Raw genomic sequence first — 126,557 nt, forward strand, 5'->3', positions numbered from 1 at the left:
TGAACTACCTTTCAAATTCATTGGCATATTGAGAATATCTGCATGCATTTCTGCCTTCATATTTCTACTCTCAGATTCAGCCTAAATCTTTGTTTTGTGTAGCCAATAAAATGTTGACTTGAGGATGTGTAGATTCAGAATTCTTCATGACTTTGGAGATACCTAAAACAAGTATTTGCTTTGTATGTAATTGAAAAATAGCCCAGCCTAATTTCCATGTCTATTGTGTATAATCCTGCCCCTACTATTTCTATTTAAATTATACAAATTAGAAAAGGCGTACCTCCCATGTACCCAAGAAACTTTTCTTTTTGTCATGTTAAAATAATCATTCAGACCAACATTTAGAAGACATTTAGAACCATATACAGGACTTGGAACAGATGTAATTTGTGTGTTCCATTTTAAAAAGTATCAATACGAAAAGCATATGCAGATGTTTTATTGAGAAATGTTAGAGAAATTCTGTCTGTGCCATTTACTAAATGGCACAGTATCATGTATATGATGTAATACGGGTGGTATTATACTTTTTGTTTTCTTTGTATCAACTCAAGTTAAAATCAGGATACAGCTAACAATTCCCATGGAACTCTTAAATAATCTAAGGCATTGCCAAATCCATGAATCTAGGATGATCATTCTGTCCCCCCCAAAAATGTGAAATGGATAGATAGGAATATTTTAGTAACATGATTCTTGAATTTTAGCATGATTTTTAGAACACCAATGATATTATTAAGTTAAAGGGTATTTGTAAAATATATGGGAAGACAACCTTGACCATAATTAGTTAGAAATGCAAAGCATTTTCTTCATTTCCCTGAAAAAGAAAGTTAAGACATTATTCCATAGGGATAATGAATGTAACAATATCCAGAACAACTAAACTTCTACTATAATTTCATTCAAAGGATCATTTGGCAGATTATGTTTATTCAGAAGAAAGTCTTATGGAGTTTCATTGGACCTATGGCTTGGTAATACAGAATTTGGAAATTAGACAGTGTAAATGGAACTTTGATTGCTACCCATTTGACTCACTAATTTATTAATTTTAGAAAAAGTTTGGGATCACTTGCTTTGGCATCCTCTTCTTTCTTGGACTTCCAAGTTTTCCCAAGAGTCAACTAACTAGCATATGCTTAAAAAGAAGCATATTCTGATGGATTATTCTACAGAAAGGAGATCCAGAGTGGCATACTGGTCAAAGTGTTGAACTGGAATAATCTCTAGATGTATCTTTTTATTATTTATTTAAACATTCTATTGAATTCTGATTATTTAAAATAGGTACATATTTTTTCAAGTCTCAGAACACACTTGAGTGGTCTGATTGATTTTGGGCTCGAAAATGAGTCTATAGGAAGGAGCAAAGATCTAATATTTATCAAATTAAATATTAGATACCAATTTTTGTCCTCACTCCTTCCTCTAGATTCATTTTCAATCCCAAAATCAGTGGGTTCTGAGACTTGAAAAAAAATGCACCTATTTCAAATAATCAGAATCTAATAGAATTTTTAAAATCCAATTCAACTGGATTTCTTCCCAAAAATATTTGATCATTTCTTATTTATTTTTCCCATGAGTTTGCAGAGCTCAGTGCTATTTCTGCCATCTATCCTGCTCATCTTTACTTGATAATAATTTTCCTCTTCTGTTACCATAAAAATTCCAATTCACTGATAATTGGGAGTGGTGAATGCAATGAAGGCCTTGGGGACAAGACACAGAGACTCTATGTTCTTGTATAAAACTTAGACAACTACATACTGGTATGCAGGTTTTCAGAAGTCTGCATCAAATTTCAACCCACTGAACTCATCTATTTTTTTTAGGATAATGAAAAAGACTTCAGTTATAACCACAGTCCCTTATTTTTATTGGCTGAGATCACCATTCCTGTGGATCAGCAGAAAGACTTTCCATATACAGTATATACCTGGATGGATGTTGCTGAATTTTTTCCCCATCTGAAACTGTTCACTTTTCAACCACAGTCCATTGGCCTGAAAAAAACCCAGATCTTCCATGTAACCTTTTGAAAATATAGATTACTTTTAGGAACAGCCGGAAGTGAACACAAATGAGATGTTTCCAGCTAGACAGCTTCTACACCACCAAACAAAAGACAAAGATTGACTGTGCTACAGTTCTTTTATTTTATGTATTAAAAAATAGTGACAAAGGAAGAAAAGAAAAGGTGAGAGAAACAGTAGTGTAACATGGAAGACAGCAGGTACTTCCTCATACTTCAAGGTAACTGCAAGGCCCACAATGCTTTCCAGGTTGTGGTTTATGCTGCTGTTGTTTGGAGTGTAGGAAATAGGAAGATTGTTCGTTTCTCTGCTGTATACCTCTCTACCCCATCAGTCAGGCATGGGATCTCGTGAAATCGTCAACCATCATAATCTCTGAATTTGCTTCTGTGCTTGATGAGTACCATTGACATATCAGATAACAACAGGGCAGGATGAGAATCACTAGTCAACAAGCACAGTTTCTGTTACATGGTGGTTGGTAGAGCTTACCAATAGTAATATCAAATATTGCTTCTATGAGGTCACTATTCTTACTAGAAATGACTGAAAAAAATGATTTTTTTAAAATATTGTGGTGACCAAAACAGGACGCAATATTCCAAATGTGACCATACTAAGGCTTTGTATATCAGCACTAATACTTCACTTGATCATGATTCTATCCCTCCATTAATGCAGCCTAGGACTGTGTTGGCTTTTTTTTTTTTGCACCTGCAGCACACTGCTGGCTCATATTTAAGTGATTGTCCACCAGGACTCCAAGATCCCTCTCACAGTTGCTACTATTGAGCCAGGTACTACCTATTCTGTACCTGTGCATTTAGCTTTTCTTGCCTAAATATAGAACCTTACTCTTCTAGTCATTGTATTTCATTTTGTTAGATAGGGCCCAGTGTTCCAATCTGTCAAGCTCCTTATATATCTTCCTGCCAGCTTGGTGTCATCTGCAAATTTGATGAGTTCCCTTCTATACCTTCATCTAAATCATTGATGAAGATAAATCATTGATGAACTCTAACACCTTATTTGTGGAAGACATGGAGATATAAGTGGCGAGATGTGGACATGTAGTCAGGAAATTGTTAGTAGGCTATCCTTGTTCGGGGGGAAGGAACATGTATAGCTTTCCATTTTATGTGTCACAGTGCCAATGCATTAATCCCAGGTCTTTACATTTAAGACAGAACATTCCCATCTGCATTATGACCTAAATTTATTACTTCTGCCTTCTTTTATCCTTTGATGTCGAACAACTATGTGCAATTCATTAATAATGCAGCACATCAATTATTAATGACTATTGAGACTGGGTTAGATGCAGCCTTATTTAATCAAGTAGTTACTGGGCTCATGTCCAAGTTGCTCTTATTTACCCCCTGATGTTTTTTGTAAGTACACCTAGGTACTAACCTTTCTTTTTGCAAAGATTATTTAAAAGTTTGTCAGGAAATTATTTTTAGGCCTTTTCCCCATTTTTTGCAAGACACTTTGAGGATTGGTTTCATTTACTAACATGGATGGAGATAGCATTGGCTCAACATTTGTAACATTTATATTATCATTTCAAAATTATTTCACCCTATTAAATGTACATTTGTATTTCACCGGCCTTATGGGACAAAATAAATTTGGGCATGCTTGCTGTACAGAGCGATTCTTTATTTCACAGTTTTAAGGTGCAATTCTACTCTATTAAAATATACAAAGAGTATACTGGAGTTTTCATTCTGACTTGACCAGTTTTAAATTAGTGGTCAGGCATGGTACAGGATTTGTACTGAAAATCTATTTGGATCAGAGATCAGATGGCTCTCTACATTTGAAATAGTTTATATGCAGCAGGAGAATCTGCAAAAAAGTGTGTAAATACAGTGGACTAAGATATTAAGAATCATTTTCTCAAATTGTTTTTGTTCTCCCTGGTGCCATTAGAAAGGGTGAGGCTGGGATAAGCCTAGGTTTTGAGCCAGTTTTTAGAAAAAAATGCAACTGTTTTTATTCCCATAACAATTTCAGACTCTAGAGTTTAGGTAAATAGACAGGTTTTATCATGGGAATTTACTCAGCGTGCCAAAAATTATTGGACTAAGCATCCTGATTCTATACCTTATCTGCTTTAGTGTTATTATTATTTCAAGAACTGGCATTTCTACACGTCTTTCCTCAAAATTTACAAACCTCTGCAAATTTGCAAATACAGTTGGTGATCCTAAAGGGAAATTTTTCACCTCTCCTTTCCTGCCATGAAATTGGTTAATTAATGAAGCCATATTTAACTTTGTGAAAAACAGAGTACCAAAAATAAGAAATGCTATGGAAACCCAAGAAGAAAGTTGCAAAAACGCAAAGAAGAAAGTATAGGAGACCTGTGATATGTATCAAGTCTACCATGCATGTGCATCTCTTAACAAAAGCAGCAATATGATGCATGTTTGTTATTTCTATAAGTATTTTATGCTATTTCTCAGTTATATTCCAAGGTGGTTTATGAGAATGAAATAACTGAATTATATATTTATAAAAAGTGACAAAGCAGTAAACCATTCAGATTATGTATCAAGCATAAAACTGAACCTATCTGGTGCTAAGAAATCCATCGCGAGTGGCAAAAAGTCTCCATAAAAGAGTTTCAAAATTAGACCCTGCAAGTTGATAGTGACTCCTGTAAAATAGTCTCCATCTAGGACTTTTATGGGAAGATTCATATGACAATAAATATTTTTCTAATATTTGGTCTTAAGCTATGAATTTAGACATGGAGTAGTATCCAAGGCAATGGGCATGATGTGCCAATTACATGTTCTCAATTCTTTGTCTATTTTGTTCCTAATCTTACACTGTAGTCCTGCAAATATTTCCAAAATTAAATGAGATCACCAGCCAATAATAGTTTGGTCTGCATGGGAAAAAATGGCTTTTGTTTTACTTTTGTTCCAAGCCAGAATCTGAAACAAGGCTGTTTTGGGCATCCTTGTGGAGTTCACAGGACAAGAGATGGATGTAAAAAGCAATATTACACTAGTCCAGTGGTCGGCAAGCCGCGGCTCGTGAGCCACATGCGGCGCTTTACACATTTTAATGTGGCTCTTCTGTGTGCCGGGCGCCCGCTCCCCTCCCTCCCACTGTTCCCTCTAAGGTGCGCGGCTGAGCACCCGTGCAGGTGGCAAGAAAACACAGTGCAGCAGTTTCCAACTGCCGCGCAGTGCTTTCTGCTGTCACAAGCGCCGGAGGCTGGGGAGGTCCTTTGCAGACGGCTAGAACTGGCCGCCCGCAAAGGACCTCCCTGGACTTGTTTTGGTGAGCGCGGGGCGACTGACGCCAGGAAAGCAAGGCCGGGGAGGAGGTCCTTTGTGGGTGGCCAATCTTAGCTGCTTGCGCCCTGCGCTGCAGCTAAAGTAAAGCCCCTGCCGCTACAGGTTTTAAGGAGGAAGACATAGGGGGGGGAGTGACTCGCTAACAAACTGTACTTTCGCTTTATCTTCTTCGGCCTTAATCTGTTTAAATCGCCCTCGGTATTGGGGGGGGGGGAGAAGACACAGAAGATATTGCATTTCAATGACACTTTGTGGCAAGGAGACGTGTTAGTTGCTCCCTTTCAGCCTCAAAATGACTCCGAAAGCGGCAAGCGGGGAACGGCAGCAACTTCCCTCTTCCAACAGCCTCCCCTCTGGGAAAGTGGCTTTTGTCGGTTGCCTTTTGAACGGCCAATCCTAGCTGCTTGCGCCCAGCACTGTAGCTAAAGTAAAGCCCCTGCCGCTACCGGAATATCTGCTGCCGCCTCCTCCTCCTCCTCTAACAGCACCCGATGCTGCGGCAGAGGTGAAGCCGCCAAAGCTCCCGCCGGCGCCCCCGCCTATGGCTGCGGCGCCTCCCCCACTGTTAGGAGCACCTGAGTTGGGCCCCGCGTTACCCTGCCCCCTCCTCCTCTGCTGTGCTTTTGAGGAGCCATGAGGCCATGGGAGCCAGTAGGAAGGCGGCGGGAGGGGGGCAGGAGCAGGGAAAAAAGGCCTCATGGCTTCTCAAAAGCATGGCGACGGCAGAGAAGGCAGCAGGGGTAACGCGGTGCTCCGAGTGGAGGGGGGCGCCAGCGGGAGCTTTGGCGGCTTCACTCCAAATGTAGTGGTGCTGTTGGAGGAGGAGGAAGAGGCAGCTGTTTTTCTGGTGGCGGCAGGGGCTCGTCGACATCTTCAGCAGCAGCCCTGCCCCCTGTGAAAAAAGCCGAAGATGGATCCATGCAGATGACGTCGCCGCAACATGACTGGAGGAGGAATTCTGGGAGTTGAAGTCCACAAGTCTTCTAGCTGTCAGGTTTGAAGACCCTGGGTTTTTTCTTTTTTCTAAAGGGTTAGGGGTGCAAGGGTCTTGCAACTTGACAGCTTTAAGACTTGCATGCTTCAATGCCAGAGTTCCTGAGCCAACATGACTGGAGGAGGAATTCTGGGAGTTGAACTCCACAAGTCTTAAAGCTGTCAGGTTTGAAGACCCCTTGGGGTTTTTTTCCTAAAGGGTTAGGGATGCAAGGATCTTGTAACTTGACAGCTTTAAGACTTGCGTGCTTCAAATGCCAGAGTTTATTGAAACTAAAAACAGTGTACCATCCTATGTATTTTCGGTTTTAAAAATGTGGCTCTCAAAATAAATTTCAATTGTGGTTTTGGTGAGATTTGGCTCAGTTGAAAAAAAAGGTTGCCCACCACTGGACTAGTCATATTGTCTGTACAGTATCTTCTGCCAAAATGAACACTCATACAACTTTATCTAAAAGTGTCTGACCACTCCATCTGTTACAGCACAATGAATACAAGGTATAAAAAGGATAACTCTACCATACATAACATAACATGTAAGTGTAACAACTACTATGTGGGACAGACAGGCAGAAAACTAGCAGAGTGCATACTAACTACAATCAGAAGATACAATGAAAACTCCTTAATCTCACAACACATGGTCAGATCCAACCATAGTTTCAAACTTGGAAACTGTGAGGATCATAAACCAAGCTAAATCCAGAAATGCCAAGGCATTTTTGGTAAATCAATCATTAATAGATAAATAGAGATAAATCACATTTAAAAGAGACAACAAAAAAGCTAAGAAAGAAATAAAAAAGACCAGAATGCACCCTCTCCATCAACTTGGAGCATCAGCCAGATAAAAAGGGATTAACAACAAACAAAAACATCTACATAAACAGGGATTTACAACCGACATAAAAACCAATTAGAGAAAAATATCCTAATCAAGGAACTACCAAGAAAAAACATTGCATCTCCACCAACAATGGCAGGGAATGCTCCTATATATAAACAAGGAGCAACAACAATGGCAGGAAATGCTCGAGGGGGCAGTCTATAAATTTTGAAAAATAAATAAATAATAAAATATACAAGGAGCAACAACAATGGCAGGGAATGCTCCTATATATAAACAAGGAGCAAACTCCACACATATTTACACTGATGATGTTATCTGATTGAATGAGTAATGAAACATCTGTAAGTAAACAACAAAAGTAAGAGAGCACCAAGGACTCCACACTTTCATTAATTTTACATGCTGCCTAACTTCTGGCAATTCTGGGTGATTTGCCTGTTTTTTAAAAAAACATTTCTGAAATTTGTTGCCACTTTTTGACATATACAGTACTGAAAAAAACATGCTTCTTCACTAAGTTTGTTAGGTAGTTTTGCAAGGAAGTCACTGGATGGGATAGGATTGTTAGCAGAAGATTACACAGGTCATATCTGGATGGACCACTGCTCTGAGTGCTAACTAAAAAAGGACAGAAGATATGACAAGCGGTGGAAGAAAAAGTCCTGACTGCCTGAAGCAAAGGCTGCTGATTTGTACAATGTACTCCTCAATCTTTTTGGAGGTTTCTTTGGCCAATAACCTGCAAATTGAACCAAATACTGAACACTCATTTAAGGATGTTCTTCCATTTGCCAAGTAACTTTGAGCATTCAGGACAATGTTTTTCACTACTGATTGGGCAGAAGGGGAAAAAGCCTCAAACAGGAAGGGAATTGGAGAAGAGATGCATGTTGGAAACCACATCAGCTGTCAGACAGACACCTCTTTCCTCCCTTCCCCTTGTTTTTTTTCTTTTTGGCACTCAAATGTATAATCCAAGCCAACCACAATACACCATTTGCTGCCTCCCTATAATCCTCTCTGAGACTTACCTATCAAATATAATTAAAGGAACTGAAGTAGTTTACAAGTTCAAACCAAACTTTCATAATCTGTCCTATCTTCTCCATCTGTCTTACCTACTGTGCCTAGGTAAGATCCACATTTTTTTCTTAATCCTGGGAAAAACAGAATGAATTGATTTTATATTACAGTATTTCTTTGTTTCTTTTAACTATCCAGTTAGCCCCCCCCCCAAAAAAAAAGACATGGATATTCCAGGATTCATTAGGAATCCATCATTATGAGCCACAACAGGCAGGAGAAGGTAAAGAAGTATATGAGGCTCTGCTTAAAATGGAATTTATAAAAGTTCCCATCCTATACCAAACAATCCAATGCTGGTTTGGATAATAAGTATTTGTATTTAATTAGTAGGTCTAAATCTATGGAATTAAACTGATTCTCCCATTTTTATTTTTATTTTAACAATTTTATGGATAATAACAAAAATTTAGAATTATATTGGGAATTTACCAGAGGTGATATTCAGCAGGTTCTGACCAGTTCTGGAGAACTGGTAGCGGAAATTTTGAGTTCGGACAACCAATAAATACTACTTCCGACTAGCCCTGCTCTCATCTTTTCTCTGCCTCCTGAGTCCCAGCTGATTGGGAAGAAATGAGGATTTTGCAGTAACCTTGCCCTGGAGTGGAGAGGGAATCGAAATTTTACAGTATACTTTCCCTGCCACGCCCACCAAGCCACACCCACCAAGCCATTCCATGCCACGGCCACCAAGCCATGCCCACAGAACTGGTAGTAAAGAGTTTTGAATCCCACCACTGGAATATACTACTTAGTAATTTCTTCCCTTTGCATGTGACTTCATGAAGGAAAAAAATACCAGATATTTACTAATTACTCCTATCCCAAAAAGAAAACATGTTTCTTTTGGAAAATGTAAGTATGATTTAATTGTTGCATTGGGACATTAAATTCAAGTACATTGTAAAATATAAGAAATGGCACAATGCATTCTTCAATTTTTGCAGACTCTCCTTTCTGTTTGCCTGCCTTTCTTTCTTCTTTGAATAGTAATATCCACCAATTTAGCATTTCCTTCAGGATTCAATCACATTTCCTTTAGAAGAGAATTATAATCTCTATTTATTATTATGCATATTAATAAATGTATAAAATACATTTCATTTCTCTCTACCTTGTATTAACTTTGATGCTGCTTTGTCCTTCACTACTTACACTACATGATAATGTTTTCTGTAACCTAGGAAATCGATACTATTCCATCCCCGAGGGTTTGGAGATATTTTCCATTTTGATGAATATTTATGAGAAAATGAAAATATCTTCTTAGATCATGTAGTATTTTTTTAGCACAGAATTCTTAGTAATATTTTTATTGGAAGTGTGTATTTTATTGCCTTTCTACTATTTGGTTAGGGCAACGTTTCTCCACTTTGGTGACTTTAAGATGTGTGGTCTTCAACTCCCAGAATTCACCAGCAAGACATACTGACTGAGGAATTCTGGGAGTTGAAGTCCACATATTTTAAAGTTGCCAAGGTTGAGAGATACTGGGTTAGGTGTACTGTTTCCATTGTAACTAATTAACAACATTACTTAACTATTTTCAAATAGTTTGACTTTTAATTTATTGTACTAAATTGGAAGACTTGCATATTGGTCATAAAGCAAGTACTATACTATCTTGAAATTTTACTTTAAATTAGTAAATTTTATTTACTTGTCATTAATGTAGACTGATGAATTACTTGAAAACTCATTCTTTTCTGTAGGTGAATAGTCCTGTCTAAATTATGAAGACTAAAAATAATAATAAGAGGGAAGGACAAGAAGCAATGGGCGGAAACTAATCAAGGAGAGAAGCAACTTAGAACTAAGGAGAAATTTTGTAACAGTTAGAACAATTGATCAGTAGAACAACTTGCCTTGAAGTTGTAAGTAATCCAACACTGGAAGTTTTTAAGAAGAGATTGGATAACCATTTATCTGAAGTGGTGTAGGGTTTCCCACCTAAGCAGGGAGTTAGACTAGAAGATCTCCAAGGTCACTTCCAACTCTGTTAGTCTATTTTATTCTATTTTGTTCTATCCTATGCTATGCTATCCTACTAACCACCATGGCAAACCTTTCTGAGAGCTGTGTATGGTTTACAAAGACTGATCAAACCCTATATATTTAATCTCTGATTAAACTCCATTTTCAAGAGACGTTTTTCAATGTACTGTGCATTTTAACATTAGAAAAATTTGTTTAGTAAATCATTTGCTGTAGAAAAAAAAAGCTTTTGTGACAGGAACTGAACATCACAAGAATGACATGAAATGTAAAGTTTTAAATGAAAGAAAGAAGAAGAAAGAAAAAGAAAGAAAAGAAGAACGAAAGAAAGGATTAAAATATAAGAAAATTAAGAAATGAGTTAGAAAACAATGACAAATACTAATTTGCTTGTGCGTAACATTTACAAATGTAATGTTTCCTGTATTTTAAATGGTATAATCTAAGAGATCTAAGCTTGTTAACTAATGCTGAACATGTGAGTGCATGACCAACAGCAGTAGCAAAAAACTGGCTATTCATCTCCAAAGTATTCTATGTGCACAAGATTAAAAAACAAAAAAAAACCTAATAGGATTTTTCATTTGAATACATTGTTGAAGCATCTAATGTTTATCCTTTAATTTCAGTTAGAATTAGATTTAATATACGGCACTAAAACTATAATTATGATTATCAAACTGTGGGTACAACATCATATTTTTACATGAAAAAAATGAATTGCTATCTCATCATGATTGGACGTATTTTTTTCCATTCATCTACCTACATGCAAATAACTACTAAAATCTAAGGGACCTCCTGGATAGATATTTAAAGAAGCTTGAAAATTAATCATAATGTAGTGGTTTTTCCATTAATATCAAAAATTAATATTAATATGCTTAGTGTTAATAGTTGACTTGCAAAAGAAAAAAATCTTAAAATAACAAATATGCTGTTACCTATTGTTTCTTTTATTATTACTTTTTTATTCTTTATTCTTACCTTCTAAACATGAATATTAAATAGCTGGATTAATTTTAGAAACCTTATTTACAATATTGCATTTAAAAGAATTAATTACAAAATAGGTATTTATCTATACATTTTCATTATTAGTATGAAAAGCTGCAGTTAGGGGAAAAAGTTGTATGTTAGTAAATGGCAGTATAAAAGTTAAGCTTTAATGCAAGTTTCTTTTTTTTTAAAGTTACTATCGCAAAATAATGGCAAGCAATAAACCTTTCTGTTCTTCTGTTCCCTTGCATGACCAAAACAGATTCATTCGGGATTGATTGATAATGATATTTTGCTTTCAGCATACCAAGATTGATAGCTATATTTGAAGAGAATATCAGGTATATCATGAGCAAAAGTACAATATAAGTACAGTCATTTAAAAATATTGCTCTGCAGGATGTAATACCATTTTTCCCACTCAAATGACCATTATCTTTTGTAAAGATACAATTATATTGAACATTTTTTTCAAAACTAGTTTATATTTGAATGGCAATAAAAATGCTTATAGTCTAATACATTTCTAATGCAGAGACACCACGTAGTAGATGGAAATACCATCTTTTCTGGAAGCAGATTTATTTATTTTTAAATATATAATGCTGTCTCCAGAGAAGCAGCCACAAAGTGTAAGTTTTGTTTTAAACTTGATCACATTACAATTAATAGGAAATATAGACATTATTTTATTTTAATACTGGTCTTCTTAAGATAGTTGAAGTCAGCAAGCATAAGAAAAACATATCTGTCCTTTATCCTTAACTTGTTCACAATCTCCACTTTATATGCTTCCCAATCAACTGAGAAATACCACCTGATGGCCCTCAAGCTTGGAAGAGCAAATAATTTGTAGTAATTTGTACTTGTTCTGGACAAGAAAAAGCATTAGGCAATACAAAAGATTTAAACATTTGCAAAGTGTGTCCATAATCAGGCTATTGGCTGCTCTAAAGAGCAAACAGATGCACCACACATCTAGTCTTATGTATCTCGTGTTCTTTTACTCAACAAAGCTTGCAGATTATTATGAAATTTCACTTGAACCTTGTAGCCAATTTTGTTTGAAGTAAACAAGTGTGTTATTATTCTATTATATTTTTATGAACAATTCACAGCTTAAAATGTCTCCTTCTATTTTCCATCTTTAATGACCATTCTCCTAAGGTACAGATACTCATTTACATGTTTGCACAATCATATCAATGTTTCTTTTTGCAACATATTTTAATCAATCCACGAGTATTAGATATTTTATTTCTATGTCATTTATACAATAAATTGATTGTTCGGAAATATTGACATGGGAACATTTTGCATAGAATACACAAGTTTAGCTATAGATGTAGGTGAATAGTTTCTATTCCTACTGTATATTATTTTAGCTGGAGCAAACTCTCTGAAAAGAGTGAAGATAAAAATCCCTTGGTTAGTTATAATATTGTGGTACATAGACTAAACCACAAATATATTATTACAACACTTTTTTCTTGCTGGAATTATGGCCCAGAAATATATACGAATCTCATGTAACTATTGACAATATGATTCTGTTATCTGAGTCCAAATAAAGACATTTATGATCCTTGGAACAAATCCCACTAATATAACCTAAGGTTACACAGTAAATCATAGCAAGATCTACACTATCTGTAATTTCTTTCATTAAACATAGACCTTAGTCATAGTTTAATGTTTGTTTTATCAGAGCCATTAATTCTAAGCAGTTTCATCCAGTGCTTACTATACTTTGCTACCTTTATTTTCCACCAGAAATATCATGAGTATTCCTGATGTTTTAGAATTAAACACTCATCATTCCCAAGGATCATGAATAAACGAACTCCCACATATCTGGGAACTCTAGGCTGAAGAAGGTTAATACGTCATTTGTCCTATACATAAATCAGCATATTCTGGTAATATAGAAAGTAATCTGGAAAAATATCTGAAAATCCTAATGGTGAACAAATAATCCCAATTAAAATATAGCTATAGTTAGTCGTATTCTCTTGGGGAACCCAAGAGCTTTGACATACATAAAATCTTCTTTGCTCACAAGCAAATGGGCCATACAAGGCATAATAAGATGCAAATGTGGGAGTTGGTGTCTCCATGAAAATAAGCAAACAGTTTTGATTTTATCACGAGTACTCAGTATTAAAATATTTCTCCTTTTCCTAAACAGGATAAAAAAATATCTTCCTCTTATTTGTAGAGCAGAGAATATGCTTCAAAATTCAAATAAGGCTTGGACATATGGAACTAAGACAGGAAATTTTTAAATATTTAAAATTTTCATTTATAAAGGCAATAATACTTAAAAGCTACAATGGAATCAAGATGCTATATTTAATACGTGTGTATTTCTGTCCAGCAGTTCATTTATAGATAACTGCCCTGAGTAAAAGCGAAATGCTGCTTAGCAAAATGGATTTCAAAATTAAAACAACAGCTGCAGTAATATAAAAGTTCATAAAACTATTCAAAGTAATGCAATATATTTCAGGCATATTTAGTTTGTATTAAGAAGAAAAATGGCTCCAATCTTTACCTATTCGTACACACATTTTCTACTGCATACATAAGAAAACCAGGAATATGTTCAGAAGATTTAACTGTGCTTGATGGAATGTTACAGAATTCTTTACCAGAGATTGCTAAAATACATGGTTTGAACTAGTGAAACTTTTTTTTAATGTCAAAGACTTCATAAAATACTGGTGCTTTAAACAGCATTCACATCTTTTTTTAACCGCTCCCAAAAACCACATGGGATGGCAGTTAATAAAAGATGAACACAGTTCATGACATCAGATCTCAGTCATTATTCTCTGGTATCTTTTAATATGATGCAAATATGTAAACTTTATCCTTTGATAAGCCTTACATTCCTTAACTGAGTCCTAGCAATCATCAAGCTATTGCATGCCCCATTCAAGAAAAATATGTTTTCTGGAACTGTGTAGCTTAAAAAGTTACATTTCCAAAACTTCTTCACCTAGAGCTTTCTTTAAATTATATTAATTTAAAATATCTATTGAATGATTAAAAAAAAAAGAAAACCGAACAAATTAATTGGTTTCTTTTACGAAATGACTCATTATAGTAAGTAAAAAAAAAAAAAAGATTTATCACAGTTTTGGCAATTTGTGTAAGTTCTTATTGAAACAATCTTCACATGTTCTTAATCGAATGGACACTGTTGTGCTCTTAGAGGTCCTTTCACTGGTATGACCTGAAGCAGTAGACTCCATATAGCTTGTGCTTTTTATCTGGAAAGCCCACCAAGCGTACTGCTGCTTCATTAGGGCTACAGCGTTTTCTTGGCTTGGAGATGGGATATCGGACACTGCCATCAGCCAGCCAGCCGGCGTCACAGCGGTCATATCCTAGGAGTTTCCAGGCTGCATACATTTGGCCTACTTTAGCAATCTGTGCACCATCATTGATGCAGGCTTGCACAGCTTCATCGTAGGTCAGCTTGGTCGGGTGTATTAGGTAATAAAAACGGCCTGATGGAATACAGAAAGGTTATAATATATTTGCAAAAAATGTTATGCAATTAAAATACATTTTAAGGATTCATTAAAAAAATTCCATTATATTTATTAAGTGTCTGCGTGTGTAAAACAGTTCAAAGCTATAGTTACTATAGTCATTCCTAAAATTATAGGGGGAACACTGCATTCTTTCCATAAATGTGCAGACTTTTTCTACTGACAAGATTAAATTTTCTAATATACTTACAGAAGGGTAAGAAGTGATACATCCTTTAACATTATTGTGTAAAAGAGATCACTGAATCTTTATCTAACTGAAATTTGCTACATTAATATATGTACCATTATACATATAAACATTTGTAATTATCTAAATCATCCCATTTCAATACTGTAGCATACTATAGAAGAGACGAGGACTGCAACAGACTTAAATCAGCAGAAATGGTTCTTCACTTCATATGTACTGTATGACATAACTGCTCAAGGTGCTTCTACGTGGTTTTTCACACTATCATTAATACGTAGGTGAATATTTCATTCACATTGCACAATACTATGTCTCTAATTTAAATAATTCTGGTTTCGATCTTGAGGTTTGGTGCAATTAATTTTATACTATATTCTCTAATACTTTCAGTCCAAAGGTACAAATGCATGGTACAATTTTTAAAAAATAAAATATGAACCCAGACCAGTCTACATGACTGAGGCCTCTTCTAAACAAAGTAGTTTTCTTGGTCCAATAATCCCCGATTACTTCTCCATTGATCTGCAAGGCTATTTTGAAGAATCAGAGGGCCCACTTCTTTAAGACATCTCAGAATTACAGGCAGGGGTGGCCTTCAAAAACATCAGCAAAGGATTGTCTACCTGGTTGCTGGGTGGGCGTGGCCATAGCCTAGTTGGCCTCCTGCACCACAGTGAGGGGAGGGTTTCAACCTTCCCCGAACTCTGGAGACTTTCCTTGAGCCTCTGGGAGAATGAAAACTGTCTCCCCCAGGATCCGGAGGCCCTCTGGGGGCCAGAAATGGGCCTGTTTCCAGTCTTTGGAACTTCCAGGAGGCCCATTTCTCCCCCTTCCAGAGCCTCCGCACGGGCCCTGCAATTAACTCACATCCAAAACAGGCCATGCGGAGACTCCTGAAAGGAGCAGGTGGGAGCAGCGGGGTGGGATAGGCAGGGCCAGCCAGGAGTGAGATTTGGAGGTTCTCTGAACTGGTCATAATGTTATCTATGGGTTCTCCTGAACCCAGGCGAACCCATACCAACTCATCCCTGATTATAGGGGAAATATGGAAACAAGAGAAAACCAACACCTCTCCCTTCACCTAAGAAGCAGATTCAATAGCCTTTACGTAAAGGCAAATTAAAACCTTATCTCTTGTTTGAAGCCTTTTCTCAAAGCCCAAATGATGTGCAAACTATATTATTTATATGGGATGGGATCAGGACTTATGAGAAACTGAATTTTCATTATAAACAGTGGTCTGTTTCTTTGGAACTCATTGTGTGTATTTATTCATTTTCCACAAATCTCAGATAATGCTTAAATGGCACAAGATTTATTTGCTCAGTTCAGTCAGCCACTTATGGAACTGAAATAGCTGGATCTGCATCAGGTAAACATTTGTACAATGTTTAAAGCCTATTTGTTTTGGAAGTGCATTCTTCAAGATTGCCCAATGAATAGTCATGTTTACTGTTCTCATGTTCTAAGGCAAATAAATTTTATTGTGAATACTCAGAGCATATGTATGCAGAACAAGGGAACATCCCTTTGTGTGTGGAGCTACAAGCCAAACATCTGTTACTCAAGAGCCATACAAGTTAGGACACACATGAGATTCCTGGTTCTAAGATGCCTACTGCTTCAGTGACTCCATCCAGCATCTCATTCTCTGTCATCCCATTCTTTTTTTTTTTGCCCTCAATCTTTTCCAGTATTAGGCTCTTCTCCAGTGAGTCTTGGGTAAATAAGTGTTTTTCTGTTAATTTCCCCAGAAATAGAGGCATTGTTTTCTTACATTGCTTTAATATTGTCAGCATTGTTTTCTGTTTAAAATGTAACATTTTTTCTATTTCTAACCTACATTTACATTCCGAGTCAACAATTTTCATTTAGCATTAATTTTTAGCAACCTTGTTGCATATGGATTTCTTACTAGGAAAAACAGAGGAATATTTTTCAAGTTTGTAAGATATAAGTATATAAGAAGTTTCATATCAAGTATCAGTGCCTGAACTTCTGTGAGTTATATCAAGTAAATGTTGCTAACTAGCAAGCAAGAATGATGGACTATGCAAACATAACATGGGAGTAAAATTTCTGCATTCGCGATCTTTTCCACCAAAATTGTGGAATAGGTGAACTTCACAGAATTGACTAGGGAGGAAAAATAATAATTCTGCAGTATTTAAGAGCTCTATTGCTCATTTTTCTTCAGACGTTATAGTACTGATTCCTGAAGAATTCAACACAGATGCTAGAGCTCAGGGAAACATGTCTTTCTAAACCAGGGAGAAGCAAAGAATCAGTGTCTAGCTTCACCCTTCTTTCAAAAAAGCTCTCTGTCTCTGATCCTTTTTAAAAATAACAATTGTGAGACGCTTGAGTCCATTTCTTTGTATGGAAATGTGCTCCTCTGCCTTGAAAAAGAGACAATGAGAAGTTGAGAACTTGGTCATCATGTTGGGGTAGTGCAGGTCACAGCTGTGAGCAACATTATTGGGATGCCTTGTGATCAGCTATCCCACAATGGTAGCCATTTGTGAGAGAATTATTATCACATTAATATTCCAAATAAGATCAAGAAGTTGCCTTCTCCTGTTATAACAACAGTTCTGTCATTGTTCGATGATCTGATGCGTGATCTTTTTAAATGGAAGAATTGATGAATTGAACTGAATTTGACCTGAAACTGAATTGGGGACTTTTTGCATGTAAAACACATTGACCATCTGAGCTACAATTCCTGCTGAAATAAATAGAAATTAATATCACTTCACTCTACAGAAAACTTTCAAGGACTCAAATTACTTACCAGTAAAGTGAGAAGTAAAACAAAAGACATCGTATCTGTTTTGTTCTTTATTTGAGAAGCCATAATTCCGGATTCCAGGCACTGTGTTCTTCCCTCCACAAGGGTCCCTGGGATTTCTAATTGGATATTGCGCTGACCCATCATTGAGCCAGCCTGCATTGCACCAGTCCAGTCCTGACCTCCATGCATCATATAGCTGGTCAAATGAAGCTATAACTGCATCCTGGTCGAGGCAGGCTTGCTGAGCTTCATAGAAGTTTAAATTATAGCGACCCAGTCGTGGGAAGTAAGGGAATACAATGCCTAAAAGAGAATAGAAGAAGAAAAGATGCCTGCTTAATTAATTAATTAATCAAGGGAGGACATTTTGCACTACTGTATGTTCAGATCATACATTAGAATCAGCAGCAAGTTTACTTATTTTTCAGTGGAACATTTTTTTCTTCTTTTGTCTAAAAACAAAATCAGCCCCAAAATGTTAATATTACAGCACTGCTGAAAATGAGGCTTATAGATTGAACATAAATGGTACTCTCCCCCAACTGAAAGGCATTTCAAAAATGACAATATAGGTTAGAATAGATGGAAGAAGAATGGAGATCTTACCATCACCAAAACAAAATTTATATTTGGGAATGCTGCCTAACTATTTAGTCTAAGAGTTTTGTCTTCTCTTAAAACCAGTGGTGGGTTCCAGATCCTGTTCCAACTGGTATGGTTGGAATGGATCCAGCGTCACCCACATGGATGCGTGCAGCGCGTGCGCACACATGTGCAATGCACATGTGTGTTATAGCTGCCAGCTACGCTTCCACAAGCCTCCGCAATGCTCCAGCTGCTCAGCGGAGCGTCGCACAGGGGTTGTATGCACCATGCACGTGTGCGGTAGCACCATAGGCTTTAAAGGACAGGTAAGGAGCTTGGGCAGGCAGGTGGGCCCTCCAGAGCACCATACCGGAACAGTACCCGGTGCTCCAGGCAAGTTCCGATATGCTCATACTGGGGCGTACCGCCTGCAACCTACCACTGCTTAAGACCATGTATTGAAACTCACTATTTCCTGATGGAATACCACCAATTCTTTATGCAATACTCAAATGTGGGTTTTCACCTATCAGATACATTATTTTGTATCTGATTTTGTTTACATTATTATATACAAAATACATTATAATGTATTTTGTATACATTATTATATTCATTGCTTCATTATTAGCATGCTTGTTTTAAAGAGCAAGTAAGAAGATGGATTGTTTGACTTTGGTACATGAACTTTACGAATGGCCAGAAAAGTTGTCATTTGATGTGAATTTGAACGGGAAACCTACAAATAAGCTTTAAATTTGGATTTATCTTTAATGCTATTTCCCCAAACAAAATACACTTTTAGCTATTGGCTTTAACTGAAACTTAATTTCTTTCCATATTTGCTGTAAGTGAGAAGGCCCTACAAATATAGTAAGACTGGAAACTACACCAGATCAAACTAGCCAGTCAGGATTGTTGAAACTGGCGTAGTATGGGAGTAAAACTTCAATTTTCTTCTTAAAATTGATTTTCTCTCTCTCTGAAATAAGATGCTTGATTTAAGAAACAGAATGGAAGAAATGTAAAATATAAATGCTTAAAAAGCTTTATGGGTAGCTTCTATAGCTAAGTACATTCTCCAGCCAAAATATTTTTCTTCCCATCAAATTCAGGCTGTTTAGACAGAACCATTCAGTACAAAAATGCCTTAAATCAGAATGGCCAAAAGATTGTTCCCTTCAGCCTTGTAGAGCCTCATGGGTTTTTTTCCCCTTAGTGGTAGGTCTTATGATCTGTTACAATTGTTTCTCTATATGTTGTTCTTCTCTTTTATAAACTGCCCTGAGTTGTTCAGAAGTCAGGTTGCTTTGAAATTGATTTCAATATATACAGAACCTGAAGCAAAGATGTTTTGGATTTAATAACACGTGCAGAGGGCATATTCATGCAATCTAGATCAGGATTCCATAAAGACTTTCACTTACAAACAAGGCCTTCTTCCTTCATGAGGTTTGTCCCAATATTATGGACACATATGATGTTAGGGACAGTGGTTACCCTAAAGTCTTAAATTCAATTAAATTATTTATAAAGCTTGTAGAGAACAATAAACAAAGCTCCCTTAAAAAACTTCTGCAGAAATAAAATGTAGGTTAACACACTTAATTTATCCCATAATCTTTCTTATTAATTAAAGAAAAAAATATATAATCTGGCTGGGTTATGATAGATTATATTGAGAAATGAAAGCTATGTTGTCTGAACAATGGTAATAGCAATATTTTTAATGAACAATTTATGTTTAGCCAGGAAGCTTACCATCCAAGTCTAGAGTTACAACAGCTGAGTCATCTTCTAAACCTTCAATGACTTCACATTTGTATTTCCCATAATCCTCCAGCATTAAATTTGAGATGACCAAAGAGGCATCATTTTCAGTGCTTTTCTTCAAGAATACCCTTCCTTGGTAACTACCATAACTTTTTTTGTGGTAGCCCATTTCAACATAGACATCCACTTCTTTGAGGTAATCTGAAGTGAGTTTGGTCCACTTGACACGAACTCTATGGACTCCTGAGACAGGTAATGCATTGTCACGGTAAAATTTACATGGCAGAGTAACACTTCCACCACGATTTGAGAAGATTTTAGTTTGTTCTGCTTTCACAAGAAGATGAGGTCCATTTTCTAAAACATGTTGGAAAAAAAGAAAATTGTTAGGAATGGCTGAGGTATACCAAACTGTTTCAGAGATGAAAATAGTCACATTCCTAGGCATGTAAAAATCTATGGATATGTACAATATCTCCTTCTCTCTCTTTCCTCATGCCTATCATTCATGATGATATAAATGGCTAACAATGTGAACATATATGCATTTACTTCTCCATCTCCTTCAAAATTCAGACATGATCCAGATGCTACATTTTATTATGCAAGATAGCATTCTTGATCTGAAAAGCAGATCTTGTACTTGAGATAATAATGCTAGGAAGATAGTGATGTTGTTGTTTTTGTTGTTGATGATGATGATGAAAAGTAAGGATCAACAGATAGATATGTCACACTTGCAGAAAACCATCTTCAAATTATAGGATACCCTCCTGTGCAAGATAGAACATGTACATCTATAATACTTCCCGAAGCCTAAGGCAGATGAATCACTATAAGGAAGGAATCCACAAAGTAGAGCTTGTTTCTGAGAATGCCTATTTCCAAGACTCCATCAATGACAACTGAATAGAGAAAGGACCTGGAAAAAGTGACCTAATTTGATGTGGTTGTATTGGTCAATAAATATAGCCAAGGCAGTCCCTCAGATAACCAAATCTGAAGCCATATAGGGTACCAATTGATTTCTGAGTGTAACTTAAGGTGATAACCAGCATCTTGAATTATATCCTCAAACTCGGTGGTAGCCAATGCTGCTCTTGAATTAGCAGGTATCACTGATTATATCAAGATACATTCCACATTTTCTACCAATTGTAACTACTGAATCTTCTGTAAAGATAGCCCTGGGTAATATATATTATAGTAGCCCAACTGGTAGTCACTAGAACATGAATGTCTGTGAGTAGGGCTAAGGAAAAATTATAACTGGCACTTAAGGTGTAACTTTGCAAAAGCCCTCTTAGATAAAGTGTCATCGGTTTTTCAAAGTGGGAACTGTAAGTCTAGGAGAACCCTAACTCTAACTCTCTGATCATGGAAAATATAACTCTATCTAAAGTCAGAGAATTTCCCAAATCCAAAGCTACTCTATGTTGGAAAGATTCAGTTTGACTATATTTTAATGCATTGTTGTTTCCACCTTTTATTATTTTCTGAGTGTTCGGTGCTTTTTTTTTTAATTTTTATACGGGATTTGTTTAACTTTGAATTTTATTCAAGATGCAGAAAGTCAGTTTTTATTATGGCAGCTCACAAATATTCTTTCCTGTCCAGATTCTGACAATCTCCAGGCATCAAGTTACCCTAGAGACAAGATGCATAAATGCACCATACTGATAATACCAAATCCTGCACCAACATATAACCTCCCTGGAATCACGTAGATGTGGAGACAGGTCAGATCCCCAGGGGACTGCAAGAAATAGGGGCCTTTGGGCATATCCATTTACACCATTGGCAGATGTGGTATTCAGCAGATTCTGACCAGTTCTGAAGAACTGGTAGCAGAAAATTTGAGTAGTTCGGCGAACCAGTAAATACCACCTCTCACTGGCACCACCCCCATCTATTCTCTGCCTCCCAAGTCCCAGCTGATTGGGAGGAAATGGGTATTTTGCAGTAACCTTCCCCTGGAGTGGGGAGGGAATGGAGATTTTACAGTATCCTTTCCATGCCATGCCCACCAAGCCACGCCATGCCCACCAAGCCACGCCACAGAACTGGTAGTAAAAAAATTTGAATTCCACCACTGACCATCAGCACTGACTGGAACTAATGCCTAAGGAAGATGGATATTGACTGTAGAGCAATGCCATCTCTGGATTCCTTCAGAGACTGTCCAAAAGGATTGGCATTCTCCTGATTGTACTCTCTCCATCCATAAGAGTGACCAATATTATACACTGTTATACCAGTCTCAAGCCTGATTGGGCTCAAAAGATTTGTTTTCTTCAGAGCTTCTTGTACTTCATAGTCTTCCAAGGGAAGATGGTTTGAGGCCATTACAATAACTTGTAAGAATCTGATGTCCTTTCATGACACCTGAAATCAATTCCAAGAAGTGGTATCCTTTTTTGGGGGTGGGGGAGTGCCTTCAAGGCAGTGTTGATTCCTGGCAGATGCCTAGGCTATTGCCTGAATTTTTCTTGGCAAGGTTTTTCAATACTGGCTTGCTGTTGTCTCCTTCCTCGAGCTGAGAGAGAGTGATTGACCCAAGATCACCCAGATGGCTTCAGGCTTAAGATGGACTACAACTCATGGTTTCCTAGGTCTGATGCCTTAACCATTACACAAAACCACCATATACTGGGGAAAAGGGAGATAACTAGTTTGTTAAATTAATATTCTAAAAAACTATTTTTTTCCTTAACATTTTGTTTTCATTTATTCGTATATGATTCATTTTTTCCACTAATTAAGTTTCAGTGATTCTCAGTCAGATCAATATGTGGTGAAAGCTTGCATGCAAATTATATTTTAAACAATCACAAAATTCAAAGAGTCTCACTGAGTCATAAGTATTATATAATACATTTCTGCCTTGGGGAAAACTGGAATTCCCAATCTGAACATGGCAGTCAGCCGCAATATCATCCTGATTCTATTTTTTCAAATATTTTACAAGAACTCTGAACTAGGTCTGAAATACAACTGTCTCTTTATCGTTAGAATGCTGAAGGCAGAATGCATAAAAAACAATGAATTTATTATATCCGAAAATTATCAAAGTCATTTATTATTACTTCTGCCTGCTGTATATGAGTGAATAACAACAATAGTAATAATAGTGATTCATTTCAATTGTCATTATTAAACCCTTTCTCCCATATAGAAATTTTGATTTGGAAATAAGTTCCAACTTATTTTGGTTGAATAAATTATTCATTTACAATTGGACAGTGATGTGGAGGTAGAATCTAAGTTAAGAAAATTATTGGAGGTTTGTAATACAAAAGAAACAATAAAACTTGTCCAGAAAAGAGCTTTGACAGAGAATAACAAAGGAAACCATTCTGATCCGTATCTGTCAATTAAATTTGAAAAGTTGAGAATGGTTTCCTGCTATTGGTAGTAATGAATCCTTGATTACTTTTGCTTTGCAGGGGAATACAGTAAGTAGTAAAAATATTTCACCACATGTGATTTTAAGAAACTTTAAGCCTGAACTTTTTTAGCTTGTATAGTGCATTATAAGAAAGTTGGCAAATTAAAGCTTTTCAGAATTGTCACAATGGTTTAAAATCTAATCATTAGCTACTCTGCATATATACAAGAGACCAACTGATAATAAAAATTGGGATAATACCGGGAGTGATAGAAAAGTAACTTTGAGACCAACTTTGCTGGTCTGTAAAGCAAAGAAAACCTGAAGTAAAACTATAAGCATATTTAGTGAAAGTTTCAGTGAATGACCTATTTATATTCTATTAATGACTTCCTTCCTTCCTTCCTTCCTTCCTTCCTTCCTTCCTTCCTTCCTTCCTTCCTTCCTTCCTTCCTTCCTTCCTTCCTTCCCCCCTCCCTCCCTCCCTTGGCATTCAGGAAGGGAGTAGTTATAGTAAACAGAAACAGAGATTTTATCCTATTCTTTTTCTAGGAATAGTGCAGCTGTTTGTATCAATGTGTGAAAAGTGCTTCGGATGGACAATCAGAGGCTTACTGTACCTGTTAACAGTTTCTTAAAACAGGCATGCATTTTTCTGGCTTTGTACTTTTTTTTTTGCCTCACTACCATGTGAGCCCATGAATAGGTGCAGCTGCTGACAGGAACAATGAGCATGTCCACGCCTGATTAGAAACACCTTTCTTGTTCCGGATCCAGATAATTTCATATCCCTATTTTTATATATTTTTCTAAAATAACAGTGCCACCTAGTGCTCTTTCTATCTTACAGGGCACTTCACCATAACAGCTGCGTATTTCAACAGGATGAATGAGTTTATGGGTACACACACTCTCCACTTATTTGCAGTTGTTATGCATCTTGACAAATAGGATTCTCATATCCTAGAAGCATTTATGTTCCATCTTACGAAAAAAAGGCAGTTCTGAAAGGAAGGGAAAACATGTGCACATTTGCAGCATATCTGCATGTATATTTTGTGCATGTTTTATAGAATCACAGAATGAAAGTCTTGAAAGATACCATAAGAAGCATTTTATCCAACCTTATGGCCAATGCAGCACTTTTTTTTAAAAAAAGGCCATAAATCTTTGTTTAAATACTATCGGTGAAAGAGGTAATCTCTTCCATTGTTGAACATTACTTAAGAATTAACAACCAATATACACTCTTATTATTTTAACGCATCTTTGGGTTTCTGTTTTTTTTAAACAACTCTAATAATTCTGCCCATTATCTATTTGATGGCTCTCAGCTACTTGAAGTTAGCTTTCACATCTCCCAGCAATCTTCTCTAGGCAAAACATATTTAACACCTTCAACTACTCCTCTTTAATTTTTATTTCCATGCACCTTATTATCTCAGTTGCTTTTATCTGGACCACTTTGCATTCATCTAAAATGTGGAAAGCATATTCCAGTTATGTTTTCACCAACACAGAATAGAGAAATGATGATTTCTCTTGATTTTGATGCTACATACAGTATCTGTTAATATAGCCAGGATTGCATTTTGCTTTTTTACAACTACATTATCCTGCTAGTCCATGTTCAATCTGCAGTTCATTAACACACAAGGAAATGAGTCTCATCATATTCAATGAACCATCATCCTTAGCTCATATGTATGAAGAAAACTGCCCTTTATTCCTTTTTCTAATGGATTTTTAGTATTGATAAATTTGCTATAAACAACTCATGGAAATTTTGCATTTAACAAATTGGGAAAAAATACTTTATAAACACATTGTACACATTTATGGTATTGATACATCTTTTTTCATGTTTGATGAACCTACATGAGAAATGATAATGATAAGTCCTCGAATTTCTGCCTATTTGGCTTTTGCAGAGCTGTGTCATCTTAAATATTTTGTGATTCAAAGTGAATGAAAAGTGTTGATGTCTTTTTGGAAAGGCTCATTGCTTTGATAATAAGTGTTGAATTTTTTTTAAAGTACAAATCCTTTGGTATTAACTGTGGAATCAGTGAGTAATTTTATTTTGATTTGGCTCTTTCAGTTGGGTTGTTCAATTCTGTCACAACAAAATTTGATTCCTTTATCCTGCAACAAATCCCCTAAATAAAATTCATAGATTATTATTGTAAAGATTATTGTCACATGTGAGCTATGATAAATACCTTCTAATTATTTATTGACATAGAATTCAGATGAGCTTACTTCATATTAAATCAATTCTATCACTAATTGCAACTATAAATAGGAAAGGCTAAAAACCAATTCAAGATAAAAATGGGTGACAACTACAAATAGTGATAAAATAACCTCCCATGAAAGTTGAATTCAATCTATCTGTACCATTGGTGGGTTCTGGCCGATGTTACTGCCAGTTCGCTTGTGTGTGCACTTTGCGTGCACTTGCGCAGTTCAATAAAAAGTGTTCTGCACATGTGCAGAACTAAAAAAAAAGATGGCGGTGGTGACTGGAAAACCGCTTCAGAGGCATGTACAACCTGGGTCGCAGAACAGGCAGTGACCCAGGCCGGCATGCCACTACCGGTTCGGCCAAACTGGGCCGAAATGGTAGGAACTCACCTCTTATGTGTAGGTCACCAAATTCAGGAAGGTGTCGCAATAGTTATTCATGGTGAGAGTAAACATGAATCCATGTTCAGAATGTTTATGACTGAAAATATTGACATTATTTGAACTGGGAATCTTGTACCTGATCCTAAAGTAGGTGAATTATCAATTGTACCCAAATTGCAAGGCTTTTTCATCACTGTTAAATTGTTGGGCTGGCATCTTGAAAGTTATGTAATCTTTGTTCAGCATTATTGACTGAAACATCCCCAACAATAAAAACAGAATTTTTGGAAACAGAATTATCTACAATAACTGAATCAAGTGTTACAACTATTTTGGGAAGCTTTTTTCTTAAAAATCTATCCATCATCGTCATCACCATTATCTATCTTACTTCAAAACAGTTACATTTAAGCCATGTATTTGGCTTATATTGTATTTGGCACCATCTTTTACTGATTCTAAGTCAACTTTTTGACCTATGTCAACTTTCTTAAGTATTTGGCTAGCCACATTTTCAGTTTAGGGCATATTCTTTGCCACTTCTCATTTTTTTTCCTATACCCTTAAATTGCTGGAGCCCATTACCATGAAAGATCCTTCTAAATGTTTATTCATAATCAAACCTTAATCAAAGCTCGTCCAGAACATTGTATGTAACATATATTTACATATATGTTACATATAACATATGTTACATATGTTATATTCTTCAGAACATATGTAACATTTTTACAGTGAGAAACAACTCAAATATTTTTAGAGCAAAATTTCAAATTAGAGTGGTTTAAAAAGTTTTACATTCCCATGTAAAGTAGACAATAAAGCATATTAGCAGCTTGATAATAACTCTAAAACAGAAATAATCTTATTCATGGAGACCCATTTTTAATTCACACTTTATTATTTTCCATTTCTGTTTTGACCTGGAAAACTAGATCTGATTTCAGGCGATGACTGCTCCCTTACAATCCTCCTGAAGTTGTTCTGATTCTCAATCATTTCTTTCTAGATATCAACATGCCACACCATTTATAATGAGGCCAGCATTCCCTATGTTGCACTGAATCTCCAGAGTTTAGTCTGTACATCCATAGGCCCTATAGCTTAAATTGTCAAAATGTAAGCTATACGAAGCAGAGAAACTGCATGACATTTATCCTGCCTGTCACTTCTGCATAAATAAATGTATTGGCTTGCTTCATACAGGATGATCCTCGGTTGCTGAAGCCAGAACTGAAAAACAGCTGCATTGTGCTATAGCCTCAAAGCTTTGCACAGCCAATCATAAGCTTTAGGATTTGAATGGATGTACATAAATATGTTAAGAGGTAGCGTTTCATAGAAATCAAAGCAATGGGGAGGCATCTATCTGGGGAGGTAAGCTACTTTTTATGTTGTCTAAGTTGCCGCTGATCTCTTTTTTTGCATCACTGTGTTTTAATAATCCATCATTACCATATTCTTGTGATATGGAGGTTTACTTATGATGGGCTTTAGATCTTATTTATTATAGAGTAGGCAGATATCTATCAGAGAGCCTAATTGCTTACTTGCTGTATTTAACATTCATGCATTTTGATTTTAGTAACCATTGCTTCTTTGACAAAAAAAAAATAAATCACAGAAATGTGGTACTGCAGTTCTAACCTAAAAAGCACTGCAGTATATTAAAAAATTGTAACCCTGCAGCAAAGTTAGCTAATCAGTTTTATAAATGTAGCAAACATTAACCTTTTGATTACAGCATCACAATTGTTCATTGAATTTCTTTTACTCACCGTGGACGTGAATTATTCTATCATGCTCCAGCGTGAAGTTAGCAGCATGATGCTCAACCCAGCAGATAAAAATCAGCACCAGAAAAAGTAGACTCTTCATCTTTTATAGTCAAGAATCTTCTTCACTGCAAAAAACATCAGATGACAAAGAAGCTGTTGGCATCTGGAAATCTTATTAGCTTTATACAGTTTCTCTGAGTTCCATCCTTCTCTTGTTATTGCTCATTGTTTTGTGCTTGTAAAATGACAGAGCCACATAATTAAGAAATCTTATTAGGAATGTCCTCTTTGTCAGGAAGTTGGCTCTACAATTAATTGGCAACCAAATGACATGTACTGTTGGGTAACTCTGCCCGTTAAGAGAGTAATTGTCATTTACAAACCATAAAAAATAAGTAAAGATTGTGATTCTTAAAGGTTAAGTGGACTCCGGTTTAAGTATTCAGAACTATTCTGTTTGTATCCATTAAACAAAAGCATACTGTAACTTGGCACAGAATATAAATACTGTTTTGCATCTCGTGACTGTTTTTGCACCTTAGTTAATTTAGCATGGAAGTGCAAGTTCTTCAACTGATCTGAGAAGCAGACTGCAGAGGCATGCTGTCTTACAGAGGCATACTCACCATTTCATAGATTAGTCTGCAGAGAAAATGTTGAAAACCTACATAAAACAGGTTAGAGTTGCGGGTTCCACTACTGCAGCTGCCCTGATTTGTATTCATTTCTATTTAAAATGCTGAGTCATGAAATTATTGTGTCAGTTAGTGTCCCTGCAGTCAGCAGAGCTGCTGAGAGCTGCAGGATAATTATCTGCAGAGGAACAATTAAGAAAATGAAGGCCTGGGATCCATAGGAAGGGATATAATTCAAGATTTCCTGGGCAGAAGATTCAGTTTGGCATTTCCTTTTTAATCAGAAACATTTTCTGCTTATGTATTCTACCCAGATATATATATTAGCTAAATCCATGACTTGCTTTTTGCACAGAGTGGTGGTATAAAAGTACATCATGACCTCTGGCACTGAGCTAAGTCACTGAGCTAACATTGTGAGGAATATCATTGTTCTGACAGTATGTTTTTGCTCATCTCAGAATGAAATTGTAGATTAAGGTCAGGAAGTTTTGTTTTTCTATGCATTTCTCTGTGTGTATATGTATTCCATATCCCCGTGATGGCGAACCTATGGCACGCGTGCCACAAGCGGCACGCGGAGCCGTTTGTCAGGGCACCCGAGGCGCTGCCCTGTCAGCTGGCCAGCGCGCATGCGCACGCTGGCCAGCTGAGTTCACCTTTTTAAAAGCTATTTTTCGCCTTCCCCAGGCTCCAGAGGCTTTATAGGAGCCTAGGGAGGGCGAAAAGAGACTCCCCGCCCCCCCGGAGGCTTCAGGGACCATCCCTGAAGCCTTCGGAATGCTTAAATCAACCCTCCGAGCAAACCGGAAGTGACTTCCGGTTTGCTCGGAGGGTCGTTTTAAGTGTTCTGAAGGCTTCAGGGACCGTCCGAGGCTTCCCTGATGCCTTCGGAGCGCTTAAAACCACCCTCCGAGCAAACTGGAAGTCACTTCTGGTTTGCTCGGAGGGTGGTTTTAAGTGCTCCGAAGGCTTCAGGGACCGTCCGAGGCTTCCCTGATGCCTTCGGAGTGCTTAAAACGACCCTCTTCCGGTTTGCTCAGAGGGTGGTTTTAAGCGCTCCGAAGGCTTTAGGGACCGTCCGAGGCCTCCCTGATGCCTTCGGAGCACTTAAAACCACCCTCCGAGCAACCCGGAAGTCACTTCCGGTTTGCTCGGAGGGTGGTTTTAAGCGCTCCGAAGGCTTCAGGGAAGCCTCCGGACAGTCCCTGAAGCCTCCGGAGGGCCTCCGGGGGGTCGGGGGAGGCTCTTTTCGCCCTCCCCAGGCTCCTATAAAGCCCCTGGAGCCTGGGAAGGGCAAAAAAATGTAAAAATGGGGGGGGGTCGCGCATTGTGCGCGCATGCGCACTGTGGGGGTCGCACGTTGCATTATGGGTGCGGCACGCCCACACTCGACCCCCCTGCGCTCCCCCCACTTGTGGCACGCGAGCCAAAAAAGGTTCGCCATCACTGCCATATCCTGTTGACTTTTGGCAACTACTTGGACAAATCCCTGCATCGCAAGATTTTGGAAGTGGTTTGTCATCTTCATAGGGCCAAGAGAGAGGAACCTAGCTGGTTATGCCCATGGGAGGATTAGAACTCCTGGTCCTCAGTTTTTAGCCTAGTATCTTAACCACTACATTAAACTGGCTCTCAAGATTAGGGTGAGATAGTTCAAAATCAAATTTATCTAGTGTGGAACTAAACATTAGATGTTTATCCACTAAATGCACTTATCTACAATGGCTCGAGAGAAAATGGAGACCAAATAGCTTATTCAATAAAACCCTTTCTATGACTATTTATCTTGAGCAAAGCTGTTATGTATTATACAGCCAGGCACAGAATAAACTGCATGTGGGAATCCTCATACATGGAGGCATGTACAGAGAAGTGTATAACCGTATTCCCTATGTCAGTGTTCTTCAAACTTGCATTCTCCAAATGTCTCCTCAACTCCCAGTATTTTCAGCAATGGCACTGTGATGACTGAAGCATTCTGAAAGTTGAAGTCCATGCCCACTTGGGAAAAGATAATTCAGCACAACTGATTCATAAATGTGTGGTTTACTATGCAAAGCATAGTAAAATAAGCCTTGTCTTCGCAATGCATTGTGATCTTCCATGAACATAGCCTTCTAATGTACAGAAAATGAAAATATTTAATACATTTAAAATTGAGGACAGCAGAAGACAGCATTTATTTGGTCTTTTTGAAATTAGATATTTTTTGTTTTTATAATTTCCACATTGTTTCATCATTTTTTCAGTCATTCATCCTTAGTTTCCAAATAGCCTGAATAATCTATAGTTGTTCATAGGTATCTTTCTCTATTAGATAACTGAAAAAAGTGATGAAACTGCACTAAAGGGAAAAATATAAAGTTCAAGGGGAAAAAATAACAATAGTGCCAAAAAGTCTTCTGGGTTTTGAACCAACCAGATTCTGATTCCAAGACAAGTATTATACACATTGAGTTGTTACAGCATTCATAGGAAAGATATTACAGAGTATGGGAAACATTGATTCATTTGCAGAGATGTTCCTGATTCTGCATATTAAAACTGCTCAGGTTAGCCTACATCAGGGGTGTCCAAACTTGGCAACTTTAAGACTTGTGGACTTTAACTTCCAGAATTCCCCAGCCAGCTCTGCTGGCTGGGGAATTCTGGGAGTTGAAGTCCACAAGTCTTAAAGTTGCCAAGTTTGGACACCCCTGGCCTACATCAAGGTCAAGTATTTTCTTCAAACCCCAGCAATGCTTGAGGCAACAGAATATGGAACAAGTTTACTTCAGAAGTGAAGCATAAAAACATGTCCTAAAGCAGGGCAATATTTCCACTTTTGCCTTCCAAAACTTTTTGAGACAAGGAAATTTGATAATCTAGACAAGCTTTCAGGAGTCAGGTCTTGCTTGAACTCTGAAGTTGGAGCAATCAAATGGGTGTAGGCACTTATCATTGCAGGGGGGAAAAACCGTAAGCTTTATTTTGGTTTCATTTAGAGATCATAATATTCTTGTTATATTAAAACCCATAACACATTCATAGAACAACACAACCCTGACATTTGCCTTTAAAAAGGAGATGTTTAAATATCAGATTAGTACTAGTTTGTTTTAGATAGCGCAGTTCATATTTATTATTCCCCATTTTCAACTGATTGTAAGCTTGGGGAATTGAAACAGAACTGGAAAAACATGTTGTGGCACACTTCAAAGTACCCCTTTTTAGAGCTCTGATTCACTGTCCCCTTCAAGAGAAGCTTGTTTTCAGAATTTGTACATTAGTGTAATTGGTTGCACTTTGCCAACAGACACACTATTTGAAAGACTTCTCAGTTTCCATTACAGTCGCAGGTTTTTGTGCCAAGAATATACATGAAGTTCTGGAACATCATAAAAAGTAAGTCTCGTGAATCTAATAAAACATACTGATTTGAATAAATTTCTTCTTGTTTACTAGAAATTGAACTGATTATGGGTAGGAAATGTAGAGATGTACAAAACCATTTATTTCTTTATATTTGCCATTCCTTGCTTTCTAAAACCAATGTTAAGAATGACTCAAAGTTTTCTCTTTCCAAATAATTTGCTACAAGGGAAGAATTTGTTTTTCAACTGAAAAAAAACAGTTCTACAAGTAGATTTATTGCTAGCTGGTGATTTCCAATGATCAGTTAACATGCACAAATATTACTGCTAGTGCAATAACATACTTTTAATTTAACATTTGTACAGCTACCCATTTTGAAACCAACTCTCTGCAGCTTATAGCAATAAAACAATATAAAACCAACAACGAATTAAAAACAGAAATATCTGGTGTTGTCAACCATACTTTCTGAACCTTGTCCCTTTCCAATTCCCATTCCCTACATTTGTGGGAAAAGCCAGGTCTTGAATGGTTTCTAGAAGGATAAAAGAGTAGGGGGCTTGTCCATAGAACACAGGCTGCATGGTTAACAAAGGGTACACTGTGAAACATACATTTGAAAGTATTTACTACAAGTTTTTCTGATAAATTTAAGTTAATATATTTTCTTTTTAAAAAAGTTAACATGGGATGTTTTTCCATCAAAGACATGATCTGGCTCTTGGGTTTCAGCTGAAGATGTGGGTGTACAGTTTACTGGGGCTAAGATCACTGACATCAATGGGAGAAGGTGTCAAAAAGGCAAGATAGTAACCATGGCAAATATAAGTGAATTTCAACCCCTTTGTACATGGACAAAGGGTGGGGCTTGGAGATCACTCACTGACTGCCATCTTGGCATTTTTTAAATCCCTTATTCCACTATGGAAGCTGATGTTTCCAATGCATATTAACATTCTCCTCTTCTCCTCTTCAGTCTTTGAAGAACCAGCCTCTTTTGCTACTGTTTCATGTACTAAAATATCATGGAGCCATTCATGCATACGGAATATTCAGTGTAACTACTCAGATAATAAATGATTTGTGAGACAAAAATAAAATGTTTTATGATTGCAAGAATTATGTCATTTTAAAAAAAATTGGGCCGTATACAGCACCCCGCAGAAAACAACAACTAGCTAACCTTGTCCCTAATCAGAAATGAAGCATGGTTAGGCATAGGGTTTAGCCATTCACCTCTTCCCCTTTGATGTTTTTGTAAGGCAAGAACAGATGACTGTTGCTCTGTTTTCCCCACTTCCCATCAGAAATGTAACCTCGAAGTGTATTTTTCTGCTGTGAATTTAAAATGTTTTTTCCACTTAAATTGACTATTTGTTTTGGATGGCGTACTTCACTTTGCTATAGTTAATCCCAACAATTTATATCGTATTTCACAAAAGGATAAATGCCACCATACTTAAAGGATTAACTTAGTGAAGCTTTCTACAGTTTTAATTATTTTTTCTCTTTTCTGTTCACTACCCATATTTCCCAGGATACTTCTTTCTTTATTACGTAACTGCAATAATGCATCTCTTCATCAGTCTTCCAGTCACTTGAAATGGAAGGATTTCATGTGAATACATTAAGTTACTCAAAAAATGATGAAACAATATACTACTGGACTGACCAAAGACCCCAAAAAAGCCCAAGGAAAAGTAGATAGCTCTGGGGAAAGAAAAAATAGTAATAAATATTTTTTCAGGTCTTTACCAGCAACCTTTTGTTTTCAAGACAAGTGTTTATAATTTTTGCACTATTGTAGCATTACTATTAGAGGTAGCTCCTGAAGACCTTTAAGGCAGTTGTAAAGGAGTTTTATTTTAAAACTGTTATTTTGTTTTTGTGCAACTGCATGTTGATGCTTTAACTCTGTATATAGATAAAACAATTCAATTTAATGAATTAAATTGTCTGTGTGGCATACATGACAGAGGTGGGTTGCTGCCGGTTCGGCCCAGATCAGGCGAACCGGTAGTAGCAGTGGCAGGAGACTCCGCCCACCTGCCTGGATGCTTCTGCACATGTGCAGAAGTGTTGCGTGTGCACGCGGGGACACACACACATGAACTGGTAGTAAAAAAAATGAACAACCCACCCCTGATACATAATGTATATATACAGTACACCCATATATCTGGTAAGCCTTGCCAACTTGATGGAAGATGATTGGCAATTTCTTTCTTAGAACAGAAAGTTAAGACAGCTAAGAAACAGGGTAACATTCTAATAGGAAGGCTGTTTCAGTCTGGACAGAATTATTTTAAGATGGTTTAAAGATCAAGGAGGCAGAAATACAGGGCAGGAAGAATTTAAGGGCTTTAATAGCTAGACAAGAGAATACAAAGGGTTCTTAGTTACTGGACACTCCCCAAATACTCCTGAAGAAGGCAATGGCAAACAACAACAATCCATATTGTTGTAAAGAAAACTACATGTGCAGTATCCATTAAGTCACTGAGGCTCAAGCTAAAGTTGAAGGAGGCTTACTTACTGAATAATTTTAAACTATGTAATTTGGAACATATAATAAAGAGAAAGAATCCCTGTTATCATAGTCCAATAGAGGCAGACTAAGAACAATAATTGCTTATAGTTATACATTTTAAGTTTATTCTTATATTAAAAATGAAAATGGTCCTGCTTTAAAAATCATGATTCCATATCCAACCTGGTTACCCATCCCATAAAATTTCATATGATGGGGGAAAACAGAGGATTTCTTGAGAACTAGTTTGGTTTCTTTCTTATTTACCTACTTACTTAAAGATATTCATATATCTTTCCAGTCCAGAACTCTGAGTGTAAGATCAAACATTGAAATAAGTTCAGTGACAAAACAACTATAGGAAACATTAGTGCTTTGAGCACTAATTGCAACTTATTGTTGCATAGATTTACTAATTTATTTGTAATTGTTGTTTTTCAAAAAATAAAATAAAAGTCTGTTATCTTATATTTAAAAATAATTGCAAATAAATATTAATGATTAGTGCACAAATAGACAGAGATAGTCCATTGTCCTCATAGCGTTTCATTCTTTACATATGTATAGAGAGAGATAGCATACTCTATCTAAAGAGATAATGAATGCTTTGAAAAAACAAATTTTTGCAGATCTGCCTTTTTTTAAAACATGAGGGGCATGGACTAAGCATTTTCTTCCCAGCTGCAGCACAAGAAGCACTGTGCTCTGAAAACATGGATTCTGCTAGACCTGCATTAAAACAACAACAACAAAAAAAAACAGTGACCATAAAATCCTTTTTCACCATAAATAGTTGAACACTGAGTAAGATGGAATGGGCTTCAGCAAATGAATCTTTTTCAGCACTCCTTTTTCACTTTTATCAGTCTGCTGTTCTTCACAGATCCAATCTGCAGCTGTAGGGAATAAGGTTGGATAAAGGACATTTATTCCTTCCCTTCTCCAACAGTTTTGCTGACATTCCTCTTTTTAGGAAATTTGGGGAAACATCTAACAGCTTCTTTGGGAAACAGCTTCATCTGGAATTGCAAGGAGAGAAATATGCATATCCTAGGATACCAAACTCTGTGAAAGGACAGTGTGCATGTGGAAGTGGAAGATATCAGAAGGAGATAAGTATGTGTATGCGTGGAGTGGAACATTACATTCAATTCATGTAGTAGCCAACAAATTATGGAATTGAGAAATCATCTGTTGGACTAAGGAATATGAAAACAGTACATTATATCTCTCAATCGCTATAAAATGTTACATATGACATTGCTGTACTGGGGGGGAAATGGAAAATGAAGCAATTAAAAGAGGATACATATAAAGAAAACAGGTAGGTTTTCATGCTAGTGTTCTAAAAATGTAAGATTATTATAGGATATAGTCAGTGGTGAAATTCAATTTTTTTTACTACCAGTTCTGTGGGTGTGGCTTGGTGGGCATGGCAGGGGAAGGACACTGCAAAATCCCCATTCCCACCCCACTCCTGGGAGAAGAATATTGTGAAATCTTCATTCCCATCCCACTCTGGGGCCAGCCAGAGGTGGTATTTGTCGGTTCTCCGAACTACTCAAAATTTCCACTACTGATTCTCCAGAACCTGTCAGAACCTGCTGAACTTTACCCCTGGGTATAGTATATCAAATAAAATTTCAATTTATGAACTCATACTCTTTCCAATGCTATAGCAGTTCATTTGGAACTTTACCAGGCTGTGTTTTATCAAATAAATGTTGTTGCTGGAACAACTTCAAGCAATCTTTATGTTACTCTGGGAAGTACTAGAAATAAAAATGGATTAGTTATACTATTAAACACTACGATAAGTTTGCAATTTTTCTGAGCACCAGTTTGGGACCTTGGTTCTTCTTTTTTTTTTTTTTGGTCTGAGCTTGTTCACATCTCTATTATACCTATTTTTCATCTTCCTTGTCTTTGATAGAATGATAACATTCTCTTTTTCATATATTTTGCATCTTCAAGTAAGGTGACCAACCGTCCTCCTTTAGGGAGGACAGTCCTTCTTTTGTAAGTTCTGTCCTCCCTCGAAAAGTGTCCTCCTACACGTCCTCCTTTTTGATATTTGAAGGCTAATCTGTTGCGCGTTATGTGACGTATTTTATTAAACAGTTTTTAATGGTGTTTTTTTTACTTCATCGCAAGTATATTGAACAGATATTGAATCTTGTGTTGAATTTTTATCTAAAGAAATGCTAGACATTAAACTAGACGACAATTGTCTCTTTGAAGAAATTAGAAGACTGAATGTATATTTAAATTCTGAAAAATTAATAAAATGGGAAAATCAACATGTTGAAATTGATAAAAGATGGGTGGATATTTTCAGCCATTTAAAAAATGAACATATTCCATGTGAACATTTATTTATACTTGTTCAATTTACGTTGTGCTGCCCTGGAACTAATGCAGCAGTTGAAACTCTCTAATGAGAGTTTTTTTCAATTGCCAATGATTTTTCGACAAGTGAGAAATCGAGATTGAATGTTGATACTCTAGCTGCAGCACTTGCCGTAAAATTCAATATGAAGGATATTTCTTGTTCAGATATTTCCAATATATTGTTAGAAGATGATACATTGACAAAAATATTAATTCAATGGAAAAGTACTCATTTAAATAGTAATTAACAGGCATGTAAGCATAATTACAATATAAAATGTTGCAAATGTTTTTATTATGCATATATCATATTTTAGTGTATTATTGTTGCAATGAATAAAATATTTCTTTTATTTACAATATATTTTTTCCAATTTATTTGTCCTCCTTTTCATTGTAAAAAAGTTGGTCACCTTAGCATTTTGGACAATAGAACGTGTTTTGTCCTCCTTTTCATTGTAAAAAAGTTGGTCACCTTACTTCAAGGCAACTAAGGACTGTGATTTTACCCAGAGTTCACATGTGTAATAGATTTCATGGTTACTAACTTTAATTAAAAAGTGGAGGTTTTACACTGCATTATTCATTGAAGAGTTTTATCCATTTTTCTTTTGCAACAACAAGAGTGTGTAAAGAATCTGTCTTTATACATATATATGTGCAAATCAAAACCAAGATTCTCTGCATTTGTAGTTAATGTGGCAGTTTTGTTTTCATTTGATAGCACCATAATCTTATAAATGAGAAAATTTCATTATAACACTGAGAAAATGTCTAAGAAAAGGTAATGGTGGCGTAGACTTTATGTTATCATAAAATTCCACAATAGACAATAACTTATGGAGCAGAAAAAAATGGCTGCCATGAAGAAGAGGGATAAAATTATTTTCCAAAGCACCAGAAGGCAAGACAAGAAGAAATGAATGGAAACTAATCAAGGAGGGAAGCAACCTGGAATTAAGGAGAAATTTCCGAAGAGTGAGAACAATTAATCAGTGAAACCACTTGCCTTTAGAAGTTGTGGATGCTCCATCACTAGAGACTTTTAAAAGAGATTGGACAGCTGAAATGGTATAGGGTTTCCTGCTTAAGCAGGGGGTTGGACTAGAGGACCTCCAAGGTCCCTTCCAGATCTGTTATTCAATTAATCGTCAAAGCTGTATGCATTTAAAAATATTTTGCATGAATCTAAGCAAAATATGATAATCCCAGGAACTGTGGTTAAATTTGCAGATAGTTGAGCAGAAGTTTGTTCATGTAAACATTATGAAGCTCAAACTGATTTTTCCAGAAATGTTTTCATGAACGTAAAATTTTGTACTGAAATCTGGCCCTTTTCTTTTCATTTAAATTCTTTAAATTTAAACAATTGCATAGAATATATGATCTGTAATGCCAAGAAACTAATATTTTTCTTCCTTAAAACATTTCTACCTTATTCAGCATCTAAATGAAATAAAAGTAAAAAAAGGGAATTGAGGTTTCAGACAGTTTTTCTAAAATAATGCAATCTTTGCACAGATGTAAACCCATGATATTCAGTGGGAAGTAAGACATACAAATAAGTGTGTGAAGAAAAATGCTTAGTAGAGTTTATAATGTGTATTTTGTATAGCAATGTTAGTGCTTTGGCCCTATTTAAATATCCCTTGCAAATAATATATATCTTCTTACAAATGCTTATTCTTTTCAGTTTAGATTTCTTGTCATATAATGCATATCTCTTGATAGACATGTCATAAGGAATGTAGGTTAAAATATTTCAATCAATTTATCTATTGCTATAATGGTTATTTGATTGCAATCTTGTTTATAATTGTATTTAGTGAAGTAGTCTCACCACTGGGAATATTTAAAATGACAGATAGAAAGATGCTTCCAATCTTTTCTTCCTATGAAATTCCAGCTAGATAGTGTACAACAATCCATAAGAGAATTGTTTATAAATTGAACAACATTATCTAGTGCTAAATATTGACTTTATGCCCAGGGAGTTACATCAGAAATAGGTAGATGATCATTTGGGATATACTAATAGAATCATGCTTTTCAACTATCAGCAAGGATGCCTTGTTAACAAAGATTAAATAACAATATTATTTCCTCTTCAAATCACCCTGCCACAATGGTAGTCCAGTGCGATCCCACAGAGTTGGCCTCCTCAGGGTGCTGTCGACCAGACAGTGTCGGCTAGCGACCCCCAGGGGGAGAGCCTTCTCTGTGGGAGCGCCTTCCCTCTAGAATGAGCTGATCCCGGAGCTTCACATAATCCTGACCTCTGGTCCTTCTGACATGCCCTAAAATGTTGGCTTTTCCAGCAAGCCGCCCTGGCCTGAACAAAATAAAATAAATGCTTGATTTAATTGTTAATTTTAATCCAATTTTTAAAATGTTATTGTTCATACTAATTGGGTTTGTTGGATACTCTATTTAATTTCTTTTTAACTTTTGTAATATGTGTTTTTTAATGTTGTATGCCACCCTGAGTCCTTTGAGAGAAGGGAAGCATATACATCCAATAAACACAAACACAATGAAGTAAAGCAGAAATAAACAGAAGAGGAATTTTTTTCAGGCATGCAAGCTACGTTTATGAAATGTATAAAACTTTGATAGGTGACCTAAATGTGTACTAAATTAATAAATAAAATGTAGAAAGAAATAGTAAGCTACTAGTAGATTTGTAAAACATTACTTTTGTTTACTTGCAGGCATTTTGGAATAAGGTTACCTTTTCTAATAATGTTAAAAACCTTGCATATTAGAGAGTCATTTTGACCATTGTAAGCATATTTTTGTCTGTGAACATGATCACATAGAAAGTTCACATATGTTTTAAATACAAATAGACCTATCCAGGATTCTGTAAAATGTACTCTTTTCAGTGAGTAATGTGATTTTCTTTTTCTTCCATTCAATTTTGTCCGATTCTCAGAGACTGCCTGGACAAGTCCCTGACATTTTCTTGGCAAGGTTTTTTCAGAAGTGTTTTGCCATTGTCTCCCTCCTAGGTAGAGGTGGTATTAAGCCGGTTCAGAACGGTTCAGGCGACCTGCAGTTAGGCCCACTTGCCCATCTGCCCCTGCTCTATGCCGTCCTATTTAGCCACGTTTTCTAAGCCACACACATGCTGGTAAGCCGCACGCGTGCAAGCAAAGTGCCTGCGTGGAAGGTGTGCACGCTCCCAAAGCGAACCAGTGATAAACCTATGTGAAACTCACCTCTGCTGCTAGGGTTGAGAGAAAAAGACTGGACCAAGCTGCCTTTGTGCCTAATGTGGGACTGGAACTCAAGTTCTCCTGGGTTTTAGCCTGATGCCTGAACCACTACATCAAATTGGCTCTACTAAAGTAAATTGACTTTATTCAATAAGACTAAAACAATTCCTTTAATTCTTGTTTTTAGAGAAAGAAGACATCTGCTGTTCAAGGAAATCAAGATATTTTAAGGAATCCCTATAAACAGTCAATCTTGATAAAATATTAATCATGTGCATGGAGAAGAATCTGTGTCACTGGATCGCGTCTCTTTTATCTGAAGCTGAAGGAGGCAGTGAAAAAAAGAATCTGTTGCATCTGTGTCACCACTCTCATTTCTTCAAACTCCCACAGAAATCCTTTTATAAATCTAAAACTGCAAACATGGGGAAGGAAGTCTGCGGTGAAAGAATCACCCCATCTCAGAAGACCACAACGATTTCGCAGGAGGGCCAGTACAGCCTGAAGCTCTGGACTTTTTCAGCAGTGGTCTTTTGTGTTGTGCAAGCTCCTAAGGAAGCAGCAATAGAAGATTATAAAAGAGCTCCTCTGGAAATGCTTCATGAGGAACGAGGGAAAAGCCAGAAGACTATTTGGTGTTAATGAAGAAACACTAAAAAAATGGCAAAGGTACATTGCATGCCTTTTGGGTTTTGTCATCCTTCAGAACAAAAGATTCATGGATGCTATACATCTGAAATAACTAATTACTTTAGAAGTCTTCATTAATCAGAAAAAAAATGCCATTGATTTTAATTCCAAAGCTAAGTTAGCACTACATTGCTAATATGATAATATAATTTGGCTGTTACTTTGATAACTATGCTCTCAATACTTCCCTCCGTACAATGCCAGAGCAAATAACAACACATGTGTTTAAGGAGGTCAACAGCCTCTTGTACAAGGATACTTTTCTTTATATATTTCTGGTTCTTTATCAAACTAAATCTGACATCTAGCAGTGCTTCTTCTTCAGACATCAAATCCACATTCATATAAGATCATAACAGTATCAGTCCAATAATTCACTTGATCTAGCATGTTGTATTTTCAGAAAACCTAGACTAAGAGGTTAATATCTAACATTCACTGATGGGTAGCATCTAAGCAATTCATGATTTTGGAATAGCAAACTGCCATTAAGATGAGAAGTCATTGATAGTTCTTGTTTTCAAGTATTTTACCAGTCCCCTTTTAAAACCAACCAAATTAATGGCCAAAAATGTATCACATGACGGAAAACTGTGTATTGACGTAGATGTTTCTACACCTAAGTGATATTTTTGAATACAAATTGATAATATTATTTTAGGTTCTATCCTTATAGTGTTTGGCTACCTAAATATATACAGATCCACTCACGACAATGAGAGAAACAGTGATTTTAAAAGAAAAATGTTTGCAATATATGCAACAGAGCAGTTTTTGCAGTCTATTATTAACAGAGCTAGATATGTAACTCTAAGAAAAATAAACAGAATAAAAATATTTTAATATTTATTAATTTTTTTGTTTATAAGCTTGAAAGGATTTTATTTAGATATCGCCAATTTACCAGTAAGCGCAACCACAATAAACTTTTCATGCCTATTGTCTATATAACTGCTTATCAGATGGCTTCAAAGAAAGCTATATCTGGCCTTGAAAAAATATAAAATGTGATAAATTGAAGCTAGGCACAGTAAAAAAAAAGTGTCAGTTAAGTAAACTATTTACAAGAAAAAAGAAACAAAGACCAAAATTTAATGTTACCTTGAAGACTATGCTGTCTATTTGTTTCATTTCTGTTCTTCCTGACCATCTTGGATTTAATTAGAACTCAAGTCCTATTTAAGAATATCCTAACACTCAAGCCATTGACTTAAAACTTTATTGAGATAATGGTTGAACATGACCTCCTCTACTTGAAAAAGATGAGAACACTCATATGGATATCAGTCCTGAATTCATCTGCTTATGAACATCTTGCCTCCCTAGAAGGATTAATAATCTCCTTAGGGATGTGGATATGTTCCATCAGTTGGTATTGCCCAGGTTGTCACAATAATTCCAGTAATCTTGCTTCCAGAAAATCAAGTCCATTTTCAGTTCAAATCAAGTCCAGTTCATACTTGTCTAATGACATAGATAGCTCTGCTAATAATTTAAGAAACATAAAACTTTTGTTTTGCTGACTAAACTTTATATAAGTGTTGAAGAAAAGAAATTTGAGGGAAAAGTTCTTTTGCAAGAGGAAAATTATAGTATTCTTTTTTTTAAACTGAGGCTTACCAAAAAAATACAAATTTCACCCAATTCTCTGAATTTTCAATCATCTTCATAAACCTGGCTCATTCTTGCTATCAAGGTCATTTTGCACATAATTGCATGTACAATTATCTGATGCATATAATTACAGGAATGTGAAAATGTTACAATATATAGGATGAAAATACAATTGGCCACTATTAGAGTCATTCTTTAACATTTTAAAAATAAAAGATTACAAACATTTTGACTGGCACTCTACAATTGCCATTACTTTTGTAGCAGAGAAAGATTAGAAAGTGATGACAGTTAATTTAGATTAAAATTAGAAATTGGTATATTGCTTTGCAATGGAGGAACTGAAGAAAATTATCTTCTATCAACCCCCCCACCCCCAAAAGTAGGACAGCATGTTTCCAATCTTCAAATGTTTGGCAGGGCTGCATTTTATTTAAATTTCTGGAAAAAAGCATCTTTCTTCTATAATTCATTTTGGGTTGCAGTCACCCTGAATTGTTTAAAAATTTAGAAATTCTTGCATCTACACAATAATGTAATACTTTGGTGTAGATAGATCTGTGCTGCTAGACGTTGAAATACTGATATAATGGATGGCATTAAGGGAGAAGAGTCTTCCAACTTGACCCTCAAAATGCCTAAAAACAATGTCATATATATGTCACTATATAGCTAAGTTTCCTTCCAGTTGTTTTAAGTAATGCTCATAGGTTGCTTCCACTTCTGGATAACTTTCAAGGCTTGGAAAGACTATTACAAGATGCAATGTCCTTTGAAGGTTACCGCAGACATGATAGACTTCCAATTTTATGTTATTCAGAAGACTATGCCAGTTACAGACAGTTTGGGATGAGTGGCTTAGATGAAAGTTGTTATCACAATTGCTTTCCGGGATGGCGAACCTATGGCACGTATGCCACAGGTGGCATGCAGAGCCATATGTCAGGACACGCGAGGTGTTGCCCTGTCAGCTTGCCAGCGCGCATATGCGTTCTGGCCAGCTAAGTTCAGCCTTTTTTAAAGACATTTTGCCTTCCCCAAGCTCCAGATGCTTTATAGGAGCCTGGGGAGGGTGAAAAGAGCCTCCCCCGCCCCCTCGGAGGCCCTCTGGAGGCTTCTGGAGCAAAAAAACCAGCCCTATGGGCAAACCAGAAGTTCGGGAATGGACTTCCAGTTTGCTCGGAGAGTCGGTTTAAGCTCTCTGGAGGCTTCAGGGACTTCAGGGACCACACTACGAGCAAACCGGATTCTGGCTTACTTGGAAGGTCATTTTTAGTCCTCCGGAGACTTCAGGGAAGTCTCCTGAAGGTCCCTCAAGCCTCTGGAGGGCTTAAACTGACTTCCAGTTTGCTCGTAGGATCATTTTTTGCTCTTCAGAGGCTTCAGGGAAGCCTCCTGAAGGTCCCTGAAGTCTCCAGAGGGCCACGGGGGGGCGTAAGCTGTTTTTGCCCTCCCCAGGCTCCTATAAAGCCTCTGGAGCCTAGGGAGGGTGAAAAAAGCATAGAAAAATGGGGGGGGGAGCGCCTCTCATGCATGCATGCACACTGGAGGGGTGTCACCTGTTGCATTATGGGTGCAGCACACCTGCGCACGCCCCCCTGTACTCCCCCCCTTGTGGCACTCAAGCCAAAAAAGATTCACCGTCGCTGTGATATTTCATTGGTGTTTAAAATTAATATTAAGGTTTGCAGAATTTTGCCCACAATAAAATAAAAGCTGTTAATCTGTCAGGATGATTCATGTGCCAAAGGTCCATTGGAAACAAGGCAACTTTATTTCCAGTGTGTGAATCTTCTGCTTGGTTAGTATTGCCTGAAAAAAAAACACTTTTAACAAACGTTTTAACAATGGGGACAGCATGAGAAAAGTCAAAAATCCAAAATTTTCTATGGCTATCCAATTAATAAATTCATGACCCAAAATGCAATTGAGGAATAAATAAATAAATGACTTTCTGGGTAGATTGTCTGTTTTATTCTAAACAGAATTTAGAATTAAATGCTAAATAGAAAAATATATCTGTTTGTGTTTATAGGTGTACAGATTTTCTGAATATTTCTTTTTAAACGTAGTGTAAATTATTGATTATTTGTGATAAAAGTGTCAAAACTCACTGTAATTCAGTAATGCATTAATATAAAAGTAGAAACGTTACTTAATATCTATTTGGCTATAGATTGCTGTTATCTCTATATTATTTATGAATCTGACAATGTAACAATTTCTAACATGCATATAACAATATAACATGCACATATGCTTAATCCACGTAGTCTGAATGACTCATGCAAGTATTGAGACTGTTAGAGATAGCATTATAAATTGAGATACATGATCAAACTATAATAATAAAATTGTATAAATGTTTTAAGTGTAAGTTTGTCATATGTTTAGAATAATAAGCAACTGACTTACAGTTGCTAGGCTTAATAAAGAATATACTAGGAGAGATTAAAAATATATCAATTGGTGGTATTTGCTTGGATTTGCACTATTCATTCTTGTACATAAGCACTTAACTATGGATGACAACATGCTGAATAAATTGCATTTAAGCAAATTTTTGTTTGCTGTTTATTTCTTCTGGAAAAAAAAAAACCCATAATCTTCTTTTGACTGACAAGAGTATTAAAAGTATTAAAAGTTTTCCTAGTTTAAGAAAGCTTTTGGTTGTCACTTTACTAAACATAATAGTACAGTTGTGATGTTTGAAAGCAAAGGATAAGGATAACAGACAGCAAAGCATAATATTTGAAGATGACCAAAATTGGGTATCCACATGCCCATTTGAAGGCTCAAAAGTAATTTTTACATACAGGATTATAAACATCTATGTTTCTTATATTAAGATCACTCCAAATAGTATATGTGTTTGCATTTCTTCAAGTTTATACTGTATAGTATGTATGGGAAGATGTTATAAGATTAGTGGATAGAAATAATCTAATCTCCTTTCCTATCACACACTTAAAATTCATTGAACCTGTGAAAGAGCACTTATGGGGAGGGATTTTAGATTTTAGTTAGTCACCAAATGACATTGGTCTTAGCCATATTTGAATGATGAAACATAGGAAGTGGAAAGGTACAAATCGTGAGCCACTTCTGTCAATTGTCATCTGAGTCTTCCCGCAGCTCTTCCATTTGCTCCCTGGGGAAATAACTTTCTAGTTCTAAATTACATGTGATGTATTGCAACTTTTTCCCTTTGCTAAAACGGGGCATGGCCAGAGCATGATGCATCTAGTCCGCAGGCCACGAGTTTGACACCCCTGATCTAGAGAGTATATTGACTGGTGTTATATGTGCTAACTCTAGCTGTAAAAAAAGTAAGGCTCCCATATCTTATTTATTTATTTATTTATTTTATTGAACTTATTAGTCGCCCCCTCTCCCCACAGGGACTCGGGGCGACGTACAGAGCAATAATCAAGATAGCACCATGTATCGTGCGGAGGAGGTAAAAATAAGTCCATAAATAAGCATACTTACAAAATTTAAAACCCCAAAAATATTAAACTCTAAAAACTTTAAAAAACAAAATTTCCCATTATAAAATGACCTGGGGTGGCAAGATTGTAACGTTATGCCAGGCCGGCTTGACAAAACAGGTAGGTCTTCAGCTTCATACGGAAGGAGCGAAGGTCGGTTGTTGTCCGGATGTCTGGGGGGAGGTCATTCCAAAGGGTAGGGCCCACCACAGAGAAGGCCCTACTCCTGGGCACCGCCCTCTGGCACTCTCTAGAGGACGGCACCCGGAGTAGCCCCTCTCTGTGTGAGCGAATGGGTCGCAGGGATGTATGGGGCAGGACGCGATCCCGCAGGTAACTGGGCCCTGTGCCATGGAGCGCTTTGAAGATGGTAACCAGTACCTTGAAGCGCATCCGGTAGGCCACAGGAAGCCAGTGCAGCTCGCGCAGGATAGGTGTTATATGGGAGAATCTCGATCTCCCCATAATAACCCGCGCGGCTGCATTCTGGACCAACTGCAGTCTCCGGGCGCACCTCAAGGGGAGCCCCATGTAGAGAGCGTTGCAGTAGTCCAGGCGGGACGTCACCAGCGCGTGAGTGACTGTGCGCAAGGCCTCCCGGTCCAAAAGGGGCCGCAACTGGCGCACCAGGCGAACCTGGTGGAACGCCCCCCTTGCCACGGCCGCCACGTGCTCTTCTAAGGTCAGCCGATCATCAAGGAGGATGCCCAAGTTGCGCACCCCTTCCACCGGGGCTAATTGCTCATCCCCGATGGTCAGCGATGGAGTATGCTGATTGAATCGGGAAGCCGGGAACCACAGCCACTCTGTCTTGGAGGGGTTGAGCCTGAGCCTGTTGTCATCCATCCAGACCCGTACGGCTTCCAGACACCGGGCCATCACTTCGACAGCCTCGTTGGGGTGGTTTGGGGTGGAAATGTACAACTGAGTATCATCAGCGTACAGATGGTAACTCACCCCAAAACCACGGATGATCTCGCCCAGCGGCTTCATATATATGTTGAACAGGAGAGGCGAGAGGATCGACCCCTGAGGGACCCCACAAATGAGGGGCCTTGCGGTCGACCTCTGCTCCCCCGTCAACACACATTGCGTCCGGCCAGAGAGGTAGGAGCGGAACCACCGTAACACGGTGCCTCCAACCCCCAACCCCTCCAGCCGGCGCAATAGGATACCATGGTCGATGGTATCGAAGGCCGCCGAGAGATCTAATAGGACAAGGATGGAGGAACAACCCCCATCCTTTGCCCTCCAGAGATCATCCACCAACGCGACCAAGGCCGTCTCCGTGCTGTGACCGGGTCGGAAGCCGGACTGGCGCGGGTCTAGATAATCAGCTTCCTCCAGGTGGCGCGGAAACTGCTGAGCCACCACACTCTCAACAACCTTCGCTAAAAAAGGAAGGTTGGAGACAGGACGATAATTTGCTAGCTCCTTTGGGTCCAGAGAAGGCTTCTTGAGCAGGGGCCTGACCACTGCCTCTTTCAAGGCGGCCGGCATCAGGCCCTCCCCCAACGAAGCGTTCACCAGTCCCAGTAGCCAGCCTCGTGAGCCCTCCCAGGAGGCCAGCACCAACCAGGAGGGACACGGGTCCAGTAAACATGTGGTGGCCCGCAGTCGCCCGCGCAACCTGTCCAAATCTTCGATGACAACAGGGTCAAACTCCTCCCAGCATGGTCTCTCAAGACTAATCTCGGACGTCCCCACTGGAACACTGGAGTGGGTCCAACCTCTCCAGATAAGATCGATTTTATCCTGCAGGAACTCTCCAAATTCCTCTGCCCTGCCCTGCAATGGGGGGTCCCGCTGCTCCTGTGACAGAAGGGAGTGGGTCACCCGAAACAGGGCGGCAGGGCGGTTCTCTGCGGACGCTATAAGAGTGGCACAATACTGACGTTTGGCCACTCTTATTGCCACAAGGTAGGTCCTTATGTAGGCTCTTACCTGTGTTCGGTCAGCTTCGGAGCGGGAGGATCTCCACTTACTCTCCAGGCGTCTCCTAAGGCGTTTCATCGCCCTTAGCTCCCCGTTAAACCAGGGGGCCCGGGTCGATCGTGGCCGTCGGAGTGGCCGCAAAGGCGCCACCCGGTCCAAGGCACCGGCAGCCGCACTATTCCATGCTGCTACCAGGTCCTCAGCCCGGGGGCGGGACAGGTCAGCAGGAAGTGGCCCAAGCTCCGCCTGGAACCTATCCGGATCCATCAGGCGCCTGGGGCGGAACCATCTGGGATAATCTGGTTCCGCCTCCCCGTGGTGGGGAGTAGCGCCAGGGAAGTCCAGCTGGAGAAGTGAGTGATCTGACCATGACAGGGGCGTGATGACTAAATGCCCTCTTCCCAGATCACTCGTCCACTGGTCGGAGACAAACACAAGATCCAGAATGTGGCCTCGCTCGTGAGTGGGGTCCTGAATTACTTGAGTCAGACCCATGGCTGTCATGGAAGCCATGAATTCCCGGGCCACCTCGGATGCCTTTCCCGTCGACGGCAGGTTGAAATCCCCCATCACTAATAGTTTGGGGGTCTCAACCGCCATCTCCGCGATCCGCTCGAGGAGCTCGGGCAGGGCCGTTGATGTATGGCGGGGAGCCAGGTATACTATCAACAGGCCCAACTGACTCCCTGGGCCCCACTTTACGCCCAGAGACTCACAACCAGATGTCTGCGACACAGTGAATTCTCTCGGTGCCAGATCGTCCCGGATGATAATTGCTACTCCCCCACCCCTACCTTGGGCCCGTGGCTGGTGGAATACACGGTAACCTGGAGGGCACATATCTTGTGTTACTTTCTGATAATTGCAAAAAAGAAACCTATAGTGAACTCTTGTGACCATATAGTTTCCAGGTATGTGCCTAAAGGTGTCAGCTGCTTGCTTTGAAAGTAAATTAATCTCTCAGAGTATAAACAAGATAAAATTGTATTAAATACAATTGTAAAAATTATTTTATCTTTAAATATTAATACTTTGTTAATGTTGCAAACATAAATTATAACATTTTCTAATCTTTGTAGCCAGTAACCTCAAATGAATGAAAGAAAAAAATATGTCTGAAATATATAAATAAATTTGCTAATTTTTATCTACTACCTATAAAGGAAAACTGATTTTTAAGAGATTCCCTGAAGGTCTGGTTCAAATTATGATTAAAATCTGTTGCTCTTTCTTTGCCTTTCAAAAACTGTAACATTATTTTTTTTTAAACTGTTGATTGTTTTTCATATTACTGTTTTTAATGTTTTAAAAAGTATGTGTTTCTCATGGTCACATTTTGTGAGGTGGATGGTTATATGAATATGGTAACTAAATAGCGAGAAAGTAAATAGCATTAAATTATTCAAAGAATAAACATAGTTAAAGTGTGGATGCACGTACACACACATATATGCACATACAAACAAATATAAATTAGCACAATTCTAATTACATATGTTTCGGAGTATAAGACGTAGGTAGGTAGAGAGAGAGAGTAGGTAGGTTGGTAGGTAAATGGAGAGAGAGAGAGAGAGAGAGAGAGAGAGAGAGAGAGAGAGAGAGAGAGAGAGAGAGAGAAATATAGTAGATAGGTAGGGATAGAGTAGGTAGGTAGATAGAGGAGAGAGAGAGAAATACAATAGGTAGTTAGGGAGAGAAAGTAGGTAGCTAGATAGAGGGATAGAGAGAGAGAAATACAGTAGGTAGGAAGAGAGAGATAGTAGGTAGGTTGGTAGGTAAAGGGATAGAGAGAGAGAGAGAAATATATTAGAAAGGTAGGGAGAGAGTAGGTAGATAGGTAGATAGAGGGGAGAGAGAGAGAGAGAGAGATACAGTAGGTAGAGAGAGAGAGAGAGAGTAAGGTAGGTAGGTAGATGTTTCCAGGTGTATTTATCCATGTGCTGGAGAAGGAAATCACTGACAATCTGCAGCACAGAACTTGATCAATGCAATTCTCATCAATCAGTTAAAGAGCTTTCCAAAAGGAAAAAAAAACTGTTTACACTCTGCAAACCTCCCAAAAACGGGTCCTGTTTTTTTCTTTTTTTAAAAAAAAAGCCTTGGGGGGGTTTGCAGAGTGCTCCTGGGGAGTTGGGGGGGGGGCAAAAACAAGCAAAAAACAGCCCCGTTTTTCATCAAAATTTTCATGCATAGCCTTATGGAGGCTTATAGAGTGCTTCTGGGGGCTGGGGGGCAAAAAACAGCCTGTTTTTTGCTCTTTTCTGCCCTCCTCAGCCTCCAGGAGCTCTCTGAAAGCCTCCATAAGGGTTTGCAGAGCCATTTTGGTGAAGGGGCGGAGCTTTGGGAGGCAGAAAATGCTGTATTCGATGTATAAAACGCACCCAGATTTTCAGCCTCTTTTTTGAGGAAAAAAGGTGCAATTTATACTCCGGAAAATACGGTACACATTTATTTTATTTATTTTATTTATTATTTATTTATTAATCTAATTTATATGCCGCACCCTCTCCACCAAGGAACTATGTCTTATCTATGTCTACCCAAAAAAAAACAAATCCTTGAAACAGATATTTCTTCTGACTCCCATCTACATGAATTTCCTTTCCCTTTTCCAGGATGTTCTAAATTTTAATCTGGGGCCTTTTTTCTATTCCAGCATACAAATTCAGGGATTCTTTCCGTAGGTTCTGATGTTATTGGAATCATACAATAAGATTGCAGTTGCTGTCTAAATCTTCCACAATAATTTGTTAATTGAACAGTGAGTTGAACTCATGCATATACGCTACATCCATTCATTTAAATGTCATTATTTAATTCAGTAAATATTATTTATTTAAAGCAAATTTCAAATTGTCTCATTTGTTTATTTTTAAAATAATGATTATTTTAAAATAATAATGATTAACTGTTCTTTGTGAGATTTGTTCCACCATCCATTCCCTGGAGACAGTGTGTATCACTGATGAACCAACACAATATCTCTAACTGAGAAATGTTGATTTTAATTATTTCACCAATTCATGTAAATCTATATCAATCATTAATAGAATACCATTTAAAAACACACTTGAAGGGGAATGCTGTATTATTTACTTCAAATGGTCAGATTTTTGCAAGATATAAATGAAGCGCAAGCCTTTTGCTTTGATTAATTATTTGATCCACTATAGAAGAATATGTAGATAGAAAAAATAATATTTTTGTTATCTTTCGCAACACATGAGAGGATATGCATATGCTTTCAGGCTGTTTACTTGCATTTATGTATGCATTGTATGTAGGTATATACTCTAAGGCTCTGAAAGTATTTTGAAGGCAGCAAGTTGAGATGAGAATAATATTGCTTATTTCTCAAGGATATTTTATTTATGATTATGCAACATATAATGAACAAAATTAGAAACTGATGTCAATATGTTTCTTCAACAAGTCAAAGTATTAGAGTTATTCTTTATTGTGTATCCATCAAGAGAAAAAATGCAGATATTATAATAATTGAATGTCTCACCTTCGGTGAATAGAAATTAACCCCTAGAAGCAGAAAAGGTCCATAAGAACAAGCATATACAGGAAGGTATAATGTATGTAAGAGAGAGAGAAAGAAGGCAGGAGGGTGGGAGACGGAGGAAATTCCTGCTTGGAACAAGTGATTTCTAACAGATGGATTTTAGGGATGACTTCCAAAATCCACCAAAATGCCTTGGATGTTAATGGCTACATTCCATAAAGCAGTAAAACCAGTATAGTTGTGTTTAACTCAGATCAATCTGGTAAATATCTACATCATTTCCAGGAAGAATTCAGTTTATAGATCACTCTTTATACATGTACTAGAAGGGAGGATCCAGAATCATTGGTAGAAGTCATTTTTGAATAGAGATGTTTATGGATTTATTTCATAGCTTTGTTGGTTAAAATGAATTTTACTCATTGAAATGAGTGCTGTTTCCAGGTAATTTAGGTGGAGGTGTCAAGACAAAGCAGTAAGCACCCTAACCCTAACCCTAACCCATTTCTGAGTGCAATGGTATATTTAACTTTAAAAAAAACCCTAAACTCCTTTCAGGTAAGATGGATATTTTTATATCATTTTCTTCAGCAGTGAAATAATGGAACAGTCTAGCATCAAACATAATCAGGTATTTCATGATGCTCCCCCCCCACTAGTCTAGCATCATACATTATCAGGTATTGAACACACACACACCTGAGATCTGTTTTTGTTATCAAAACAAACTAAAAACAAAACAAAAGGAGATTTTCCCCCTTTGCATTACAGCATGCAAGAAGGGACAGTCAAGGAGAAAGGGGAAGAGGAAAGAAAAACAAGGAAAGATGGGAAAAGAGCAAGGAAGGAAAAATAAAGAAAAAGAGGAAGGAAGAAGAAAGGAGAATGAAGAGGGAAGGAAAAATGAGAAAATGAAGGAGGGAAGAAAGGAGTGGGGGAGGGAGGAAGGGAGGAAGTTTATTATAATGAGAGTGAAGGAGGGGTTTCAGGGAAATCCTGCCTTAAGCACTTGGCCATCACAGGTGACTCTGACATGGATGATGTTGAGTTGGCCATGCCCATCATGGCCATACCCATTGGCCATACCCCCTCTCATCCCTCCAAAATCAAACACAACCCTGATGTGACCCTCAATGAAATTGAGTTTGACACCCCTGCATTAGAACAATTCATTTCAAAAAATCTAAAATACCCTGAAAACATTACCGTAGTACTTCCTTTTCAACATCATCAGCAGAAGCACTTCCCCTAGTAGTTCATCACAAATGTTTACCTATGACCCACCCAATCCTATATTTCATCTATGTTGTTTAGTCATCTTCCCACCGATAAAAAAGATGTGATTGCATATTTTACTGCATGTGCCTAACATCCTAGTAAATGCAACCCATTTTCTACTACCTCAGCATTGAGAGAAACCTTTAATATTTTTCAAACCTTTAAAAAATATTTTAAGAGTACTCTGTCAGTAAAAGATTATGAGTGTCAATGATGGTTGTGGTCAGGGGTGGGTTCCTGCCAGTTCTAACCTCTTCTATAGAAGAGGTTACACAAATCTACAGTGCCATTTAGAACCAGTTCCAGCTCCCTCCCCCTGCCCGTCCGCACATCATCAAGATGAAGAGCGAGTGGAGGAATTCTGGGAGTTGAAGTCCACAAGTCTTAAAGCTGTCAAGTTTGAACACCCCTGGGTTTTTTTCCCCTAAAGGGTTAGGGGTGCAAGGGTCTTGTAACTTGACAGCTTTAAGACTTACGTGCTTCAATTGCCAGAGTTTCTGAGCCAACATTTTGGTTACTAAGCAAGAGTGTTGTTAAGTGAGTTTCACCACATTTTACAAGTTGGCCACACCCATCCAGTCCCACGGCTGACAAGCCACTCCCAGTCAGTCCCATGGCTGGCCACGCCCATCCAGTCCCATGGCTGACAAGCCACTCCCAGTCAGTCACATGGCTGGCAAGCCACTCCCACCCAGTCACCTGGCCGGCAAGCCACTCCCACAAAGCAGGCCACACCTACAGAAGAGGTTCTAAAAAATTTTGAAACCCACCACTGGTTGTGGTTAAAGCAAGCAGTGGGTATAATCACAGTCAAATGTCACACTATCGTTTTTCTTTTTTCTCTTTCTGAGTGATCTTTCTTTTGCCAAGGAAAAAACAGTGATTGTTTTTTAGAAGTCTGATCTGATTATTGGAAAAAACATTTGAAGCTAGGATTAGAAACACAAATAGTAGCGGTCCCCAATCTTTTTTGGCACCATTGACTGGTTTCGTGGAAGACAGTTTTTCCATGGATCGGGGAGGAGGGAAGAGGAGCATACAACCTAGATCCCTCACGTAGTTTACAGTAGGGTTTTTGCTCCTATGAAAATGTAATGGCTGATGATTGGAGATGGAGCTTGAGGTGGTAATGCTAGCATTGAGGTGTGGCTGCAAATACAGATGAAGCTTTGTTCACTCACCTGCTCACCTCCAGTTCTGTGGCCTGGTTCCTAACAGGAGATTGGGGACCCTGACATATAGCTTTTCAACATCAGATTGCCTTCCTATGTACTAGCCAACGTTGAATTGGAGGCTGCTACTGTAATTTTTATATATTTTCATTCCGTGTGTACTTTAACATTGTTTTTGTCTCAGCTGCAGCAAGAGCCTTTCAAAATTAGCACATGTGATGACACCAACTCAGCAAGGTGTCAGTTCCAAATATAAAGAAGAAATTAGTTATATGAGAGGCAGGGAAGGGTTTGCACTAAGCAAAAGTGATTACATATTACAACCTAATCCTGAGCAAAATTGCTCACAAAAAGCAAGCAGACTGCAATGCAGCTCCGCATGAATTAGCCATGCCTAAGAATACAATTTGCAATGTATATGCCAGCTGATATGCGGAATTCAAAGTAGAAGAAATAGCTATTCAGGATGTTGAAGACCACAGCTATACATATAATGTCAAAATGGGAAAATCCTTGTACTTTTGATCTTCAGTCAACATTTATATATTTTTCCTCCTCTGTCACATACAGTAATCCATAAATGATAAATGGCAAACAAATTTGTTTTAAAGGGGAAAAAAAAGACTTTGTCCTTGCTAATGAAGCTATTTTTATTTTTCCTAAAATAGATTTTATTGAGAGAAATAATCTTAACATGAAGAGAATTAAGTATTTTTTGCCATCACATTTACATATCCTGTTCAAAAAATTTCCATTAAAGGTTTTATTTTTATTATTTTAATATAATACTGTTTCCAATTTTTTAAAAAATGTTTGCCATTTAATTGCTAGCTCAGCAGCAATTAATCATTATTTATTTATTTATTTATTTATTTATTTATTTATTTATTTATTTATTTATTTATTTATTTATTTATTTATTTATTTATTTATTTATTTATTTATTTATTTATTTATCACATTTCTATACTATCCACCTCAACTCAATGAGCCAGCAGGCTGCAGCAGCTGCCGAAAAAGCCAACACAGTTCTAGGCTGCATAAACAGAGGGATAGAATCAAGATCACATGAAGTGTTAATACGAATTTGTAATGCCTTAGTAAGGCCACACTTGGAATACTACATTCAATTTTGGTCACCATGATGTAAAAAAGATGTTGAGACTCTAGAAAGAGTGTAGAGAAGAGCAACAAAAATAATTAGGCCCCTTTAGGGACTGAAGGCTGAAACATATGAAGAACGGTTGCAGGAACTGTGTATGTCTAGTTTGATGAAAAGAAAGACTAGGGGAGACATGAAAGCAGTGTTCCAATATCTCAGGGGTTGCCACAAAGAAGAGGGAGTCAAGCTATTCTCCAAAGCACCTGAGGGCAGGATAAGAAGCAACGGGTGGAAACTAATCCAGGAGAGAAGCAACCTAGAACTAAGGAGAAATTTCTTGACAGTTAGAACAATTAATTAGTGGAACAACTTGCTCCTGAAGGTGTGAATGCTCCAACACTTGAAGTTTTTAAGAAGATGTTGGATAACCATCTGTCTGAAGTGGTATAGGGTTTCCTGCCTAGGCAGAGGTTTGGACATGAAGACCTCCAAGGTCCTTTCCAACTCTGTTATTCTATTCTTCTATTCTATTCAACTAAGTGACTCTGGGCAGCTTGCAATAAAAAAAAAACTATAAACATATTTTTAGATAAATTATATTAACGAGGAAATTCTTCAAACCTAGCTCATGTCCTTAATTCTCCTTTGTCCTTGTCCTAGGTTTTCTTTGTTACTTGCATCACTGTGCACAAAGATAATGTCTACATTATGATGTTTAATAGCTGAATTGAAACCAATGTTTCAGTTTAATTATTAATGTATTGAACTAGAAGCTGGAAACCAAGGAATACAGGTAGGTGACTTTGGGTCAATCAGTCTCTCAACCATAGGAAGAAAGAACTTGATACAAAAATAATAGTTATTTTAAGGAATCTTCTAGGTTGTTTGAAAAAGAAGTACTCTTAAGAGAATATTCTTAAGGAAGAATAAGAATAATAGAAACAAATTGCTAATTATATTCATACTCTACTATTCATCTAGGAATACTTAGAATAATCAAGTGAAGTTTTCAGTTTAAAGTAAATCAAGCCAGGAAAATAATTTGTTCCTGTTGCATAGCATTGTCATTTAGATTATCTACGTTAATTAACTTTTAATTGGGGCTTTGAGAATCAGTCCTTGAGCTATTTAGTCTACTAATTCTTATTTAAAGACTGTAATACAGAAAGCATGTAGAATGTCATGCTTAGTTATGTTTTTCGACTTCAATATTTGAAATTCTTTGATTATGTATACAGAAAAGTTAATTGACAATAAGTCATCAACAGTACAATCCTAGTATTGGAAAAAATCCAAAATGAAAACTCATATAATGTTCCCCAAATTAAGTCAGAAAAAGACACTTTTCAGAAATTTAACTATTATTTTAATCCAGCCTCAACTTTCCTAAGAAAAAATAGCAGCTTTGAACTAGCAAAACCTTGATTCAGAAAGGTTATGAAATGATCTTGCTAGCTAGGATTGCTTTGTAAAATATTGAACCCAAGCTGTGGTCTCAAACTTGAAATTGTAGCTTTTTGTTTATGCCAGATTTGAATCAAGATTTAAAAGCAGTCATGGTTCCATGTTATGCCCAAAGCCAATACACAAACAAACTAATTTGCAAACATTGGATAATGTTAAATATGAAAGTAATTATCAGTATACATGAAGAAGATCACTCACAAGTTTACTGCTAGTCCATGTTTGGTTTGTTGTGTATGCATGACTTAGAGTTGTGTCGACTGCCTAGAGGTGGAGCTCTCACTTCACCATCAGGAGAATGTGAGTTCGATCCTAGGTAGAGGCAGATGTAGAGTCTCCTGCTTGGGCAGAGGGTTGGACTAGATGACCTGCAAGGTCCCTTCCAATGCTGTTAATCTGTTAGTGACTGTTGGACAAGTCCCTGCAGTTTTCTTGGCATGCGTTTTTTTTAATGGTTTTATATTGCTTCCTTCTTATGCCTAAAAGAGAGTGACTGGTCTAGGGTCATCTAGTTGGCAGTATGCCTAAAATGGGATTAGTAATCTGATCGCTCAATATCTAACCCGTGCCTCAATTTCTGCATCAAATTGCCTCCTATTAGTCCAGCTAGTGAAAAATAAATTGTTGGCACGTTGAATTCTTACAAATTCCAGTGGCATTCATCAAACCACTGATACATTTATTTAATGCAAGTACCGGGAACTATGAATTACAAAATTAATTACAACGCTGGCCCGATGCTAAAATAACCATCCACCAGTTCTTGCTTGGTACACTGATGAATTTCTTCTAGACAACCCATATGAAAAGGATAGTCATTACTAAAATGCATCTAGTAGTGAAATAGAGCTTTTTTAAAAAACACCCCCCCCCCCCGCAGAACGCATTGGGTTACTGCAACAACAATAATAATAATGTTAGTTAGAAATTATAAAATAAAAGAAATTGATTAGTTCTAGATTAGGGGTGTCAAACTGGTAGCCTGTGGACTGGATGTGTCACATGCAGGCCATGCCCATCACATCACATGAAGGCAACGTGATGCCGTGAGTTTGACACCCGTGTTCTAGGTGATTCTGTTACATTATTGCTCTAAAATAGCATTCCCCATTTGGCATTCTCCAGAAATCTGAAGTGCAATCTTTGCCCATGGAGAGCAAAGATTGGGAAGGTAGCTTTATGATTAATATATGTGTGCTGATTTCACACCTACATTTTAAAAAATTCGTTATCACAGACCAGAGGTGGCATTCAGCCAGTTCTGAAAGGTTCTAGAGAACAGGGAGCGGAAATTTTGAGTAGTTTGGAGAACCGGCAAATAGGCTGGCTCCGCCCCTGCTGCCTCCCAGCCTCTCAGCTGATCTTCTTTTGTTGCCCTGAACAGGAGAATAGAACTGGAAAGAAGTTTAGTGGTGTGGGGAGGGAATGGGGATTTTGCAGTATCCTTTCCGTCACAAAGCCACATCATGTCCGCAAAGCCATGCCCACAGAACCGGTAACAAAAAAATTGAATCCCACCACTGTCACCGACCTCTTAGCAATGCAAGTATTTTCTCATTACTTGGTGATAAAGCAAATTCTGCTTTAAAACTTTTAATTGCATAAACTAAATCATCAGGCAGGGCCAGATAAAAATCCCCTGTATTTCAAATACTACTCAACAAAAAATCCAAACACCATACTCCTAGCAGTTAACTTACAGGAAAGCTTGACCTTTTAGTCCTTCAATTTATGATAATGTTGTCTGTATTTCATCAATATTAAAGGAGGTGTTGGCAAGAGAAACATTAGAACTGTCCATTTATTCATTGTTTTTTGAGCTAAGAAGTTACACCAAGTCATTCAGAGAGCTCCTGGGGGCTGGGGAGGGCAGAAATGAACAAAAAACAGCCCGTTTTCCCCCCCTCCCATCCCCAGCAGCACTCTATAAGTCTCCATAAGGCTATGCATGCAATTTGTTTGACACAAAATGGGTCCGTTTTCACAGAAAATAGGCCATTTTGTGCTCCCCCCCAGGAGCACTCTGCAAGCCCCCCCCCCAAGGCTATGCATGCAATTTTTTTGGAAAAAACGGTCCCATTTTTGAGAGGATTGCAAAGTGCAAAAACTTTTTTTTTTTTGCCTTTTGGAAAGCTTTTTCACTGATTGATGAGAATTACATTGATCAAGCACTGTGCCAACAGAAACAAAGACTTAGGTGCTGCAGATTGTCAGCAATTTCCTTCTGCAGCACATGGATAAATACACCTGGAAACATCTACCTACCTACCTGCTCTGTCTCTCTCCCCCCCTTTTTCCCTCCCTACTCTCTCTCTCTCTCCCCCCCCTCTCTCTATATATGTATATGCATATGTATATGTATATGTATATGTATATGTATATGTATATGTATTTGTATATGTATATGCATATGCATATGTATATGTATATATATATCCCTCTATCTACCTGTCTACCTACCTACTCTCTCTCCCTACCTATCTATTGTATTTCTTTCTTTCTTTCTCTCCCTCTCCTCTCTTCCTACCTACCTACTCTCTCTTTCCCTCTCCCTCTCTATCTACCTATGTACCTACCTACTCTTTCTCTCTCCCTATCTACTGTATTTCTCTCTTTCTATCCTCTACCTACCTACCTACCTACCTACCTACCTACCTACACACTCTCTCTCTTCCCCTACCTACCTACTGTATTTCTCTCTCTCTCTCTATTTCTCTCTCTCTATCCTTTTATCTACCTAACTATTCTCTTTTTCTCTCTTTCCCTACCTACCTACCAATGGTGGGTTGCAGGCAGTACGCCCCAGTACAGGTGTACTCGAGCCTGCCTCGAGCACTGGGTACCATTCTGGTATGGTGCTTCGGAGGGCCCACTCACCCGAACTCCTTACCGGTCTTTTAAATCTTCAGCGCTTCCATGCATGCACATGGCATGTACAGCAGCTGTGCAACGCTTCGCTGAGCAGCTGGAGTGTCGCGGAGGCACTAAGATGCATGTGCGCGCTGGTGCATCCATGTGGATGCTGCTGGACCCATTCCAACCATACCAGTTGGAATGGGATCCAGAAGCTACCTACTGTATTTCTCTCCCTTTCTCTCCCTCTCTATCCCTCTATCTACCTACCTACTTTTTTTTAATTTGCCTCTTCAAAACCTTGGTGCGTCTTATACTCCAGTGCGTCTTATACTCTGAAAAATACGGTATATGTATCATAATGTTGAAATTATTGTTTATCACTAAATACCCTTGTAAAAAGAGATGCTGCTTCATGAAGATGTACAATAAAGTTTAAAGCCAAAATCTACAATCAAAAACAGCTTTCTAGGTATTAAGAATCAATTTTCACTTAAAGAAATGTTACTTTCTCTCTCCTTCCTCCTTGCCGCATGACACAGAACAGTTATTACATTATTAAGGGATTGAAAAATGCAAAAGCTGTGGTTTACATGTTTTCCATAATTTTTTTCTTTTCAATATTGGAACTCATTCTTTTACAGTCTTTTACCATTTTGTGCTTGAATTTATGATGACACTAGCTGAATACCTATGCTCCGCTATGAAACTATGTGATCAGGCCTGATAAATCAACACTTACAGCTTGAACATTAATGAGTAGTTACCATTGACCTCTCCTCTCCCCTTCTCTCCCTCAGCCTGACCCCACAGAAAGCTCCCCTATTCCATCCCCTCTCTCCCTCAGACTTGCCCCACAGAATCCTTCCCTATCCTGTCCACTTCTCTTCCTCAAGTTTGCCCCACTGAAGCCCCACCTATCTTAACACCTTCTCTCCCTCAGGCTCCTCTCCAAACTCCCAGCTAGTAAGCCGGATGAGTTATGCTCTGCCCATGCCCACGTCAAAGTTTTCAGGTTTGGAGGGGAAGTAGAACATGTAACACCTTAGCATCAGAGCGTGTTAATAATAATATACAAAATACTAATGTTCTGATGGTCATTTCGAAAAAATCCTTTGTTACCAAGAAACCAAGAGAAACATACGTGCCAAATTTCAAGTTTGTAAGCTTTATGGTTCTGGAGATTTCGTGATTCCTGTGTGACTGTTTTTGCGTTTATATATATAGAGATTATATGCCAAATTCATTTTTAAATTGCATCATCAAGATATAAATAGGTTTCTTTGTTCAAAGACAGAGATAAACTGGATGGTGGAAAAGTAGAAGACAGAAGAGTAATAAATAAATATTTTACTTTACTATTTGGTAGAGCTGTGCTTTGCAACTCATCATTTCAGAAACTCACTCTATCCCAATGGGATATTTACAGAATTGCCAGTCTGCTCACTGGATCAAAAATGTAACACTTCTTAATTTGTCAATGGTAGCACCTGTTGACTGTTTTTAGCAACTAATAATTACACCAATTATTTTTAGCAATAACAATGGTTCTATATTTTATCCAACCTGCTTCATGATTGATATGCTTATATAAGTTGCTTAAGCTTTTGGTCTGATCCATGAAATATCTCCAAATAAAATAACAGCTTCCCGTATTCTTCAACCTGGAAAAGGTCTACTATGCTACTGTTTTTAAATACATTTGCTTTCCTTTAAAGATAATATTTCTTTAAATTATTAAAATATATCTAATCCTTTAGACTATTATTTAGTTATTTGTCACATGTATTTCCTGTTTTCCCTTTTGGAGCCTAAGGAAGGGTACCTAGTCTCCTCTCTTCCATTGTTTTCCCACAACCATCTATTGCAATATAAGCTTTGGGGCCAGGGAGGGGAAACTTGAACTTGGGCCCATTGGCTTCACAATGCACCTGTCTGTTATCTTGTGTCAATAGCTAACTCTGAACTCCAATTACATCTTCTTCTACTTACCATATTTCTAAGTTTTAGTTGAGAGAGATTAGCTGTATCTTCGAATAGACTCTTGGAGAACTGTAACACCTTTACTCAAGAGCTACACCTGCATATAACCGGTAATAACAGTGCATCCTTCAGGGAACAACAGCATCCTTCCAAGTCATTTTGTCAAGGACTTTGTTAATGCCAAGAAAAGGCTCTTGCTATTACTTACCAGGCTTATATGTATCCAATATTATACAGACAGTTGCACTGTACCTCCTCCAGAAGAGATGCTACAAACAATCGCTAGCGTGCAAGAAAAAGGAAGCCATAAAAGATAACTAGACATAACTCATTCAGGCAGTAAAATCCAATGACTCAGACTCATTCTGACATATCACATTGAGCTCACAAAGCAATAGTTCATCCACAGGACACGGGGCCTGGAAGGCATACTTTCAGGAATTCTACACGGACATCTCTGTTGAAAGCGGATGCCATAGCTAAACTATAGAAAATATGCTAATAGGGACACCAGTGACAGAGATCAAGTTGCTCAACTAAGACCAGAGAAAGCCTCAGGAAAATACACAATCACTCCAGAGGCTATTAAAAACAATTTGGTCTTGGTCCTTGGAGTCCATTTTTTCTGCATCAATACCTATAGCTGAGTCCAGAGTAGAGGTTTGTGACCAGGGGTGGGTTCCTACTGGCATTGGTACTGGTTCACTTTGTGCGTGCGCCAGACCCGCAGTTCACTGTAAATTGTTCTGTGCATGCACAAGGAACATGAAAACTACTAAAAAACATGACGGCAATGGCAGTGGGGAACCAGCTCAGGGGCATGGCAGCAGGGAACCAGCGGGGAACCAGCTCAGGGGCATGGCCAGCCTGGATCACTGCTGTTTCTGTGACCAAGGCCAAATTACCACTACTGGTTCATCCGAACCGGTGCAAACCAGCAGAAACCCACCTCTGCGTGTGACCACTGTCCCTATATATAAAAAATAGAAAAAGAATGAACCTGCTAATTCTAGATTTATCAGGCTCCTCAGCACAATCTGTAAATGCTAGACAAGATATTTGCAATAGCAATTTCAGGACTGGTTGGAACAAGAAACCATGTTTTCAGAAGAGCAGGTTGGCTGTATGGAAGACCATTGATCAGTGCCTAGTAGCAATAGCAATAGCACTTAGACTTATATATCACTTCACAGTGCTTTACAGCCCTCTCTAAGCAGTTTACAGTCAGCATGTTGAAAAATACGTGTTTCCCAACACAACTTCCCTTTATGCCATTTTCATAGCCTTCAAAGTATCTTTTGATTCCATTTTCTAAGCTAAGTAATGGGAAGAGCTGGAGGCCTCCTTGTCTGACTGATGTTTACTTTATTTTATATATATTCTACATGAAGGAATTTTACTGAAAGCAAGATGTAACCCCCATTTCCACCCCCAGTTCATCCCATTAGTGCCATTGAAACTAAGAAAGGCAAGGCTGCATATTGGCCGCACTCTTATTCAATTTCTGTGAACTCCATGGTGGGTCATCCCTTTATCATTAACTTTTCCTTCCTAAAACATTCTGGAAGACACATCTCTGTTCAACTGATGCAGCAATACTATCAAGAACACCTATTGGCCTTAAAGGAATACTGAGAGCACTAAAGCAATATTGCTAAACCAGCTAGAACTCAAACTAAAACCAGAAGAAGGCAAACATATGGGTCCCAGGATAATGTTACAAGATCCAATCTGGATCAGTCACTGAGACCAGAGGTTTAGTCTTCCGAACTTTTGGCTTTGTGAGGGAGCCCAACTTCAGAAAACTTCTCTCATACATGAATGTGTGCTTTGAGCTACTCTATGCATAGTACTTATGTATACCCAATTATGTGTGGCTATTTAGTTGTTTGGGGTGTTGATGACTGACTATTAAGTAATTGGCCATTGTTCCTTGTGCTGCCAAGTTCTTGGCTCCTGAATACCTGATAAACTGGTGATAAATCAGCCCTCCTGTTGCTGACAAGGGACTGTTACTCAGGCTTTAACCATTTCCCTGGGTATTTTTGTATCTGCTCAGCCAACAATCCTAGTCACGGTGGCGCAGTGTTTAGAGTGCAGTACTACAGGCTACTTCTGCTGACAACCGGCTGCCAGCAGTTTGGCAGATTGAATCTTACCAGGCTCAAGGTTGACTCAGCCTTCCATCCATCTGAGGTGGGTAAAATGAGGACCCAGATTGTTGGGGGAAATAGGCTGACTCTGTAAACTGCCTGGAACACTGTAAAACACTGTGAAGTGGTATATGAGTCTAAGTGCTATTGCTATTAGTAGCTGCAAAATGGAATGTATGTCTATATCTAGTGTAATTTTTAATAAAATACTGAGATACTGAAATACTCCTTACAGAGAAGGAGGAATGTTATTATTTTAAGAATTAGAACTACAAATAAAGATCTCAGTTATTATAATAATCTAAATTGTTGGGGAGTTTTTCCCCACTACAAAGCATATATCACCATAATTTAGTATGGATTTTTACTTTTTAATTCATGAAATGAAAGAGCATACCACTTGGTGGCAGTGCAATAAACACTTTATTACTTTTTAAATAATGCAGCTATAACCAGAGCCAGAATGGTATTACATTACCATTCAGCTATTCTTTCTGATGTTTTCGGTTTAAATATTTCAAGTGCATAAGTTTATTCATGAAAAAATGCTAGTTTTATTGTTGCTAATTGCTTACACAGCTGCTTATATTATTATATAATTGTTTATATGTAATCCACACAAGGTCATGTGCATGATAACAATGGGTGGATGAGAAATATAATCTGTTTGCTAAATGTGCTGCTACAAGCGTACATCTTTAAAAATAATACTGAATATAAAAATGGCTATTTTGGTGTCATTCAACCATTTGATTCCTAATAAACCTGGAAAACTGATATCCTTGACAATAAATCATCAGTGAGAAAAAGAGCCTTAGCCAAAAAGAAAGGCCAACCTAGCAACCGAAGTCTTTTTGCCACCCGACCAACTTTTGAAATTAAATAACCCTCCACAAATAATTGTAATATGCCCAAAAATCAGATGTTATGTTCTGCTTATAAATTAATACAGTGCAGCAACATAATTTGCTTAGGCAAGTAGAGTGGGAATTCCTGGATCTGTTGGGTCACTCAGTTTTCTGAAATGCAATGAACCATGGGCTAGCTGTAAGGGTGGGAAGCTGGGAAGGGGGAATGGTCTTACAGCAGTTCCCTTCCTTCCAGGCTGGCTTGGATTTGGCTGATGAGAGACAAATTGTATCCAGAGGTACTGTAATGATAGGTGCTGCAGAAGATCATGTTATGATAAATTAGCATTATTCTGCCCCAAATATTGATACAGCAGGTTGATGACTCTTTGGGACTTACATTTCTATTCTGCTTTTAACCCTGCGTTCTGTTAGTTGCTGCAAATTAATTAGAACCTTGTTGAATTGAACTCAATAGAAACCTAAGCGTGTAAGTAGATAAATGAAATATTAATTTGACTTATCAGAAAAGTAATCAGATATATTAAAGCAGTTTTGCACAGCCTTTTATAGGACTAAGGATCACATTCAGTCTCTGAATGGTTGGAGCAGAACAAAAAGCTAGTTTCGATTCAGCTAATTTAGTACAATAAAGATGATGCTTTTCCTGGGCTTTGATTAATTCCCATATTCTATTACATTAAAATTTACAGTTGACATTTCACTTCTCAACACAAGGAAAAGTACAATGCAGACCTTTGTTTAAAGATCCCAAGAAATTTGGTAGGGATCCATAGTTGCCTTTTTTCTTCTGTGAATTGTGCATCCTGAAAAAGTTTAACATCATTTCATTTTTAAAATAACTTTTAACAATCTATTCTGTATCCTTCTGCAAACATGTGCTTATGTTTATAAACTTTAATTGTCTTTATAGCCTATTTTGTGAAAGCTTATTCCCTTTCATATAATTTTAAATGTATTATATGTTGGAAAACGTTGGACCTAGTTATGTTTAATGCCCAAGAAACATAATACAAAAACTAAAATAGTAATTCATGCTGTAGATATGTTTAAATAAATAGGTTTGCATTGTCGTGTGCATTTCTTTTTGAAAATGAGCTTCAAAGCAGTAACAATCGGTACCAGCTTCTATCCATGCAAACAATGAGGTACCAGTTGTGAATCAATGGGAAATTATGATTAGCATGCAAAGAACCATAAGCCAGCAAGATAATGCAGCCTTAAACAATAGGCTTTAGGAGAAAAGCAATAACAAGCTCTACATTCAGAATAATCTGTTGATGCATTACAGTATGTATATAAGCATACATAAACCTACTTTGTTAAACATGTAAATATACTACATAAGATGAAAAGCAGAATTGCAATGGAAAGCATATGAATTTGGCATTAAATGTTTCTTCATATCAAGTTCACAGCATGCATAAGGTTCCAAATCTCTCTGGTTAAGCCTGGAAAAGACATTCCCCACAAATTCTAAAGAATGCTATCATAAATGAATAAGATGTGGAGCAAAAATCTCTTTCAATATAGCTTTCTATATCCGCATGGGTTAATCTAAATCCTTAAGATTTTCCATTTCACCTTCTCCTATTACAAAAACGCTTAAATGAAACTCAGTGGAGTTCTATTGAATTACGCCTTCATAATTAGTTGCTCTCTTATTTGAAGACTATTGTTATTCCAAAGTAAGAATTCTGATATACTACAATTAGTAAGTAGAGACAAATATTTTTTACACAGACTAGCTTTCCAGATGGATTGGGCATTACTGTTAGGTATTACTCTTCAACCCATAAAATTCTTCATTCAATTTGCATTGTCATGGACAGTAATATTATCCTTGTCTTTCTAATAGCACCCTTACAGTTCATCTACTACTGAATGGAGGAAACTATATTCCAATAAATCTATTTGGGAAGACTATAACCACTAAACAGATTAATTTAAAAGACCAAACAATCATTATTGAATTAATTCATATAAGAAAAAAATCCAAAAGACTTCCATGTTAGAACTATATATTTAAACCTATTTATGTTGATGTTACTTGAACCATTTTAGTAACATACAGGTTTACTGTGTAGGGCAATATTAATTAATCCCATATTTTCAAACATTTATTAAATATTTCTTTTCCTTCACCATGTTAGCGATCTGCTCCCAACTAAAAATGTTGTCATATTGTTTAGCTAAACTTACCCCACCATCTATCTTCTCTATTGCCATTATGGTGTTGCGTAAACTTTTAAAATAATCAAGCAACATTGCTAATGGAATACTGTAGCAAGATAATAGACCATTGCAATGAGTTAAACTATTAAGTTGGCATTTACTTTATACGTACATGGCAAGTATTTTGTAACAGTCTTCTGCTTCAATAGTTTTGATTCTGCTACATAATGCTATGTGTTTAATGAGCCACCGGCCATCATTACAAAGAGAAATTGTATTTCAATCACAGACGATGAAAAGTAATACACTTATTCATATATACCTCAATCTAGAAAGATTAATAGCACATTAGAAATATATACACTGAAATTATATTACTAAATGTTCAGAAAGGCAGCTCCTAAAACATATGTACTGTATTGTCTATGTGACAATCAATCTAGCGTAATTTACATAATAATACTGGGAAATATAAGCACTGGAAAATGTTTGACAAGAATTGCATGATACTTTATAAAAAATCAGTTCAAAACAGCCTAACTTGGACAAATGCTTAGTTTGTTTAGTTCATTTTGGCATCTCACATTTAAAATATTTTTCTTAAGATTAACTTCACGTTTATATTCAAGAAAAAATAATACAATCCCATACACTCTCAGTCCTTTTAACTCTGTACTGAGGTATCCACAATATCCAATGTTTTTATTACATCGACAAAAGCAATATTGCACTATTATAACACAAACTCTATCCGTTTCATATAATGTATTAACAATGTAGGTACAAAGGGGGCAAGATTTACATTACAACAATGTAACATTGCTTTTATAATTTTCTATCTCTACAGAAGATTTCTACTGTGATAAGTTAGACAATGAACTCATGTACAGACTTCTACAGCTGCCAGCTTGTTAAATTTGATCTGTGGTCTCTCCTATAAAGCGTGCAGTTCTATCATCTGCAGAGACATTTTATACAACACAGTATCAATTTGCAAATTCCACTTTTCTTTTAAGAGGGAATTTTTGCTTGTTTCAGCCATTAACATTACACTGTTAGAATATTTCCCAAGGTTCTGTTCTGTTAAGGAAAACATATGTTCCAATTCTTCTGAATGGCCTTTAGATTGACAATTTGTTTGGTTTCTTTTAAATGTTTGTCTGTTTCAGTTTATTGGATTATCTTCAAGATATCCACTCTGTTATAAGGGCACTTTGACATGAAACTTCATGCCAGTTCTCCAGATTAGGTTGATCATATGCTATTGATTGTTTTGGCTAAGCTGAAAAGCTAACATTTTCTATTGCTATGATGGAATTTTTAGGTAATTCATGATCTTGCAGGTCAAAACGACTGCCTTTTTCCTTTCCAAAACTTTCCTTCTTTGCTTAATGTGACTGCCTTACAATTTCCCTCTTTTGAGGGGGGGGGGGGGGAATGACACAAAAACAAATCAACCAACCAACCAACCAACCAACCAACCAACCAACCAACCAACCAATCAACCAACCAACCAACCAAACAACCACTAGCAAAATCTCTGCCAAAGAAGAGGTGAAAATAGACAAATCTGTTTTCAATTTCATTTCTATTCAATCTACCTAAACTGATGTATGTATGAGAGCCCATTTTATAAAGGGGTTAGGTCTGTGACTGTAAATAAAGTATTATTATTTAAAAAAATGAAAAAATGAAGGGGTTAGGATGTTGAGTTTTAATCCTGCTTTAGGTATGGAAGCCAGATACCTGTCTATGCCAAATTGTCCTTTTTCAGCCCCACAAAGAAGGAAGGCACTTGAGAATTGTTGCCAACAAAACTTCATGAAGTTGTCCATATAACTGCTAAACTTAAAGACATAAGCACAGAAAGAGATACTAGGATTTGCAAAAATGGCAATCAATCTTGAAGGTCTCTTAAAGTAGAATTCCTAGAGTGTTCCTGAAACATTAGGAATTTTTGCCTGTTACACTCTTAAGTACTAGAAGTAATCCTTGACATAATGGAGTCTGCCCATTAAAGTAATATACTGTGAGAGTCATAAATTAGGCTGGTCAAGTGACCACCCTGATTTTACTACCTTTTTGAGTTAGTAATTAAGAAACCACAGTGGTCTCAAAATGAATGCCAGGATGTTTAAGTGAACATCACAGTCATTAACTGGATACATTATTTGCTATTGTGTTGATTTGTCAAAAACTAGAAGTAACTTCCAGTATTTGACAAAATTAGCATAAAATGCAGCATAAACATGCCCATGTTGCAGAGCACTTGAAATGTGGTCAACTGACCATGGGAGAATCAACCATTGGAACTTTGAAACCAGGTCATAACTCTTGGTTTGCAGCTAGTTCATGACTTCAAAGATTTGCTAAATGACCAGTTTGTAAGTCACAGACTACCTACATGGCATTGTGCAGTTGAAGGTATTCAGGAAAGCAGATAGTATACAAAACTACTGTGGAAAGTTATCACCCAGCCCTCTCCCAGAAAAATGAAATATCCTAGGAAATATTGAAAAGGCAGAATATTATATTTTCCTGGATGTGAAAAAGGGAGAAACACATTTTAAACAGAAAGTAAATTCCTGCAGCTTCCTGCCCATCCCCATTTTGTCAATGGGCCATTAAGAAGGCCAAGCTAGTCCACTTTACATAATAAATAGTTCTCCCCATCAGCTCCAGGGGGATGGGATTAAGGCATGATAATATTGGCACTTTACTCAACTGACCACATGGCACCTGAGAACCTGAGAATTCAACCAAACCTGGACTCAGCCTAGAGAGTTGCCCCTGCATAGGCCCATGTGAGTCTGACAACCAATCAGAATACATTTCTTACACAGGAACAGGAAACAGAAAGGTGGGACTGAACAGGTTATAAAAAGCCTAGCAAGCCCCTCCATCGGCCCTTCTCTTCTTCTCCACCAACATTGAAGCATGTGATCACCTTTTCTGTTCAGGACTCAAGCCATGTGGTCCTGTCTACCATTAAAACCATCTTTCCAAGCAGCCTCCATGTCCCCACTTGGAGCCGAACCCAGAAGGACATTTCTTTCAAAACTACCAACAGAGAATCATTTTATTTATTTATTTTTATCCTGCTGTTACTATTTTTTATAAACAAGTCAAGGTGGTGAACGTATCTACTTTCCTTATTCATCCTATTTTCCCAATAACAACTTTGGGAATTGGCTGAAAGAGAGTGACTGGCCAAGGTTACCCAACTCTCCTTTCATAGCAAAGGCAAGTCTAGAATTCACAATCACCTGCTTTCTAGCCTGGTGACCTAAACAATAGACCAAAATGGCTTATACTTTCATATGCTTTTATATAGACTGTTTGTTCTTTGTTGATGATCAAATGAGGAAGCCATGATTTACATATCTTATTGTGTTTCCTCTATTTCAAAGAAGGAAGCAATGAAGACTATTACAGATCTATTTCTAATGGATGAGAATAAATATAAAGCTACCGTAGTCCAATGTTACAAATAGTCCTTAAATTATGACTGGTTGCTTAGCGACTGGTCAAAGTTCAAAATGGACATCCGCAGGACTACTTATGAGCTGATTTGAAGTTCTGATGGCTACCCAACATCCTCCATGGTGATATGATTGTGACCATTTTGGGCCCTCAACAACCAGTCTGTATTTATGGTTGTTTGCAGCATCCTACAGTTATATGTCCATGATTTACTTCCAGTATCTGGCAAAAATTCCATTGCAGCCAATGGATTTTCTTAATGACTATGACATTCACTTACAACCATGGTGCTTCACTTAATGACATCACAGAAAAGGTCATAAAATTGGGCACGGTTGTGTGCTGACCCTCTTAATGGCCAACACAACTTATGGTTGTAATCCTGGGCTCAGTTATTGTTGTAAGTTGACAACTATCTTATTCCAACATTTTATCTGATGAATATTTTCCAAACTGCTGAAAATCTTCACATCTTTAATTTCCTTTCCTTCATTGCCTGCTCTTCTAAAGATTGTTTATTAAGGATAAGTTGACAATGTGCTAAGGGGAATTCAGTAGCTTGAGAATGAAACAACAGTATGGATCATTGCATTGGCCTGGACCCTGTATTAGAAATAAGAACTGTGAAATTAGAATAGGTCTTTGGTCATTGAACTCAAATCATTACTTGATTGACAAAATCCAGAACTAGAGCATTTACAGGAGATTATCTACAGTGCTTGAAAATATTTCCCCTCTTTCTAGCATTTTTTTCTGTTGGTTGATTTACTTATTTCTGTATGTTTCTCCTAATATTCAACTAAAATCTTATCCCCTATAATGATAAAGAAGGGAGGGGGAAATATATGTGTGTATGTGTATGCGTGCATGTGGGTATATGCTGTGGCACAGACAGTTTTGAAGACCATATGAGACCACTGTTATGCCACCTGCACTGGTTGCTTGTTTGCTTCATTGTGTTGGATATTACCTTTAAATTCCTTTATGACAGGATTCAGGGTATCTGAAGTGCAGTCTTGGTCCAATGGTACTAGCCCACATCACTTATTTCACTATCTACTTCAAATCCCATTGCCAAAGAATTTTAGCTGGTTGGGTCCAGGAGAAGAGCCTTTTCTGCTGTACTCCCTGCACTCTTGAATATTCTGCTGAAGGTGAGGTTTGTTCCCGCAGTCCTGGCCTTCTGGAAGACCCTGAAAACCTGGGTCTGCTACCTGGTCTTGGGTCTGCTACATTAGGGGTGGGTGATGGGGTAGAGAACTTTTTTTGAAACTCATCATATTTGGTACTCATCACATTATGATGTGAACATTTTGTCCTGGTATTCATCATTTGTTTGGTACTCAATGCACAAGCTAGAACTTGTCAGTGTAGGCTGGTTTGTGACGCACTACATTATTTTTTATGGGAAAAATTTGTTTGGTACTTATCATTTTTTGTAGTGATCGTGCCTTCCAGAACCAGTTAATGTTGAGTGCTAAGGTACGACTGTATATGTAAACCACTCAGAGTTGCTATAACAGTGAGATGGGTGACATTTGCTTTGGAGAAGAATCAAAAACGAGAGGAGCTAAAGAATGAAAAAAGAGCTAGTTGAAAAGTGATGATCTAATGGGAAGATGACCCTTAAATAAACCTAATACCCAACACTTACAACTCTGACAGAGTAGACAGAAAATAAAGAGAGGAAAATTACGCAAAATTTAGCATTTCCATGACCCAAAGGTGCTTTTTCAAAAGGCAACCAGACTAAAAAAATGACTTGGATGACTGAAAATCTCCATAGACCAGTGGTGGGATTCAATTTTTTTTACTACCAGTTCTGTGGGCATGGTGCGGCTTGGTGGGCCTTGCTTGGTAGCCATGGCAGGAAAAGGATACTGTAAAACTCCATTCACTCTCCACTCCAGGGGAAGGTTATTGCAAAATCCCCATTCCCTCCTGATCAGCTGGGACTTGGGAGGCAGAAAATAGATGGGGCAAGTCAGAGGTGGTATTTACCGCTTTTCCGAACTACTCAAAATTTCCACTACCGATTGTCCAGAATTGGACAGAACCTGCTGAATATCACCTCTGCCATAGACATGCAACATTCCCTTGGGTTATCATTTTCAGTTCAAACCAATCACTACTCCCCCTTTCTGTCTATCAGCTCACTGCAGGAGACCATCCAGGCATTAAACCAGATTTTTAATGTTGCCTTTTTATATTTGTGTTGTATTTGTGCTGATAAATAAATAAAGGGAGACTAGTATAGATCTATTTCAAGCTATTTAGCTCTCATCAGCTAGCCATACCCTTACTGGGATTCGAACCTGGGCTGTATTACATATTAGGTAGATGTATTAGCCACTAAGCCACAGGCTCTCCTCCTTATCAGCTGAGCCAGGATTTGGGCATACCAGGGGTTGTAACACACACACACACACACACACACACACACACACACACATTACTCCTTTTATCAAAGCAATTGATTCACCAGGAGAACAACCTTTACAAAGTAGTCTAGGCAAACGACAGATAATCTTCTGAGACACTCATGTTTTTCAGCAGTGATGTAGCCATTTGCCTCTCCAGGCTATACACTCCCATCAACAATAAGAATGGAAGATGTTAGCTCTTTCACAGATTTTTTTTTGGGGGGGGGTGACTTTGCTTTACTATTAGTAAACACTGTATATTAGATGGCAGTAAAATGTTTTTATATCCACTAGATGGCACATGATGACCATGGTTAATACATTTTATTTCCACAAAACCTCCCATTCATGCCATAAATAAAGACCAGCATTATTAATTTATACCATTGCATCCACTCGGCTCAATGTTTGTTTAGCCAGCTGTTTCCTCTAATCCTGCTTAAACACCATTGATTAAAATCCCAAATATATTCAGATTTTTTTTTTACCCCAAAGAACATTTTGTTACCTACATATTACAAGCTGTCTTTTCAAGTACAAGGCAACACTTGAACTTCTAAATCCGGAGTCAGAATGTCTAATAATTCTTTAGAAATAACAAGGTAATCTATTGAGAATAATGGAATTAAACACCTTGGCAAACTGATAAAGTTGATAAGATTTTTAGTTGCCAAGTCTAAAATATTTTAAAATAAAATTATTTCCAGTGTTTTGGGGCATTTTGCTTTTCACTTTAGTTACAAAGCAAGTAATATATCCAACCAGACATATTATTGATTATAAACAATGTTTAGAATCCTCTCTCTAATAAAACATATAGGGAGATGGTTACATTAAACATATATAACATACTCATATGTAAGTTAAATATAAATATATAAAAAGAAGAATATTACTGTTAATGCACTATTTTACATAGTTATTTTTAATTGATTATCATTATTCCCATATTAACATAGAGAAAACAGAAAAATCAATGGTAAAATATTAAACACTTAATAGCATAAATAAGTAGAAGTTACCTAATTAAGTTATTTTTTTCATTTAAATTAAACTGATTGTCCTGTTTAATCTTTTAATTCAAATATTGGACACATTAGGTTCTTCATCCAAGTAGAATTTATTAGAAAGCTTTCAAACAATGATGAAATCAGATTAACTAAAGCCTGCCCAATATCAAAGTAGAATATCTTTGATTTAAGCAGTATTTTCTGTAATGAAATAGAAATCAATAAATGAGTAGCACTGCTGTTGAGCATTAATTTTAACAATGCAAAATCTATTTTTATTAAAATGTATTAACTTGTATTAACATTGAACTGATGTAAATGGAAAGCCAGATTTAATTCAGAATTGGCATTATTCATATCCACTTTCCTGCTTTTTCTGGAAGATTATTTCATCTCTATCCAACAGTACAGAATTCATAGACTCTGGTGTTGCGATCACTATAAATGCATGCAACAAACACAACCCCGACCTTTGGTATTAGGGCATAAAGTTCTTTATCTTCTAATAGCTGACTACTAAGAGTCCTATCAGAAGCCATTTTCCCCTCAGCTATTGGCAATGATATATTCACTATAATGGGTGGCCTCCCAGCTTATCATGATCTTGGATTCCAATCACAGATGATCCCAATTAAATTTTTAGCATGCTACAGCCCCGAATTCTCCTTTTCCTGTTGTAAGGATTTTATTTGGGGAAAAGATAGTGTCCTTCTTGCCTTTAGTGGATTATTTTCTGCTTCTTTCTACCGGTGTTTATCCATTCTTACTCATAACTACAATTTCCCTCCTCCCCCTCCAGAATTCTTATTGATCATTCTTATCGTATTTCACCAAGTGATGTTGGGTTATGGTTGAATAGGAAGCGAATGCCATTCTCCAACACAGTTGTAGCATGATATGCAGTTCAGTGGTTAGGGATCCCTAAGAGCTCTAGGATAGCTTAGGGATCAATCTGATCCTTTCTTTGGAATCAGGCATTTCTCTCACAACTGTTCTCTTTTTTCTCCCACCGCTGAGACCCATCCCTTCCAACAGGAACTTCCCACTGGAACTTTCCTTACTATGTACCCTCTGTAACAGGAAGAATAGATGTGAACTGATTATTTTTAATTTGTGTTAATGACACAACAAAAATTTCAAAGAGATAGAGAGGTGGCTACAAATAGCTTCTTTCCCACCAAAATGAGATGTGCTTACAATACCTTTATTTTTGTTTCCATAATAGATCAACAATGCAAATTCCTATAGGATAGTTTCCCAACATTTCTTTATGATAGTATTACAACCAACCTCCCTTATTTCAAAATTATTCAAGTTTTCCCTCCAGCTGTATAACTCCAGAGAAATGAATGGCTTTTTCTCAGTCTTTCCTAAGAATTTGTTAAACATCCTTGACTTCTTTAAAGACAAAACTCCACTGTTCACTCTCCTCAGAGAACGTTTATATTTTAAAATCTTTGGTTCCTCAGCCAGGAGATATTTTAATTCTTGGCTTTATGAACCAACAACAATTGGTTTCCTTTCAATTGATCAGCTGTTTTGCAGTGAAAAAGGTTAACCTATCCTTCTCTGCAGTAGTTCCATAACTGTCACATACTCTCTTGGTCAGATTTTCCACAGGTTCACCAACTAAATGTACAATCACAGTCTCTCTTGGTCCCAAGTCCCGCCAACTTGACAACTTTTGCATCAAAAGATAGGAGCCTCCCATAGGAAAATAATTCTGGGAATACACTCCACTTTTTAAAAATGTCTTTCACACACTTTCTATAAAAAAAATAATAGCCCGCTAATGTCAATTTGCTCTAGTACATTTAACTGCTGTTTTCTTTTCAATATTTAGCCAAATGAATGCTCTGGGAAAATAATACAACACACTAAGAGATGATTCAGAACCATGACAAATTTAATAATACTGGAAAGGAAGCTCTTCTTCTAGAAGTTTTGTATTTCTTGGAATTATGTTTGTTTATCTCCATTAATATTCATGATTATTTATTTATTAACATACTTATGTTATTTATTAACTTACTTATACATATATAAGTATAAATGTAGGTGACATATTATTTATAACATTATATTCTGAATTCTTCATCTTCATTTCCTTTCATTATTGTTGTTGTTGTTGTTGTTGTTATTATTGTTGTTGTTATTATTATTATTATTATTATTATATCAGAATTAGAAAATTAACACATGCCTAAACTGACCTAAAGAGAGAGAGCCCTTTGGATGCTAGATGATATTTCAGATATTGTGCGAATGCCACTGTCTGCTTCTTTCTCCATACATGTGCCTTGGCAGAATATAATAACATCATTTTGCTCATTTTTAGTACCTATATGCGAAATACACTATGAATAACGAAGGAATTTAGGACATAGCTGAACCCAGACTAAGCACTTTTAAAATGCTATAATTTAAATGGAGAATTTAGATCTCAAAATTGGTGCTCTCTACCCCTCTTAGATCTGTAAATCTCAGATTTTCCAGCCAACCTGGAAAACCTTTGCCCTACCTTTGCTGCCTTGATTTGTACATGGTTTCTCTTACAATCATGTTAAAAGTACAGTTCTTAGTATCTATGTCTATATTCTGTGTACTTTTTCCCAATTTAAATTTTGAATTCAATAACATAATCTTTACCAGGCAACCTCAGTCTTTCCATATGTTGCTAGAATCCCATCAGTCCAGGCATGGTGGTGAATGGTGACCGATGTTGCAATAGCTGCTCATGCAGTGTTTTGTTCTATGAAACACCACCCACTATGCGAAACCAACCATCTTTTTGAATACAAAATTATTATTTCCTGGATTTCCACAATTCCCATCCTGCCTTAAGAGGTTCATCATTCAAGATCATGTCAACAGCTGCATCTTTTATGCAGAGCACTGTTCTCTAAGAGCAATATGGTTCAAGACCTGAAAAGGAACAGACAGATTCCCTGATACCTGTATGTGAAAGAGCGGCTGATTTAGGAAGAGCAAGAGAAAGATGACCTTTTTTGGACTTTAGTCATTCATGAGATGCCTGTGTGAAATACTAAAGTTCTTAAAGTCTGATCTCTGCTCCTTCTCCTCTCTCTCTCTCTCTTGTGTTCTTTTCCCAAAACCACCATATCTGGGATGTTTTTCATTTCCCATTGGCTACCTTCCAGGAGCTGTTATTCCTGCTCTGCTCAGTAAGCATGGTTTAGGTCAGCTAGGCATGATGGGATGAATGGGAGTTATCCAATAGAATTGGATGATGTCAAGTTGAGAAACACTAAGGATTGGATGTCTTACATGCCTTACATTTCCTTTATTTAGTGGACTTCCAAGAAGTATTATTTTGGTTACTATTATTGCACCAACTGGGATTACTATAATTGTAAGCAAATGCAGAAAACAGCGAGCTGTCGATGCAGACACTATATAAATATGATAAATAAATAATGAAACCTTTCCTCCAGCCAAATTCAGCTCCCATCATTTCATTCTTCCAATAAGTGGGTCACACTGGCTATGGATGATGGGAATCCCAGTCCAACCTGACTTCAAATCATAACTTTAAACTTAAACTGTCTATTATTGACCTCACCCCATTCCTAAGAGGTCTATAACGGGCGTGCATAAGAGCCTACCGTCCCTGTCCTACTGTCCTCATTTATTCGTACTCATTTCATTTATGCTCATGTTTATTCTTATACCCATTATCTTGTAAACGATTGACAAATAAAATAAATAAATAAATAAAATAAATTTTAGGGGGGGGGGTTGAAAGATGAAACCTCCCTGCAGAGAGAAAGAGTACGATAGCCAAGGCAAAAAAGCTAGTTTTGGAAAGGCAGAAGAGTTGTCAGAAGAAAAGTTTGGCAAGCTCTTCTCCCCGGGAGCTCCACAGGTTATCAGCGAACAAGTGGGAGAGACAGTAGAGCTTGACGGTTTCAGTTAGTCCAGAATAGCCGGATGCTATCCCACCCCGGTCCCGGACTTGTACTTTTCCGTTTTTGGTTTTGCTTTTTTACCTTTCCACAGCTTCAAAGCAAGCGGTGCCGCTTCCAAAAACTCTTTGCGCTGTCGCTTCTTGTGCTCTCCGCCAGCCAGAGACGAAAGTCCTCATCCGAAGAGAAGAACGAAAGAGAGGACTTCTTTCAGTCAACGGAGGACCACGTCAGACGCGAAGGACGTTTCCAAGAATGCTGTTACTGCTCGATGCGAGCGCTGCTTCAAACCCCAGGAATGAAGGGGTGGAAAATTAGAAAGCCAAACACCGCGCTCGCACACGCACACGCCCAGCGCCTGGCTCGCTTGCTGGTCCCCCCCCCCCCGCCCCGTTTCTTTCGCACAGCGTCCTCTTGTTCCTTCAGCCGCCTCGGCTGCTGGACGGGGGCGTCCCTGATGGTCTTGCCAGGTGCCCTGTCCTACTGGGCTAGCCCAACCTTTGAGGCCACCGCCCTCCACAAGTCACCTACGCCTCAGCTGTGCCTTTGAGGAGGACAAGTTGTCAAAGAGAGCTCAGCAGGGCGCCTGGCCAGCACCTTCAAGAGCGTGAACTTCTCCTGCACGAGTTGTTGGCCCTTGCCCCCCCACCCCTACCCCCATGTCCACCCCTTCGTTCTTCGGTTGGGATGGTCTTGCTGGAAGGCGTGCAGGGGAAGGCAAGTCAACAGGGAGAGAAGACGCTTTCATGGAACGCTGCTCACTTTCCCAGCAAGTCTCAGCAGCATCCCATCCCACCCCATCGTTACTTTCTTTTTGCCTTCGCGGTCTTTATTTTTCTGTACGTTGTTGGAAAGCTGAATGTGCTATGTTCCCAGGGGTGTTCTATCTTTGTGTTTCATGTGCCCCATGTTCAATTTCTGTGCAGAATTCAAGGAAAGAATGGCCATATTAATATAATTTTCATGATTAACAGAGTTAACTATATAGGCACGTGTTTTTCACTGTTTAGATTCCTATTAGAAATATGTAATGCTTGCTAGAGAAAAAAATGCATGCATTTTATCCATCCCTAGCAAAATTATTGGTTTTGGAATATGTATTGAGGGATAGGATTTTGATGCTCTGCTTAAATTAAAAGAATACTTTAATAATATGTACATAGTGCTGTTTCTATCTTCTAGACAATCGTTTTCAGGACTCTATTTTTCCTTACCTTAAAGAGGGTTGTCTGTAGAAATGGTAGCAGTTGTCATGAATACAATACTCTCGTGTGCATTTTTAATAGGTCACAGATAAATAACTTTGGCTTTTCCATATATGGGTGGAATCCTAAGTGCATCAGTAATCAGGAAGCCACTGGTCATGATCACACACAACACACAGTCACACACACACACAAAGGGAGGGGGGAGATGAGAACAATTGCCCATGCTAACCACTGAGAACCAATTTATTCTTTGGATGTAAGATGGTTGAGTCTTTTACCCAAACCTTTGTTATTTTCAAAATATGAATTTTCACAGTATGTTATAGATATGATCCCTAATTTTTTTTATTTGTGCCTGTATTTGAAACATGGGATGTTATATGCAGAAAAAGAAAGGTGTGTATTCTAGATTAGTAGTTGAAGGGTGTTCAGGTGAAATGTTGACATTCTCTTTCTCTTTTCCTTATAGCCTCATCATAATTCAGGTTGGCTTTGATTTCTACCTCTACTATTAACGTCCCGCATGGGACAATTATTTGTACCTCACAGGGCTTTATACAGCATTCCTAGATTATGCTCTATGAGCAATGTTGTCTATGAGAAAGTTTTGTGCCTTCTGCTCTGTGATAGTAATACTAAGCATTCATTCATTCCTACTATGGTGGAGTAGGACCCATGATTTGGATGGATGCTGGAGAACAGCTATATGTGGATCTCTTTAGGAACATAGATAGAAGATGTGCTGTGTGTTACATTGTTGACCCTACAAGGATGGATATCCAGTGAGATGTGGCGAAACTATGAATGCGCCCTTGGTGCTTAGCCTCATGCTTTTGGAACTTATTTGGAAAAACATTATCAGTGGTGACTGACATCCACATGATTGAAGACCTGCTAAAACAGAAACCTGTGACACTTACGTTTTGGTAATGTTTGGTCCTTCTATGAATACATTTGCAGAAAAGTACCTGCGGCTTCAACCTCAGCCTGAAGAAAATGTTTTGTAGTTGCTTTTGATAATGGACACACAATGGAGATAGATAGGTAAGTGGTATGAATCGAAAATCTTGCAAGTCTTGCTATGAAATTGCAGTCAAATATCCTGTGCAGTAGGTGATATTGCTGCCTATTGGTATACAGCATGTATGTATACCATGTGAAGTGATTATAATACAAGAACCACCCCTTTGTATCCACTGAGTCAACCCATTCTTGTCCCCAGCTATCTTCCCAATGGGTATTACATGAGAGGGAAATAGTAAATGAGCCAAAGACTGTGATACAAAGTAACATACTCTGACATCTTGTCATGCAGTTGATTGCATGACAACACTGATAAAAAGAAAAATATGCAGTGCTCACATTTCAAATTATGATCGGAAGAGGCCAATCATTGGCTTTACAATAACACATACTGAACCTGTATAGGCCACACTAATGTTCTCCAGGTATGTGCAGGTGTGTGACAGCAGTATGAACCAATGGTAGCAAGTTAGTCCTGCTGCTTGGCACAGATTGTATGATTTGCACTAAGATTCATCAATTATGTAATGATTAAAGGCTGTTGGACTTCAGCTTCTGCAAAATGGCTTTGGCTTTGAATTAAATTGGAAAGGAGATATGTATCCTTGGATCATCAGACGGGAGAGAAAAAAAGTAGATCCAAAAAAAAAAAAAAAAAAGAAAGAAGAAAAAAAAGAAACCACCCATCTTCTCTGACAAGTTCAGTTTTCTCTAGCGCAATAGAATCCAGGGTATTTCGATTATAGTTTCCACCATTCTTAGCCAGCCAGATATAAGTCACCCACTGTGGGTGAATGGGCACTTGGAGGCTGCTGAATTGGGAAGGCTGATCAAATGTGTTTAACTAATAATGAATGAATCAGAAATAGGCAATGTAAGTCCCTGCTATAGCCTAATAATTACTACATGAAATACATATCCAGAAAATGACACACTGCAAGATTTATCACTTTTCTTTTGAAACAAAACAAAAAAAAAAAGCAAAGGAAGAGAAAATTAAATAGCAAAATAATTCTCCTTTTCGTGTAGAAAAAGGAAAAGAGCAGGGGAAAGAGATTCTACAGCTATGGCCTGGCCTCTGTACTTCAATGTGGCCAGAGAAATGTGCAAAGGAGAGGAGGCACAGGGGCCTCTAACCTCCACTCATTTGCTCAGTCTTTTTGGCATCGGGTCATGGATGATCTTTCAAAGACGGAATAGGGCTCTTCAGTAGGTCCATGCCCACCATTTTCTGGGTCATGGATGATCTTTCAAAGACGGAATAGGGCTCTTCAGTAGGTCCATGCCCACCATTTTCTGGGTCATGGATGATCTTTCAAAGACGGAATAGGGCTCTTCAGTAGGTCCATGCCCACCATTTTCTGGTACCTGATGAGCCACTTGAACTGTAGTCGTATATTTTTATTATTATAATTAAATAAAATATCCCTACAATTAAACATAAGAATGTGGAATCTGCAAAGCAAAGATTAGCCTCCTCAGCTTTATCTTTATTTTAAACAATGCTTTTGAGCCTCAGATGCATTTTAAGAAAAACGATTCCTGCCCACTCGGGAAAAGAACAAGTTTTAAACATGATTGTAAAAACATTTTTGGGTGGAGGGAACTATTGTGTCAGATTCTGATCTTGGAAGCAAATATTTTATGTTTGGCCATACTCATAAGGATAGTTATTTATGAAGTCTAAGTTCCAAGTATTTTGAGTGTTCATAATATTGACATTGTATTTTTGCCATGAAATCCCAAGAACTGTGATTTAATCGATAAGACTGGAGTAAGCCTCCATCAGCTTATTTAGGAAATGTGCGTGTTAAAGCCCAAAACATCTGAATTTCCAAAGATTTTTAGGTTGAAGAAGGTTTTCTATGAATACTCTGATGAACATTTGTCCTTTGGAATTCTCCTTTCCACACTTCAGACTCCAGTTAGCAATGATTTAATATCACATATTTGTTCCAAAAGTTCAACTCTATGTATCACATATTTGTTCCAAAAGTTCAACTCTATGTAAGAAGGACATGGCACCATGTTAGAACTAACTAAATGTAATATGGAGTCTTCAATTTACTACTGTTGCTTGACCAAGAACGTGAATGAGCTTGCCAAACCCAGCACCAACATTATGACAACAAACATCTAATGACTGAGCAACAAGAATATTTAACAACCTGACAGTGAGCTTGAAGTATCCATATATAGATATAGGTGTAGCAAATTTTCTGCCTCACACCCTAATGTCAAATATAGCAGGAAATTCCAAAGAAGTTTGTTAAGTTCCACTTAAAGAAATAGAATGAGACCTACAGTACTCATACTAAAGGATACATATAAATGGTTTTTCTCAGTGCTGACTGAATGCTTTGTATCTTTCAAAAAGTTTCATTTTAACTTCAGAGGGAGGCAAATCATGGCAATGATTAAGTTAACCAATTGGTCTTTTTTTAATATTTTTTTTAAAAATTGCTTAAAAATAAAAATTTTCTAAAGGAACATATTTAGGTTAGTGAAATACAGGTGAAACTCGAAAAATTAGAATATCGTGCAAAAGTTCATTTATTTCAGTAATGCAACTTAAAAGGTGAAACTAATATATGAGATAAGACTCATTACATGCAAAGCAAGATAGTTCAAGCCATGATTTGTCATAATTGTGATGATTATGGCGTACAGATCATGAAAACCCCAAATCCACCATCTTGGAAAGGCTGAGGCCACAGGCTGATACCTTCCATGCCACGCCGCATTGAGGCAGTAATTGCTGCAAAAGGGGCCCAAACCAAGTATTGAGGTGTGAATCTTTGGCTTCCGGGACAATGGCGGTCTGCCTTTGAGCTCCGCACGGACCGCGGGGCTCTTTTGAAAAGAGGGGTGCTGCCCAACCCTCTTTACCATTCCCGAGGGTCGGGCCCAGTAAGTGACCACCCGGGCTTCCCATCAAGACCTGGGTCGGTCCCCGGGGTGGTCTGACGATCGAAAATGGGGGCTTCGCTGGCCGGAAGGTGCCGGTCAGCTGAAGTCAGCTGGAGTCAGCTGGAGTCAGCTGGAGACGCCGGGCGTTTGGCCGATGTCGGTCTGGTGTTTGGCCGATGTCGGGCTTCAAGAGCTTGAAGAGCCCGCCGGGGGAGTAAGCCGAGACCGCTGGGGGAGAGGGCAGAGCGTCGGAGGCCTGGCAGGAGGTTTTCAGATACCGGAGCAGAATGGAGACGGAATGGAGACGGAATGGACACGTTTTCCAGACGTCGGAGTGGAGCGGAGTGGTGAAGCGGTGGAGTCCGGGCAGAGGCTGTGCAGGAGGCTGGCCAGAAGGTCTGCCGAGGTGTGCCGGGCTTGGAATGCCGAAGGATGTGCGAGGCCTGGTGGCCAGAGGCCGGGACACCAGGCGGGACAGAAGGCAAGCTGGGATTGCCGAATGCGGAGGGCTATGGTAGCCGGGAATCGGGAGGTCTGCATAACAGCTAGGCCAGGGTCTAGAAGCCCTAGGCTGAGGCCGCTCCCCATTGACAGACTTATTCACTGCCCTGTTGTTATCATTCTAATGCCAGGACCCATAAGGGGGCCGGGAGATCTTGCAACGGGCCCGTCCATGTACCATCTCTGGCCGAGGCCCATTGCCTATGGCCCTGGAAGAGTAGCTCTGGGCTGGATTTGCTAAGGCCACGCCGTGATAGTGCACTCTATGCGACTATGTGCACTCTATGTGACCATCCACTGACCATCCTACCACCTTACCCAGGATTTTGGCTTTTTCGTACCGGACATCGTCTCACTGGAATTAGTGAACTTTTAATTATGTATTCCAACACCTGTAACATCCCTGTAATCAATTGATGCCCTGCCGGCAATGTGATCCGCCATATACTTGAGGGCAGACCTGATCCTACTGCGGGAGTCCCCCCTCTCGCAAGTATGGCTCGTCGCCCTTTCGAGAGCCCACCTTGATGAGGGATTTATTAATCCAGAGAGGTGGACGAAGCGTAGTCTCAGGGGGTTTTTAATTAATTTTTTTATCCGTATTTTAGGGGGTTCTAGGGTGGGGGGGTGGGGTTAGTCAGACTGAGGGAGGGACCAGTGCCAGGCCGACGGGTGGGGTTGCAAGGGAGTGAGCGGAGCTATTAAGGGGGGAGTAGCGATACTCCAGAAGAGGGTCTTTTTATCGCTACGGTCGTGGGGAGGGGTAGGTGCAAGGGTAGACAGAGACCCTATAACCGGTTGGGAGACCATGGTCGTTGGTTACGGCCGGTCATATATCCCAACCCCCGCAATCCAGGTGGTCAGGACTTACAGAGCCGGGGCCTGAGACTGATGCTATGCAACGCCAGGTCCGTTGCCAATAAAGCCCCCCTCATCAACGACCTGGTCTCGGAGGGGGAGCCGGACCTGGCAGGGATAACGGAGTCCTGGCTGGGCCACGAGGGAGGTCTTCCCCTCGTGGAAATGTGCCCGCCAGGTTACTGTGCATTTCATCAGCCACGGGCCCTTGGCAGGGGTGGTGGGGTAGCGGTCATCGTAAGGGAAGGCCTTGAGCCGAGAGAGTCCACTGTGCCACAGATAACCGGTTGTGAGTCCCTGTGCGTGAAATGGGGCCCAGGGAGACAGTTGGGCTTGCTGATTGTATACTTGGCTCCTCGCTATGCATCAGCAGCCCTGCCCGAGCTCCTCGAGGTGATCGCCAAGATGGCGGTTGAGACCCCCAGGCTGTTGGTCATGGGGGACTTTAACTTGCCATCAGTAGGGGAAACATCCGAGGTAGCCCGGGAGTTCATGGCCTCCATGACAGCTATGGACCTGACCCAAGTAATTCAGGGCCCCACACACGAGGGTGGTCACACACTGGACCTTATCTTTGTCTCTGGCCAGTGGAGGAGTGATCTAGGAGTGGGGGATTTAGTCATTACAGCCCTGTCATGGTCAGATCACTCACTTCTCCGGCTCGACTTCCCAGCTGCTACTCCCCATCGCGGGGAGGCGGAACCGGAATGTCCTAGATGGTTCCGCCCCAGACGCCTGATGGAACCTGATAGGTTCCAGACAGAGCTTGGGCCATTTCCTGTAGCCCTGACCCGCACCCGGATGGAGGACCTAGTGGCTGCATGGAACAGTGCGGCCGCCGGGGCCTTGGACCGGGTTGCGCCTTTGTGGCCTCTCTTGCGGCAGTGATCCACCCAGGCCCCTTGGTTTACCGAGGAGCTGAGGGTGATGAAGCGCCACAAGAGATGCCTAGAGAGCAGATGGAGATCGTCACGCTCTGAATCTGACCGATCACAGGTGAGAGCCTATTTGCGGACTTACCTTGTGGCTTTAAGAGTGGCCAAACGTCAGTATTGTGCCACTCTTATTGCGTCCACAGATAACCGCCCTGCCGCCCTGTTTAGGGTGACCCCCTCCCTCCTCCAACAGAGGCAGCGGGAAGCCCCTTTGCAGGGTAGAGCAGAGGAGTTTGGGGAGTATCTGCAGGACAAAATCGCTCAGATTCACAGTGAGTGGGTCCCCTCTAGTGGTCTAGAGGGGACGTCAGAGGTGGGTCTTCAGGTTCCACTCTGGGAGGAGTTTGACTCTGTTACTTCCGACGATATGGACAGGTTGCGTGGGCGACTGCGAGCCACCACATTTTTATTGGACCCGTGTCCCTCCTGGCTTATACTGGCATCCTGGGAGGTCACACGAGGCTGGCTCCAGGAGTTAGTCAACGCTTCTTTGAGAGAGGGGCTCTTGCCGACCGTCCTGAAAGAGGCGGTGGTGAGGCCCCTACTCAAGAAGCCTTCCCTGGACCCAGCTATGTTAGCCAACTACCGTCCTGTCTCCAACCTTTGCTTTCTAGTGAAGGTTGTAGAGAGTGTGGTGGCACAACAGTTCCCACGCCACTTGGAGGAAATTGATTATCTGGACCCGCGCCAGTCCGGTTTCCAACCCGGCCATAGCACGGAGACGGCTTTGGTCGCGTTGGTAGATGATCTCTGGAGGGCCAGAGATGGGGGTTGTTCCTCCATCTTGGTCCTATTAGACCTCTCGGCAGCTTTTGATACCATCGACCATGGTATCCTATTGCGCCGACTGGAGGGGCTGGGGGTGAGGGGCACCGTTCTGCGGTGGTTCTCCTCCTACCTCTCTGGCTGAGCGCAATTTGTGTTGGCAGGGGGGCAGAGGTCGACCTTGAGGCCGCTCACTTGTGGGGTGCCGCAGGGGTCGGTCCTCTCACCTCTCCTGTTCAACACATACATGAAGCCGCTGGGTGAGATCATTCGTGGGTTCGGGGTAGATTACCATCTGTACGCGGATGACACCCAGCTGTACATCTCTACCCCGAACCACCCCAACGATGCCGTCGAAGTGATGTCCCGGTGTCTGGAAGCCGTACAGGTCTGGATGGGAAGTATCAGACTCAAGCTCAACCCGTCGAAGACGGAGTGGCTGTGGCTACCGGCACCCTGGTTCAACCAGGTGATTCCATCACTGGCCATTGGGGGCGAACATCTGGCCCCCGTGGATCAGGTACGCAATCTGGGCGTCCTCCTAGATGCCCGGCTGTCAATGGATGACCATGTGACAGCCGTGGCAAGGGGGGCGTTTCACCAGGTTCGCCTGGTGCGCCAATTGCCTCCCCTATTGGACCAGACTGCCCTCCGCACAGTCACCCATGCCCTTGTGACGTCCCGGCTGGACTACTGTAACACTCTCTACATGGGGCTCCCCTTGATATGCACCCGAAGGCAGTTGGTTCAGAATGTAGCTGCGCGGGCAGTTTCAGGAGTCGCTAGGTACTCCCACGTAACACCTCTCCTGCGTGGGCTGCACTGGCTACCTGTGGCTTTTCGGGTGCGTTTCAAGGTGTTGATTATCATCTTTAAAGCGCTCCATGGCACAGGACCTAGGTATTTGTGGGATCGTATCCTGCCCCATACATCCCTTCGGCCGATCCGCTCAAATAGAGAGGGACTTCTCCGGGTGCCGTCCACAAGGCTGTGCCAGCGGGTGACGGCCAGGGGAAGGACCTTCTCTGTGATGGGCCCAACCCTCTGGAATGACCTTCCCCCTGATATCAGAACAACTACAGACCTCCGCTCCTTCCGTAAGAAGCTTAAAACCCACCTGTTCAATTTAGCCAGCCTGGCCTAATCCCAGCTTACCCACCTCAAGCCTGCATTTTTAAATTCTATGGGTTGGTTTTAGGCCGACTTTTAATTTTTATCAATTTGTACAGGGTTTAAGGTTTAATTTGATTTTAAGGGTATTTATTATGTATATGGTTTTAATGTGGTTCCTGTACACCGCCCCGAGTCCCTTCGGGGAGAGGGGGCGGTCTAGAAATCAAATAAAATTGAAATTGAAATTGAAATTGAAATTGAAATTGAGTACATATGGATGTTTATACTTTTCAGAGGTCCGATATTGTTCTATGTACAATCCTTGTTTTATTGATTGCATGTAATATTCGAATTTTCTGAGATGGTGGATTTGGGGTTTTCATGAGCTGTACGCCATAATCATCACAATTATGACAAATCACGGCTTGAACTATCTTGCTTTGTATGTAATGAGTCTTATCTCATATATTGGTTTCACCTTTTAAGTTGCATTACTGAAATAAATGAACTTTTGCGCGATATTCTAATTTTTTGAGTTTCACCTGTACATAAGAACTTTTGAAAACGGTAATGCTGATAATGATATTTTAGTTGACAGTGTAGCAGCTGCATTATAGAGTTCAGTGTTGGTGAATCTTTTCCGCATCAAGTGCTGAAACGGGAGTGCATGCACACACCAGAAACTAGAAGAGAAGCCGCACGGTGCACATGCACGCACCTAGAAAGTGATCTTCCAGTTTCCGGCATGCACACCAGTCAGCTGGTCTTCACACATGCATGTGTGCCAGAAACCAGAACACCAGGTGACCGGTGCACATGCGTGCACCAGAAATCGGAAGATCATCTTCCCGGCGTGCAAATATGCACTAGGGGGCTGCTCTTCCTGTTTCTGGTGCTTCCGTGTGCTTGAAGACCAGCTGCCCAGCATGCCGGAACCCGGAAGATCAATGGGTGATGGCTCACGTGCTTGGAGAGATGGCTCTGCATGCCACTTCTGGCACGCATGTCATAGATTTGCCATCACAGGTATAAAACACAACAATTGGAAATTTAGTTATATTTTAAATGTATTATATTCTTAAATAGGAACTGTGACTATGGGATTAAAAGTATCTTCTCAGTCTAATGGGTGATCTATATGTAGAGATCAATAGAGAAAGTGTGACTCTATTGGTTCTTCTCCATCCCTGCAAGATTTTTATATGACCAATTAAAATATGGTTTTCGTTGCCTGGCAGGTTTTGGAATAAAAAGCCGTGATTTGCATAGTTCAGTTTTTTTTTTTCTGATGTAGATTTCGAACTACATCAGGTGATGCCACAGCTAGAAGCACATCGATCTCATTTGGCTGATTCATCAAGTGCATCCCTTCAGGATGCTTTTCCTTAAAACTATGGTATAAATATGTATTGGTAACTTTTGGAACTCACAATGTAAAATGTTCTACATGGGTTGTTTTTACCATACTTGTGCTAAAGCCCCACATTGGCTGCTAATTTGTTTCTCGGCAAATTACAAACTGCTATTTATTATTAGCTGTGGGCAAACCTTACAATTTTGAGAACAGAATGTTCCATCCCCAGACCAGGGAGTTTTCAATATCCCTAGTTATTACTTTTACAGTCCTATACATGCCAATGTGCCTATATACTTAGGAGTAGGGATGCATAAAGCCTTTAGATCTTTTTGTGTTCAAATAAAATGGGCATCTAAACATACTTAGGTTTTCAGGAACATCCACCAAAACAACAAAGAATCTTACAGTACTTTAAGAGCAGCTTTATTATGGCATAAGGTGTTTAGGTAAAGGTAAAGGTTCCCCTCGCACATATGCTAGTCGTTTCCAACTCTAAGAGGCGGTGCTCATCTCCGTTTCAAAGCCGAAGAGCCAGTGATGTCTGAAGACTTCTCTGTGGTCATGTGGCTGGCATGACTAAATGCTGAAGGTGCATGGAACACTGTTACTTTCCCACCAAAGCTGGTTCCTATTTTTTCTACTTGAATTTTTACATGCTTTTGAACTGCAGGTTGGCAGAAGCTGGGACAAGTAACGGGAGCTCACTCTGTTACGCGGCACTAGAGATTCGAACCGCCAAACAGCTGACCTTTCTGATCAACAAACTCAGTTTCTTAGCCACTGAGCCACCACATCCCTTAAAGTGACATAAAATAATTGTTTTATTTTTGTTAAGAGATTACCAATAGTATTTTGGAAATATTTATACACTTTGGAAAGTACTTGTTAAGTAGTACTAAACTATGTTGAATGTTGACATTCCACTGAAGCTTTTATGGATAGTAATAAATCTGAATCTTTTTTCAATTTAGAAAACAAGACATAAAATGAATACAGAAATTAGGCAAACATATTTTAATTAAAGTTCTATTATATCTAAAGCATATATATATATAGACTTTAGGTCTGTGTGAAAATAAGTGCCAAACTCAGTCTATCCTACCTGTCTATGAGCATGTCAAACAAATATAAAGGTGGAAAGCAGAATAAAAGGATTATTTAAATAATTGTTATAGTACAAAATTCTAATTAAGTAATTTGTATATTAATGTTAATTTCACTTATTAGATTTTCAACAAAATGTTGGACTATCTTCATTTCTAGATTACTCAACCTTTTTCTATCACAGGAGTATTATAAAAGCATACATCAGATAATGTTGATGATGATTTGTATAATATTTGTCTTAAAAGTGTTGAATTTACTATCTATTTGACATAAATAAAATGCTATGAAAACCATAGTCTTCTTAGAAGCATCCTGAAGCACCAGCACACTAAAAGCAGAGAGAGGAGGGGAGTGTAAAACATACTCAATTATATTTATTAAGTCTGCCTTTCATAGACGGATATAATAATAATAATAATAATAATAATAATAATAAATTTAAATTTATTAGCCGCTCCCTTTCCAGACAGGACTCGGGGCGGCGTACAATGGAGTATATAAAACATAAAACATGTATACAAACACATAAACATACATATATACAGGACATACATGCACGGAGGAGGTAACAAATTACATCACATTGGACAATTAAAAGTCACCATTAAAATACCCCAATTGTAAAAACACAATTTAAAATTTAAAAATTTAAAAGAACTGTCAGGAGGAGTAAGAAAAGTTTACGGTTGAGCCAGGCCAGATAATTGAAAGAGGTGGGTCTTCAACTGTACACGGAAGGAGCGGAGATCGGAAGTAGTCCTGATGTCACGGGGGAGGTCATTCCATAGGGCTGGGCCCATCACAGAGAAGGCTCTGCTCCTGGGTGTCGCCCCCCGACACTTTTTGGCGGACGGCACCCGAAGAAGTCCCTCTCTGTGTGAGCGAATTGGTCGTATGGATGTATGGGGCAGGATGCAATCCTGCATGTAACTAGGTCCTGTGCCATGAAGCGCTTTAAAGATCATAATCAAAACCTTGAAACGCACTCGGTAGACTACAGGAAGCCAGTGCAGCTCGCGCAGGAGAGGTGTTACAGGGGAGTATCTAGTCCTCCCCATAATCACCCGCGCGGCCGCGTTCTGGACCAACTGCAGTCTCCGAGTGCATCTCAAGGGAAGCCCCATGTAGAGAGCATTGCAGTAGTCCAGGCGAGACGTCACTAGCGCATGGGTGACTGTGCGTAGGGCATCCCGGTCCAATAAGGGGCGCAATTGGCGCATCAGGCGAACCTGAGGGAACGCCCCCCTTGCCACGGCTGTTACATGGTCATCCATGGACAGCCGGGCATCTAGGAGGATGCCCAAATTGCGCACCTGTTCCATGGGGGCCAGTTGCACGCCCCCAATGGCCAGAGATGGAAGCAACTGGTTGAACCGGGAGGCCAGAAGCCACAGCCACTCCGTCTTGGAAGGGTTGAGTTTTAGTCGGTTGTCATCCATCCAGACCCGTACGGCCTCCAAACACCGGGACATCATTTCGACGGCCTCATTGGGGTGGTTCGGGGTGGAAATGTATAGCTGAGTATCATCAGCATACAGATGATATCCCACCCTAAAACCACGGATGATCTCGCCCAGTGGTTTCATGTATGTGTTGAACAGGAGAGGCGAGAGCACCGACCCCTGAGGCACCCCACATGTGAGTGGCCTCCGGGTCGATCTCTGCTCCCCTGCCCACACACGTTGCGTCCGGTCAGAGAGGTAGGAGCCAAACCACCGTAGAACGGTGCCCCTGACTCCCAGCCCCTCTAGCCGGTGCAACAGGATACCATGGTCGATGGTATCGAACGCCGCCGAGAGATCTAATAGGACCAGGATAGAGGAACAGCCCCTATCTCTGGCCCTCCAGAGATCATCAACCAATGCGACCAAGGCCGTCTCCGTGCTGTGCCCGGGTCGGAAGCTGGACTGGCGCGGGTCTAGATAATCATTCTCCTCCAGGTGACGTGGGAACTGTTGTGCTACCACACTCTCTACAACCTTCGCTAAAAAAGGAAGGTTGGAGACTGGACGATAATTGACTAGGTCCATTGGGTCCAGGGAAGGCTTCTTGAGCAGGGGCCTCACCACCGCCTCTTTCAAGGTGGTCGGTAGAAGCCCCTCGCCCAACGAAGCGTTCACTAGGCCCAGGAGCCAGTCGCGTGTAACCTCCCAGGATGCCAGTACAAGCCAGGAGGGACACGGGTCCAATAAACATGTGGTAGGTCGCAGACGTCCACGCAACCTGTCCAAATCCTCGATGGCAACCGAGTCAAACTCCTCCCAAAGCGGTCCCTCAAGACTTGCCGCGGGTGTCTCAGCTGGACTACTGAAAGGGGCCCATCCCATCCGGATTTGAGCGACTTTGTCCTGTAGATATTTCCCAAACTCCTCTGCTCTGCCCTGTAAAGGGGCTTCCCGCGGTCTCTCAAACAAGAGAGAGCGAGTCACCCGAAACAGGGCGGCAGGGCGGTTATCTGCGGACGCAATAAGAGCGGCACAATATTGACGTTTGGCCGCTCTTAATGCCACAAGGTACGTCCTCAAATAGGCTCGTGCCTGTGCTCGGTCAAATTCGGAACGGGAGGATCTCCAACGACTCTCTAGGCGTCTCTTGTGGCGTTTCATCACCCTTAGCTCCTCGGTGAACCAAGGGGCCAGGGTGGTTCGTCGCCGCAGGAGAGGCCGCAAAGGCGCCACCCGGTCTAGGGCCCCGGTAGTCGCACTATTCCATGCGTCTACCAGGTCCTCCACTCGGGGGCGGGTCAGGTCCACAGGAGGTGGCCCAAGCTCCGCCTGGAACCTATCTGGTTCCATCAGGCGCTTGGGGCGGAACCATCTAATACCTTCCGGTTCCGCCTCCCCGCAGCGGGGTGTAGCACCGGGGAAGTCAAGCCGGAGAAGTGAGTGATCTGACCATGACAGGGGAGTAATAATTGGATCCCCTATTCCCAGATCACTCGTCCACTGGCCAGAGACAAAGACAAGGTCCAACGTGTGGCCTCCCTCGTGAGTAGGGCCCTGAATTAACTGGGTCAGGTCCATGGCTGTCATGGAAGCCATGAACTCCCGAACCCCCTCAGACGCTTCTCCCATCGACGGCAGATTAAAATCCCCCATCACTAAAAGTTTGGGGGTCTCAACCGCCACCGATGAGATCAGCTCGAGGAGTTCAGACAGGGCCGCTGGTGTATAGCGAGGAGCCAGGTATACTATCAGCAGGCCCAACTGCCTCCCTGGGCCCCATCTCACGACGAGGGACTCACACCCGGATGTCTGTGGCACAGTGAACTCTCTCGGCTCCAAGTCTTCCCGGATAATCACTGCTACCCCACCGCCCCTCCCTGGGCCTGAGGCTGGTGAAATGCTCGATAACCTGGCGGGCACATTTCCACGAGGGGTAAACCTCCCTCGTGGCCCAACCAGGTCTCGGTTATTCCTGCGAGGTCCGGCTCCCCCTCCAAAATTAGATCGTGGATGAGGGGGGCCTTATTGACAACGGACCTCGCGTTGCATAACAGCAGTCTCAGGCCTTGGGTCTGTAGATCCTGACCACCTAGTATGCAGGGGTTGGTACAAACGACCGGGAATGACCAAAAACCCCGGTCTCCCAACCGACTACGCACTCTTGATCTGTCCTCGCACCTGCCCCTCCCCACGACCGTTGGTATCAGGGAGCCCTGCGCAGGAATGCTATCTTCCCTCTCCTCCCCCACTCCGCTCCCTCCTCCTTCGACCACACCTAGGTGCCTGGCTCTCCCATCCCTCCTGACCTGTTCCCCCCCCATCCCTATAACCCCTTACAACTTTTAAAAAACATTTAATTTAAAAACCCCTCAACGTGCGCTTCCTCCACCTCTCTGGGTTAATGAACCCGTCCTCAAGGTGGGCCCTCGAAAGGGCAGGAGGCCATAGCTACGAGAGGGGGGACTCTCGTAGCTGTAGTAGGTCTAGCCTCGTGTATAACATAATTAGACAGGGCCAAGTTCATCAAGTGGGAGCTGTAGATGTTAATATGTATCAGCAGCCGCAGTTCCCACTAAGGGGATGGTCCTGGCAAGAGGATAGTCCAGGCAAGGGGATAGGCTGATGAAAATAGTCCATATCTGGATGGAAATGATGGCTGGTGGAAATATGATAAAGTAGCCAGCTGGTGGATAAAAGATTGCAGCTAAGAAGTAGTTCGTAATAGATGGTAAGTCATAATAGGCGGTAGGGCAGATAGCCCGTAGTAAGTAGGTGGTAAATGAGTGGGGGGGGGTAGTTGTGAGCACAGCAAAGCACTGGGTCTGACCTTCTGCATGGGCCTCTGATGTTCCAGGCCTCCGTTCCATGGCCTGCCTTAGTTGAAAATAGTCCTCTGTCCATTTGGCAACCCATAGGCGTTGTTATTGGGCCCGGGAGGGCTGCATCTGCCTCCCTGCGGCCTCCCTGCAGCCCTTCCATCATTCTTTCAACTCTCTACTTCCTCCGGCGCCTCAGGCCTCACTCTCCTTCCCTTCTTCCCTTCGGCGCCTTGGATCTCTCGGGCCTCCCTCGGGCCTTACATTCCTTCCCACAATCGCCGGCCAGTTTAGAGCTCAGCGATCCATAGCTCGTAATTTGGGCCGCTCGGCTCTCCTGGGTTGCCACCATCTCTCTAATGTCTCAGGCCAAAATCCGCCCAGTCACACAGTCACGCAGACCACACAGACCACCGCCGCTGTCCTCCGGCCTTCTCGTCCCATATATAAAGGCCATGTTCATTGGGAAATATAGAAGATATAGATTTCTGTAAGGTTTTAATAAATGACAGTGTGACACTGCAATTAAACTGAATTAGTTCCACAAAGGACCATTTCATTTTGTCTCAGGGCTTCAAGCACTGAGAAAATGCAATATCATCATGCTAGAAATACATCCTTTTGCATTGCTGTTATTACAGAATGCTGCTAAGTGCTTTAATTACTAAAGGAGAAAAAGAAGCAAGATGCTATACATTTGTGTAGCTTTGCCTGGTCCAGTGTTCTCAAGATACATTAGAATTATAAAGACCAGAATTCCCATCGGAATGGAAGAAATCCTGCTTGAGAATTCAGGAAACTGTGGTCCCAGCCCATCTGAAAAGGACCAGAGTGGACAACATTTTTATTGGTTATATTTCCAGTTCATATCTTGAAATCTATCCTGGGATGTTTTCATTTCATTTCATCATTTCATTTCCATTTCCATTTCCATTTCCATTTCCATTTCCATTCATTCATTCATTCATTCATTCATTCATTCATTCATTCATTCATTCATTCATTCATTCATTATACCTATACATTTCACAAAATCCAGTTCTGGGTGGCATACAATTGAACAACAGTGTAGAAGTCAATATAACAAATATAAAATTCAGACTAAAATAAAAATTATAAAAAATGAATATTCTCTAGGCAAAGGAGGGATAAAAATGCGTGCCACCATCTAAGATATGTCTGGTTCCCTGATCTGATTATATGACCAGATATTGAGAATATTTCTGGAAAATCCAAAGGGGTGGAGCCAATTTAATTTCAGGGGAAAGAATGTTACATAAGATGGGCACCACAGCAGTGAAGGCATGTCTCATAAAACCCACCAAATGCAGGTTCTTAGCTGATGGTACCCACAGTATGCTTTCCCTGCCTGATTTAATGTGGCAGGCTGAGATAACTGGAAAAAGGTGGCCCATTGGCTTGATTCCATGGGCCATGAAGAGTTTTAAAGGTGAAAATCAGCACCTTGAATTGGAACTGGAAGAGAACTGGCAAGCTTATGGAAGAGATTTGTGTAATATGTGCAGTTATAGGAATGCACATAACTGTGTTTTCTGTATCAGTTGAAGCTTCCAGATATTGTTCATCAGCTCCATGTAGAAAGCATTGCAGTAGTCCAATTTGGAGGTAACTAGGACATGATTGTAAGTAATCATTGCAACCCAGGAATGAATGGAACTGATGTATTAGACAAAATTATACAAAGGTCCTCCTAGTCAGGCTGCTACCTGCTCATCAAGTAGAAATTGTGAATCTAGGAATACTTCAGATTGCACACAGGATCTGTCTGGTCAGTGCAACCCTATGCCAGCACCCAATCCAAAACCACTCAGTCTTGCCAGGGTTCAGATGAAACTTGTTGCTCCCCATCCAGAGCTTCACTGAACTGCTTAATATTCTAGAGGCAGAGACATATAATTGTATATAATGTATTACCCAGTGGCTTCATGTAGACGTTAAAGAGGAGATGAAAGAAGAGGAGAAAGCATCACATTTGCCCATTAGCACTAGTTTAGTCAATTAACCTACATGCATTGTGTAGGACAGAATTAGCTCTGGGTCTCCTTATAGCCCTTTCCTTCCCTCCTACATGTTAGGGGTAGGTAAATAGTCCTGATGAGCCAATTGGTTCTATTTTAACAAATCCATAAATTACCTCTATATGAAAACTAACTCAGGGAAAGAATGTCTCACAACATGGATTTCTGCTTGAGTGAAGATCCTTCATCCTTTCAGGTATGGGTGTAAAAATCTTCTGTGTTTCTTGATTTTATATTCGGTAGGAATGACACCAGTAAATGCATCAGCAGTGGAGTTGTGAATCACACCCAGGTCTATTTTTAATGCATGAAACTATTCATTCAAAACCCTTTTACAAATCCTAAATGTAGTTGCACTCTTTCAATGCTGATTTATTTCAGGAGAACAAAAGAACATTGTTAAACAGAGGTAAAGACAATGGAGGTTACAAGTTCTCTTCACTAGTTTTTCTTTGTATTCATAGAGTTTGTGTATGTCAGGACATACACGTAATTATGTTTCTATATATAACAGTTAAGAAACAGCTGGGAGGAGGGTAAAATTCATGTAATGCACATTAACAAGAAGGAATATAAAGCATAACTAGATAACCCATGATTTGTTGGGTCATTATTCTTTCTACATATAATATAGGCTAATATTTTCCCTTTTGTCACAACCCCAGAGAAACCTTTGGTAAAGCCTTTTCCTCCTCCCTCAGTTGACCTGTGAAACACCCTACCAACTATGGACCACAAGGAAAACTGTATTCCTGCTCCTTATTCTGGTATATCAACAAAGGGACTTCCCTGTCAGAAGCAGAGATAGAGCCGTGGATGCTGACATTCCCCAGCTGCCTTCAGAGTCAGAGATAAGTGGGTATGAGGAACAGCTGGGGTGTGTTACAGATGCATGCGCAGAGGTGTCAGGAGAGAAGAACAATTGAGGACCACAAGGAACAAATGCAAGTAAGAAGTACAAAGAAGCAGATGAAATTATGTATTAGTTTCTGCCAATCTAGTGGTTTCTTCAACGAGAGAGGCTAACACATGCCTCAAACACTAAACCACTAAAACACCTTTAAACATGGACAATCAAATGGTTTTACACAGAAATTGAATTGACTCTATCATTGGTAGAAGAAGATGTAGCAGCTGAGTTGCAACAGGAAAGACAACATTGTTTATAAAGATAATCTAACTCATCAGATAGGAGCACTTGCCAACCTTGTCTAGCTCCAAAGGCCCAAAGACTTATCTCTGCATGTTATTCGGATGGAATTCCACCGGGAAATATCAGGACTGTTGGCTAGATTGGGAAACTGAATAGTTATATCATGGTGTTCTCAGAAGTCAAGCCTGAAGTGGAGATAATTTTATCTAAAGATGAATTAGGGCTTCAACATGTGTCCTGATCTTGTCTGAGTTCAGAAGCTAATTGGGGTCATTCGTACATGGAAGGTCTGCCTTAATTTTCTTGCTAGTAAGCACAGAGAAATCAGTTCTGAGACTTTTGCGTGAAAAAGCTACAAATATTAGAGCTTTGTAGAACTTCCCATGGCAATCCTAAACCAAATCCAGACTTTATGGATGTTGCAATTTACTGTGCACCCCAAAGGGATGAAAGAAAAACTATGAAACAAACAAACATCTTTTTAGTAATATACTTTGCTGATCTGGGTGTGAGCTTGATACACATGTCAAACTTATGTACCTACTCTGGATTATTTCTGGAATGGAACATACATATGTTAATTACATCTTTACATCTACATCGGAGGTGGTATTCAGCAGGTTAGGGTTCTGGAGAACCGGTAGCGAAAGTTTTGAGTAGTTTGGAGAACCGGTAAATACCACCAATACTGGTCCGTCCCCCATCTATTCTCTGCCTCCCGAGTCCCAATTGATCTGGAGAAAATGGAGATTTTACAGTATCCTTCCCTTGCCACATTCACCAAACCATGCCACACCCACCAGCGACGTCCACAGAACCAGTAGTAAATTTTTTTGATTCCACCACTGATCTACATGTAGTTTGATCCAGAGCAACCTACGTGAAGCTATCTATGAAATTCACAGAAGACCATGGAATTTAAATCAGGAACGATTTAATTCATAGCTCAGATACTTAGTTGCTACAGCTCTACCTTAGGTACTTAATTGCTACAGCTTTGATGTGAGACTGGTTTGCATTTCCATCTTTGTCATTTTTTCTCATCCTTATTCTGTCTCTCTCTTAATTTTTTAAGTACTTTCATCTTTCTCTCTGTGTTTTAGAAGAAGCTTTTTCCAACCAAATGGGAGGTCAAGACCAACAATCTGGCTATTGCCAAGTTGAAGGATTTTCTGGAGCGAGTTACTTCAGATAGAGTTGCTATCCAATTTTGAGCCCATTTTTGTTTTCCAATCAAGCATTAATAGCATGCCATTCTATTTACAGAAAGCTATTGAATAGGGTTAGATGGGACTTTGGCTTCATATACTATATGTTTTGGAAATAACGTACAAAATTCTGAAAGCTCTTAAAATAATGATAGAATGTTAAATCATTTTTAGAAATTGTATATGCTCAAAGGCAATTTTATATTTTGCCTATTATTAAATTTGACTTGAACAAGATTGCTTACCTTTTAATATTGTACATCTGGGCAATATTGAAAAAATTAGAAGATAATATAATGTAAATATATTTAAATAAAAAAGAACCTTCTCAGTCACTGCTGAAGAAAACTGGTTATGTATTTTTCCTCTTCCTTTTAAAATGCCAGTGCCAGAATAAGTTCATGAAAATATATGCTTTGTTACCTGATTAAATTTTCATTTATTAAGAGAAAAGGCTTCTCTCATGTAATTCTTCTGCAAATGTGATGGTCTCCAATTCTCATCATCTCTATGATACTTGGTACAGTATAAGTGCTTAGGAACAATGGGAATTGTAGACTATCATGCTGTACCAGGTACAGGAAAATCAGAGCAATTTTTTTCAAAATAAACACCACTGAATTCAATGGGATTTAATCCAATATAAGCATGCTTGGGAATATGGCTGAAATTCTATCTTCATTGTTATTTAAGGAAGCCCCACTCATATCTGTTGCTAGGAGATGAACAAGTTGATGGCACATTCATCATGGTGGGATCTGTGAATAAATAGGGATATTTCTTAAACCTGTCATTAATAAAAAGAAACACCATCTAATTATTATCTATACATGAGTTACATCTGTCTATACAATGGTTCCCAACCTTTTTTTTCACCATGCCCCACCTAAGCACTTTTAAAATCCTGATCTCCCCCCCCCCCTGTGACATATAATCTTTACTTTAACTCAAAAAGTGAACTCTACTCACATGGAGGAAGCCTAAAAGGCCATTAACTTGGTTTAAACAAAAATTGCCCCCATTAAAAATCAAATTTCCCCCCTATGGGGCATGGGCCAGAGGTGGGTTGCTGCCGGTTCAGCCTGGATTGGCCAAACCAGTAGTAGCGGTGGCTGGAGGCTCTGCCCACCTGCCCAGACGCTTCATGCGCAGGCGTGTTGCACAGGAGCACACCCGAACTGGTAGCAAAAAAATTGGGAACCCATCTCTGGCATGAACCCCATGTCAGGAACCACTTTCTATACAGTACATGCAGAGCCTTGCTTTAAATTTATTCATGCCCTCCAACGTACTGTATAATATGTAACATGCAACACATGTGTATGTAGATTGACAACATCTAATTTAGGATAAAGGGTCTATCTAGACCTGCTTTCGTTTGGATGGACGGTTCATAGTTGGATAATCTTCCCAACAATCCAAAATTAACTTCTTCTTTTGGTATCAGGATTTACTACTTGTATCTTATCAAAGACATAACCAGGTTTATTCTATTTAGCTTTCACTCCCATCAAATTCAGCTCCAACCGCTTATCCTGTTGGTCCTACAGCAGCTCTAAGTTGTTGCATGAATGTCAAGATAATTTGCAAGAGACCAGCTGATAGTCTTTCTTAAGCTTCCTTAAGCTGAAATAACCGTTTGAAAGGGGCGTTGGCTTTTGGGGGGGGAATGCCTAAAGACGTGGGCGAGGAAGCACGTCGGTGGGGTACCACCCTTCCTGGTAGACCAAACAGAAGTCTCTATTTGGGAGCCCAAGGAGAATAGATAGTCCCATTGATTCATGATGCGGGCCAGTAGATTTAGCTGGTGAGGAAAGTCTTCCTATTTCAGTAACAAAGCGGCCCTTGATGCTCGTGGAGGGGAAAAAATGCTGAGAGGGAGGAACCTAAAAACCCGTGATCGGAGAATCAAGGACAGCTTACACGGGGTGTGGAGAGAGGAGAGCCCAGCCGCGGAGAAGAAGAGCGCGCTCGGCTGAACATGAATGATGGGCAAAGTAGTCGAAGCGGGGGAGGGCAAGAGCTCCACTGCTGAAGACTGGCCGTAACTGCTGAGGCGGAGAAAACCGGCTGCCGAAAACTCCTTTGCGACCCGACCTTGAAGACTCAGCAACGCAACGTCTGCTGCTCTTCGTGTTATTCTGTGGGGCTTCAAGGAAGAGGGGAAAAAGCGGCAATTCTTACTAGCACCCCTAGGTGGAGCTCTTCGACCAAATAAACGAAGCGTTTTCTCCGCTACTTTTCCGCAGAAGGAAACTGGGCAGCGCGTGGTTGGTAGTGCCCAAAATCCTCAGCTTTGATCCAAGGAGAAAGGCAACCCTTCCGCAGGAGGAGGGAAAAGGTGGTGGTGGTGGTGGGAGGGGGGACGGACGCAAGCCTAAGGAATAGAGGCTGAGCAGAATTTATTTTTATTTTTCCTTTTTTAAAAAATGACAACGCAAATTCCGCCAGCCTGTTCCAAACCGAAGAGAGAAGAGTTTGGAGGCTGGAAAACAGAGACAGAGAAAAACGGGTCACAAGGGAAGGGGGAAAAAAAAGCAAAGCGGAGCATTAGAACCATTCTCACACATTTTGAAGCTCATGAGGGTTTCCTTGGGCTAAAAGTTCTTCACCAGTAGATGTGAATATTAGGACAAAGTCATGACAGGAGAAACGACACAGATAACTACTTAATTCCATCCTTCCGAAGCCAAGTTCAGCTTTAAATCTTGGCACACCGAAAGCAAAACTTAAGTAGATGCCTTTCTGGAAAATGCAAACATCTCACATTAGCCTAAATATTTTTATATACGATTAAAGTGCATAGGTTATACGATTGCATTAAATACTCAGTTACTGATCTGAGATTTATATAACAACTATGTTCTATTTCCTATACTGTTATTTTCAAAATATTGTGTTAGACATTGTTTCTTTCAAAACTTTCAAGGTGGTCTGTAGCGGTGTTCCACAGCTTTAGGAATTTTAAGATATGTGGACTTCAACTCCCAGAATTCTCTCAGGCCGGCATGCTAGCTGAGGGAATTCTGGGAGTTGGAGTTCACATATCTTAAGGTTGCTGAGGTTGAGAAATGCTGGTCTCTATCAGTTTATCCCTCATTTTATCCTCACACGCCAATCTTGTGAGGGTGGGCTTGGAGGCAGTGACTGGCCCGAGGCCAAGTGATAAATCTCCATGCTCAAATGAGCCATTGAAGCTAGGTTGATCTGCTCCAGAGTAAGAATAAGACATAACAGAATAGAATAACACAGTTGGAAGGGACCTTGGAGGTCTTCTAGTCCAATCTCCTTCTCAAGCAGGAAACCCTATAAGGCAGGGGTGTCCAAACTTGGGAACTTTAAGACTCGTGGACTTCAACTCCCAGAATTCCTCAGCCAGCTATTTTGAGGCAGCCCCTCAAATATTGGAACATAGATACCTACCACTATCCTACTCCAGTTCTAGTGGTGGCATGTCAGAGTTTTTCTGCTCCTGCCCAAAAGGTTCCAGTCCCTTATGTAGCTGCCCAATACATCACAAAAGATAAGGAAAGCTCTAGCATTAGCATTTGGCAAGGTTATTTATTTATTTATTTTAAAAGTGAAGTAGTAACATTTTATTCATTGTCATGTAAGTTACCCTGGCTTCCAACTTTCTGCTCATTCTGACTGGCTATATTTCATGGAATAGCAAACCACAAAGTAACAACCACATTTTGGCCCAGCATGTTGCCTGAACCTAGCCTTTAGGGTTAAGATTTGGATTCTATTGCTGTGCAAGGCAGAACATTAGATTAATTGAGTAAAGCAGGGGTACATGTATGCTTTACTCCAGGGGTGTCCAAACTTGGGAACTTTAAGACTTGTGGACTTCAACTCCCAGAATTCCCCAGCCAGGCTCTTCTGAGAGTTGACGTCCACAAGTCTTAAAGTTCCCAAGTTTGGACACCCCTGGAGTAAAGCATACATGTACTATTAGTACAACAACAGCCATTAAGATTAAGACTGTTATGGGAAAAAGACATCTGAAAGCTTGCCTCTCCCTATACATTCCTTCATTGACTTTGATACATGTTGCATCGTCGGTTTTGTTGTATTCGGGTCTTTTCCCGTGTAAGATTGAGATTGTATTTGCAACGTTTCAGCAAGATCTCACCTGCCATCTTCAGGCTTGGGCTTAAAATGGGAACGGAGCTGCCGTCTTTCTATAAATCTTGGTGGGAGGGGATGGTGTGCTGGCTTTGTTTCAGTAAGTGGAGTGATTGGTTGTGTGGTTGTATCATGATTGGTAGATTGGTGCTGGCTGATTTACAGAAAGACGGCAGCTCCGTTCCCATTTTAAACCCAAGCCTGAAGATGGCAGGTGAGATCTTGCCGAAATGTTGCAAAGACAATCTCAATCTTACACGGGAAAACACCATATATATATATATATATATATATATATATATATATATATATATATATATATATATATATATATATATATATATATATATATATATATATATATTTGTGTTACAACCCCTGGTATGCCTAAATATGGGAGGAAGGTCACGCTCCCTCTTTCTGTCCTTCGGCTTCATCACAGAAGACCATGCAGGCAGAAAACCATATTTTTATTTTTAATGTTGCCTTTTATATTTGTGTTATATTTGTACTGATAAATAAATAAAGGGAGACTAGGATAGATCTATTTCGAGCTAATTAGCTCTCATCAGCTAGCCATACCCTTACTGGGATAAGAACCCAGGCTGTATATATCTTAGGCAGGAGTCTTAACCACTAAGCCACAGGTTCTCTTCCTTATCAGTTGAGCCAGGGAAATAAGTATATATTTGTGTTACAACCCCTGGTATGCCTAAATATGGGAGGAAGGTCACACTCCCTCTTTCTGTCCTTCGGCTTCATCACAGAAGACCATGCAGGCAGAAAACCATATTTTTATTTTTAACGTTGCCTTTTATATTTGTGTTATATTTGTACTGATAAATAAATAAAGGGAGACTAGGATAGATCTATTTCGAGCTAATTAATCCCAGTAAGGGTATGGCTAGCTGATGAGAGCTAATTAGCTCGAAATAGATCTATCCTAGTCTCCCTTTATTTATTTATCAGTACAAATATAACATATATATATATATATATATACACACACACACACACACACACACACATATACATACACATATACATACATACATACATACATACATACATACAAATATAAATATAAATATAAATATAAATATAAATATAATTATAAATATAAATATAAATATAAATACAAATACAAATACAAATACAAATACAAATACAAATACAAATACAAATATAAATATAAATATAAATATAAATATAAATATATAAATAAATTTAAAAAATTGACCTGGAATTGTTAGTATGACCAGAATCTTTCTCTAGTGTAGAAAGTTGTAATTTGGGATCTGTTATGTCTGACTTCAATCACATTTTAGGGAGCTAAACATAGTAAGCATGAAAAGTCGATTGCAAGCCATTCTGTTTGGCACTTCAATTTTATTTTGAATCCATTTCGCTGGATGCCCTTCTATTTAGTAATTGATTTTCTCTGAAATTCAGCCTTTGGAAGAACATGCCAGAAATATCTGCTTAATCTCACTTCTAGCCCTTGGGAGATATATTATTCTGATTTGTTATTCATTTGCCCTTTGTACCAATCATTTATTTTTCCAAACCACATTTTTCCTAATTAATGAATGTGATAAATAATTCTATGCCCCAAAACATTGCCCACGTCAGTCCAGTAAATATATCAATACTGTTACTTATTGTTACTTCTCCAATGATTTTGGTCTTTTGTAATTCTTGATCTTCATCCTCCACTTTAATACTTCTGAATTAGATTCTTTTTTTTACATCGAGAAGTGATTGAAATAAAGAATCCCATAAAAGCCTACCAGAAGCATTTTGCCTGTAATGTTAGGAAGACTTTTAAGATGTTCTGTTACCCCATCAAAAATCTTGCCATACTGTTTAATTTTTTTAATTGAATAATTTTCTTCCTATGCTTGAAATCCTTGAACATTTTGGATCATTTTTCATGAGAGGAAAGTAGTTTATCCGTTGAACCAGAAATATTGCCCTCTGGAATGAGATTTTCCCTAGACATTTGAACAGCGTCCAGCTATCTGATGTTTTGAAGGATCCTGAACAACTGGCTTTTTGCCCAGGGCTTTGATAAATGTAATGAAGCCCTCTTTTCTTTTTCTTTGTTCATTTTGTGTTATCTTCTTAATATTTTAGGAGCTGCTGTGGCGCATTGGTTAGAGTGCAGTACTGCAGGCTACTTCTGCCGCCTGCCGCCTGCCTACAATTTGGCACATCGAAACTCACCAGGCTAAAAGTTGACTCAGCTTTCCATCCTTCTGAGTATGATCTGAACAACTGAATGATTTAGTATAGACAGAATATGGCTCGTAAGGGTCTTCCTGAAAGCTAGATTGATCTAATGGAGCATCTTGGTGTAACAAGATATTGAACTTTTGCAGAAAGATATTGAACTTTTGCAAGGAAGCACCTTCTGCAGTAGATTCCCTTCCCTTGTCCAGAATTGCTTTCCAATCTTTGTAGATTTTATGAGAAGTGGGCAGAAGAAAAATTGGTGAAAAATATTTTTCCATGAGTGAAACTTTAATCGGAATATGAAACAATGCATTCCTAAGTCAAACACAGCTAAGTAGGAGCATATTCAGAAATCCCAATGATGCTTTTGAAAAGAGAGCTGGAGTGGGTTTTTCCTTGAAAACACTTCACTTTTCATCCGAGGAGCTGCTTCAGTTCTGAATTTTATTTTGATACAAGATATTGAGATTCTGCATATGATTTCTTGGTGGCATCCAGCATGAGAAAATAGTGAACTGGGTGGACTTTTAAGGTTGGATGAGACCATTGAATTTGAAGGCCTGCAGAGCAGGGAGCAGCCAAAGCAATCACTCACAAAGTGGCAAATGATTGAGGCAGAAGCACATATACATTGTTACTGTCATAATGTAACCTGGGATAACACTGCTTACTTTCTAGCATTTTTCTTCATTTCTTTTTTTCTTTTTTAAATATATAGATTTATGTAGTAATACCAGGAATAGATCAGCATGTGTCTGGTTTCAGACTTTTATTACTTTTTTATTTTATTTTTCCCAAACCAGGGGAATGCTTATTTCCAATTTATATATATGGCTGTCTTAAGTAATTGTCTTAAGCCATTTAAGCCTAGGACTGAAAATGACCTAATTGAACCACTAAATTCAGTAACATCCTTCTTAAGCTTAGTATGTCAATAAAATCCAAGAAAACTAAACACTTGGATTTTCCAATGAATAACTGAGCAGCAATTTATTTGTTGGTCTAATATCCAAAATAGGAAAATTATCTTTCACTTCTTATTTTTTTGGGGAGGTAAAAATGTTGTCAGTTTCTAAACTACAGCTTTCTCACGGTTTTCATACATTTCTTTTCCTCTTTCTCACCGTATATTCTTTCCAGTTGATGTTTCTTCACACGGTTATTGTAATTGTAAACATAATACCAGTAAAACGTGTAAATCACAAAAGAGGTTGTGAGCTTTACCTGCTATGGCATTTTGAAGAGTTAACACTCTTTTTCTCTATGAAAAGGAAAGGTTGGTACTGAGAAAGACAGCGACACTTCTGTGCAATGAATAAAGCATTGCTCTGGCTATATTGATGCTCCTGCACTAAATCAAGCTGAAGAAATAGAGAAAGGAAGGAAAGGAAGGAAGGAAGGGGGAGAGAAAGAAAGAAAAGAAAGAGAAAAGAAAGAGAAAAGAAAGAGAAAAGAAAGAGAAAAGAAAGAGAAAAAGAGAAGCTATAAATTATTGGTAGAACATTTGGGCAAGGAAACATCTCCATACATGTGGCCTCATATGGCAGGCCTGCATTTTTCTACTTGCCTAATCTTTAATTTCTTCTGCATGAAACCACACAGCAAGAGGAGAAAGTCTGTGTTCTATTTGTAGCTGTGACTGCAAGCTCAGGTTGGAGAACAGTAACTATTTCTTTTGCAATGCTGAGAACATATTTCCATTCACTCAATGTGGCACTCGGAAAAGCTGAACATATTTGTGGGGTTTTATTTTATCCTTTGGTTCCTGTTACTTTTTCAATTACCATATTCATGCAAGTCCCAATAAAGGATTATAGAGGAAGCTATTTGCAGCAGAAACTGTAGCTCCTTAGCTATAATGTGAATCAGTATGCTCATACACAGGGAAACATATCTATTTACGTAGACATCAGAAATGGTATTCAGCAGGTTCTGACCAGTTCTGGAGAGCCGGTGGCGGAAATTTTGAGTAGTTCGGAAAACCGGTAAAAACTACCTCTGACTGGTCCCATCCCCATCTATTTTCTACCTCCCGCGTCCCAGTTGATCGGAAGGGAATGGGGATTTTGCAGTAACCTTTCCCTGGAGTTGGGAGGGAATGAGGATTTTACAGTATCCTTCCCCTGCTACACCCACCAAGCCACTCCCACCAAGCCATGCCACACCCACAAAACCACACCCACAGAACAGGTAGTAAAAAAATTTGAATCCCACCACTGGTAGACATATACAATGCCTGTATGTACTTACCCCACTGCCCCGCCCCGCGCATACATAATACTTTCAATATTGCTACAGTCTATTGAAGCAGACAGAACTCCACTAATAATCTGAGAAAATAATCCTAAAAGTGGGCCTGTTATTCTTTGGCCTGACTTCACTTGGCTCTGGCCTAACTTCAAAACTGCTATACAAGAAATCACTTCCAACCTCTGTTAAGAGCTATCTGTTTTTTAACTGCAGCCTGTTGCTTAGGAGACAGAGAAGAAATGTGAGGGGGTGGTGGTGGAAGTGGTATCAGAGAGAAAATAGGTATCTCTTCTTATGGTCCACTCATAGTTTGCTTCAGCCTTTCCATCTTATAATAGAATAACACAATAACAGAGTTGGAAGGGACCTTGGAGTTCTTCTAATCTCCTTTACCATTTCAGACAAATGGATATCCAGTCTCTTCTTAAAAGCCTCCAGTAATGGAGCATCCACAATTTGTGAAGGCAAGCAGTTCCACTGGTTAATTGTTCTCAATGTTAGCAAATTTCTCCTTAGTTCTAGGTTGCTTCTCTCCTTGATTAGTTTACATCCATTGTTTCTTGTCATGCCTTCTGGTGCTTTGGAAAATAGTTGACCCCCCTCTTCCTTGTGGCAGCCCCTCAAATATTGGAACACTGTCATCATGTCATCCCTGGTCCTTCTTTCCACTAGACTAGACATATCCAATCCCTGCAACCATTCTTCATATGTTTTAGCCTTCAGGCCCCTAATCATCTTTTTTGCACTCTTTCTAGAATTTCAACATCCTTTTTATAATATGGTGACCAAAACCGGATCAGTATTCTAAGAAACAGGATGCAATATTCTAAGAAAGAAATATGACTCCCATCAACAGATTTTCTCTGAAGGAATACAGTCTTTGAAAGACAAATGTTGCCCGACCATGCCTTAATATGACCAAGTACATATTTCCATAAGAGCATTTGGCTATTGATCTGTGTAAAATCAAAAAAAGTTACCATCTTAAGGTAAACAGTGACTTTCATTTTGGGGGAGTTGAGTGTTGTTATGAGTCAACAGAACCAACCAATTAATACATTAACATTGTAATATAGTATTAATACATTACCATATTTTTCAGAGTATAAGATGCACCGGAATATAAGATGCACCAAGGGTTTGAAGAGGCAATTTTTTAAAAAAAAGTTTTCTGCAGACCTCCCAAAAATGGGCCATTTTTGCGAAAACAGACCCATTTATTTGCCAAAAAAAGGACATGCATAGCTTTAGGAGCCTTACAAAATGCTCCTAGGGGCTGGGGGGGGGGGCAAAATTGAGCAAAAAGTGGCCTGATTTTCACTCATTTCTGTCCTCCCCAGCCCCCAGGAGCACTCTGCAAGGCTCCTAAAGGCTATGCACAGCCATTTTGGTGAAGGTGGTGGGGTTTCGGGAGGCAAAAAATGCTGCATTTAGTGTATAAGATGCACCCAGATTTTCAACCTCTTTTTTGAGGGAAAAAGGTGTCTCTTATACTCCAAAAAATAAGTCACACTGAACATAATATAGTAATAATAGAACAAATGAGAATGCCACTTGATAATTGCAATATCAGCTGATTATTTGCCTGTGTAAAATAATCATTGCAGATTGAACCCCATTTCCTATCATTTTAAAGATCTAATTTTAAAGACCTTAATCTAGTTTAAACAAAATATGTGAATTTGGAGTGAACGCCAATTGTTGGGAAAGAAAATGGAGGATCCATTGTTTTTGTGGAATCTTTAGAATAATTCCTAGAATATCTGAATAATTACTGTAGATAATAGATAGAAGGACTTAATGGATGTATGAACCTTCTGAGTAGAACGTAAAATATTATAACAGGTTGTTCTCAGGCTGCCTTGTTTCTCCACTATTGTTTTCTTGAAGAAATCATTCAAAAGAATGTGGATGAAGATTTTAGTGCATAGCTGCCATGATTGATAGCCACTGATATTAGATATGAAATATAGCAGCTTTTTCTCTCTCTCTTAGATCTTTATTTTTCTATGCTGTATGATGGCAGGTCACCCAAATATCCCATGTCATCCATACTATTCTTCTATTTCATTTGACTGGCAGATGGAGACATTAGTGAAAATAGTGTATGCTTTTTATTAGCATACTCTATGGGGCCAGCAAATAGAATGTGTTCCATCACATGTAGTTTTACATTAAAAAAAAATTAAGCTAAATTCAGGATCAACTTCTTTGCAAATCTGACTACATTATTTAGATAGATACCCTGTTTCCCCGAAAATAAGATCTCCCCAGATAATAAGCCCAATCGGGCTTTTGAGTGCATGCGCTAAAATAAGCCCTCCCCTGAAAATAAGCCCTCCCCAAAATATTGCAACATAGCAACAACCATGAGGTGACCATGCTCACCACCTCCTGCACCTCAGAAATAATAAGACTTCCCTGAAAATGAGGCTAATTGCTTATTTTGGGGATTAAAAGAAAATAAGACCCTGTCTTATTTTGGGGGAAACATAGTAATAAATTATAATCTCAGATCTTCTCACATTCTTGAATAAAGTATAATGATAATATTTTTGATACATCGAACTGAGAGAATAGTTTTCATTTAAACATGTGTAAAATTTCTGATCTGTCATGCTGGCAAAGTTTTCTATTTCTTTTGAAGTCAGAATTGCCATGGGATAATTTGTGGATCTAGTACTTCCAGGAGTAATAACATACTAGAGATTGTCTGTGCTCTACAAGCAATTGCATGTAGCTTGCATTGTCTTGAAGTGCTGTTGTATTTATTTGTTACTATTGAACTGTATATAGGCTTGATGTACTGAAGAATATATTTGGTTCATCCTTTATGTATCTACTAGATCTTTATTTCTGAGGAGATTTCTTGAGGCTGTTTAACAAAAAACATAGTTTCTTTGTTTTTAAAGCTATATGGTTTTCAGATAGTCATGGGGAATATTGTACAGATATTTAAATTAATTATTAGCGGATTTTTATACAGACATGCAATTTTGGATTATAGTGCCAGCATAGCAGTATTTATTAGCATAATAGGTAAGTATAATTTATTAGCATGAAAGATAAGTATAATTATTCACACCTTCAGATTTGTCTTTCAGCACATTGTTAGCAGAAAAAGTATCTTGTAGAGTGTCAAGAGGGATAACTTAAGGTTATGCAGTGCAGATCAGCATGATGATAATAGCACTAACCAAAAATCTTTTCCATGCTGTTGCAAGCTATTTTATAAAGCATGAATCTATATTCTTGAACTTGTGTACTTGCAGTGATGCAAGCCATAGTATATGATTATATAATGAAAATATAGTCTCATGATGATTCATGATAATATGGCATAAGGATGGAATGGAGCTTTAAAATCAATATAGATCAACCTAGAATTCATTGTTATATGCATTAATATAACATTAAATAAAAATCCAGCTTCTTAACACTAATAGGAAATAATTAGTTACTTGTCTGCTACTACATATTTTTGTACTACTGCATTGACTTATTAATGTGGGATAATTGCTCCAAACCTGGTTTCAGGGGTGATAATGAAGAAAATAGAACACTACCCTGGTGCTGCTTCTCCCTACAAAGTGTATAAATTTCCATTTTAGAAAAGGAGTTCTCTCTCCTCCCTCTCTCTATATATGTGCTGGTCTTGTTGTATTCAGATCTTTTCCCATGTAAGATTGAGATTGTCTTGGCAATGTTTCAGCGAGGTCTCACTTGCCATCTTCAGGCTAGTATTTTCGGCTTAAAGCGTGGTTGGAGCTACCAGCTTTCTATAAATCGTGGTGGGGTGTGTGTGGAGTGCTGGCTTTGTTTCAGTAAGTGGATTGATTGGCTGTGTGGTTGTATCATGATTGGTGGTGGGGTGTGTGTGGAGTGCTGATTGGGGCTGGCCATGTGTCCATTGTTGTTTTGTATTGTAAAAAAACACACACCAACCGTTACTTAAACGCACAATCCCATCACCATCCTGCACAGAACAACTCTGTAGCCAAGACCCTCATCTGCAGAATCAAACGCCTAGCTGACAAAGACCACCTGAAAACTGAATTACACACTCTCACAAATGTATTAATCTCCAAGGGATTCCAAAGAAAAACAATTACCAACCTAATTCAAAAGGAGACTCTCCCCAAGAACAAGACACAGAAGAGGACAATGGCATCGCCGTCCTCCCTTACATCAAAGGCACCACAGATAAAATCAGCAATATTCTCCACAAACACAATATCAAGACAGCCTTAAACACTGACCAAAAAATAGCCAATAACTTAAGAAACCCCAAAGACAAAATCCAGCTAGAAAACCAAGGAGTCTACGAAATACCATGCAAAATCTGCCCTACAACATACATAGGACAAACGAACAGGAGAATAAATGCACGCATCCCAGAACACAAGAACGCAGTAAGAAAAAAAGAAAAAAACTTCCTCCCTTTTCCAGCACCTTAAAGCTGCAGGACATGAAATTAATTTTGAAGGAACCAAATTAATCTCCAAAACTGAACAGTTCAACAAAAGAGTAATTATGGAAGCTATCGAAATAGAGAAACACCCCCACAACATGAATAAACGTGATGATACCTCCTGCCTACCAGACATCTGGAAACCAGGCCTAGTCAACAAACAAGCCCCATCCACTACCCAGGCCGTTACAACACAAAGCAACAACGGACACACAGCCAGCACCAATCAGCACCAATCTACCAATCATGATACAATCACACAGCCAATCAATCCACTTAATGAAACAAAGCCAGCACTCCCCCCGTCCCCCACCAAGATTTATAGAAAGACGGCAGTTCCGAACACGCTTTAAGCTGAAAACACCAGCCTGAAGATGGCGAGTGAGACCTTGCCAAAATGTTGCCAAGACAATCTCAATCTTACATGGGAAAAGACCCGAATACAACAAGACCAGCATACCTAAACCCGTGAAAATCTATGAAAATATCTATTATATATATATATATATATGTGTGTGTGTGTGTGTGTGTGTGTGTGTGTGTGTGTGTGTCTGTCTGTCTGTCTGTCTGTCTGTGTCTGTGTCTGTGTCTGTGTGTCTCTCTGTGTGTGTGTGTGTGTGTGTGTGTTGTATTTGTGCTGATAAATAAATAAAGGGAGACTAGTATGGATTCATTTCAAGCTATTTAGCTCTCATCAGCTAGCCATACCCTTACTGGGATTTGAACCTGGGATGTGTTATATATTAGGCAGATTTGTTAGCCACTACACCACAGGCTCTCCTCCTTTATCAGCTAAGCCAGGGAAATAGGTATGTATTTGTGTTACAACCCCTGGTATGCCCAAATATGGGAGGGAGCTCACTCCTCCCTCTTTCTGACCTTCAGCTCATCACCGAAAACCATCCAGGTAGAAACCCCCCTTTTTTTTAATGTTGCCTTTTTATATTTGTGTTGTATTTGTGCTGATAAATAAATAAAGGGAGACTAGTATGGATCCATTTCAAGCTATTTAGCTCTCATCAGCTAGCCATACCCTTACTGGGTTTTGAACCTGGGATGTGTTACATATTAGGCAGATATATCTGTGTGTGTGTGTGTGTGTGTGTGCGTGTATATTTTTCCTTATTTTTCCTTATTTTCCTATCTGTTTTCTTCTCTTCTGTTGGATCTGGGCAACGAGAGACAGACTGCGGACACGAAGTGACTTAACAGCTCTTTATTAATAGTAGTAGTGATCCAGCTTGCTCTGTGGTCGGAGGGTTCCCCTTTTATAGGGATCGGGTACGCCCCTCGACCAATCAGAACGATACCTGTTTCCCGCTGTAGCAAGCGGACCAGAGGGGAGACTTACTACGATATATGCTAATATCTAACACCCCTCCCCTCCTAGATGGAACGTTGCGGTAGGTAACATAGTCTTTTAGGTATGTGGGTGTTTGTCTTGCTCGGGAGGAGCGTCGTAGTTCGGGTTGGTTAGAAGTGGTTGCAGGATCGGGTGCTTTTCCTGTTTCACGTTCGGGAGGTTCTGTGCCTTCGTTGCTAGGGCGTTCTGGAGTCTGCTCGGTTGCGTTGTCTGGGGTTTGCTCTGCTTTGTGCGTGTTTTCTTGTTCCAAGCTTGGTTCGCAGGTGTCGTAGTTTTCTATGATGGGGCTCTCGCGTGGCTGACTTTCTGTAGGCAGGAAAATCTCGTCTTCGTTTCGAAGGTCTGAGTGTGCTAGGCGACCCCGAAGTTGATCGATGTGCCTTTTCCAGTTCCGCCCATCTTCTAGTTCCAGCAGATACGATCGTGGACCCGTGATGCCAATGACCTTTGCCGGCATCCACAATGTTCCCCCTGCATAGTTGTGGGCGTATACTGAATCCCCTATGCTGAAAGACCGAATTTTGCTTGTGGAGTCTGGGGGAGCTGTGGCAGAGTAATTTGGGTGAAGACGGTCCAGGTGAGACCGTAGACGGCGGCCCATGAGTAGTTCAGCGGGACTCCTACCCGTCGTTGCGCTTGGGGTAATATGCTGAATTAGGAGGTAATGGTCAATGCGTGTTTGCCAATCACCTGGACCCATCCTAGCGAGGGCCTCTTTTGCGAATCGCACCATTCTCTCCGCCTGTCCGTTTGATGCGGGATGGAATGGCGCGACGAGGGCATGCCGAATTCCCTGACCTGCTAAAAACGTTTCGAAATGCATGGCCGTGAATTGGGGCCCGTTATCGGAGACTAGGAGGTCGGGCAGGCCATGAGTGGCGAAAAGTCGCCGTAGAACCTTAATGACTGCCTCTGCCGTGGTTGAAGTCATTAGGACTACATCTAGCCATTTTGAGTATGCATCCACAACTATAAGGAAAGTCTGACCTTGGAATGGCCCTGCGAAGTCGATGTGTATTCGCGACCAGGGTGCTTTAGGTTTCTCCCATTCTGTGGCGGGCGCTTCCGGGGGTGCTGGTCTCGATTCCTGGCATGGGTCGCAAGGTGCCACCCACTCCTCTATTTCTTTGTCCATGTTTGGCCACCAAACGTAACTTCTTGCTAACGCCTTCATTCTAACAATCCCCGGATGACCCACATGTAAAGCATCTAATACATTCCTACGTAAAACATACGGAATAACAACTCGATCCCCCCACAATAAACAACCTTGTAACACTGAGAGTTCGTCCCGTTTTGACCAAAACATTTTGAATTCCGGGCCCACGTTTCCCTTCGGCCACCCCCTCCAAACCCAAGTTTGAACTTGCTTTATTACATTGTCTTTAGAGGAGAACCTTGCAACGTCGTATGAAGAAACCGGTCCAGAGTCCAAACAGTCAATGAGCAATACTGGTACTTCTGGAGTGGGGTCTGGCAGAATGTCAGGTAATGGGCAACGGCTGAGTGCGTCTGCGTGTCCGAGAGTGGAGCCCGGTCGATGAATCAATTTGTATGAATACGCAGCCAGGAAAACAGTCCACCTGGTCATGCGTGGAGAAAGGGAGACTGGGGTGGGGCGGTTTCCCGCCAAAAGTCCTAACAACGGTTTGTGATCTGTAATTAGTTCAAAATCGCGGCCGTAGAGGTATTCGTGGAAACGCTTTACTCCAGCTACAGCAGCCAGCGCTTCCCTGTCCATTTGGCTGTAATTCCTTTCGGCCGATGAAAGAGTTCTGGAGTAGAAGGCGATGGGTGCTTCTTTTCCGTCGGGCATCCTGTGGCTGAGGACTGCTCCAACTCCGAAGGGTGATGCGTCGCAGGTCAATACCAGCGGTAGGGTCTGGCTGTATTGGACAAGCAGTGAGTCAGTGGTGAGCAGGCGCTTTACCCCGGCGAAAGCTGCAGCTTCGGATCGTCCCCATTTCCATGGTGCGTTCCTCTGGAGTAGACGGTGTAGTGGCTCAGCAACGGTTGCCTTCTGCCTCAGAAAAACGCTGTAGAAGTTAAGTAATCCGAGGAAGGCCTGCAACTCGGTCTGATTTCGTGGTGTGGGGGCATCCTGGATCGCCTTAATTTTCTTTGAAGTGGGGTGTATTCCCTGACCATCGATTCTATAACCCAGGAATTCTACGCTAGGCACGTTAATTTGGCATTTTTCCTTTTTAAGGCGGAGACCCTTCTCTCTGATTCTGGCCAAAACAGTTCTGACTCTTTTATTTAATTGCTCCTCGTTTGCAGCGGACACCAAGATGTCGTCAAAATAGGGGACGACTCCCGGTATCCCTTGCAAAAGTCGTTCCATGACGCTCTGGAACAATCCTGGGGCAATGCTCACGCCGAATTGTAGCCGGTTGCATTTGAATGCTCCTCTATGCGTCACTATAGTTTGGGCCTCCGCTGTGGTGCTATCAACTGGCAGTTGCTGGTAAGCTTGTGCCATGTCTAACTTAGCAAATACCTTTCCTGGCCCCAACGAGTGCAATAAGTGCTGTACTACAGGCACAGGATATGCGCTCTGTTGTAGCGCGACATTAATTGTGCATTTATAGTCCGCGCAGATGCGGACTGATCCGTCTGGTTTGACTGGGGTCACGATGGGTGTTTCCCAGCGCGCGTGATCTACCGGCTCAAGGATTCCTTGCTCCACTAACTTATCTATTTCCTTATCTATTTTTGGGCGGAGTGCAAAAGGCACTCGTCTCGGTTTAAGTCGGATTGGCGCCACTTTGGGGTCTATATTGAATGATATTGGTTTACCCACATACTTACCAAGACCGGGGCTGAACACATCCTCGAACTCCTTAAAAATCTGTTCAGCGCTGCTGTTTCTCAGGGCGTTGATTCCGGTGACTTCTAACCCCAGGGCTTCAAACCAATCAAGCCCCAGAAGGTTCTGTAATGGTGCGCTGGCGATGGTCACGGGCAGCTGGGCTTCGATGTCCTTGAAACGGATGTGGAATGTGCCTTGGCCCACGATAGGGACTTGGTTCCCCTGGTAGTCTCGTAGCAGGACGTCTGGAGCGCGTAGTTGGCTCTTTCTGAGGCTAGGGATAGCCTGTCTCATGGATGCCCATGAAATAATCGTCAGGGTCGATCCTGTGTCAACTTCTAGCTCGCAGGGTGAGCCCTCCAAGAGGACTGTGACTCTCAGCCTTTTTGGCCGCTTAGGGCGGACCTGATGTATTGTGGTGAGATACGTTCGCAACTCCTCTCTCTGGGTCAACTCTATCTCATCGTCTACATCCTGAAAATACTCTCGTTGAGCGTCTTGATAGAACGCTCTTTCAGCTCTTTGTGTGTATTCTCTCTGGGGATACGCTCGCTCAGCTCCTTGTGAGTAATCTCTCTGGGGATACGCTCGCTCAGCTCTTTGGGAATTTTCTCTCTGGGTATACACTTGTGGATTTCTCTCTGGGCGCCCTTTCTGATTTCGCCAAGCCCCTGGGTTGGGCTTCTGTTGGCGGTACATGGGTGGCTGCCATGAGGCAGGGACTCCGCTCCGGCACACTCGTGCGATGTGCCCAAGTTTGTTGCAGTGCGAACAAACAACGTTCCTGAACCTACAAGTAGACCTGGGGTGATTCCCTCCGCAACTTGCGCAGGGCGGCAAGCGGGATCCGGGTCTCCCCCCAGGCCTCATGTGACTGCTCCGCATCAGGTGACTGTCCTCGAACTCGGGATCCTCGTAGGCGGGGCTTGTGTCCTCGTAGTGAACTTTGGTGTGTCTTGGCGCTGGCTGGTCAGTGTTGAACCCGCGTTGAATTGTCTCCGCTGATCTGTCTGCTGCTTCTGAAGCTCTTGCCTCCTCGAGTACAATCTGTAGGCTTAAATTGGTTTTTGCTAACAGCCGCTTTTGTAGGGAAATGTCTCTCAGCCCGCTAACGAGTCGATCCATAATCTGCTCATCCAGGTCTCTGAATCCACAATGTGTGGCTGCTTTACGTAGGGCTGCAACATATTGGTTGATAGATTCTCCCGCCTTCTGGTTCCTCGTGTTGAACGCTTGGCGGCAAACATGGCGGGAAGGTTTTGGCGCGTAATGAGTCTGTAGAGCCTGTTGCAACGTCGCCCATGATACTGCCTGTATTGGAGTAGGCGCAGTGAGGTCTCTGGCCGTATTGAAGACTTCTTTTCCGCAGTAGCCGAGGAAAATGTTTTTCTTCCTTGCGTCGGTGATCCCCGTGTATTCGTTCGCTTCGAGGAAACACTCGAAACGAATCATGAAGGCTTCCCATTCGCCGTTTTCTGGGTTGAAAGGAGCGGGGGGAGCATGCATTGCCATCTTCTCTGTTTGAATTTGCCGCGCTGCGGTGATCTGATATGGCGGCCAGAATTTCTGCCGAATTCCTGGGCTGGATCAAATCCGGAGATTCTGGAGGTAGCGTTCTTCGTCCTATCTGCCTCTCGATCCCACCCTCGTCGCCAATGTTGGATCTGGGCAACGAGAGACAGACTGCGGACACGAAGTGACTTAACAGCTCTTTATTAATAGTAGTAGTGATCCAGCTTGCTCTGTGGTCGGAGGGTTCCCCTTTTATAGGGATCGGGTACGCCCCTCGACCAATCAGAACGATACCTGTTTCCCGCTGTAGCAAGCGGACCAGAGGGGAGACTTACTACGATATATGCTAATGTCTAACATCTTCTTTTTAAATAAATATAATAAAAGGAAAGAAAAAAGTTAGGAAAATAAGAGAAGGGAAGGGAGTGGGAAAAAGGAAGTGTGAGATACAAAGGGAAAGAGAAAAGAGAAAGAAAAGGGGCATTGACTTCTAACTCTTGTACAGTACAGTACTCCAACCTCAACTTTTTGCTTTTACACATTAATATATAACTAGCCATTCCTATAACATAAAATCTTTCTAATCAACAAAACTGAAGTCAACGTTTCATTTTATTTTATTCACAAGCATAAATTCCAGAAGTGATATCCAAATGAAAACTTATTGTCCTCTTTGAATAAAAAAATCAGTTTAACCATTCCTGCTTTGTCTTCCTTGTTATGAATAGGAATTCTTAAAAAGTTCTTTGTAGAGTCAGATTTTAATTTATTTGTTTATAACCAGCCCACCTCTGGTTATAACCAAATAAGATTGTGGTCACAACCATGCTATCAAAGATGCATTTTTTTTCTTACACATGTTGCAATAAAGTATGTAGCTGCCATCTTGATTAAAAAAACAACATTAGAATTAGAATTAACAGAATTAATTTCTGGAATAAAGAGCAACTGCGCAGACTTCTGGTCCGAGTTTATCTCTCTGGAGTGAGATTTATTGTATTTCTTTGTAAATTATAGTCACTGGCTCCTTGTTTTTAGCTTAGACCAGTATCTGATAAAATTAACCAAACTGCTATTGTACTTAATTTTTCAGACTTTCAAAAATGCATGTTTTTCAATTAGACAAGTCTTGTCTTCCTAAATAGTTAAGAAAATATTTTTTTTAAAAAACAACAAGCTGGCTCCATTTAAGAACAGCAATTTTTTCATTTTTTCTCTTTCTGATGCAAACAAAAAGTCTTTAGTATACTGTTGAATGTATAAAGAGAAAATAGTGATTAAACTTTTCATATGGAAATATCTTTAGTGAGATCAGACCAGAACTATTTTAACCATGTTATTCAAATGCAGGATTGTGCATTTTAATTAAAAAAAAATTAAATGTGGAAAAACGTTATTTTTATGTTAGGTATAAAATTTTATGCCTTTCAGAATTAGAGGCTTTATAAGCAAAATATAAAAATGTTAAAACTGAGAGCAGTAGAATATAATACCCATGAAAATTCCACCGCTATCCCAGAGGTCTTTGATATATGCATTTTAAAGTAGATAAATGCTAAAAAATGGTTTTAAAAGGAAGAATGTCAAACAATAAAGACTGTCATATATGCAACATACATATGGTCATTTGTTTGGACCCCTGAAGTGTATTCTGAGGGACAGCAATGGGAAGTGTAAGAACAGCAAAATGAAATCTTTTAGTGGAGGATTCAGCCTCATGACTTTCCAGAAGACTACAGGTGTTCTTCTTGGTCAGTGATTGCTACCCTTTTCGACACCGAGTGCTGAAACTGTAGTGCATGCACTGAAACCCGGAAGAGCAGCTGGCCGCCGTGCTAAGGCCTAGTATTTCAGAGCTTGTAGCATCGGTCAGTTAATACTGAAGTCTAAATTATATTCAAGCACATATTCTTGTGCACATAATGCCCTAAAATGCCCTCCACATTATTGCCAGTGTAAGCAAATGAAAGGGGCCTATTAATTGAATGAGAAACAAAGTCCAGCTGGCAAGCACACATGTGCGTGATGGAACCCAGAAGAACAGCTGGCGATGGTGCATGTGCCCACAGAGAGGGCTCTGCGTGCCACCTCTGGCACGCATGTCATAGGTTCGCCATCACAGTTCTAGGTGATAACATGAATCAAATTTTCAGCCTTCTAATTTTACATCTGGGTGTGTTTTCAATGTGGGAATGGGAATAAGAGACATTCCTTTTCTTAAACCCTTAAAAGAGCATAATCTTGCGCTGTCAAAATTCAGTAGTTAAAATTTAGTGGCACAATTTGAGCCTTTGAGCCTTTAGGAAGGAAGTAAATATGTAGTCCACAGACTTCCTTACTTCCTTTTTCCAGAAGGCAAAAATGTTTTGCACAATATTGGCATTGTGGAAATAACCTTGTAATTTCTTAATACATTACATAACAAAGAGAAGGATGCAATGATGTGAACGTATATTGCTGATCTCTTCCCAGGTACCAGATATGGAAGTTTATCTTAGTGTTTACTGTACTGCCAAAAATGTTCTTTAGTCTTTGAACTTCCATGGTCTTGCCGAATAGTAATGGTTGGTCTTTTTCCAGGAGAGGAACATTCATGTGACCTGTTCAACATTCTGCTTTTTGAGAAATTTCTATTCTTCTGTGGCATTAATTAAGACATGGTTCAGTAGTTTAGAACAACGGTCACCAACTGGTGGTCCGTGAGAAAATTTTGGTGGTTCACAGAAAAATTATTTGCATTTTTTATTGCACTAAATTAGGGGTCCTCAAACTACAGCCCCTGGACCGGATACATGGAATGAACGTTTATGCTGCTGCAGAGAGTCTCCCCCTTCAGGGTCTTTTTCTGCAGGTAGGAGGAGGTCTGCTTCAGCCTCCTGTGCGGGACTTGGGGTGAAAACTGGAGGGAAGTGCCACTGGTGGCAAAGAACCAGAGGGCCTTGTTCCAGTGGAACTGCATCATGCCCTGGAACCTCTGGTACCAGTACCTGGCCTTGCATTCCTGCAGATCTTCCCACTGCTTGGAAAGCCTATGCTTGTAGTCCTCAGTATGGTGCTTCTGCTGAGTCTCCTTCTCAGTCAGATCCAATTTGAACTGAGCTGTTTTGCCCTCTCTTTCTCATGGTGGCTGCCTAGCTCCAACAACTGCTTCCTGTTGGGGCCCTAAGGAGCCCAGACAGTCAGGTGAGGAGTGGCTGGGAAAGGAGGGGTGAGTGGAGCCTGGGGAGGTGCCCCTCGACGTGACATTGAGTTGGCAACACCCACCCAGTCTCATGACCATCTAGCCACGTCCACCCACCTGGTCATTAAGCAGATCATATTAGTAGTCTGCGAGATTTGAAATTATGAATTTAGTGGTCCCTGAGGTCCGAAAGGACCCCTGGTTTAGAAGAAAAGATGGGATAGATATGATAGTCTATCTATTTGTTCCAATCAAAGTATTTATCCATCCATCTGAATGGATATTTTGAATGGATATTTCTGAATATCTGAATGGATATTTTAGACAGTAGTGAGGAGGGCCAACCTCAAAACAGGCCAGCTATCAAACAGAGCCTGAACAATTTTTTATATATACAAATTTTTATTAGATTGAAACATTATGATATTAAGTTCATAAATTTGTTGAGCCAGTACTAAAGATACGACTGCCAGGTATGAGTGAAACAAGGGAGACTTTCTAGATTACAGCTTCTCTTATTTGGAGTGTAACTAATCCAGCATATTCTTATGTCTCGCATAGACAGAGGGTTTTTTTAAAAAAAAATATTTTAAATTACTAGCAAGGTTGCACATTAAACTAAATCAAGAAAAGGATTTTTTTTTTAAAAAAACAACGACAATAGCACATCGATTAATGCTGGTTAAGAAAAGGGCCCCAAACCACCTCACCTACCCAGGCACCTTTTAGATACATTGAGCTATGTAAATGAAGAACTCTGAAGTTTGTTATTTTAAGAACTCTAGAGGACATCACGTCGGACAAAGTTGTGTTAGAATATGAGAGCAGGAATAAAAAAAGGGATTTGTACTAGACTTTGCATGGCAAGAAACCTGAACACTGAGAACATTGTTGAATTTATAATTAAGAAAACACAGCTTCCCAGTTTCAAGCTTTTCTCTGCATCTGTGAAAGCTAGAAATGTATCTTTGTGGGTGTGTTTAATGAAAGCATATAAGCTGTACAGAATTCTAGCAGATTCTGCACTTGAAGTCAAATATTATTTCTGGCTGAACCACAGTCATCCAGCAGCAACATTTTCTGACCTCAAATGATAACATAGAATTTCAGGATTTCACATAAGTAGCAACTCATGCAGTTTCCTCCCATATTTTATACACATTCTTTATATAAATCCAATCTAAATCATTTTTTTGTTATTTCATTCCATAGTAAATGAAGCAAGCTTTTTCTAATTTCTGTACATGATTTTGCTTTCCTGCTTGCAGAAATATAAGAAAATTTATTTCCTATTCGTCCCATAGCTCCAAGAATATTTCATAGTCATTATTCTTATGGGGAAAAAACTATATTGTAACATTTGCAAATTATGATCTAAGCAATTTGCTGCTACTAAGCAAAAAAGTAAAGTGATTTTCAGTGCATTCACTGGAAGCAATTTAGTTTTCTTCCAAGTGACAAAAATTGAGTCTCCTTTTAAAATAAATATATCATTTATTCTGATATCTTTATTGGTGCAAGCAATTTCAAGATGTCCAGAAAAAGAAGATTCTGTTTTATAATAGCATTTTGTTTATGAAAGAGTCTTATGATAAACAACATAAATACATACCCATCGTGTTATTCTCTTTTAAGGTGAGCAAAGTGATGCACCACGTAGTAAAGAAGTAAAATATCCTAAGCTAAAGGAAGTACAGTAAAAGCTTGATATAATAAACTGAAAAAAGTAAACTAATTAGTGAAAAAAATATTTGTTATACTTGCATATTTGTATATCTGTTTCTTACATGTCTCCCATTCTTTAAAATTACTTGCATATTTGTATATCTGTTTCTTACATGCTTCCCATTCTTTAAAATTCTATCCATCCATAGCTGTCTTGGTATTCCCCCTTTCTTTTCAACCAATTCACTGTTTCAACATACATTTATTTTACAATTTGATCCTTACATATTCTCTGTTGCAACTAAACCAACATTATTATTTCATATTGATTGCTCACTTTTGCATTCAGTTCGCATTCATTTATTACTGATTCCTTGTTGACCTTCTCTCTTCTTGTTGTATAGTATATTTTTCAATAAGTTCCCCATTTCTGGGGAATGGGGCTTCTTGGAGCATTGATTCTGTTGTCATTGGAAACTATAGGTCACTGAACAGACATAGAATTTAATATATACAAGTTATTATATAATATTGAAGCTAATGGATACAATGCAATCAAATAATCATATAATATTTAATCACTGCAGCCAACAGTGGTTCCTATAGCGACCTTTAACAGATACCAGTTTACAGGCTATTATAGCATTTGTAAGCTAACACATAAATAATTATAATAATATTAAGCAATAGGCATATACCTAAATTGCATGGTAAGTGGAAAAGATAATTTGATAACAGAATCTGAACAAGGGCAGGGAGCTAATGTGTAAATCCAATTTAGTGGTTTGGAATCTGAAGGAGACAAGTATCTATGAGGACCAACAAATTCCTGCAACATAATATATTGAAGAAGGAAGCATGGGAGAAGTGTTTAGAAGACAGTATCAGTATTTGCAGTGATTTAGAAAATGCTGAAGAGAAAAATCCTAACCCTAATCTTACCTTGTATCTATCTTGTTTCAGAAAGAAAAAAGAAGTTTAGCTTTCATAATTGTACCACAAAGAAATAATGGCATCTCATCTTCTTTGGTTAAACTTGGTAGAATAGTGGATCAAGGAAATGTCATACTTATAGTGTTCTTAAATCTCAGAAGAGCTTTCAACTAGAATGATTCATGATATTCTTCTTCAAGAAATATGAACTAGATGAGAATACTGTTAAATGTACTCACAGTTAGCTGAATAACTGGATCCAAACACTTATTATTGATTCCACTTCAGCCTGAAGGGAAGCATTAAGTAGAATGCTGCAGAGTTCTGTCCAGGGTCTTTTGGTGCTCAATGTAGAAAGGCAATACTAAGTTTATAAGTGACACAAACCTAGACGATTAACACTTTAAATTAAAAGAGAAAAGATTTAAAAAGCAGACTTGAGCAATGGACTGAAATAAATAAGGAAAAAGTAAATTTCTGCATCTGGGAAGAAACAAAGACACAAATATAGAATAGGGAAGAGCTGGCTTGACAATAGTACATTATATTGAAAAAGATCTGAATGCCTTTGTCACCATAAGTTAAACATGAGCCAGCAAACTGATGCAGCTGCTAAAAAGGAGATGCTATCTTGGGATGCTCTAATAAAAACATAAATGAGAAGGAGTCATCAACTCTATTCTGACCTGATCAGACATTGTTTGAAATACTGTGTTACAGTTTTAGGCACCATATTTTGGGAAGGATAGTGACAAATTAGAATGATCAAAAGATTGCTACCAAGATGGTGAAGAGTCAGAAAACCAAGTATTACGATGAATAGTTAAAGAATCTGGCATGTTTCGCCTACAGAAAACAGACCAAGGAGAGATCCAGTAGCAATCTTCAAATATATGAACAATTGTCACACAGAACATTTAATGGACCTATCCACTTTATTTCCCTAGGGAGCAGGACCATAACAAATTCAATAAGATTACAAGGAAGGCAATTTTTACTAGACATAATGTTGACTGCCCAAGGTGGCAGCCATTGAATGAGTTACCACATGATGTGATGAGTTCTTCACTAGAACTTTTAAAAAAGAGGCAGATGGTTATCTGTCAAAATTTATTTATTTTTCATTTTTATTTATTTGATTACTTATATCTTGCCTTTATGATTTTTACAAATAACTCAAGGTGGTGAACATATCCAACACATTTTCTTCTTCCCGTTTTCTCCACAACAACTTTGTGAATGGGTTGGACTGAGAGAGAATGACTGAACCAAAGTCATCTATCTAGCTTTTATGGCTAAAGTGAGACTTGAATTCATGGTTTCTTGCTTTCTAGCCTGGTGCCTTAACTACTTATAAAATAGAGTATATTCGGGGTTTTTCCCCCCAGTAATAATTATTGTAGATGCTCATTTTTTTCTCATCCATAGTCTCTTTCACTTCATTATCTTATAACACACCTTTTTTATACTTACCATTAGTTTATGGTCTTTGGTGGCACTCTCTAACATTCTTTACACTCTGTTCCAAGAAAGTTCTGTATTCTCTTTATACCTAGTCACTTTGCACTCATTTGGTTTAGAAATTAACCCAAAAGAACTCATATCTCCTCTTACTTTAACTCTGTTGCTTTTTACTCCTTTTCTTCCATATCTATTTCCCAGGATCACTCTTGACACTACCAAGGAGCAATCTGCATCACATTTAGAACCTCTCATCTTTATGAGAGATTATCTTCACTAATTCTTTCAACCTTCCTTCATAAATAATTTGAAGGAAATAGACTTTTTCTTAAGCAGTCACATTTCCCATTAATTCTTTAATCTCCAAATAGCCCATTATTATTTTCTGTACTGTCTCAATTCATTTCCTCCCATCCTTTCATGTCACCTATTGCAAAAGTTTTCACAAACTCATATCTGATTCTTCCATTGTTACATTCATTGAAGTCTTAACATGAAACTGTAAATAACTTATGGATCCCTGTTCTCATACTTACACTCACAGAAACCTAAATTATTCCAATTCATACTTTATAATATGCACTCTAAGTTTTGCATTTGTAATAGAAACTGTAGTTCCAGAATGCATATCTCAGTTCCGCATTGCAAGATCACACCAATTTCATCCAGATGTTTCTTCCTTCCTCCTTCCTTTCTCCCTCCCTTCCTCTCTCCCTTCATTCCTTCCATTTTATTTCATGTTCTTTCCCATTCTTCTAGGGTCGTGGATATCGATCTTCCCCTATTTTTTATAAATATGAAAGTGAAGATAAAGAAGTTGTAAATTTTGCAATTAGCAATAGGCCACCTATAACATTTTCTAATAACAATAAAGACAGTACCAGTCAGTTTTGACACATTTTTAGTAATATGAAACAAGGGCAATAAAAGCTACTTATATTCCAGTTATTATTTATTCCAATAGTTGCAGGCTATTCTAAGCAAATTAGACATTCTAATTTATAGATTATTTACAAGCCAATATAATGTTGGCCATAGCCTACCAATTCAGAAAAATATAGTCAAACACACTCAGAATACCATCAGTCAATGAGGATTGAGATAGTGCATAAATTATATGTATGTATGAATAAATAAATAAATATAATTCCTTTATACAAAGTGCACTGTGATTAACTCTTTGTCACACCATCTAGGTAAATTTTCCATGCTCTATTGACATCTCATTGTATTTCTTAACAAGCAAAAACTTCATTTTCTCTAGTTACATAGAGGAAGATGGGAATACTCAAGTTATTAAAATATTTATATTTTTCTCTCCTAGCAACAGTCAAGAAGCTTAATATATAGTAATAAAATAAATTTAATGAGCTAGTAATCAGCCACTGGCAGAACAATACAATAGAATTGCATTGATCCTAAATAGCGAGGATAACAAATAATTTCATTCCTACAGGTGCACTATCTATTTAAACTATACTTGATTGGCATCTATAGTCAAAGAGGAACATTGGCAGTAGATTCAAAATATCAGCTCCGTTATTAAATTTTTTGATCTTTCATGCCTTCTTGGTGGCATAAAAGAATAATGAAAAAGGAGACATTATTCTTTGTTTTATGTTTAGGCTTGCCTTTTTCTAATTTTTAAATTAAAGCCAACAGGAAATTAGTTGTCTAGAGTCAGAATGTGATAATTTGTGTTTGGAAGATTGATTTTATTTCATGTTATCAGTTACAAGATTACAAAACTAGTATTCAGAAGAGGGACATTGTATGGACAGTGTAATCTATGACAGATTTCAAGAATTCTGCCTTCTGTGACCATGGTTATAGCTACATAAAATTGCCTCAGTCAACAAGCTTACTGAATGTTCCTGATACAGGTTGAACAGCAACAGGTCAATCCCTATTGCCTGGAATTGGTTTTTATTACAAAACAATTTTAAGAAACTGTACTGTCTTTTAGGAAATCTGTCATATTCTTAGCAATAATTTAGTAAAATGTTCAGAATTACACTTTACCAGGCAGAAATTAAATTTGAGTAATTATTGTGTTTAATGGTGATTAAGGTAGTTTGATCAAGGTAGTTTTATTTTAAAGTGTTTTCTTCATAGTTTAATTGTTGTCTTTCATCCTTACTGTATCAGCTGACTATTCTGAATTATTCCAGAATTTCAGGAAAGCACAGTTAACTAGAGCCTTTCTGTGCATGGCTACTATTTAATACAAGCTATTTACAGACTCTTAATATTCTGATCATAACACTGAGAAATTCAAATGCAGCAGAACAAACTGAGAAAAAAGCATTTGCTCATTTAATTGTTGATCAGCATGCTATAGAACTGCATTGCATTCAATCAATATGGCTGCCAGAAATAACCCTATTCGAAAGATAAATTAGAATGTCCCTGCCTTCATTTTACATTTGAACATAGAAGTACAGCAGGGGATACTGAGAGGTACGATCATTATGATTTTTTTTTTGTTCCAATTATCAGGGCTGCTTTTAATAGCCTTCCCACTGTTTCTTAGATCATAGCAACATAGACATAGTTTATGGTGCTGCAATAACATTTAGTCTGTACTTCATCCCATCCCTGGGTCTTCAGTTCCAAATGCTTTCCTCCATTCTCTAAATTATAATATTACATTTGGTTATTAACTCAATTACCTCTCCATTCCCAATTAAGTTCCCTCCTCAAATAATACTCTTCCACTAATTTTTAAAAATCATAATGTGAAAGTGAGAGGATGTGGCAAGTTTATACCATCTGCATATGTTATAATATGCACCTTAGGATTCATGAAGTTGGGGTTGGCATCTTATTACATTAGAGAATTCTGTGGAAGATGTACTTTA

General features: G+C 39.3%; 1 protein-coding gene across 1 annotated transcript; it reads right to left on the minus strand.

Moving 5' to 3' along the window:
- Positions 1-12,519: 12,519 nt before the first annotated feature.
- Positions 12,520-77,487, minus strand: HAPLN1 (hyaluronan and proteoglycan link protein 1). The gene is made up of 5 exons (XM_081943351.1): positions 77,332-77,487; positions 27,985-28,109; positions 20,176-20,544; positions 17,830-18,132; positions 12,520-14,797 (listed from the first exon to the last, which is right to left on the minus strand). The coding sequence occupies exons 2-5, from the start codon at positions 28,082-28,084 to the stop codon at positions 14,508-14,510; spliced, it is 1,062 nt and encodes a 353-aa protein (XP_081799477.1). The 5' UTR covers positions 28,085-28,109; positions 77,332-77,487; the 3' UTR covers positions 12,520-14,507.
- Between the last annotated feature and the right edge of the window lie 49,070 nt (positions 77,488-126,557).

The sequence above is a fragment of the Natrix helvetica genome, assembly GCF_964273705.1.
Source record: "Natrix helvetica genome assembly, chromosome: 2".
In the NCBI taxonomy this organism is placed as follows: Eukaryota; Metazoa; Chordata; class Lepidosauria; order Squamata; family Natricidae; genus Natrix; species Natrix helvetica.

Excerpts from the sequence above, each read along its gene's own strand:
- HAPLN1 (XM_081943351.1), bottom strand. The coding sequence starts at position 28,084 with ATGAAGAGTCTACTTTTTCTGGTGCTGATTTTTATCTGCTGGGTTGAG. Across the intron at positions 20,545-27,984 it reads TAGAATAATTCACGTCCACG|AAAATGGACCTCATCTTCTT; the intron begins GTGAGTAAAAGA and ends AACATGTTTTAG. Across the intron at positions 14,798-17,829 it reads TTTTACTTCTCACTTTACTG|GCCGTTTTTATTACCTAATA; the intron begins GTAAGTAATTTG and ends GTATTCCATCAG.